We start from the raw sequence: 118,783 nt of genomic DNA on the forward strand, positions 1-118,783 counted from the left end.
GATAATGCAGAAACAATCGAATCAAATCAAATCAAATCAAACTGGTTGACACAGAGAGACACTTGAACAATATGAGCTTAAGGATGGAAGTCATTTTGACCTCAGTTCTACTGTTAACAATTACTATATTATTATTATTTGGGGATGGGGTGGGGAGGGTTAGGACCAACCTTACCTCTGCTGTGTCAAAAATTCGAGATAGATATTCGCCCACATGACGGACTTATTTAAAACGACAGCAACAAAAATAACAGCACAAAACACAGAAATAAGAGAAATTCCTTTATATTTCGCTTTCTTTGTGTCAACAGAGCAAGTTGAAACTAAATTCATTTAAGTCCATCTATCCATTGAAAGTACTGTATGGCGACAGACTTTGCCATGCCTGAAGCATGAGTTTTTCGGACAGGTTATAAAATACTGCAAATAATTTCCATTGTTCTTTGCCAGAATAGCAGAAGTTGTTTTCTGCGTGAACACAAATAAAATATCCGGTGGTCTTAATCTTGATCCCCATCTTCTGTAAGCACATACCCACAAAGACATCTTCCCAAGGAAAGAGCGGGGTGGTAACAGCGGTCCGGTAGGTTGCCTCTACCAGGTCTGTAGACATGATATAAGCCGCTCCGGTCAAGTAAGGTGGGTAGGTTGAATTGGGATAAAATTCTTTCGAAGTGTAAAATTTGTCGTGCTTGTTTCGAATCACTGCAGCATCGACGTAAGCATGTCCCGCAGTGTAGTTGTGTAAAGGAGCTTTTGAGAGCATGTTGATGATCCGGGGCATATTCAATATTACATCGTCATCAGCTTTTATTGTGAATTTGGCTTGTCGGCAATGGTTCGTCACCCACTTCAAACCCATGATCGTCTTTCGTGTCAGGTTTTGGTAGCTATCAATCATGTCCTCCTGCACAATATCCATGTACAAATCATATTCCTGGTCAATTTCCCTTTGCACAGTATGGTTAGATGTACTGCCCAGCATAAACACTGTTCTCACTACAGTCTTGTTGAATAGCAACCAGTGTTTTCCGTTTCCAAAAGTCGTTCGGATGATTTGCCGCCGATGGAAGTTGGCAGGAGCAGATGTCACGAAAATGACAATATCTACCCCTTCGAGTTCTCCATGATGATCACTTGTGCTACATATATTTCTTGGATTGTGTAGGTTTAAAAAATCGTGACTGTCGATCGGCTCTAGCATATACTTTGATAAAGACTTCGAAGCTTTTCTATCCTCATTCTCTCGCGCGGCCGGTGTGGCCACCAGCTTCCTTTCACCTGCGTCGACGTCTATTCGATGTGGAGGTGTGCATAAGCAGGGAGTATACTTCTGTCTTCGGCTTTTGGACAGAAAATAAACGTTTATCCCAACAATGATCAAGAAGATCAGATGCCAACCTCTCACTGTGTGTGCTTTCATGTTCTAACGAGTACTTAGATTTGTAACTTATCCAGGATTACAGTAGATGTTCGCTCTTCTTACACAATTGACACGATTGACACGAAGAAGTTAAAGTGTACCTGGAACTGAAGTAACGTAAACATGGTATAATGCCATTCTCATCAGCGAATGAGTTGGTTTTTTTTTTACACACACACACACACACACACACACACACACTTACTCACACCTGTATACACTAAAACAACCAATCAAAACCTTCCCGCCATCTAATAAAACTTGCTGATAACGGTACAATATAAACCGCATATTTTGTTTTCGGGGACGAACGTATTACCTTTTCAGTTCGTGGTAGCTTCAATATACATTTTCCACCAAACAATGATTGAAGGTTATGCAGTGGCTGGAATGTAGCTGTCTTCTTCTTCTTCTTCTTCTTCTTTTGTTAACTTTTAATTCCCTCACATGATTCTACAGCATGAACAAACAAGGAACAGCTAGTGCAAAACCGATTACCTGCTTATTTCCGTCGACAATATTGAGCTGTTCTTAAATAGACCATAATTTTTCTACTAGTCGTATCGTTGTGAATAGAAAGAAAAAAAACAGCAACAGGACATTAATTAACATACACTCTACCACTATATGCTGCTGACGAAAATTGGTTTTCAAATGGCTGAGATATCAAAAACGTGATAATAATAAAAGGCGACAGGCCACGCCTTTTATTAGGATCTCTTTGTTTCACCTTGTTTTTAGATATCTCAGCCATTTCAAAACCAATTTTCACCAAATAAACTTTTGATACCCCTTAGAATGGCATGCTCTTTGACATAGAGTGGTTTCTGAATATCTCGCAAAACGTTAAAAGCTAAATCCTCAACTCAACCAGAACTGTACACACCCTTTAAAGTGAACGAACGCTGCGTCCACTAGCTCCTTTCTTCCTGCCATGACTATACAGTGATAGCCCCCCCCCCAAAAAAAAAAAAAAAAAAAAAAAAATTTTTCGCATTGATAACTTCCAATGATTAAAGTGTCCGAATGTTATTTCAGGATCTTGAAGATAACATCTTAGCTTTATTTTGCAGAAATCCCCAGTCAATGTTGTTAAGTGGTCACAGAAAAATGTGGATCGTTGGAAAGCAGGTCATGGATCTAATTCTTTCAACTTCCACTTGAATGCTCTTGGACCTGCATTATAATGTGTGAATGCAATGGACAGAACTTGGCGGACATGGAGGGATTTCTGACATGCTCTTCAAAAATCCTCATTTCTCTTTGACCACTGAAGCAAATCAAATGGGAATATCTGTAAGATATGGGTAATTAGTTATGGTTTCATATCCTGAAATTGTGTTTGGACTGATGCATTATTTTTAAAGTAAATATCGTTGCGGAGGGTACCGTTGTATTTTTTTTTTTTTTTGGGGGGGGGACATATGGTGTACTCATGTGGGAGGGGGGATACCCCTCCCACATGATAATTTCGTTAACTTTCGTTAAATGATAATTTCGTTAACGAAACGGTCATTTTGTCGACGAAATGACCAATTTCGTAACGAAATATTCCGTGCGACACTTGGCGCTCCATGGTTTTTGTCCTTGGTTTAAACCATGGTTTCATTTGTACCACCTTCTGTTCAGTTTTCGAGAAAGGCTTTTGAGAATAATTAAGAACAGTATTAACAAGGATGCTGTTGTTGCCACAATGATAATTGAACTCATCTAATGATCCATAACCTCTGATTAACATACAAAATGGGTATCACTCAGGCTGCTTGTATTTAAAGCATGTGCCGAGTTTGCCCATCGCGGCCAATTATAATGATTCGTTGATTCTGGTGAAATCGATATAAATCAGTATGTACAAACGTCCGTGATCGGTTACCGATACCGTGAAAGGTGAGTCGGGTACCCAACAGCTAGACAATCTCAATGATGGATCTCCTTGCAGTATGGGAAATTTATCACATGGCAGGACAACAACATATCGGGAAAGCTGTAGTGGTAGTCTTTCGTCGCAACTGCATATAGGACATAGACAGCAGTTGATAACTAGCATGATAGCAACATTACTGTTTTACAAATCATCGTCAATGATTGTACCTCTCTTTATCATAAGACCTTCCCTGAGTAATCTAACGTTATGCTGACCAAAAATCTGCACATTTTACATCTCTTATCACTCCTCATGAATGATCTTATGCTTAAACTGATGATAAGGGTAATGGATATGGCCCGTTAAGGGCATCAAGAAGAGATAGGTTGTCTTCATGAAATAAGTTAAGAGGTATCCCCTACATTATTACTCCACTGATTAGGCGTAGTGAACATTGGGTTACTGAAGCTTGCTGCTATCAGTTTTAACACTTCAAAAAAAAAATAAAACAGACTGAATGAGAGACTAGCTTAAAAAAACATATGCTGCTTTGTTGTAATCCACGTGGCTGATATCGAGTCACTCCATATCAAATCACACGACGACACGAATCTCTCAGCAAATTATATTGAAGTGAGAGTAATTGCACATGTAATCATAAACTCACAGTTATCGGCAGGGTTCATGGCAAAACGCTTCCGTGATGTGTGAAATGTACACAAGGAACTTACCGGGAGTGTTCAGTCATCAGTGCAAAGCTGAGATTTAGCAAATATGTTCTCTACACCAACTTGATTGAAGTCGTGAAGACGTGCGTTTTCTTTGATCATGTCATACAAGGAAAATGCCAATAGAAGAGAGTAGAGTTGATTGGGCTACCTAATTCACACAAAGTCGTTCTAGACCTGGACTGATTTCTTTTTGACTGAGTTTACGTGCGAACGAAATTCCACATGGTGAGCGCCGCCACCGTGCATATGCGCGGGCATTCGGGTGTCCGCCAAGTTTTCGGCGACTTCTCCGACGAATCCAAAATGGGGTTCAAATCCTCAAACTTCTACCGGACACAAATTCGGGGATTCAGATGTAACTCGTTGGCATACTGTCTGGTGATTGCTTTAGTGACATTTAGTTTGTATTACCTCGTCTACTGGAGGAATAGTGACAGCGATGCTGGAGAAGTCAGTTTTCGTCATGGCGTTGTTGACAGTGAACGCGAACAAGTCGTGGAGGACGCCGTTATGCAGAAAGCCAACCCTGAATCCAAAAAAGTTGTTGATAAGCATGGTTATGAGGATAAATCTCATAACCGAATAAGAGGTCATGATAAAAAAATGCACATGAAAAACGAACGACCGGTCGATGATTTCAAACCTGGAGACCGCCACGACGCTTTTGACGACGATCACGTGATCAAAGACGATGACGGGGAGGACGAACAGGTTTTTAAGGCAGTTGTACAAGAGAATGACGAAGAGAGATACGATGACGAGCCAGTCTTTGCCGCCGAAGTCGTGGAAGACGAGGATGACGATGAGGAAGGCGAGCACGACGATGACAAACAAGAAATTGCAGGCAAAGCAGACGATTCTCACTTGAAGATACCTAAGGCGGGGCGAAAGCAGATTCCAGCGGCCGGGCAGAAACAGATTCCAAAGGCGGGGCAAAGGTCACATGCAGGTGACCATCCTGGCAAAATCGTATTTGGACACGATATGTTTGATAAATTAACGCCGAAGAAGTTACACGAAAAGGCGCGCAAATATCAAGAGTACCGAAAGGCTGAAGTCGATCCCGACTATCGGGCCGTCGCCGAACATAACAAGAATCCGAAAAACCAGCCAAAGCTACCAAAGTTCAAGCCTAACAAGCACATAAATCTGCAACAACAGGCACAAGCAGTCGCGAAGCCTCATCCTCAGCCAAAACAGTTCCCCGTTTCCGTTACACACCATCCAAACGTTAGACTATGTCCCCGCAAGCCATTCATTCTTGTAGTCGTTTTGTCCAACGTCAAGGATCACGTGGTTCGGAACACAATCCGGAAGACGTGGGGATCACCGGGAAACTTCCATGTTTCTCACGTTCCTGCACCTTCTATGGATTGGTGGGTGGTGTTTGCCGTAGGATCCGATGCCTCTAAGAACGAAGCGATACTTGCAGAGAGTGCCAAGTATGCCGACATCTTGCAAGGCGACTTCGTCGACATGGACGCGGAAGAAACGCGGAAGCTGATGATGGCCATGAAGTGGATAACTGAATTGCACGAGGCATCTCCCAGCTGTCATCCAGCGTACTTGCTTAAAACAAATGCCAACGTCTTCATCAACGGGCCCATTTTATCCAACTGGATAACGAATACCCTGAAGAAAACAAGCAACGTTTACGCTGGCAAAGTCTTGCGCCAAGATTTCCCGATCCGGGATATGACCGACCCCCATTACGTTCCCTACGGTGATTTTCCCGACGATGTTTTTCCCGACATGATCCGCGGTCCAACCGTCATCCTCTCTTTCGACGTCGTGCTCCGCATGGTTCCATTGTTCGGCACTGTTGCTCCGATCGCTATGGACGACTCGTACATTGGCGTCCTGGCATCGCGCCTTGGCGTAGCGCCGAGGAACGACGAGCGTTTCGTGCATATGAAGCGACCGTCCAACGTGTGTCACTACATGAACATGATGATTGTTTTTGGCATCAATGCGTCCGAGCATCGCCATGTATATAACGTCATCATAGGGAAATCGGGAAAGCATTGTACGAACAGGGGTCTGTAGAGTCTCGAATGATTCAACATTAGCAAGAATAGATAGCTTGCGTATTAGAAGATAACGAATATAATCATTGCTGTGGTTCTCATCACTTAACTAGTTTTGGGTATAACTTGTGTCAGTAGACAAAATACTGTTTGGTGGTGTGGGTAAATCATCATTAAATATCGTGCCTGTGAAAATAATGAAAAATGAAAGTGAAATGGTATTGTAATATAGAAAAACAACATTCAGCTCTTTCGAGCGAAATCAGTCCGGTCAGTGAGATACAAAGTGAAGGAAACTTAAGCAAAGCAAAGCAAAACAAACTTGGAAACACAATCACAGGCCGAGCAAGACAGGACGTCATTTCTGTATCTCATTAGTTTTGTTATAATGAAGACAGAAATAATCGGTTGTTATCTTGGAGAACCATTTCTTGACATCCGGGAGGAGACCTTTAGCCTCCTATCATGAAGGGCTTAGATATTTCCCCAAAGTGCAAATGGACATATCTTTTGGGAGGCCTCCCCATGATTCTTCTAACATTGCACATGCAGTAATTGTCCACAAAAAAAGTATACTGATATGAGTTCTTTGAAAACCTTTATTGAAATATAGATCGCTATTACAATCTTAACAAATTCCACCATCATATTTTTAGAGATGATTTTCGACAGCATAATAGGAAGGATAAATTATCAAATTCAGGTTTCAACTTCGTCCACGTATTCTGATGTAAATATTCATTTCAATCATAGGACTATGAAATTGAATTTTTGCGTAAAAACGCACCCCCTGTTGCGTTCATTCTGCTTTTCTTTTTACCCAGTGGTGTATCATAAATGATTTTTCTCGACCCCTCCCCTCCCTTTTAAATCTGCCTGTTTTTATAGCTGAAATGAAGAGAATATTTATGTTTTCAGCTTGTAAACCATAAATCAATCAAAGATTTCTGCGTATATTAGGTGCTTAGGGCGGTGAGTTGGCTCAGTCGGTAGCGCGTCTGCCTCACGATCACGCGGCCCGGGTTCGAACCCGAGTCTGGACTAAGCAATGTTGTGTGTAAACATACCGTCCCCTCTAGCAAGAGGCATAACACTCTGTCCCTCGGATAGGACATAAAATGGAGGTCCCGTGTATGAGAGAGTCACAGCTCATGCACGTAAAAGATCCCGCTTCATTCATTCATCGCAAAGAGCAGGGTGTCTAACCCGGTGAAGTGGTCCTACCCCACAACCAACTGGACCCCATGGAAGACCAGCTTAGTGTAGCTGAATATGGGCTATCCAGCCATCTTCATAGATGGAAAAGGAACAACAACAACAACAAGCTCATTTTGTCTCGAGGTCTTTCACTGCTATACGATTTCTACGGTACGAAAATTCGAAGAAATGCTAATAAAGCACTTGAGTCTCTTCTTTCTTCAGATTTATAGAGACTATGAAATAAAGGGGGTAATTAGAGACAAGGCAGAGAAAGCAGAGCTGCACTGGCTTAGAATGCGCAGTATTAGCCACGTATATGTACAGTGCAGCGTACTTCATAAACGTCACAATCAAATTAAAAGCGTGATATAATTTCTGCTCTAAGCTGGCATGATGTATGATTTACGGCGTGTTTAGAGCAACGCAACCCCAAGCATTTGAGCATGTTGTGTATGTTTCAATAAAAGTTGTGTCCATTCAACTCCACTTCATTTGCGAGGGCACGCGCGTTGGTAGTTGTCTTCGATCCCCCCCCCCCCCCCCGTCATTAAATAAGGGTGTGGGTCTTAATATTGACAAAATTGTGCTGGTACACACAAAAGAGGACCGACCTACACACTCGATAAGGATTAAAAATATATTTTTTTCCTCGTCCCTACAAGAAAGAAGGGAAGGAATGACGTTTACATTGTAGGGATTGTTTAACATTAGTATACATAAAAGATAGTTTCCCTGTATACATGGTAAAATCGCTGAATGTGAGATATAATTTTTCTGTCGACTGCTTCAGTGATGTTTATTTCATATTCATTCGAAAACGACTTCCACAGAAATATATCAATACGTGCAGCGTAGACTAACATAATGAAGAGTTTGTTTGCAAAAACCGATAAGTCCATATTTGCCAAATGGAGATATTTGCGATTAAAGGTCAAGAAAAATAACGAGAATAATAAGAAAATGTTTGCTTCTTTTGACCATAACTTTAAAAACATACCTTTTTATGTAGTGACCAATATATCATTTAAAAGGTATTATTTTGTACTTTATGACAGAAATCGTACTTCAAAATCTTCAAAAATGGACTTATCGGTTTTTGCAAACAAACCCTTTATATATTTTCAGCCTTTCAGCGATAGTTATCATGATAAGAAAGCATTTTGTGATCCCCAGCATATATTTTTGACTCTCTTTAGAACTCATTCCTCACTTTTCCTTGTTTCAATGAGAGTGACAAGAAGTAATCTGCATACTACAGGAAAAAACCAAGTGGCTGCGTCAAAACACGATTTTAACAAAATACATTAGCCATTAAGTTGTAACAGTTTCCATTAAAAAGTATGTCGAGTGGTATTTTGTGACTTGTTGTTTTATTGTTTAGTTGAGATATAAGATAGTGGACCAGGTTTTATTCTGTAACTTTGCATGACGATAAACTTTACTGCAACCATGATGCAGCTATTGTGGCGTTTGGGTGCATTCGTTTTAAAAACGTTCATTTTTGTTCGGCATTTTGTCATAATAGTCACAACTTTTATTGTATTTCAGTTCGCAATACAGATATATTTTCCATGATTACATTTGTGTGTTGAATTTGTGTCATTAAGTGTCTTCAAATGTTTAATTGCAATTGAATTTTGAAATGAATGAAAATTCTAATGAAAAAAAAAATTGTAATTGATGATATGATGAAGAGTATCTAGTACTTTTCTTGAACAGAACAATAAACAGGTGCAATTTTGAAATTGTCTAACGTTTTCGCAGATGCTCCCTGAAGGGACAAGTTCACCTTCATATACATGTTGATTGAGTGGATGCAGTAGAACTACTAGTATAACACATCTGCGAAAGTTTGGGGAAAATTGAAAAATCCGATCAAAACTTATGATTCTTTCTTGGTGCGTGTGTTTGTATTTTCGCACAGTCACTATATACTTGTAGAGAAGTCTGTACCACAGTGTAAGATGTCACGTGCGTAGAACGATGTAGGGAAACAGAAAATTTCACAAAATTTCGGGAAGGTTTTTTTTGTTCTTAAAGTACACATTCCTTCGAATTTTAACTGATATATCGAGGGTAATTTTATTCCCCCTGCCTTCTGAAGGAGGCAAGTCAAGTGCTCTTTCATGTGAAATGTGGAGGTATGCTACAATCTCCCTCTATTTTCTTTATATTGTTCTATACATGTGACATCACAAGCTGTGTAGTCTTCTCATCCAGTGATGGCGGAACTGAAATTTCAAAAACTCATAACTTTTGAACAGATTGTCCAATTTTCCTTAAACTTTCAGTGATGTGTTTTATAAACATTACGGCGTGCTCTCAATTCACATATTATTATGATATAAATTATGAAGGTGCAACTATCCTTTTAACTTTTACTAATCGGCTTGCCTATAGTTCATATTACAATATTCTCCATTAAAAAATAGCACTTGACAATGTGATGTCTCTACGTGAATATTTGAGTGTTGGTAACCTACCTTTGTGTTCTCTTTTCATTTTGTATTGATCATATTCAAGTATTAAAGAATATCTGTATACAATGCCGAGACATAAGATCACCGAAAATTTGTGAACGCTAGCCATATTCATAGCATTGTTAGAAATATGCCCTGAATCGATATGTGCAATTGATTTTCCTTCATTTTGCCTCTTTTTTTTTAATTCACTCTCTCTCTCTCTCCCTCTCTGTTTCCCAAATTTATTTGACCAGATGGTGAGAGCTCTTCAGTCGCGTAGTCTATCCCTGGGTGCAGTGTATTTGCCCCAGCGGTGGTGCATATGGCGCCTAATCAGTGTGGTATTCTATCATAAACCATGCAGCATGCATGTGCGCCTTGGCAGCTGTTGATTGTATACTTTGCATACAGCGCGGCGGTGATTTATGGATTTCACCTATCATGCCTATTGTCTCAAGTGCAACGATAGTAAAGATTCACCCAACGCTAGAAAAGACAAAGCAAAAATGAGGATTTGATCGGAGGCTAATGTGTTGGTGGGGTTGTATGTAGAATGTGGTATGCTTTGCAAAAATTTCATCTGGGAAGGCATTATCAATTTGCGAACATGCGTAAAATATACATATATATGATATACACACTTTATTCAGAAGAAGAGATTTGATAACCATGCGACTTGATGAGAAGAAAATGAAACTCATGTTTTAGAATAAAACGAGCAATTAAAAGTGTTTTAGTATATTGAAATAAGCAATATGTTTATCAGAGAATGTGTAGAGTTCAATAGCTTTATAACATTTTATAGGATATCTCTCTCTCTTTCTATCTCTTAGTGCCCTATTTTCCCTTCCTTTCCTTGGCATATCTCTCTCTCTCTCTCTCTCTCTCTCTCTCTCTCTCGCTCTAGACCTAACTATGCATCACGGTGTGTGGGGGTGTTTGTGCGTGTGTGTGTGTTTGTGTGTGTGTGTGTTTGTGTGAGTGGGTGTTGTGTGTTGTGTGTGTGTGTGTGTGTGCGTGTGTGTGTGTGTGTGTGTCTGTGTGTGTGTGTGTGTGTGTGTGTGTGAATGATGTGTACACATGACTTTTACATGTACTATGTTGATGGATACAGATGTGAAAACATAATATTGTGTGTGTTTCTTTTTTCTGAACTTTCAGCCCAATAAGGACGATGGTAATGATGGTTTAAGAGTACTAATTGTTTCGAGTGCAATTGCTGCACTCAAAGCAGCAAACCAACAGATCATATCAGCGAAATGGTCCAGTACTGACAAATTTACGACAGTTTGAATGTCACTTTGGTGATGTAGAATGGTATTTCTTTTTCCTGCGTGGATATGAAACCTCCCTTGCCTCCCATCTGCCTAAATTTGGTAGGCGAAACTAACAAAACGTGCACAGTTTTGACGAATTTATATGTTGAACAATATGGTTATTCACTTAACTCAGTCTCAAAAACACCGTCACAGATGTGAGATTTTTATATGATGCCTAGTTCGAGACATTAGTTGAATGTCCTGATAAATGTCTTACATAATAATGATAACAATAATAATATATACGGTCTTTTTTATCCAGGGTAGCCTCTTTATAGTGTTGTCATTGTTCTACCAGAGGGCCCTGCCATTATCATTATCCAGGAGTTGGCAGGTACCCATTTATACACCTGGGTCGAGAGAGACGTGGTTGGTAAACCCATCTTGTCCAGGGACGAGAAGCACTGGGCGGGAATCGAACTCGGGTCCTCCGGTTGGGAGTCGGGAGTCTTACCCAGTATGCCACAGCGCCCCTACTATTAGAGTATGAACATCATTTGTTTTTATATCTTACTAAAATTTCTCACTTTCACTCAGATTTCATTAATGTAAATAGTGTTGTTGTTGTGTCTTTTTCCAAAGTCTACAAGTGTGCGTTTACTAGATTCGATTATGGTCGCCAGCACACGCATATCATACGATGTGCGGATACATACAAAGAGTCGAGAAGGGAAAAGACTCGAAAAACACACTTTCGCTGTCTTACTCAATGTTTATTAGCTGCATAGTTGTACTAGAGAAAACTTGATAATATACAATTAGATATTTCACGTCAATCACTGAAATAGCTCTGTAAATAAATCAAACATTCACTGATTAATTTCTTTATCTACAAGACAATAAGAAGATGATCATTCAAAAAGCCCGAACAGGGTGCTTAGAAAATGAAACCAAAAAGTGCATTATATATTGCTGTTCTGTTAGTTACTATATCCATTACAGTTAGTTTTGTTTTTTACTTTATAAGCAAAACCTCAGAGCTTGTTAAAAAGACCAACGATCTTCCCGTAGTTATTACCATCTTCACTATCTATGTTAAAGTCTTGAACCGCAAGAATATTAGAAAATGTGATTTTTTTCTTTTGCTTCCTTTTCATCAGTGCATGAATTCCTGTTAGAAAACACCAGAGTGTCGACAAAATGTTTTCATTATATTAATATTTCACAATTCTACATGCACGCCAAACTCACTAATAATGTCAAATATCTCTGCGAGAGCTTCCTTACAAGTTTAAATTTTTAAGGAAAAATACCTCGCTATAAACAACATTGAAGACTATACTATATACATTGAATAAGATTGGTGTGTTATCTCCATAAGTTTAGTCTAATTGGCGTCTTTGAATCTGCTAACGATTGCCTTGTTCACTTGTATTGAGGGATGAATTATTTCGCCATTTTTCTTCCGACCAGAGAATGTAAGAATCTAAAGACATGTAAAGAAAAAATAAAATAAAATGGGTGGATTACTGGCAGGTTTGAGTTCTCTGAGACCCGTCAATGGAAGGGAGTGTCATGTAAAAAGAATAATAGGGGCCTCCATGAGAGGGTAATGGGTATCCGGAGGAAGGGTCCGGAGATTTACATATCCGGACGCGACTCCGAGACTTTCGCGGCACGACGCTTCACCTTCCCATTAAAACGAGGGGCGTTCTTCACGCGCTGTGCCTCCAGATCCCGCCGATACTGTCCGGACTCCTTGTTCTTCAGGCCCGCCGTCATCTTCTGCACGCCGCTGTACATGGCCTCACGGAAGGCTTGTCCGCGGACCTTGGCAGCCGCTTCGCCCCGGAGCCCCTGGTTGATCATCTCCTTGTAGGCGTTGGCGTGGGCCTGTTTCTTCATGTGTTGGCGGGCGTGGTTGACGGCCGTGGTGGGCAGGCCCCTGTGGATCTCCTCCATGTCGGCTTTGAACTGCTCACGAGCCTCCCTCAGGCGTTCCTTCTTGTCTTCGAATTCGAGGTCGGCGATGGCTATGTGCTCGACCTGGAATATTCAGACGTGAACAAAAACACCTTGAAAAACAAATGCGATGCAGTAATGCACAATGAATTCATTTCGTTATTTAACGACCTTCCAAGTCATTGTCAAAAGTGGTGGTTCGTTCCCTTATAAGCTTTGTTCCCGAATCATTGGGTGCACGTCACGAGTTCGACATCCATGAATCATACAGTCTACAAGTCATTCGGCCCATTAGTCATACAGCCCACAAGTTATACATCCCAAGTGTCATACAGCCAATGAGTTCGACACTAAGCAAACGACGCCCAAGAGACCGACACATTAAGTTCCGTGTTGTCATGTCGAACTCGTAGACTGTATGACTCATGGACCTTTTTTTTTCACTGTCGAACTAGATGACTCGACGTGGGTGTCGGCCTCGTGGGATGACTTACCCGAATTATTACATTATAGTATAGGCATCATTTAGATAACAACCGATCACGTTCACATGTACACGTCATTGGTACAGTCGTCATCACCATCATCATCATCATCATCATCATCCACCATCAGCGTTTCGGTATCTTTTGGGGTATTTGCTCTTTTATGTTGTTTATTTATTTCCTTCCCACCCTAAGAGTCAATCGTAAATGACAATAATACTGATATAATCTGCAACGCTGGTGATTATGACGTTAACATACATTTCGCCACGGGTGCGTGTCTAAATAAGAATAATAAAAACAAGAATTAGTATCGTCGTCGACGTCGTTCCCGACGTCGAAACGTACCTGTCTGACGAGCTCCTTCCGTCTGGTCTCGACGGGTTCGATGGGCGAGGAGTGGAGGAGGGCCTTGGGTAGGATGGCGTGGGGTCCCATGTACATCATGGCGTGCTCACGGAGTTTGTGGAGTTCCTTGGCCTTCTCTTCGTCACTCATTGAGTAGTCCTCCTTGATCTCCATGGCGCGCTTGATGAACTGACCCTGCTTCTCCCGCAGCTTCGATTTATCCCACTTGGAGGGGCCATGGTGTTCCGTCACCTCATCCTGATGGAGTGGTGGAAAAAAGAAGAAGTGTAAAGCAAACTTCTCAATCTTAAGCACAATGCCCACTGTGCGACCTGAGCCTGCGAGCTTATGGCGAGCTGGTGCGAGCTTTATGAGGCGCCAAGTGTCGCGTGGCCTATTTCGTTACGAAATCAGTCATTTCGTCGACGAAATTTTGATTTTGTTAACGAAATGATCATTTCGTTACGAAGTGACTGATTTCGTAACAAAATAGGATATGAGACACTTGAGTTTATCTTATTCATACACGGATCAAAAGCCTGCTTTCGGCTAGACAGTTGTTGTTGTTTTTTTCAGCAAGGCCGTGTTTTACATCGAATAACAAATCATACACATTACGAAAATGCAAATGAAGAGCTGGTATTCATTTTCATCTTATCTTTGTATCTCATGTCATCTTGTCTCATTACATTTCATTCGTTCTAGAAATTGGATTCACCTAAAAGAGCAACGGGAGAAGCAAGAAAATGGCTTACAACTTGACTATGATGAGGTTTAGATGTCACATTATCATTTTATGCTCCATTTTACAATAAAGATGTTTATTAATAATCACATCATGTATATGTATTCAGTATCACTAATATTCATTGGAAATTGAAAGGACTGCACAACAAGCACTTTGGTTTAGCATATACGTTGTCTGGATAAGGAAAGAGAACGGGCAAAACAAAAAAAAAACAACACAACACCATCAGAGAGTATAAAGCGAGTTCGGGCTTCAAACTGAACACAGACAAAGAGATCAAGTTAAAGGGAAGGCAAACCCAAAGAGCAATGTGGATTGAGTGAAAGCAGTAACATTAGTAGAACACATCAGTGAAAGTTTGAAGAAAATCGGACAATCGATGCAAGTGTTATGAATTTTTAAAGTTTTGGTGTTGGTACCGCTGGATGAGGAGACTACTAGAGGTTATGACGTATGAGTGGACAACAATATAAAGAAATATAAAGAAAATTCCTCAAAAATTCATTTTTCATGAAAATTACAAATTCCATGAACTTGATACTGACAAAAGGGTAGCAATTATTCCCCCTGCTTTCTGAAAGCGGTTAGTCAAGTGCTCTTTCATAATGCTAGAAAAGAAAATTTTTTGTTGAATTTCATTTATATTTTCTTTGTATTGTTGTCCACTCATACGTCATAACCTCTAGTAGTCTCCTTATCCAGCGGTTCCAACACCAAAACTTTAAAAATTCATAACTCTTGCATCGATTGCCCGATTTTCCTCAAACTTTCATTGGTGTGTTCTACTAATGTTGCTGCTTTCACTCAATCCACATTGCTCTTTGGGTTTGTGTTCCCTTCAAAGCCATAGCTAGGAAATCTTGTTAGAACAACTGGCTGCCGACCTACGTAAAAGGGAGTCATATTGTGCTTTCCATAGATTCACACGATATGCCGAATGTATAGGCTATATTCTGGCGTGATGGGATTACTGACACAAACTGTACGAGGACATTTTGAAGGTCTCTTTTCTGAAGTCAATAGACAGATTTAAAGTCAGACAATCATTGATTGAGCAGGAAAAATAGTGTTTGTGAGAAGTGTAAGAACGTACCGCAACATTTAACCTTGTGCCTACAATATACTGCAATTACATTATTTTTTCACAAAAAGTGAAACCTTGCGCACTACGAATATAGTATGCAGAATGAGTTGCAAATCGCTGTGCAGATATGCCATCGATTTTTGTTGGATTTGTTTGTTTGTTTGTTTGTTTGTTTGCTTGCTTTTTAAGAATACCTATAGTGACTCGTCAATGTATTCCTTAGCCACAGATTTAGCGGTATAGATAAAGTTTAAAGAGTGCACTCTTCTTGCTGTTGTTGTTGCCCTGACATGACAGACTTAGTAAGAAGTTCATCTGTGTGTGTGCGTGTGTGTGTGTGTGTGTGTGTGTGTGTGAGTGTGTGCGTGTATGTGTGTATGTGTGTGTGTGTGTGTTTCGGGGTTGTCATCCCTCAAGGCCGACACCACGAGTCATACCGCCCATCGAGCTCGATATTGAAAAAAAGGCCCATAAGTCAAACGGCCAACCAGTCATACAGCCCATGAGTTCGAAGTTCGAAACTAGGAAAAGAAGGACCATGAATCCTTAACTAGGTAAACAAGACCCACGAGTTTGATACTAGGCAAAAACGGCCCACAAGACCTGCATTAGACCCTACATCACGAGACTTAAATGTGTCGGTCTCGTGGGCCTTATTTGCCTGTAATTATAGTGTCGAACTCAGGGGCCTTATTTATTTAGTGTTGAACTCATGGGCTGTATGACTCATGGGTTGTATGACTCACGGGCTGTATGACTAGTAGGCTGCATGATTTGTGGGCGTCGAACTCATGTCTTGCACCCGTGTTTTCTTCAATGCATGGATTTCAATTTCGTGAATTGACTTGTTTTTATGTGCATTAACATTGCTGCTGGGTGGTAGCCCTTAACGGCGTAGGATTTTTACGTATGGCCTTGTCGTATTTTGCCTTGCCATTACTTTTATCGCACGAGATGCCTTACAGTACCATGAGTGAAATATCAATCATGAAAACCGCTGCGTGTTAAGATAGTGTCGGGAAAAATACACGAGATAATAAATGATAATTATGTTCTTCTTTTATCCAGGGTATAGCCTCTTCAGTGTCGCCACTGCTCTACAATATTGAGCGCTGCCATTATTAGTACAATTTGTACCCTGGTGTTGCCATGTTTCCATTCTCCGCCTGACTTGAGAGGGACCTGGTGGGTAAAAACATCTTGTCCGTGCACTTGACGGGATTCGCAACTTAAGAGTCATGAGTCTTATCGACTATTACGAATTATGCAACAGTTCCTCCAAACTGTTGAGAGATATGACAAGCTAATCGCGAAACGTGACATAATCTAATGTTAAATTACACCGTTCAACAATTAGGAATGAAGGCGACGAGTAGTGCATGCGTGAAGAAATAAATATCAAGCAATTTCTATGCGTGTATTGATTGCAGTCATTTTTTTTTCATACACGTTTGGTGTGCCGAATAGTGTTGTAATGTTTGCCAAACATCAACTACGATGGCAGATGTTCAGTCAATCGTCCATTTCTCTTCAAACAAGCCTCTCTGACGTCTAGGAACAGTTAGATGGGGGAGGGTTAATGCTGCTCTTCAACGTTTTGTTTCAGTCGCTACTGGTGATCCGATGATGGAGTTTCTGTTCAGATCTCTTCATACATCCCTGTTCTTACTAGACACTTTCCCTTGTATACTTTGTCATGTCTTTCATTTTTTTTTTTTTTGGCAAGCGGCAATGTTATCAATATGATTTTTCTTTTGGCCTGGATTCCGTAAGATTGCTTTGAGGTTATTGTTATTATTTTTTTTAATTCATGTTCCATATTCCACATTTCATACTAGTCTTATATTCCATTTGATTTGAAGCAGAAATGTTTTTCACACAATGGTCAGTTTGAACCAATAATGCACAAATGTATAAGGACATATAATTGACGTGTAATATGAGGAACCCACTAACAAGCAAAGCTTGTAGGATGTGGGCTCCAAAAATATAACATAGGGTTTTAGTACAGTATATCAATGTCAGAAGTGACGTAACATGCAAAAATACAAGATATCGAGAATATTACAAAGTTTACGGGATGTACAAAGTATAGTATATAATGTTTATGATTAACTTATGGTATAAATGCTAAGAAAAGTAGCAAGTTGATCAAACTAATGAAGTCATCCGAGCGAGGCATCATTTGAGTATGCAAAAATTTTTCAAGTGATTACGGCAAAAATAATTAAACATAGGATTTTAGAAAATTGGCTTTGAGATTTTTCTCAAAGGAGCTTAAAGAACTTGAGTGCAACCGAACCGAATCTAACTCATTCCAGAAAGAAGGGCCGGTCGATGTAATTGTCTTAAGGGCTAAAACTGTACGAACAAGGGAAAATGATAGGATTCACTGTGTCTTGTAGGGTAAGTATGAATATCACTGTTTTTCACAAACATTGAGGAAAATATACTAGGACGGTCACCAGTATTCAACTTATACATGAAAATTCCAACATGATACAAATACAAATCAGTAATTTTTAACAATTTACTTGAAACAAACAATTCATCAGTGTGATCAAAAAATTGTGCTCGATTTATAATCCGCAAGGCCTTTTTCTGAACCAAAAATAACGAATCAATTTTAGTCTTTGAGCAATTCCCCCAGGCTAATATTCCGTAATTCAAGTAAGGTAATAATAAAGTTGTATAAAGAGAATGCAATATTGGCTTTGGGAAGAGATATTTCAGTTTGTGAATAATTCCAACATTCTTGCACAACAATTTACATAAATAATCAACTTGTACCTTCCATGAAAGGTTACTGTCAATATGAATACCTAAAAATTTTGTTGAATCTATTTGATTTAACTGTAAACCGTTCATTAAAACTAAACCTGGAAGAGATTTTATTGTGTTACTGAAAACCATATAATTGGTCTTATTTATGTTAAGCGACAATTTATTTGCCTGAATCCACTCAAACACCAACTTAAGTTCATTATTCAAAGTATCGAGCAAAACATAAGGATCTGAGTGAGAATAAAAGAGACTTGTATCATATGCGAACAGAAGAAAAGACAGCAGAGAGGATGAGTTCCGGAAGTCATTGATGTATAAAATGAATAAAAGAGGACCTAAGAAGGAGCCCTTGACATCGGCTAGAGTTTGTCTGTCTGTCCGTTTAATTTTGCCGATGTTTTTGAAAATGAGGTATACACGATGTCATTACTCTGTACAGAAAATGTAGAAAAAATATTTAAATAAACCGATCTTTCCAACCGTCAGCAACGGCTAATCATCAATTTGCAGTTATCTTGTGCAAATGATGTTAATGTCATATCTGCGTGACATTGCCTACTGTTTTAAATATACAAAAGTATTTCAGCAGCGTCTTCGAACGACTGCGTCAAAAGTGCGTCATTATTAATTTCAATCAAGGGGCACGACAGCCAGTTTACATCTTAATGTCCGCATGATATGTGTCCATATGAAAACTGGACACCATGCTGTATACTAGTATTCAATCCGCCGTTGTGTCGTGAGACATAGTATGTGCATACCCAAGATGTGGACATTAAACTTAATGGTTAAATTTAGGCTTGTCAACAAGCCTAAAGTGGCTTGTTAACAAAATTAAGATTGATTCGATCTATTCCTGAGTTACTTCAAAGTAGTCCCTACCTGATCAAATGATCAAAAAAGTATGTCTTTTCTTCCAAATTCGTTGAATAGACTTTGATACACTATCTCCCGCACTGAGAAACAGCGACAGTTCCGATTATAACAAACTGACAAAATAAACCTAGTCTTTTTTTTCTAAGGAGTAGTACAGTATTATGAATAACGTTTATGATTTATAGCCCTCTAGCCTTATGTTGATATACCATGCAGTAAACTAATCATTGTTTGAAGTTTCTAAAATGGTTGAAAATTCATTATTTGAAGGAGATACCACATCCTAATGATCAAATTAGGTCTACGGATTTCTTTGGGTTTTGATTTTTCAATATGACCCAATTTGCTCGAATACCTCATGTCGGTAAAAAGATGAATTGTCTGATCCTATGAATAGCATTTGAAGAAACGTAAAAAAAAAAACACGGAAATATTGTTCCCAACATGGAAGATAAAAATGTTTATCGCAGTTTAGCAGATGTTATCAGGGGCAAGATGGCGATTATTGATTGGTTAAGAGCTGACGTCTTACGTATCATACGTATAGTTCTTGGCACAGGATGTACATGCCAAACATGGCAGTCAAACTGGTCCAGGACTTACCTCTTTTTGGGGTGGTCCCGCCGCTAAAACAATTGACACGAAGCCAACCAAGACGGCTAGGAAAATCCAGGCCTTCATCTTTGTACCCTTAATCTAGATCTGGAGGAATAAGAACAGGAGTAGACTTTTCTGTAGAATCTCCAGCGATAGTCAAGGTCCTAGCGACGCAATGTGCCAGGCATCCAAGCTACTGCTCCTCACTCTTTGTGCCGAAAGAGAGTGTGGCTCAAGCAACCCAGATCCTTTGAGGACAAAGATCGACAAAAAACTCAAAGAAAAAAAAGAGAGAAAGCAACGAATGGAACCCTCAACGCGAGACGGTACCGAGATACACGAAAGAAAGGCGGTGATCGATTAGTATCGATCGAAAGCCACATCACTATTCAGTGTCTACGGGCTGCACATAGCAAGTTTTAAGATACAGACAAATTGCCCTTCTTTCTGACAGTTGATGGTTTCCAAACTAATCATAACGGCATGTAGTAGCCATCATGTGCTATTTAAGTATTTAGATTATTGCTCGTGATACATTACAGCCATTTATGTCATCAAGGCTGATGATCTACTGCTCAACAATTCCGCAAACTTATGAAATTATTGGTCAGCCTTTGGTTTTATTTCTTCGTTTTTGCTTAATGTTCATTCTGAAATTTTGGGGAAAATGAGACCCAATCAGTCATGTACCTACTTCTTTAAAGCAGTGGGCTGCAATTCAAAACCCCAATTTATGGAGACCATCCCATCGAGATGGTTTTGGTATATGGTTGAAATTCCGTCGAAATTTAGGAGAAAGCATGGTATGGACAATGTTGGTTATAATAATAACCAAAGGAGATGGCAATTCAGGGGTAGAGAAAACAATCGGCAGTAATCTGGCGGAACTTCGTATCCTCTTTTTCCCATTTCGCCAGAAATCGGCTTTTAAAGATTCAATGTTACACCTTTCTAAACTAAGTTACGATGAGTTGCATTTTTTTTCTTTTCTTGGTCATATTGGTCTAAAACAATCAGTTATCAGCAAAAAGATGACATGGAGGAGGACTGATACAGAACAAAAATTAACAAATCAACAAAGAAGAAGAAGACATGAAGAAGAAGAAGTGGAGGAGGAAAGAAGAGGAGGCGGAGGAGGATGAGAAGAAGAGAAAGAAGAAAATGAATAGTAAAGGATTGAGGAGAAGAAGAAAAATAGTATTCAATACATGACAAAGAAGGTAATGGTAATGCAATAAAGAAAATTATAATGACAAAAAAGATGACAAAGGAAATGAATAACAAAGAAAGGTAGAAAGCGAGATAGAAAGGGACAAAGGTAACGAAGAATAAGAATTTGGAAGGAATGGAATTATTCTTGACGATATAATGCGATGAGGTCTAGGATGATAATAAGCAATTAGAAAGAAAGAACAAAGATAGAAAGAAGGAAAGATGACCTAGGATAAGAAAGATATTCGGCAAATTGAAGTTATATAGAATACCACTGTGACATGATCAGGAGAAGGGATTTGATCATTGAAATCTTCCTTGGATATCAGAACTAACCCATATTATTTTAGAAGAATTGCTACACTGGCCCTGGAGATGTGTTTGCACTGCACGAAACAATAAAAAAAGTTTAACAGATGATGTGATCCAGTCTCCCCCCCCCCCAAAAAAAAAAAAAGTACCCTCTCTACTGGACCTGCGAGATCTTAAGTACCCTCAAGCTCAAATCGATCACTCTATTCTGGTTCCCATGGTTGATCAAAATGTTAGGCCGGGTATTACGTAAGGACTGGACAAAGCCGTCGGGAATAGCGGTGAATCGAGGAAACGCCACTTACAATAGATAAGAAATTGCAGGAAGAATAAAAAGCAAGAGAGACAATACTGTCGGACAGTCGGAAGAGGGAACAGAGTCTGACGCTTGATGAAAATCAAAAGTGTCAGAAATTTTCAGGAGATTGTGTCACCATGGAGCAGCTCCATGGATGGTTTTACTTTACCTTTGCAGGTTATACTGCTATCGGCTTCACATAAATAGTATGCCACATTCCCGTTTCAGACGATTTAACGGGGTCGTCACAAGACCAACACCCACGAGTCATACAGCCCATGAGTTCGACACTAGTATAAGTGAAAACAGCCCACGAGTTCGACAGATACAACACGGGGCTTAATGCGTCGGTCTCGTGGGCCTTGGTTAGTTTTGTGTCGAACTCATGGACTGCATGACTCGTGAGCTGTATATGACTCGTGGGTGTCGGTCTCGTGACGTGCACCCGATTTCACGAGTTCGATCGCAAACTTAGTATGCTACCATAGGGCCATTCTTAAACATTTTTAATTCCCATTTAAGTCCATCATCATGCAGATAGAGCAAAATAGACACCTTTCCATTGATACCTCACTTGTTACATAACAAGAAATGTTCTTGATGAATATCCCATATTTTCTTATTGTTTTATTTGTTTTTAGAAGCTTTAAATATTTCAACTTTACAAGAATGGCGTTAACTCGATTTGCCACCAAACTTTTTATACCAAGTTAGTCTTGGACAAGGCATCAGTTGTTACATTTTTTGAAGTTTCATTTGTTCTAACAAAATGATGATGTCAGTCACAATCGCATAATGAGATACACCTAAATAATTATTGTATGATTTTGAACGATGTAATGACCTCTAAAGTTTCAAACTGAACTGCACGCAGTTTTCACTAAATGTGCTCCTCCTTTAAGTCGAAAACCAAAAAACAAACAAACAAACAAACAAACCACACATTATAATGATTATTACTTTCAAAGATTCAAATTGAGGTTTAGTTGTAGGGGCTATTCACTCAAGTTGTGTTTCAAGTTCATAATCATCACTAGTCATTGTTGATGTCACGTAGATACAGTCATGAAAATGCTTACATATTCACACATCAAGCACGCATAAATATAACAATGATTACACACAAAAGAATGCTCAGTACATTAAAGACGTAGGGCCCTATGACAAATCCAGATTATAGACCCTGCTAGCAAGTTAATAAAAAAAAAGTTAAGAAATGAAAGGAGGTGTAGTGGCCGATGGTGTTGACAAAGAGCATGCAATAATATTCTGAGGGGTATCAAAAGTTAATTTGGTGAAAATCGGTTTGGAAATGGCTGAGATATCCAAAAACAAGGGGAAACAAAGGAATCCTAATAAAAGGTGTGGCCTGTCGCCTTTTATTATTATCACTATGTTGGATATCTCAGCCATTTGAAAACCAGTTTTCATCAAATAAACGTTGAATCCTTTTTAAAATTACATGCTCTTTCATATTTCATAGGAGATTTCTCATTATCTCACCTAGGAATGTTCAAAACATGAATCCCCACCTCAACCAGGTCACGTACCGTAAACAGTCCCTTTAAAGGAACCACTGAACCGGGGGTTGGAGATACATCTGGTCTAGGCTGAACAAAAAAAAAAAAGATAATGATAATCGGGATCAATTTGTGATAGTGTACAGAAGAGAGTTTAGGATTTTAGATCGACTCCTATACCCTTATGGAGCAGGATTTTTTTCCCCGCGATGTCCCTTGATCTGTAGGCATATTATGTGTTCCTCGCAATGTCAGGATTCGAGTTCAAGTTCAACGTGACATTATGTCCTGCAATACCAAATCATATAGACTATACAAGTCATATAGACAATGACACTTATGTAGCCTACACTGAAGAAGGCGTGGTACCAAAGAATAGCAAAGTTTGTATTGAGTACTAGTACGCCTATAAAATATCATTGCGAGTATTACATTCGTTTATAGATAGACATCAAAAGATAATGATGAAAGCAGAGCAGCTCTGCACTGACGAAGCTAAATTAGCCAACTGAGAGCATTTCAATATCACAGCAATCATCGTTTCTGTTTCTTCTTTTTTTCCCCGTCATCACAGCAGTCGGGCCTACTAACTTGATAAAGTGCCGTGAAAACATTCGAATAGTGAGAGGCATGTCACAAGTTGGACGTCCCACTGCCGTGAGGTCGAGTGCCAATGTAATTCAGCCTGCTGCCATCTAGTGGCATTTGTACGCACAGTTTCTTAAAGAAAAACCCACTCAGGTGAATCACAAATTTCGGGTGACGACGGAACGGAGAAAATCAGGTATAAGATTCTTTACTGTCCAATATTTTTCCTCTATTTCCAGCAGAAGTGATATGTTTTGTATACTGATATTATCTGAGGGTGCACAGGGATACATTTATGTTTCATGCGCTTAGAATGTGTTGATCTTGTGCTAGGCCTTTTCTTTTACAAGGAAGGTTAGCAATAACTGACGGATAGCGCCTTCAACGACAGGAGAAACAGTCCCATTCGTAGAGACTCGCGTAGGATGGGAATGTCATGCATGTCTGTGATTTGATGCAATGCAATGATGAAATGCCGTTTTACATTTTCATTGATCATATAAGCGTGAAGTTTGGGCGTAAGTCATGACTGACACGAAGATGGTAGCAAGTAATGAACGTGAATAGATGATGCTGAATGGATAGTATGTATTGTCTTGTCGGCATTTACAATCCTGGACCTTGTATTATTTGTATTTAGTATTGTAATACTAGTAAATAAATTATGGTCCTATCCTCTTGATAGTTATGTATGATGAACTGTATATCTAATGTTAGTGTATGATTATGAGTATGAATGATAGGCAAATTATTTAATGCAGCAACCAAGAAATTTATCAATGTGTAACCTCCCTGCGATGGTTGAATTATTGAATAGGGGCCTACTGCTTTAAGTCTGTCACTGTGTCTTTTTTTTTTAACTCCCTACTCCCACCCAGTTTCTATACCCCCACCTCCTAGCTCCTCCAAAGAAAAGAGAAAAAATATATATGGAAAGGGTGGCATTGGTCAATAAAGCTGAATTACTTTTAAAATTGCCCCATCAAGAATTCATATGACTGTCCCGTTTCTGTTTCATTGGACAGTTTTGGTCACAACAACGCAGCAAGGACACTGGATCTACCAAAAATGAGTAAAGCCGGGAAACAGTGCCAGCACATAGCATGTGTTGAAAAATTCACAAAGGAGCAGTTGGAAGGCTTTACAAAGGTGAGGGCTGCAATGAGAAATGTACAGCAAACTCATGAAAAAGGGAGAACTTTTGCATTTGGGTAAATCACATGGCAGCTATGCCCATCGAGACTCGTAATTTGCTGACAACCGTGCACAAAACTTGTCAGATATCTGTATAGACAGTTGGTGAACAAACAAAAAAATCACACTTTAACATTTTATAAGATAAGGATAAAGGATTGACCTTCAAAATATAACTGCTTCATTCAAAGGGTTTGAAATGATTACTATCATATAGTATTAAAATGTACTCTTTCACTCCAATCCACATTTCAGGGTCACTGTTTTGACTGCAATGCAAAGGGTCCAAATCTATGGCTATGCTTAGAGGTAAGTACTCAACTAAATCTTTCCATTTGTACTTGTGATTCAAAGTCATGCATAGCTGGCATTGTAGAAGTTAAAGGACAAGTCCACCTTCATATACATAAGGATTGAGAGAATGCAGCAATATTAGTAGAACACATCAGTGAAAGTTTGAGGGAAATTGGACCATCCGTTCAAAAGTTATGAATATTTTAAGTATCTGCGCAGTCACTGCTGGAAGAGAAGACTACTATAGTGTATGATGTCACATGCGTACAACAATATAAGGAAAATAAAAGGAGAATTTCACAAAACTTTACTTTTTGAATAAAGTGCACATTTCTCCGACTTACTACTGACGTATATTAAGGGTAATATTATTCCCCCTGCCTTCTGAAAGAGAGAAGTCAAGTGTTCTTTTGTTATGCGAGAAAAACGGAAATATGTTGAATTTTCTTTATTCTTTCTTTATATTGTTGTACTCATGTGACATCACAAGCTATAGTAGTCTTTTCATCCAGCCGTGACTGAGCAGAAACTTCAAAAATTCATAACTTTTGAACGGATTGTCCGATTTTGCTCAAACTCTCACTGATGTGTTCTACTAATATTGCTGCATTCACTCAACCCACATGTTAATGAAGGTGAACTTGTCCTTTAATAACATTGTGTGATAATTTGATCTCAGAACACACAACTAGCAAATATTAGCTGTAGAGTTCATAGGTCGCTCAGGGAGGTGATCCTCCTGGTTCATTATACTTTTTGTTTGTGTATGTGTATGTTCACATACATGTATGTTTGAACTCGGTATCTAAGTAGGACTTTCACAAAAATCTGTCATTTACCATCCACAGTACTAATAGTAAAATTTTAAGATAAATGAGGTAAAATTGTCATACTTGTTATAATCATCATAGTTGACGTGCAGAAAACTAGGATTGTGTTTGTAAAGGCTCACTACTTTTTTGTCCCCGCCGAACGAGTTCGAGCAGGGGACTATGAAACGGGCTCCGTACGTGTGTGTGTCTGTGTGTCTGTCTGTCTGTCTGTGGGTCTGTCTGTGCGTCCGTTGTGTGATCAAAATCTTTTAATTTGCTACTTCTGTGTCATTTATGAGCAAATTTTGATTCTGTTTGCTTTATATGATAGCACTACATGGGAGCTTTGAAACTTCTACACAGAATTTCAGTTGTGACCTTTGACCTTGACCTTTGACCTATATTGTACATTTTGCTACAAAATGCCACTCCTTCGCCATTTCTAACCCGATTTCGATTCCGTTTGCTTTATGTGATAGCACTAGGTGAGGGCTTCAAAATTATACACAGAATTTTGATCTTTGACCTTTGACCTTGATTTTTGACCCGTATTGTAGATTTTGCTACAAAATGCTACTCCTTCGCCATTTCTAACCCGATTTAGATTCTGTTTGCTTTATGTGATGGCACTGGGTGAGGGCTTCGAAACTTCTACACAGAATTTTGACCTTTGACCTTGATTTTTGACCTATATTGTACATTGGCTACAAAATGCTACTCCTTCGCCATTTCTAACCCAATTTCGATTCCGTTTGCTTTATGTGATGGCTCTAGGTGAGAGCTTCAAAACTTCTACACAGAATTGTGACCTTTGACTTCTTTGATCTTTGACCTTGATTTTTGACTTGTATTGTACATTTTGCTACACGTACTCCTTCGCCATTTCTAACCCGATTTCGATTCCGTTTGCTTTATGTGATGGCACTAGGTGAGGGCTTCAAAACTTTTACACAGAATTTTGACCTTTGACTTCTTTGACCTTTGACCTTGATTTTTGACCTATATTGTACATTTTGCTACAAAATGCTACTTCCGGCGGGGACATGTATTACGCACCGCGTAATTTCTACTTTTCCTTGTTTCTTTAGCAATGTAAATGAATTTATTAAGAAGAAATAAGAATGTGTTGAATAAAATTTGCCGCACACTCTAACAAGAATGACTCTTGTGTTTGTCCATACTACATCTAGGCTTTTAGTGTGAACCAGTAATAACTTTTTGTGTCTGATTTTGAATAGCCCAGGTGATGTCATTGTAGCCCCTTTGACTAGTTTTTTTTACAACAGTGTATGTGTGTGTCTGTTCGTTGTTTTGTGTGTGTGTGTTTGGTGGGTTTATTTTTTTTTGCTGTTTTCTTTTTTGTTCAGTTGAGTTTTTTTGCTGCCCATGTGTGCAATTGTAGATTTGGATAATTTCCGATTTGCTGACAGTTAAGAAGTGTTTCTCTATTTCCTCGTCCAGTCTGGGTGTCGATATGTTGGATGTGGGGAGTCAGCCGCTGACCACAGCTCAGATCACTCTGTAGTAAGTTGGAAAACTGAACACAGTGAACTGTTCTTTATACAACCCCAGTTTAACTCAACCAGTATTTGGACGTAACATTGTATCAAAACTGTTTAACTGTAAGGAGTATAATTCATTCCCAACAAAGTTTCCATTTATCAGAAAAGTGCAAAAGTTTATCTATTGCCTTTTGACATGATTAGAGCTGATATCAAAGCAAAAATTTTGAAGTATGATCTGTTTGTGTTGTCATCTGCATTGAAAATAAAAGATACAGTTCTTTGCAAGGGATAAGTTTCCTTATTTGATACAAGTTCCTCAATTTTCAAAATACCACTCAAAATTTGTGTGTGTATGACTCTTGCATAAGTCAATCATGATCACTGATGTCTTGTAGATACAGTTATTCATAACAAGAATGTTGACATCAGGATATGTTATGTTACTATTTATTTGTATTGATTCTGTTCAAAATCATATTTTGGCCCTACACATCCCAAAAGGAGGTGATTATATGCTTCATTAACCCTATTTTTTTGCAGGGTAAGAATCATAACTTGACCATGAACCTGCAGACGCGTCGCACATGGTGTTACGCGTGCGAGCGAGAGGCGTTCCCCAACGTCCTTCTCCCCGATCGGGCCCAGATGGCGGTGCCCGATCACGTGACCAAGCGGCACATCAGCGTCCAGGAGACCGAGCGCGTGGCACAGCAACGACACCATCACCATCACCAGCACCAGCATCAGCACCGCTATCACCATCATCATCACCAGCACGCCAGCCAGCGGGGGAAAGAGGATGAGGGTACAGGTGATGAGGAGGAGGCAATGGAGCACTCTGGGGCAATGACAGGCCAGGAACACTACTCCCAGTGAGTATTGGGGGATAGGTACAAGTATAAGACACTTATTTGCCCAAGCAGGCCTTTTGCAATGGTTATGATGGGAGGGGAAAAATGAATAGAAATAGCCAGTGAGAAATTAGTACATGTAAGAATGACACCTTCAATGATTATGACCAAAAAAATCTTTTCTTGTACCACATATCTCCTTTTTAGTTTCTTTCTTTTTCCAGATATGGTTTGTTCAAGGTTAAGGTGTCACTGGATGAAGTGTTTATAATCTGTCCAAGAATTTTGATGGTGAATTTATCTGATGGCACTTGGCAGAACTTGTTTTTGAATTGAGTCAAAGCAGAACAATTACCTAAGAAAATGTTTTCATGCAGTTAAAGATATAGAGAGGAAAGGTCCACTTCTAAGTGGAAATGTGTTCCATATTTAACATGTCGTTGGTGATAAATAAAAAGCAAACAATGCAGTAGAATATCCAACGTGACAGTCACGAAATTCTAAAGTTTCACACATTTTCCCAGAAGAGTGTCTAAACAGCTTCTCCCAAGCAAAACTTTACTCCAGCTCCACAAGAAAATGAAACATTTTTTTTCTTGTGTTGGATACATGTACCTTGGAATTCTTTCTTGTACAGTGCACTCCAGTTATAACTAACATGGTTATAACAAAATACCGGTTACAACGAAATAAAAATTCAGGCGGCAACATTATCCTCTCGTTGTCTTTTTTTGTTTATTTGTTCAAACAAAATTTCGATTTAACTAAAGAAAAGTGCCAGTCCAGAGGACTTCATTATAAAGGGAGTCCACTAAAGCAACACTCTCCCATGACTATATAGCCTCATACTACAGAATTGTTATGTCTCTGTCCCAAACTAGGATTCCAAGTTTCCGCACCGTCAACACTCCAGTCACCCAGGCTCTGGATGAGATCGCCCTAGATGACACCAAACCGAGAGGTAGGGCGTGATATCAAGTATTATATTCCACACACTAAGAATCTTGCTATAGGACTGGTCAAGAGCTGATCATGTGATGAAGCGTAGTTTTGCCCATCACATCACCTGAGAAGAAAAGTTTGTTACACTCTATGTTGATAGTCCCTTTTTTTTCGCTGATCTCCACACAGTCCACACAGTCCTAACGCAAGATGAGTGCGCGCGAAATAAAAGTGCGTTGCACTGTGGACTATCATGTGATCTAGGTCACTTGATAGTACACAGTGCAACGCACTTTCACTTCGGTGCCGCGCGGTGCGCGCAGCAAATTCATTGTTTTGTCATCTGCGCGCACACGTAGCCTAAGCCCTAAGGATACCTAAAGACAGCTAAAACGGTTTCAGATGTGGAATAAAATGGGAATTTCTAGGACCCTAGATGTGGAATATAAAGCAAATAATCAACTTTCAGTTTCAGGCAATGAGACAAACTATCACTTCCTCGGGGATCTGAATGTGTACGCTATCTTTCCTCTGCTGCGCTTCGGAAAGATAGCTACATCCAGATCGCCTCGGAAGTGATAGTTTGTCCCATCACCTCCAATTTGCGAAAAGTTCATGCTGCGAAAAAAATGTTGCTTTACAGTACTTGAAGTGTAGTTGGCTTGTTTGTGCGCACTGAACTGTTAAATCATAAAGTTCCAGAGCAGGATATATAGTTACAGTAATGGCATGGTGGCAAACTAGCATAACGATAGTGGTGGTGGTACTTTCACTTGTGACACGATTTGTACTGATGCTAATAGATCTTACATGATTTTACATTATCATTATGCACATGGCGTTATAGTGTATACAATGTACATTACCAAGCAAGGAAATATGTCAAATTTGATACATCTATTCAATTCTGCTTGATTTTGTTCCATAAGGACTAACTGGGCTTAGAAACTTGGGAAATACATGCTATCTGAACTCTGGTATCCAAGCTTTGTCTAACTGGTAAGTTGTTGTTATTTAATTTGCTTTCTTTATCCTTTTTTTAATGTCATGATAGTGTTTGTTGTTGCTGTTGTTGTTGTTGTTGTTTTAATGATTGTGTTACCCAGTTATATAACTGTGTATTCAGGGTGTGTTTGCATTACTTCTGTTGAAGTTGATAACATTTACAAATCACTTTACCTGTATTGCATTTTTTGTTTGTTTAGAAAAAGAGCGGAAAGCAGAACTTACAAACAACACTAAGACAGATGTTAATACATGCTGAGAAATTCTTAGTCACTGAAATACTGACCCTACCTTTTAAGTCATGGAAATCATTAACACTGTGCAAAGAGTAAAAGTAGTTTAGATGATTCTTGGATATTAATTATGTAAAAAAATGTAATGTTGTCTTACTTGTGTAACAAAATGATCACCCAAACAAAAGTCATCATATTAGTTTTTCCCAGTCATGTGTGTGTGTGTGTGTGTGTGTGTGTATGAATGGTGCATGTATTATGATTTTTTTTCTTTTGTATTCTTTGTGCAAATTCCAAATTAGGTGTATTTTAGGTATTTCCCTTTTTTATTATTGTTTCTTAGCTTTTGCATAAGATCATCATTTCAGATATGAATTTATATGATTGGTAAAAAAAATACCATTATGATATTCAGGATTTTTTTATTGTTTCATTGTTGAATTACTGGGACAAAAGCAAGTAACGATTGTGGAAATATGAATGATGATCATATGATATTAGAAAGAGATCCTTCGTTTTCATTGTCCCTGTGTGTGCAGCCCTGCATTCACCCACTTTTTCTTGGAGTGCAATGGATTTGTGAAGACAGAGAAGAAGCCCTACCTCGGGGCCTCATATCAACGACTCATGGAGGACATTTGGGGGCGGAAAAGGTGAGGAGAAAACCTTCTAATTTTTATTTGAAAATAAAGTCTAATTTGTGTTTTATTCTTCCACCCCCAAAATATGACAGAGACATCATGTTTTCTCAGGGTTTTCTGCCTACAACGTGTCTATCGTTACACCACAAATCTTGTTCTGTTGTGTTATTTGGCATGTTTTCTAATGTTAGCTCATAGCGTTACCTTGTCAGTAATTGATTCAGAGAATTACTATTACAGGGCACTCCCAACAAATTTTGTTACAGCAAGGAAAAAATTCAGGTTCCAAATTTATTAAGTGCAAAATTCTCTTTGGTTAGTGCAAAATTTTGAGATATGGAAAGAAAACTGCTGGTCCTGAGGAGTATGTTACAACAGAAGTTGCTTGTACAACAAAGATAGATGGACACAATATTTTAGGAATGTTTGTCCTTCCTTGGCTTATTTTCTTCAGTCTGTTTTTAATTTCATTTAATGCCTGTGTATGTTGTTATGTTAACAATTGTTGTGTTTTCCTTGTCTTATTTTTTATCCCCTTCAGGCCAAGCTACATGACCCCATCGAGCCTCGTCAACAGTTTCAAGGCAGTGTTTCCTATGTTCAAAGGATTCACACAACAGGTAGTTAACTTTCTGACACTGTTTTATGTGCAAAACTCATGCCTGGACAATGATGTAGCTACTGATCATTTGATTAAAAGTCATCGTAGATCTGTGATAAAACTTTAACATCAAAGCAAAGCTTTGCATATTCTCAACAGCTGTGCTCATTGCATGTACAGCGTAACAAAAATCTATAAAAACTTGCATAGATTTGAAACACGGAATGTTTACCCAAAGCATGCTTTCGTTGCGGTCTCTAAACAATTTGTCACACAGCGGTATTCTACAATGGCGCATAAAGAGTTAAAAACCGCTGCTTGTATTTGATCGGCACTCCCCCACTAACTTTGAAATGAAAAAGATTTTTTTTTAGTGCAAAAGAGGACTTTGATGTCTGGTGTTTGATGTTTGACATAGAATCAGGGTTTTCATCATCACTCATTTCTTTAATCTTGTCTCATTATCAGGATTCTCAAGAATTCTTGCGCTGCATCATGGACAGACTCCACGAAGAACTCAAGGAGCCAGTCTTTGTCGAGAGCGATGACGCAGTCGATGACAGTCGGCCTACCACAGCTACTGATGGCAATGCGGACAAGGACCCAAACCCTCGGCGACGCATGCGGGCAGGCTCGCCTTCCCTGGATGCATACCACCGGACGCGCTCCAACGACTCGCTCACCTTGTCGGAGGACATGGAGATGGAAAGTCTCCCGGACAACGATGCGGCCCAAGCCCAGATGATGGAGAGTGCCGAGGAGCGCATCCCACTCCACCCAGGAGCATCATCTGCCCATGGAGAGGAGATGTTGACCCCGCCCCCCAGAGGTCACGGGGTGGACAAGAATCACCCGCACAGAAAGAGGGCGTCGGATTCCACCTCAGAAACGGAGCCCCTCAATCCCAACCCAGCTCCAACCAGAGGTGAGAATGTCTGAAATGCAATGAGCAAGATTTATCATGTTCTGTATGTGCCTTCTCTTTTCAGGCTATGTCTTGGTCATTTATTGGCATTCAATATTCCTGTATATGCCATATTATAGTATACAAATATTCAATGTGTATGAGTTCAATGGTTCCTTATATTACATGAGCATGCTAGTTTAACCATTCTATTCAAGGGCGCAAAGTGAGGTTGAATAGAACGGTGAAACTTGCTGTGCAGGCTCACTTGATTTACCATTTAATAGATGTCTATTGCACTGCCATTAAGAGTGAGCATGGGATAGCTGATTCTTCTTATTGTCATATGGCCTGCTTTCATCCAGTCAGATTGCAAGGATCTATACATGTGTTGTATAATATGCAATAATGTAGTGTAATAATATGCAATTTATTTTTGTGATTGTAATCAGTACACCAATAATTTTGAAATCAGACATTTGCAGAAAAACCTCCTCCTGTAACAGATGTGCATTATAAATCATCACAAAACTGGGAAATTGCCGACCTGAATAGGGAAATACTTACATCTCATTCTGCACTGTGGTTCTTCATCAAGAATTCAATGGCCTGTAAAACTGTCTTACAAGTCCAGTAGCCTGAAATATTATGCTCATGAAATATATTATCATACAGTTACACATCCTAAAATATATGGCATATATTATGAACACTAATACAGTGATTTATACCATCTACCTACATTTCTTGGCTGATGCTTTGACAAATTCTAGTAGCCAGATGCATCATCTCTTACAAGTGGTCCACATGTTAGCCTCACGTAATCATTTTGTGATACTTAGATTACTTGAAGAACTGTTTTAGATATCAGACCAACCACTCACAAAAATGTCATACTCTGTAACTGCTAGTCATGCTCTGTAATCATACATTCGTAATTATACATGTAGTCGAATCATACATCATGATACATGTATTTTTACTCTGTATGTGTGGCACTATAAGTCTGCAGACTTTCTGTTATGCTCTCTTTTGAATTGCAGTAAAATCGAAATTGAATTGAATTGAATAACAAGTCCCATTTACGAATACAAGGTGTATACAGTATCGATGTGAATTGTTAACTGAATGTGGATGAACATACTAAAAGGAAGTGCTCTTTGTACAAATTTTCTTCTGATTTTCCTCTTGCGTGCAGTCAACACTAGATCGCGTACTGTTTCCTCCACCTCGAATGTGAAGTACGATCGAGAAGTCTACGACAGCGAGAAAGATATCGACGAATTGGCGTCTGGTGATCAGATGAGTACGTCTTCAGCCAGCAGGGATGCAGGTCAGAGGTCTTTTTATTTCTAATCCTTCAAACAAGTTGATTATGCCATGTGGAACACTTTATGACTTGCTATGTGCATCTGTTGACAACATCTATCAGGTTATAGTTTCTGTAATTGAGTTCATCAAAAAAAAAAAGGACTTAGCAATAAAAACAGTGTGCTCAATGCCGTGCATACAGTATTGTGAACCAGCAATCTATGGTGTGTGGAAGACATTGCGTTCACTATACAAATTTTGATTTCCATGTTACGATTGTACGCGTGTCATGGGAGAGAACAAAAGTTCTTTCACCTTTCCTGTAAAATTCTCGCGCAGTGAAAAAGAAGAAGCCGCAGCCGACGACATACCGCAGCATCATATCCGATGTCTTTGACGGGAAGATTCTCAGCTCTGTTCAGTGTCTCACCTGCGAAAACGTAAGCATCACACATCATTTCGATCCCTCATGCTTTTAGTCGGTTGTAGTCTCGGCCACATGGAATTTTTTCCCTGGGTGCGGATGAGGATGCGAAAGAGTTGAACCCAACTCTTTTTCACCTCTTTCTCTCTGAGAATTTTGGTTTTGATCTTCACGCTCTGAAAGGAATAGAATGGATACACGTGATATGATGACGAAGAGCCAGGGTAGTATGCATGCTATCCTTATTGCAATTCTGTTCTTAGAAACAATGAAGAATAAAGAATAAACACATTTATTTTTGTCTTTTATGGCAGTTTTATTAATGGTAGTACAACTTCTTTCTACTTTTTCCATAGGAAATTTATTTCATATATGGATTCCACCATTAGCTTTGATATTTCATGGGGGTTTTACTGCTGTATAAGTGTGATTTGAGATATCATAGTATTACTGTTAATGTCAATATTTTTATGTGATTGTTTTCTCGTGCTAGGAGGCTCAAAAAACATATTCATGGGTTCCTGAGCTCGTGCTGTGCAATTGTTAACCCATTTAAGTGTGCAGATAAAATTGAAGATATTTTCATGGATTTTAGAATTCAAAATACAAGAAAATCAATGTATTAATATAATTGATAAATTCATGTAAATTAACATTTTTGCACTTCCAATATACCATACTGAAAAGAAAAAAGATGTTTTAAAGATTTTCCAATGGAATTGTTGGCACATTATAATTGTAGCAAGTACACTATAGAACATAATGTTTCTCTGTTTTCTCAGGGAGCCAGGACAGTGAGCCCAATTGTAGTATTGTTGTTATCACTTTTGTAATTTCCTTGTCGGTTCTTGACAGATCTCGTGTCAGAAGGAGAATTACCAGGACCTGTCCCTGCCCATCCCGGGCAAGGAGGACCTGGCCCGGATCCAGGACCTGCCGCCAAAGTCCACGGGCACCTGTGCGGACACCCATCGGAAGCAAGGGTGGCTGTCCTGGTTTTACGGCCTCATCACAGGGTATGTAAGACCTCAGAATGGTGCTCCTTGACTGCACTGTGGTATAGTCTCCCACTACCCCCCCCCCCCCCCCTTCCCCTCCCTCTCCCCTCTCCCCCCCCCCCCTTTTGTCTTCATTCTATCCCTTCTTCTCGCTTTCTCTTTCTTTTGTCATTGATGAACAGTCAGGCGCTCTCTTTCCCCACGTCCACAGTAGACTCTTCATCACATGGAGAATCGGGAGAGATCATATCATTTTTATGACTGACCGTCCACACTGCTATCTCAACTGTCCCCAAGCTGTGGCAATCGGGGCTTGGGACAAACCCTGTCACTTGAAACCAGACTTTGTAAGTGTCTAACGTGTGCACATTTGATGAATACAGCTGGGCTCTATTAATTCTCGCCTAAGGTCCCTCTCCCCTCCACGTTTTGTCTGCGGAGCCGACTTGGTGTGCAAGATTGGGGGGGGGGGGGGGGGGGGGGGACAAGTCCCAGTGAGCATCCGTACTATGGTTTTGGGCTTTGATGCGGGACCTAGTGTGAAGGTGGAGTGTATCTGATCAAGTAAGAGGTGTTGCAGTCATTCGTGCCAAACCCAAACCTCCCCACTCCTGTCCAGAGGGGATGATGCTGTGAAAGTGAAAATGAAGAGAGTTTATAGAGCTGCACTTTTTATAGACATGTCCAGTCTTTTTCTGTCGCATGGTGCAATACAAAGGGGAGGTCATAACCTCATGAAGGTTAATGTCCAAGTTGCTGATTCAAGTCCAAAGTCTGTTTTCCTGAAACTTGTTATCAATAACAACTGCCACATTTCTATGACAAATTTGCTCTCAGGCAATCAGATGCAAGGATTTCAGTGGCTTGTAACAACTTTCGGAACTTGTTACTGATAACAAGTTTTGTGAAATGGGATCCAGGGCAGCATCTCTTGGTTTTGCAATTTCTGTGAGTCTTCCCGAAAACATCCAAAGATGGCAGTCCTCCCCGATGTGACGCATGGTGTGTCCAGTTACACAATCTGGGAGATTTGACTGTCTTTGTCAACATGTCTGCTATGTATTTCATTGAAGTATGGGACACCATATGGAATAATACCAACTAGAAAAACACATGAAGTTAAATTAGTATGTGCAAAAAGCATCCATGTAATTTTGAATGCAGGATTACACCTGTGGCAGTGCGCACTGAACCAAGTTGGTCGTCTTGAGAGAATGAATGTAGCTTTATTTCCATCGATTGTCCTTAATGTGTGTATAAAGAGGGAGGTGTTGGTGATGCTCCATGCAAGTCAAGTAGTGAATGAAGTAGTGTGGAGTATATCAAGTGAAGCAAGACACATACTGTGCGAGTTGAAATTTTCGCGGTGTTTTTATTTTCGCGAATTTCGCAAATCGTCTTTGAACCGCGAAAATAACACGCGAAAATAACAACGCACAAATAAGTAAGTTCACTTACACCCTCGCAACCGTGAAATTAACAACACGCCAAAATATCCTCCAAGTAGCAATTTGCGAAAATATCTTTATGCAAAAATTTCAGCTCGTACTGTAAATCAGCACCACATTTCTTCTGCCTCTATTCTTACTGAGCAGAAGCTGGCTGTGGGGCCCAAATATTACGCTGGACAACTGCCTTGCTGCTTTCTTCTCTGCAGATGATCTCAAAGGTAATCTGTGTTTTGTTCTGTTTCTTTTTTTTAGTTCTTAATTTCAGTAGCATATGCCTTGTCACTGTTGTTGTAGTTTGCTTGGTCTTTTTTTTTGGGGGGGGGGGGGTTAACATAGGTAAGGTGTGAGAATGTAGCAGGCTACAGGCCTTGTTACAAAATGCTTGTGCAAGCATGAGCGCATCTTAGTGACTCATTAAAGATTCAAGACAAGGATTGGAGAAATATTCTCTTGTCTTCATTCCTCACTACTCATGAGTTTAAGATATTTACTTTCATTTAAAGAAATTCCATGTCATTTTCTCCCCCTCCCCCTTTCCAATGGAGAGTAAATATTGAAGCAGTGATGATTTGTATGTGGAATGAGTGAAATATCTCACAGATTCTACTGAATGATTTCTTTTTAGGTGACAACATGTACAGCTGTGAAAAGTGCAAGAAGTAAGTATTTGACAAAACGTGTCAAACTGTTTGAAATTGGACATTTCTGTACTTGATGAACAAGACAGAATGGGCAGAATTAATACCTAGCTTTAAGTGTAAGATTAAGTTGTCAAGATCACACTTTTGAGACTCTAATACAGAAAGGTTTGTTAGATAGCCATTGCAAATAAAACACAATGTGCTGATGTTAAATCTCGAGATTCACGCCTAAAAAGATACAGCATGTCTCATGTAACATCAGTTCATCATTGTATTTGTGAAATAAAGATTCAAATGAAGTGTTGACACTGCTGTAAGAATCCCATTCTATGACTGAGGTGATTCAGGGATTGTTTGGTTTTTTTCCTTAAGGTTTGTTATTTGTCCTTACAGTCAGCATTTGATTATTTTCTGTTTTGCACTATGCTAAAAGGGCGGTGAGTTGGCTCAGTCGGTAGCGCGTCTGCCTCACGATCACGCGGCCCGGGTTTGAATCTGAATTGGGACTGAGCAATGTTGTGTGTAAGCATACCGTCCCCTCTAGCAAGAGGCAAAACACTCTGTCCCTCGGATAGGACATAAAATGGAGGTCCTATGTATCAGAGAGTAACAACTCATGCACGTTAAAGATCCCGCTTCATTCATTCATCGCAAAGAGCAGGGTGTTTACTATAACCCGATGAAGTGGTCCCATCTCACATCCAACTGGACCCCATGGAAGACCAGCTTAACGTAGCTGAATATGGGCTATCCAGCCATCTTCTCAGATGGAAATGAACAAACAAAATTTGTTTCATTTTCACAATTGAGAAAAATTTATCAGAACAAATTCTGATCTTTTGTAGACATTGGCAGAATTTGAACTAATTATCAAGCGTTCATTTTAATTCCATCACACTCCAGACTCCGAAATGGTGTCAAGTTTGTGCAAGTACTTGAGCTGCCAGAGGTAAGAAATTTGACTTGTTTAGTCCTGTAGCATTGCAAACCCTCAGCAATATCACTGATTGGCCAAAGGCAACCCGTGATACAGGCATGCATGAATGTCTGTTTTTTATGCGAGTTGGGAAAATCTGTGCATTTTCTTTGGCTGGTCCATGCCTTTTCCGTATTCACCACCTTAAATGTTATAATACATGGTCAAGTTAGTGTAATCCAAACTTTGAAGGAGTGTGATATTTAAAGCCTCTTCATTGAGTAGAAGTTGAGAAACATCAACACCTACACTGAGTAGTGGCATACTTTATAGGGAAAATGAATTAAACCAGAATACTGGTATGTATAAATTGTCAGTTCATTGAATGTAGAAATACTTAGTAGAACATAAAGTAGATACATCAAGTCTGAGGGAAAATCAGACAATCTATTCAAAAGTCTTGAATCTGTACCGATGATGGGCTAAATCCATGCTCCCTCGTTGCTGGATGAGTAATATGTTATGTGCAGGTCATGAGAACTTTCTCCCAGCTTCCTTTATTCTCACCTCCAACATCATGGGGGATTCCCCTATCTCACACTCAGTCGCCCCCATTGTTTTCCACAGGTGCTGTGCATCCACCTGAAAAGGTTCCGCCACGAGTCCTTCACGTCCTACTCCTCCAAGATATGCAGCTACGTTTCGTTCCCCATGGAGGGACTGGACATGACCCCCTATCTTGCCAAAGGTGAGGACGATGATCCCCTGGTGTCCGTTAGTAATCCAGTGGTGGAAGTCGGTGGGGGTCATAGTGGGGATCTCCCCAGGTGACTATGTCCTTTGTCAAGGGCGCCATTCCCTCTACGTTTGAATTAAGCCTGACCATGCTGTCAGCAGCAAGCCAGAGCAGATATCATATTGTCAGAAAAATATTTTATATTTACATTGAATTGAAAATCATATTATTTTCAGTGTAAAGGCAATATCAAAGAGCTTTTACAGTAACATCTTGGCTGAATTTGTGTCATTTAAGTTTTTTTGTAACTTTCATTACACTTGACCAAACTCAAATTGGTCTTTTATTGCCTTACTACACTCGTTCTAGATGAAGCAAGTAACCATATATCGTGTCGAAAGATTCTTCTTTTTTTTTACGTATAACATACCAGATTGTTCTTCGATTTTATGGTCCTACAAATGGAGGTATTGGAATCTCTCAGTGCTTTTCTTTTGTTTTGTTTTTTCTTCTTTTCAGATTGCAAGAACACCTGCGCAACATATGATCTAAATGCAGTCATTTGCCATCATGGTACTGCAGGGGGTGAGTACATGGTCAATATCTTTCTCCTCCTCGTTCGGTTCTTGGTTGCACTGACTTAAATTGTGGCAGCCATTTGCAGATTGTTAACTTGTGACATTACACATCAAAATATGCAAAGAAAGTAGTATTCGTTGTTTACTTGATTTTTGTCTTGTTTTGATTGATTACTTTTCATCATGTTTTATATTTCTTTTAATATCATATGCCGTCGTTTTGTTATGCTTTTTCTGTTTTGCTTCTGCAAACTAAAAACAAATTTTAAAAAAGCGTGTCATAAGCAAACTACATTTCAGAATGATACCACAAATGAGCATAAAATGTGTGTTACACACCAATTTAGAAGTTATGTGGATGTTCATGGAAGGGAGAATCAGGAAATGGTGCATACCAGGGTCAAGGGGAGAAGGTTGTAGATTCCTTAAATCCAGAGAATGGTAGAATGGACAAATAGGGCCATTTGCATTTCAGATTTTACTGGTAATGAGTTTGGGGGGGGGGGGGGGGGGAGAGGGGAGTAGACTGAAGGGCAGAAGCAGAGGTGATAGCCCCTTTCTCTCACACCCCACTGGTTGCCACAGGCGGCCACTACACCTGCTACGCCCAGAACTGGCTGAACAGCAAGTGGTACGAATACGACGACATCTACGTGACGGAGGTCAACGAACTGCAGGTGGCCAACTGTGAGGCATACGTTCTCTTCTACAGGTGAGAGGAATCTGGCATCCGAGTGATTTAACTCTTTTTGTGCCCAGACATTCAGCTCAAAGGTAAAAATACTTCTCAAGAGGACTCACATTCATCTGCCACTATCTTGAATTATGTTGCTTTATATATCGGCAGGGTCGACCAAGAGGCTTATCTGGCTGATACGATTTGCAAGGATAATGAGTTCTTTTGGAGTATGATTTTGTATTTTGAGAACAAGAGTATAAAGTAATAAATGTTGGTGTCCCCGATTTGTAATCCTGAAGAGCCATCCCCGTTCAGCTGTGGCTTTGTAGAATGTTGCTTGGTACGTGATGATCAAATCTTGCCCTGTCGGTAGTATTGAATCACATGCAGCTAACGTGCTGCTGCATGCGATTTACTCTCATGCAATGGATACTGCTATGGCCAGATATATTGTAATTGATGTAATCGCATATAAAACATTACATAGCAGCCACCTAATGTGTATGCTCTGAGAATTCAATACTTCCAATGTAGTGGGTCTTTTGGGGTAGTATTTCGCATTTTCATTGTTACAATTACCCAACTGGAAATCGTGTTATCTTCCTCCTTTTGCAGGAAATCTTCAGAAGAGGCAATAAAAGAGAGGCAGAAAGTGCAGGACTTGTTTGAACAGGATGAGGTGAGAGCCAATTTTATTCTTAACCCACTACCTCTCAGATGCGATGAAAGCCATTGGATTAATTCATAAGACTCTCCTTTCCCCTATGTCATGGGTTATACTACTGTATTGTCTGTGCTATTTTGCTTCTGTGTATGTTGTGCTGTAAAACTACAAGCCTCAAGGATGATATGATTCATTAAAGGCATAATTTACCATTTGCAGATGAAACAAAAACCCAGCAATCGTGCTTCAAAATAGTTCTAAAATATGAGTTAGGGATAGAAACAACCAATGTAAAATTTGAACCAGTATAATCGATGTTAAGTATTGTTGAATATACGAAATGTGAACAATAGTTACAATAGAAATGTTTCCAGACTAAACCGTCTACAGATATGGTTTAATGAGAAAAATAGTGATATCTCATTATATATTAGGCTTTACCGCAAAAATTTTATATGGTAGGATGTTTTGTGATACAACGGACCTACACATATGCATCAAAGGTGATACTTTTGAAATCACTGCTCCCAAAGGTAAACGGTACCTTTATCGTAAATGTAGGTCTTTTGTGAATTTATATATGCATTTGTATATATACAAGTATTCTGACAGGTATGACAGAATGCCGACTACAATGAGAGAATGGTACAATGCAGTAGAATACAATACAAGAAGATAATTTCTAAACACATTTCTCTTAACCTTTCATGGGTAGAGAACCACAACATTCTAGAAGCAGGTTTGGGAGTATTAGACATTGTAAGAAGGAGGCATTTGGAGTCTTTATGACCAGCTGAAGGGAGGACGCAGTGAAAGGAAACAAACAGAAAGTTTTTTTTATGAGAAAACCTAAAAGGGTCCTCATTCATGGAAGACAAGAAAACTGTTAAAATGTGAACACTTAGATGTTATTTTCAAGCATATTCCATGTTTTGTAGGTATATAATTTTTGAGAAGCTTTGCACACTGGGAGTGTAGCTCTACGATGAAGGCTGAAATTATTGTTGGTGTTCTTGTTTTCCTCCAAAAACAGCCCAGTTTGCTCCACTTCTACGTGTCCCTGCAGTGGCTCAACAAACTCAACAACTTTGCCGAACCAGGGCCCATCACCAACCATGACTTTCTCTGCAAACATGGAGGTCAGAAACATTTTATCATATTCGTACCTTGCCTTGCATGTTGCAGTTTAGCTATCTCTTTTGTTTAGTCTATTGGACAGGTGTACATTGCAGATCATGTTACTAGTAATGTAGTATTTGATAATGATGATAATTGTAAGTCGTTTTCCTTGTATTTGTGATTTACAGTATGACAGTGGTGAATAAAATGACAGTAAAAGTAATGGTTGACTGTAACAATTAGTTTTAGAATTACTATAATCTTCGTTGCTATAAAATCAGCAAAAGAGTCATCTTTATTAGAGTCTCGTTTTCTTGTGATATTGAAACTTGTAGGATACGTTTGCATCAGATGAGATGAATGCCACATAAAAAGAAAATATGTTAATCAGTCACTGTTGTTGTTTTGTTATCATAATTATGTAATAGGTGTGCAACCAAGCAAGACCCCCTATGTGGACAAGCTTGTGTTGAAAGTCCCGCAACCTGTGTGGGATCACCTGTACAAGACGTGAGTCTCTCTCTCTCTCTCTCTCTCTCTCTCTCTCCCTCTCTTGCCCTCTCTCTCCCTAAGTGATGTCACACTGCCCAAATGAACTTCAAAAATTTCAAGTGTGCTGCTAGAAATCATTGTGCTAATTTGCAGTGTGATGCCAAAATCTGCACAAAACAGAGGGATCTGTATTGTGATCCATGTTTTACAATGGTGCCAGATTTTCAAATGTGAATTGCTACAAATGAAAACTGTTCAGAGGTATGAAGAAGAGAATGTTCAGACTAATGAGTACATTAACAACAATATAAAGAAATTGACTGAAATAGTTGCATTTTACAAAGAAACACAGGTCATATTTGCAAGTCCACATGAAGCAAATAATATATTGTTAGGTCTTGATAATTTTACCTTGTGTAGTTGAAGTTCAGTAAAACTCTGCAAATTTGTTTCCACAGTTTAGGCCAAGTCTGATGCTGCTCTTTGTTTACTCATACACCACCTGCAATATTTCAGTGCAGAGAACAAAGCATTGTTTCATTAATTCACATAAATTTCTACAGAGATGTCATGCTTTCAACCTTCACTTATGTGTCAGCCCCTGCATGTACAACCCAAATATGACTGAATTAACTTAATGATGGGTTTTTTTAAATTCTGATGGAAGGATGGTCCAATATATGTGCTTTATTTGTCATGTAACATGTCTTGATTCATACCCATTGTCAGTATTTTTTTTTTTTTTTTTGGTGGGGGGGGGGGGGCAATTCCTTTTCAAGAAAAAAAAAAAGTTGAAGTGACCAAGAATTGGAAATGGACATGAAATTGATGTGAAAGGAATTGAATTGAAATGGAAATAAAATTGAGATGAATGGAACTGAAATAAATTAGAATTGAAATTGACATGAATGGAATTGAAGTGAAATGGAAATGAAATTGGAATGGAATAAAAGGAAGTAAAATGAAATGAAATTACATGGAAAATTGAAATGAAATAAGATTAATTGCAAATTACATTCCAAAATTGAAATGAAATAATCAGAAAATGGAATTCCTCTTACCCATGTATGGACAGGTTTGGAGGTGGCCCAGCCGTGAACAGACTGTCTCCCTGCTCCATGTGTCAGGCAGAGATGGAGCAGCTGGAGAGGAGGCGGAGGGAAGAGATGGAGACTTTCATCAGGGTGAGTCTAGAGACCCTGGTTGGTCTTTTACGCCCCCTTTTGTCTCTCCCCTCACCCAGTTTTGACCACGCCCAAGAGAGATAAGACAAACTGGCAGGAGAAGTCAGAAACTTGCATCTTATCATTACACAGTCACAGAGACTCCAACCCCAAGCACCTTCTGATCTGGAGATTCTCCCGCCCGAAACCCCTAGCAAACGGGAGACTCCAAGTTGATGTGCGTGAAGCGCGAAGTTAGGGTTCTAGATGTTCTCTGGTGCTATCTAAGGCTTATTTTTTCAACATACGATAGCAATAAGTAAAAAATTCTTTCCACCGGGAGACACAGAGCCAGGGCGGGAGAAATCAAATCTCAAACGGGAGAACGGGAGATTTTGCAAAAATGGGCTTTCGGCGGGAGATCTTCCGTCAAAGACAGGAGAGTTGGAGTCTCTGACTGTAACCGTGTGTCCAAGTCCAAGTTCAAATTTTCCCCATTATTCAATCCCTTATTCTGTTTAAATACAATTTTTTTCTTTAACATCCGTTAGTGTGCTGCATTCCCCCCCCCCCCCAAGCCCCCAACATTATCATTTCATCTCCGCATACTGTATGTATATATTGTACATAGTCAGAGACTCCAACCCAAAGCACCTTCTGATCTGGAGATTCTCCCGCCTGAAACCCCTAGCAAACGGGAGACTCCAACTTGATGTGTGCGAAGCGCGAAGTTCCTAGGGTTCTAGATGCTCTCTTGTGCTATCTAAGGCTTATTTTTTCATCATACGATAGAAATAAGTAAGAAATCCCTTCCAACGGGAGACAAAGAGCCAGGGCGGGAGAAATTAAATCTCAAACGGGAGAACGGGAGATTTTGCAAAAATGGGTTTTCGGCGGGAGATCTCCCATCGAAAACGGGAGAGTTGGAGTCTCTGCAGTCAATCATCAAGGATCACGATATGGCAGTATCTCCATGTTTGTGGAAACAAATAATCTTTAAAAAAAATGAAATAAAATTCAAGTAGTTTCTGGTATAAAAGTAGCGTCTTTCCACTACGCCATGGTGTACGAAGCATTTTATGACTCTATTCTGGGTGCTGGTTTTAAAGGGATGGTACAGTATTGGTGGAGATGAGAATTGGACTTTTAACTTTTGGTGATATACCAAGAAAACACTTATGAAATAGTACAGAGCATGCCATTTTAAGAGGAATTCAAAGTTTATTTGATGAAAATCGGGTTTTGGAATGACTGAAACATCCAAAAAGAAAGTAAAACAAAGCGATCGTAATAAAGTGTGGGTCCCACACTTTATCAGAATCGCTCTTTTTGGATATCTCAGCCATTTCAAAACCAATTTTCATCAAATAAACATTGAATTTCTCATAGAATTGCATGCTGTTTCATGTTTCATAAGAGGTTTCTCATTATCTCACCAAAAATATTAGAAACCTGAAATTAGGTCTTAACCAAAACTATACGATCCCTTTAAACCTGGTGCTGGTTTTAAACCTGCACCAGTGTTGCTTGTACCTCACCTTCTTTGGAGCATTCCAGCAGGGCTTCCACTTTCATGCTAAGTCCAGCCACATAAACATTCTCATACTCTTGAATGGAGAGGAATATTATTGCCCAAGAGTTGATACTATCTTCTACTGTATTAGGTATCAATGTTTGCTACAATCCTGTACACTATTTTGTATTATTGTTCATGTTCACTTCTTCTGATAGAATGCTATTTTCAGTGAATGAAGCAATTATTATTTTAGGTTTACAAGCCAAACTCTCTTCTTGAAGAGGGAAGAAAACTGACCACTCACTCCAAGCCTGTGGTTCTTCCATGTGATTTTAAACACTCGAGAAGTTATCTCACTGGTCCTCATTCACACAAACTATTATGCTCATGAAATATATGATGTCTACAGGATTTCTTTGATGATCACAGGTGTAATCGGTCTTCACATGTTGTTTTCATATTATCTATGATCTTACATTGTGTTTCTATGTTTCTGTGTACTAGCTGAATGAAGAGTTCCAGCAGGATGAATCGTGCAGTACGTCAGTCTACTGCATCAGCCTGGCATGGTTCAAGCAATGGGAGGCATTCGTCAAGGCAAAGCAAGCAGGTGGGTGGAAAATAATTATCTCAAGGATATTGTCAAGGACGAGCTGCATTTATTATCAGTGTGCATTATTATTAGGAAGAATGACCTTCAGGGTACCTGTCACTGTGATCTATGATTATTGCTGCTGCTGTTGTTGTCATTTGGTGTTGGTCTCTTGCTTTAATAAGATGGTAGTAGTAGTTGTAAAAGTAGCAGTGAGTGTTTAAAGATATAGTAGTCAAACACATTTAAAATGATAGAGGAACATATTACTTCACATACAGTGCACTCCCGTTATAACGAACACGGATAAAATGAAATTCCAGTTACAACGAGATAGAAATTCAGGCTGCAACATTATCGGCTCTATGTATTTTTATTGTTTATTTGTTCTGTTGCAACGAAATTTCGATGTAACAAAAGAAAACTGCCAGTTCCAAGGATTTTGTTATAACGGGAGTCCATTGTACGGATATGACAAAATGGTGCTCTTGAGTGTTTTTGAGAGCAAGTCTGAGTCTAAACATAGATGTCACAGATGGTCATGCATGGGCTGCACATACACACAGTGTACATAGCGTGCTGGTATGTCTTTTCACACTTGCAGCGTTGCTCAGTAACTGTTGCATATATGCCCTTTTGTCACACATTCTTAACCACTTCAGAAAGCAGCATTTGGTGAAAGATGGAAAATGATGAGATTTTAAACTACTGTCTCATTTTTTAAGTTTTAGAACAGACGATGCTTGTAACTCTCTCCTCCCATTATGGAAATCAACAGATGTGTTGAATCTCCTTATGAGTTTTAGCTTCCCTTCAACTTGATATTCACCTTCAGGCCACTTGAAAAGCAAAAGTTGTCCACCACTTTGCAATACCCTCCTCCATCATTCCCTCTATCATTACATCATTTTAAAAACAAGTGTGAGATCTGTGATGCAAACGCTAGGACAATGCTGATTAAGCAAAAATGGTGTTCTGCACATGCGGGAGAGAGCTGATTCCATTGTCACGCCCGGGAGGCTGCCTTGTCTTAGCATTCGCATCGCCAATCTTAAGCTCGCGTACTCGGGCCCCATTTTCAGTTTTCTACACTAACACCAGTGTTACACTTTACACGGTGTTCTCATCATTGACTCTGTGTCCATAATATCATTATGCTCTTCACCAGGAGCTACTTGTTGACTTTGATTTATTAACCCTTGGTGTACTTTTGAGTGTTAATTGGCACAAGAAATCCCCTATAGTATTTAACAAATTGTCAAAATGTCCATGGCACTGAAAGGGGTAACCTGTCTTTGGTTGTATCCTCCTGATTTGTCGTAGAACCTCCTGGTCCCATAGACAACAAGCTGATAGCTGTGACGAAATCTGGGCACACAACACTCAAGCAAGGTAAGGATTATATCAGGGTATATGAAGAGTTTCATCGCAAAAGGAGTTAACTCCATTCTTGTCAATTTGAGATATTGGCAATTAAATCTGCTAAAAAACAAAGAAAATAATCAGAAAATATGCAATGTCTTTAATGATAACTTCAAGAATATTCCTTGTTATGCCACAAGATAGGAATCATTGGAAAGGTTTTAATTTGCTCTGTCTGATGGTGCACTTGCTTTATTTTATGTATTTTTTTTTATGGTGATTACTGTGGTCTGCCAACAAACTCTTCATATCTTCTGGATACAAATATACTGGTATGCGAGACAAATACATTCTTTATGTGATATTTTTGGAAGTTATTGTTCCTCGTCCATTCTCAGTGATCGCACACAGAAATTCTCATTGTTCATATTTTAATGTGCTTAGACCACTGTCCACATGGCTTGTCATAGCCTTCCAGAAAAGAGTGAGCAAGACGAGTTGTCATTATGTGTGCACCGAGATTTGTGGATTACCTCTTATGTTTACGCTGGTTGATTTGTTATAGGATCTCAAACCCTAAATCCTCTTAGAATAGAGTGTTGCTGGTGTCTGCCGCATGAATTCCTCCTTTGGTGTGAAGAGGAATTTCTTCAAAGTCTGATTACCCAGGATGATAATACAGAATTTTATCTCCACCGTCCTTTAACTCTTTATGTGCCGTGGTAGAAACCCCCTGTGTGCCACATTATTTTGAGACACCAACGTAGTCATGCTTTGGGGGAAACATTCTGTCAATCAAATCTATGAAACTTTGATAGATTTATGTTGAATATTGGACATGCAGTGAGCAAAGTTGCAGAGAAAATGCCAAGCTTTGCTTTGATGTAAATTGTATGACAAATCTATGTTTTTTTCTTTGAAATGACCAGCAGCTATACATTACTGTAAAGGCATGACTTTTGAATGCAAAACAGTGACAGAAATTTAGAATTTACACACAAATCCAGTAGGGAACTTTCCTTGCTTGTCGATCACCACTGAAAATGCAAGCAATATGAGAGAAGAACGGAATCACGAGATATATTTGCATTGTACAGCTGCATTTGGCTACTTATCGATCGGTTTGGGCGGGTTTGTGAATTTGAGCAGAATATGCGAAGTTGGCACGCCGTCGACTGAGTCGGGAGTGCGAACGTGGCACATAAAGAGTTAATATGGTTATACCATACTACCTCAAAACATAACAAAGCCATCATCAAAATCCACAAAATTTGATTGGTTTATAAAGATAGCGATTTTTAGAAAGGAATGAAAATATGCCATCCTGTGGCTTTGAGAAATAAAACTGTCAAGAGAGCTCCTTGCGTTGTCCATGTCACCTTTGTATAATAGAATGTTTTTCTATGGCTGTTTTGCTCTGAGTATCATATTATTGCTATGAAACGAGTAAGGTAAAAAGTCCCAATCACTACACTGCGTGTTCAGGTTACTAGTTTTGTTAGTTATAGTTGTATTAATTTGTACCTCCACTATGTTTTGCAAGAGATTCTACCAATTTAAGAAAGGAACATGTGTAATCATTGCTGTGTTAAAATACTCAAGAAAAATAGTAAATTATTTACAGGAATGTGTTTAACATTGTCTGTGCCAATTTGATAATGCATGGAGACAGTGTAGAGTATTTGCTTGAAATATTTTTCACCTTCCTCTGGTGAAAGTAAGCATTTTATGAACTCATATGCTTTCTAAAGTAGGTAAGATTGATACTTTAAAGCCCATCATGTTAATTTCAGTTTCACCAAGTTTTTTGGCTACGTGTCTTACTGTTTCCATTTGTTTGCTATCAACCGAAATCGCGCTCTAGAGTTGGCTATTACTGCTATGTGAATTAAAAGGCTGAAAAATGGCAAGTGTTTGGAGTGAAAACTTGATTTTTCAGACGGGCAGGTGCATTTGTTTCCCTTTCAGATAAAGTGGAAAAGCTACTAATGAGTGCTCAACTTTTTCAAAAATGATGATGGTGATCATTATCACATTTGTTATTTTAACCTCATCCACACCACCCCCTTCCCTCCTTTTCCCCAGCGGCAGACTCTGGTCAAATCTCAGAGGCGATGTGGGTGTACCTGCATGGGATCTACGACGGCGGACCAGAGGTGGTCTTCAGACCCAACCCCCAGCCGATGGTCGACCACCCGACCCCCGGGAGCAGGGAGGAAGGGGCGGGGTCCAACACGGGTGTGAGCCCCCGCGAAGAGATTGCGTGAAGAAGCCCTTTCCCACCTTGAGTAGGTTGTCCAACTGCAGGACTAAAAATCTATTCCCTTCTCCATGATGCTTTCATTATATATTTCAAACTCTATTGCAACTCTGTATGTTTTTTGGAGGGTTTCTTTGTCTATGTCATTATTTTGTTTGATCCATGTGGTGAGCAGTGGTGTAAAAGAAACTGTGGTCGTTCATCTTTAAGAAAGATAGAGTGCATTTGCTTCAATATGATGTTGTGCAATGTTATGGTGTCATTCTTTATTTCACAAAGGCATAGGTTGCGATATGTTATATAATCCCAGTACTGTTAAGTGAACAAGAAGTGTAATGTGCTAGTATTTTTGGATATTACCTGAATACGATATGAAGTATGTATTGGTTGCTTTTTTTTTTCTTTTTTTAAAATACTGCAGTCAAATGCATGTATACTAGTTGCAGCTGTTGGCAACAGCTGTTGTAGCTTGGTTGGCCCGAAACTTGCCCAACACAGCAACAACTGCGTCAAATGAAATAACTTTCAATGAACACTATGAAGAAGAAGAAGGGTGTACACCAAATATCTCACCACTAGGCAGTGGGACCAGAAATATCTTTGACTTTGAATATTCATGTAAACGGTTTCTTTCTGTTTCATACCAAGTATGCGGGGACTAGTTTGGTTTCCAGACCCTTTGCCAACTATAGTCCCTTCCACAAAATGCACCCTCCGCAGTGACTTTCTTGCTGCCTTTCCTGGTAATTCCTTTTCTGTTAGAATGGGGTTAATATTCTGGGGAGCAAAACAGTACATGCAGATGGTCTGAAAGTGAAACTAGTCAGGGACTGATAATGTATTGTAGTGTGCATAGTAAAGGGCTATATCCTGAAATATTTCTAAGTCTATGTTTTCCTGTCCAATTCATGAGGAATAAACAAAAAACTATTTTTAGACACACACACAGGGTTCCCACAGTCATGGAAAATCCTGGAAAATCCTGGAAAAATTTGTGGTCATGGAAAGTCAGGGAAAAGTCAGGGAATTTGGAAAATTTGTGAAAAGTCATGGAAAAGTCATGGAATTGCATTTACCTCTTGGCTATGGCAGCTTTCCAGTTTGTCATGTCTCGCAACTCTCATACTCTGTGATCATACTCTGCTATTATAATTGGTGTTCATGATTTCCATTTTTCCCAGTTTTGTGACATCCCAAATTCTACATAACTCCTGGGACATATACTAATGATAATAGATGTACATGTACATGTCATGAGTAAGACAGTGGATGGAACAGATGGCTGTGAGGGGAGGTGGAGGCCATCATAACGTGTCTGATTTTGGAAACCGTGCCAGGAAGGAAGTCATGGAAAGCAGCAATTTAGTCATGGAAAAGTCATGGAAAAGTCATGGAATTCTGTTTTCAAATTTCTGTGGGAACCCTGCACACATACAAACACACAGACATTTACGCACATGCGCTCATCATGTAGACAAATTGACTGCAGTACATCACATGGATATGACAATTATCTGACAAAGCTTTTGCTATAGCATAGTCATTTATGAGACTTTTCCTTGTGAATATTGTCTGTTCTATTGATGAGAACATGAGGTCCACATGGATTTTATCTTGTCAGTGATCCTTGGTGATTTAAATGTCAGTGAATTTCAGGAACATGCAGTAAAAAAAAAAAGAAAAATTGTAATCATAATCATTTATATTTATGCAGCTGTCACTGGTCCATTAAGTAGAACTACCCAAAATGTCACATTAAAAGCAGCATTGTAATGAGTCATACTTTTCCCCAGATGATCTATAGATTTGCCTCATTATGACTATTTGACAAGTTTACGCATAGAATAAGCTGCATTACATTTAGTTGCTATTGGTATTTGACATACTGATACCTTTCCTATTTATGAGCTTCTAATGTTGATGTCGGCTGTACGTGTGCAGTGGTCAGTGTATGGATACAGGTGAGTTTATATCATTCAGCGTGAATGAATGTGGAGCATTTAGGCCAAGGCAGTGAAAACAATTAACATATATGGCTCCTTGTATGAGAAATATGTCTGTATACCATTAATTGTTTTTGAAATTTGAAATGACATGAAATTTATTTACTAAACAAACAAACATTGTCAACAAAGTCACAACAATTAATAGTTGCAATATAGTTCGGCAAAAAAGATCTGGCAATAGCGTGCAGGCTAGTTGAGGCCAGTCCTTTCAATGATATAGATTGTAATATAATGTAATTAACAATATTCACAGAAGAATTGTTATATGTACATATTTACATGTTTTCATAAGGAATCATATATACTATAATTGATAACAGATACTTTCACAATGATATCCAAAAAGCGTTGCGGGTGTTTATCATATTGAAACAATAATTGTCATTGTATCGAGATTTTAAAAGGGGTTTTTTCTCATCTTTACCTTGAGTAGTCTTCATTACACATTTAATCTGCAATATGCTGATTGACTTGGCTTGAGACGAGTGTATGCACCTTGTAATTTTGTCTGCGATCATGAAGGATTAGTAGAATCAATGCATACATTTAGGAGAGATTTATGAAAATTTTGAACTGAAATATGTTGAATGTTACTCAAATTAGAGAAAATGGTCAAGTTGAAATGATACATTAGGATATCCTCAATCAACCAATTCCAAGTCGTGACAATATTTCCATGTTTAGAAAAGAATCTGAGTTTTGTTTTTCCTTTGTGACCTTTCACACTTTGTTTGCTGTTCCTTGTCCAATGCTCTTTCATGCTAGTACTGCGGTAAACCATCTTGATGCGTACCGAAACTGATGCAGAAGTTTTGAGGGGGTTTTGCAACGTCTCGCTTTCAAATGATATGACACTGCACAACTAGTGCTGTGCTGATCAGTGAATCGTCATCATCTTTCATGGTTTATTGCAAGCTTTACTGGCAACAGCTGTTAAATTTGCTCACAGTATCATATTTTTCTGGGGGGAAAAAAGACGATGGAAATAATATGTCACTTTCACTGGAATACTACATGTGAGAAAGGTTGCTTAGTGTTTACAAATGCAGGCAACTCTACCTTTTGATAGCCAACCTCACAAAAGTTGAAATATTGGGTAAGTCGAAGAAAAATTCTACCCTGGTTGAATAGAAACAAGCATTTATTCTCTTGTGTACAGTATGTCGAAATTAATGTTAGTCAATTAATTTTTCTTTTGTCTCTGTTGGATTCGACTTGGGTGATGTTGACTGTAGTTTTATCGCACCAGGTGGAATGAGCGCTTGCCCTGTAAAAATAAGCTGGAAATGTTCAGTTATTTATTGTACCTTGATGATGCTTGAGAGACTGGTATGTGAAGAGTGAGAAGTTGATGACGTTTTACCAAGCATTGAATTCTTGTAGACATTTCTTGGTGGATGCCCCTGAAGGTATGAACCAAGATATCAATCAGTTATTAAATAACACTGGGAGTTGTAAGTCCTCACTGAAAAAAAGAGGGAAAATTGTTATGTAGTTTGGATATGACTTTGTGTAGACAGCTACTGTAACTCAGACGGCTTGTGTTACGTGCTAATGATGTGTGTGCAAGCTGTAAAAAAGAAGTTGCAAAAAATGTCTAAGAAGAGTGAAATAAATACATTATACTGTATATGTAATAAAATGCGGTACAATCTTCCCGAGTGTTCTTTAAAGTAATCTCCTGTGTTGTTGTTGTTGTATGCCATGCTGTATTAGGCATGTCCCTGGATATCTTTTTGAGAGGAAGCTCAAATTCTCTCCTGTGTTTTAATTTTTGCTTTGAGGAATATTGTAATTGCGATAGGTACTCTGTGTGGATGATAATGTGTATGAATATGGATATATTGCGCATTCATTTGTGTGTATGTTTATTTGTGTGTATCATATCCATATCGTCTACATGCATATATACATGTATACACAAACATATGATTTTATATATATATATATATATATATATGTGTGTGTGTGTATATATATATATATATATATATATATATATATATATATATGTATATATATATATGTGTGTGTGTGTGTGTGTATATATATATATATATATATATATATATATATATATATATATACTAGGTGTTTCAAAAAACATTTCCCACTTTTGATCATTGATAATTCTGAAACTGTTCATTCGATAAAACTGTCATTGATATGAGTAATAGCTGAATAGTGTACAATTTTGTTGAAGGTAATTTGAATGTGAAAGCATAAATCAGTTTCATTAAATCTAAGATTGATTTTGAAGTAAGGTTTCAGATTTTGGTCAAATTTTAACCCTCTGTACAAAAATAAACTTTACACAGAAACCAATGATGTGTATGTGAGTGTGTGCTGACAATGGCCCTGAACAATGGACATGCCTGAACCACCTGTTGACTGGGCGTCAGTCTCGCGCTCCCTGGCACATGAATGCTTAATCAATAATTCATGTTGATTGCCCTGGGCACTGCTAGTCTGAATTCATGCTCGGTAAAGGGTAAAATGCATGCACATGGAAAAAGTAAGCACATGTTTCCATGTGCTTGCAAACACCACATTTCATTCCAGCTGGCAATCATTTTCAAATTTTGCTTCACATATCACTCAATTTGGGATATAATTAAGCATTTAATGATCTAAAGTTCCTCATTTTTATACAACTGTCTATGTATACTAATTAAATAGTCTGACAAATTTTCGCTTTTTCGATAAGAAGAGATCATTTTTGGTAAAGAGTTCAGCAGCATTTATCATTGGGGCGATTTGTTTCACAGTAGATTTATTTAAGGCTCCATATACACAAGAGTGTATACTCTAATTGATTTTCTTTTCTTCCTGTCACCATCTTTACAATAGAACAGAAGGTATTCATTGTAATTTCGTTTTTCAGAAGTAGGGAGAGGACTGTTGCGACTCAAAGACAGTATCGGCAGTTGTTGACTTTACACAGATACTGCCAGAGCCTGAATAAAGACTAGTTGTGACAGTGGAATTTCTCATGAATAAATAATGAAGCATTCAAACCCTGGCCATTGTTCAGGACCATTGTCAGGTGTTAACCACACACTCCCATACACACCCATTGACCCCTGTGCAAAGTGAAATTTTGTACAGAGGGTTGAAAATAGAGCAAAATCTGGAACCTAACTGTGAAATTAATCATGGATTTCATGAAACTGATTTATGCTTTCATATTTAAACCACCTTCAACCAAATTGTACAGTATTCAGCTATCACTCATATCAATGACAGTGTTATCTGATATATAGTTTATGAATTATTAAGAATCAAAAGTGGGAAATGTTTTTTGAAACACCTAGTATATATAGAAGTATTGCAACAAGTTCACTCGGTTGACATCAGGTACATCCGTATTTTATTTTATTTTAAAGCAATAAAATACGGATGTACCTGATGTCAACCGAGTGAACCTGTTGCAATACTTCTGTCTAAAGCTCTTCCTTTGAGGATATCGAGCACTCTTCATAGAAGGATAGAATCACCAAGTGTATATATATATATATATATATATATATACACATACACACATACATGTGTCTGTGTCTGTGTTAATACAATCATTTATTGTTTCACATTATTCAGCAGTGTCTTATGGAATCATATCATTGTATCATAAGTAATATATTTTTTCATCCATTGCCCCAAGTCATGCATACACATAATTATATTACACTGCCATAAGACACAAACGCCAACTCACAAATTCGCTCAACCAGGCCCTGAAAAAAGGCGACACACTTCTTGGAAATCCAATGTACACCTAAGAATAGTTCTCATGCTATTTTCGCCTATTTCCTCCCATAACGACGTTTAAACTTAAAACAAAAAGAGCAATACTTAGTGAGAACACAAGTCCCAGCACTTACATGCATACAGATACCTATGATATTAATACACTGTACAGTCAAACAAATAAGACGAACTTAAAAAAAAATGACCCGGATTTTCATAAACACGTGGTAATTATGTTTTGTAAGTCGAAAGATTGTCTCCAGTCTCTTTAAACTTGACTTTAGAAAGGATGACTGTATATGAATACACTTGTACAACATATTTATGAAATCCTTCCTCTGACGATGCCATGGCCTCCAATTGGTTAAATTTTCTTCTGGTTGAAAAAAAAAAGAAAGAAAAAGAACGTAGTCTTTTTTAATAAGTCGACGTTTTGGAATGCATTTTCGTGTCAACGACGACATCCTATATGGTTTCTGCGTTGCCTGTATAATCGTGAGTTTCACCGACAGGAAAAAGTTGGGGGTCCCGCCGGCCCGCAGGTCGTCCGAGCGAAGAGTGCTGATAACGGTGCCAACCACTGATGTCCGTACACAGTTCTTGACATAGAAATGGGTCGAACAAGAATTGCGTTCGGACAATCAAGGGAGAGCACTCGTGTGGGTGTTTGTGGCGGACCAGATGGATTAGACGATCATGTCTTGGTCAGGAGCCGGCAGGGAACGGGCGCAGGAGGCTAGCAGAGACATGGTGGCAGCAAGGGTTCGAAGGCGTACGAATGGCGGCAACTTAATTCCTGTCTAGTGACAGGAGAAATATGAAGACGTTGTTTGTGATTCCCCCTCCCCCTTCTTTTCTTAAAGATCTTAAGCACGGTATGCGCCCTTGTTGCGGATGGGTGGGGGTGAGATACCGATACGCTGTTTGGATCGAAGGCTACAGTTAATCAACCGTCGAAGAGATGATAGTTTTTGAATAGCATTTCTCGCTGAATTGATATTACCTTCGTGCATTTTTTGATCACAGACGAAAGGGAGAATGGAATTCATAGGAAAAGTTGTTTGCGTGTAGGATTTGGTTTGTTCCTTTTTTTTTTCCTTTTTTTTTCCTGTTTAGTCTCATTTCTGGTGAGAAGAACAAAGTGAGGGGAGCGCCCTCGAAATGAGATTAATTTCATTATAAAGGTCGCAGATGAGAGCGCTAATCCTCGGGATAATCGGGGACACCTGAGAAAAACATCTCATTTACGTAAAGTATGGAAAAATGCTGCTTATTAATAAGTGCCCAGACAGATAAAAATATCTTCAGATAAAGGAAGGCATACGTGATGTTTGTGACATTTTGGTATTTTAATGAAACAGTCAGTAACACTCAGTTGGGTGTATGATTAAATGAATAAATGAATGAGTGGAAAATTCTAGAAATAGGACCTATACAGCTTATTTTGTACATGTAGATGAACACATACGCATACATACATACGCACACACACATACACACATAAATATTTGTACATAATCTATACCAATAGGAAAAGAGAAGGATATCTATAGACATAATACATTCTAAAGATGTAATAATTGCATCGTGCTGATGTGGATTGATATAATTTTTGTCTCGTCTAAATGTGTTTCTGACAGGTTTTGTGAGGTATATATATGGCAAGCTGTACAGCATGGAACCTTTTTCATTGTTGTTGTTGTATTGTTTCTTTCCTTCTTCTTCTTCTTCTTCTCCTCCTCCTCCTCCTCCTCCTCCTCCTCCTCCTCCTCCTTCTTCCGCAAGTGCTGACATGATGGCAGACGATAATAGTTTGTGGCGCCACAAACACAGTTGAAAGAAGATGTTTCTAAGGCGCCAAACCACAAGCTACTGATGAATGGACGGCGGATGACGGGTATGTGTTATCATGGTGCAATAAGCCAGTTCGGAGTTCCACTTTGAGCATGAGCAGAAAAAAAAGTGCCATTTTGTACTAGCAGATATTACAGGCATAATTTACCATTTGCAAACAAAACAAAAAACCAGCATTAGTGCTTCAAAATAGTTCTAAAGTGTAAATTTAGGATAGAAACAACCAATGTAAAAATTTGAAACAGTATAATCGATGTTGAGTATTGTTAAATATACGAAATGTGAACAATAGATATGATAAAAAATTTCCAGATTAAACTGTCTGCAGTTATGATTTAATGAGAAAAATAGTGATATCTCTTAATATTTTAGGCTTTATTGCAAGAATGTTATATAATAGGATGTTTTGTGATACAACTGACCTACACATATGCATCAGATGTGATGTCTTGAACATTTTTTTTTAAACCACTGCTCCTAAAGGTAAACAAGACCTTTAAGCATCTGTGATGTTATGATTACTCATGAAATCAATTGTGCTCGCCAGTCTACCCTACAATATTAAAGCCCGGTAAGTGAATTTGACAATATCAATAAATTAGTTTGTCAATGCATTCATTGCAAAACAATGAAATGGATGTTTCCCCATACAAAGTACTGATTGACTGATCGTTCTAGTCACCTGGTCTACGCAAGTGCAGTTTTTGTTTGAACATGAATTCCTTAGATTATCAAGTTGGGCAGGCTTATGCATTATTTCGCTTTGAAAAGATTAAAGTGCTTAACCAACTGAGGAAAAAAATGTATTTGTACCAATTTGCTCATGAGCTAACACCTAAACTGGCTCATTAATACGATTACGAGTGGTTCTTGGTATAATCGCATTCTAAATTGCTCATCGGATGCAAGCAATGTGAATGTAGAACGTGCTGGACTTGAGCTGAGGAAATCAATGAATATGAGACATACGACACAATTTCTCTGAATCTCTCTTTTTATAGGCATATATGAATACACATACACATATATAAGTATGTTCAGGTGTTAGCAATTATGTAGATAGATGGATAGATAGATCCTCGTATATGCCTGCAAATACTCAGATATTCGTTTCGTTTTATTTAGCTGTATAATACAGCTTATAACTATCCAGTTTCACAAACTAATGTGACTGGATATGGTTTTCGTTTGTTTGGTTGGTTGATTGGTTTTGCAGGTACTTTGGTTATTTCGCGAATTGTTTGAATCTTTTATTTTCCTACAAAAAATTCGGCAAGACTGGTATTTAACTATCAATGCGTGGGCCCGTTGATAACAATGATGATAATAAAAACAAAGTTACTAGGGACTAACTGCTTAAAATCTTCAAGTTTATTTTGAATGCAGGAAATACATTGTATAGTGCACCCAGTTCGTTAGTGTTCAAGTTGAAAACAATTCGTCCTGTATTTCAAGTAATGGTTCGTGTGATGAAGTTAGAATATCGTTTTTGCACACAAAAATTTTGATGTATTCCAATTCATTTATTTTTTTTTTTTTTTTTGCCAGACGAATAGCCAAGAGATATAAAACTTCTGAAATGGCTGCCAACCCTTTCATTAACTGTCATTTTTTGAGATATGAGATACATGTATCAGCAACATAGTTTTCTCGAGAGCGCTTCATGATCGCTTTATATTTCTACAACAGGTTGAGTTGTCTAAAGAACATACAGAAAGTGAAAGTTGTCGTCTGCTACGTTACTTACCGTTCTATAGTCGAATTCCTGGTAGACAGACTTTCAGATACCAAACTTGACGTGTTAGTTGTCTTCAATGGCTTCATTTCTGACATCTGTGGAAAAGTTGTGCATCAGCTGTTTCTAGAAAAGTGCAAACTTTAGATGAACGTTGAACGTGTTCAAACTCGGATGGCAAATTACGGAACTTTTACTCGCGGACCCTTTGCTGACGAATCTATGACTGGACCAAAGTAGCCAGAGATTGAGAGAGGGAAGAGAGAGCGACAGAGTTGGTTTGACGTTTACCGCAGATCCCCCAGCGTGCAATCAGCAAGACGTCCCACCCCGCACTAAGAGCCAGAGACAAAGTGACACACCCATCGGTGGTACGGGACTCCACGCACTCAAAGTGACCGCTCCTTCTAGCGCTCACACCGAGAACAATGTATAGCTCCACGGTCCCTAACCACCACCCCTTAATCCAAGTTAAGGAATCCTATGTATACCCTCTTCCTTTCAAACACGGCGTCGTTAATCATCCGCGGCTTAGTGGCGCGTATAACTATCTATGGACCTCCCGTGCCTTTGACTCCTTAAATATTATTCTCCACTTCAATCACGAAACGGCGGAGACCAGAGCGAATTAAGGAGAGAGCCACATAAGATGTAGAGAATAGAAGAGGTCCCAAAGTCACCGAAATGTTACTGGTGCCAACTGGCTTCCTTCTTTTCAAATGTGGCCCACCACCCCCTAGACTAAAGCCATTGGAATGTAGCCCATCAGTAACATTGTTAGATGAGTCTGTTAATTTGCAGTTGTCTTGCTTCACCGTTCAGTCTCCTTGACTTTATTCAATCTCACAAAGACTGGATGAAATAGATTATCAACCAGTTTGAAGATGAGGGGTCTAAAGTGTAATGCATGCAGACCCCACATCCATGACATCTCCAGAATTGGTACAGTCTCTACATTAAGTCCGTCGTATGCGGGTTTGATGAAAATTGTGCATTGCACTCTCTGTAATGTCGCCAAAGAAGTTTGAAAATCCTTTGATAGCCGCTATCTTGTCTGATTATGAAGAATAATGAGTGTCTCCCACGTTGGGACAATTTTGGGACTGAAATACATTCGCTTCATTAAATGACACAAAGTATGGGGAGCATCTTGTAGACATTGACCAGTTTTTCGAATTGTTGACATTTTCTATCACCTGTTATTCTAAAAGAAAGTTTGAAGAGTTTTATTGCAAAATGGGCTAGGCGCCATTTCTAAACATTTTAAAGTAAGTCCATCGTCAGATATAGACCGAAAAAAATAAAACCTTTCCCAAGATAACTCACTTGTAACATAAAAAGGAATGATTTAAAATATCCCGTATTTTTTTTATTCCGCTTTTTCTGTGTTTTCTAGTAACTTTGATTGCAAATAACTCAATTTAACAAGAGTGAAGTTAGCTCGTTTTGCGAAAAACTCTTCAGTTTGCCGTCATGTTGTTTAAGATGATATTGAAGAACCAGTCAGTTTCCAGTCATGGTATTTAAACGATGTACAACACATTGTACAAATTATTATGAATGGATCTATTTACCAATGCGAACTTATGTCACTAAAATTTTATCACTGTGATTGAGAGAAAAGAGGATAAACTATATGGTTACAGTTCGTATTTCATTCATTTGGTTGCATTGAGATCATCTGTAGGCCTAACGATTGTATAGTGATCTTCTGTATGAGACACAGTGTCAGTGGAGTTGTTTGTGTAAAAAGAAACATAATGAAAATGCGTAAAGTGAACAACATTTTAAGTGCAAACAAACGGTATTTTTCATTTCTCATTGAAAGGGGAAAGACCGTATTATTCGAACTCAGCAAACAAACAAATACAGTATATAGATGTGCAGTGAACATCTTCATTTTGTTTTATCTCTACTTGATGCGGATACTGGGAAGGCATTTCGGAATTTCGTATCTCAAGTTTTGAATTCAAGTTTAATATTTGGATCAAAATCAAATTGTCGAATGTTTCTATTCTGTTCAACTTGTTGAGGCAAATGCATTATTTGAAAGCCAATTTAAAAGTCACAAAGCCTGTTTTATTAATTAATCGAAGACCCACTGTTTTGTAAAAGACTAACACTGACAATAACAATGCATATGATAACGATGATGGGGCTAATGATAACAATAAAGTTTATCAAAATTACGCAGTGATTTTCTTTTGTATTTAAGGTGAGAATATCCAAACAACTACCATGCAGAATTGTTACAAATGATTCTGCAGTTAACAATTTGTAGTTGTTGACTTGTTTTCATTTCATACTCCTGTCTCCCGTTTGTACACACACACACACACACACACACACACACACACACACACACACACAATGTATAATGTATATGTATGATTTATGTATATATGCATATATCTATATATCTATATATATTATGACATGTTTATATCAATAATTTAAGAGAACATAACACCTTCTTTTGTAAGTTAAGTTAGGATGTTGAAGGACTATACACGAATATGATGCGAAGGATACAATCTCCTATTGATATAGAATATAGTATATTTCATATCAGAAGGAGTATATAGTTCAGTGAAGATTGTTAGATTATAACATATAGGCACCTCTACCAATTTGCGTACGGGTTGAAACTAGGGTTTCGTAAACACACACACACACACACACACACACACACACACACACACACCTTCCAAGCTTTTATTTTGATACCTTTCATTTTGAGGTTCGATTTCTATGAATCTTTACCGTGTCCTTTGTCTGCACTTCAATAACTGCCTCTGGTGACTATGGATATCGAAGAGATTACTGTATGTAATAATTTCGGAAACTGCTGTTCCATTGTGTGACCCTTAAAAATCAGTTATCCTTTCGAGTCCTCTTCCTCTCTGTATGTAGCCCCAGTGTTTGTAGCGGCCAGCAAACATCTATTGCATTCGTCAGTCATTCTTGTAACATGCTTAAAGGAGACCTCCGGATGATTTTCAGATTTTTACATTTGAACAACTATGAATTAGTAATACTGAGGACAGAGATTCAGAATTTGTGATAATTGGGATGAAGAATAAGAATATTTTCAAAATTTAGAACAAATTGCAATGAACAAGGATGATGACATGGCAGCCTCACCATAAGAATGCATGAGTTGGGGCTCAAGGAAGCAGAACTAAAGAAGAAGGCATGCATAGATTATTCACAGGTGAACTCGCAAGCAAGCGGTATTGTATTGGAATTACACTGCTACATCTCTGAAATATGTGAACGTCCCATGTCATCATCCCTGTTCAGTGTAATTTGTTGAAGGTTTTTCAAAGTATTGTTTCTCTGCTCAAGAACCACAATAAATTCCACAAATCTATACATGGAGTAGTCGATTTATGTACTACATGATGTGAAATTATGAAAATTGTCTGGAATGTCCCTTTAACGTGCAGAATTGCATGGCATGGCCCTTACGCGATGGGAAACACGGTGAATGTTAACGGCGGCTTGTACACGCGTGACTATAATAGGGCATTATTATAGGCCTACCGGAATCATCGCAGGGAAAATTGTAAAACACTGTTTGAACATTTGAGAAATTTGCTCTTCATACTTAAAGGACCACAACCTTCTCTATAACCTTTAAGGCCTTATTTTTCATGTAGGAAATTGTACTCAACTATTCTGATTCCTGTAATATCTTAATGCTTCTACAGTATATATTGGAATTTGTGAGATTTTCATTCCATGCCTAATCTTAATCTTTCGATGAATTAGAAAATGAGAATGTTCAATATGAGGCCGATAAGCTCTGTTCCTTTGTAAATGTTGTACGTTAAAAGTAACAACGTTGATTCATTAAAGCACATGCCTAGTAGACGTATTTTGTATACAAGCCTTTGGTATATAAATGTGTTTTGTTGTTCAAAGTGAAAGTTACCCAGATTGGTGGCACGCTGCCTTGACGACCGTCCCTTTGCCGCGATGTCATTCAGGTTCTTCTTTGATCGCCCACCCAATGCCCGCCGCCTCTATGGCCTAAATGGCGCCACTTTATCATAGCTCCCAACAGCGCAACACGTGGACACTCGCTCTCAACGGAGCGCCGCGTTCACTATCCATACAATGGCGCAGCTCAACCATGATAGACTGATAGAGGTGTTGTTTATTAGGCTGCATGAGTGGCGGACTTCGCCAATACAGGTGAATAGTGCGGTGCTACTCAGGCGCCGGGTCGTTAAATGATTCCGAAGGGGGGAAAAAATCGCGTCCTTAATAATCTCTAACCAAGACGAAGTGCCTGTGAGGAGCTTAAGGAGTGAATCAAATGGGACAAACACTTTAGAGTTATCACCCTCCGAGGCCAGTAATTGGGAAAAAGGCGTGGCCTAGAGAGTGCAGTGTACGAGTATACCTCCATCTTATGAGATGCGCGTTATAGGTACCCTTAACCAAAGTACCAAAACACTTGAAGGAGACTTCACTTCTCTTTGCCTTTTCATGCAATTTAATCGAAATAATGATTAATTCGTTTGAAACTGCTCTAATATAATTCGAGTGATAGTTTACCCTTACTGTTTCCTTTTAAAAAAGGGGGCGCCTCAGAATGCATCATTACACGAGTCAACAACTCTTGCTGTACATCGCACTAGAAATACAGACAATTCAAGTCCCAAATATATTCTGCCCTACCTTGGCAAAAGGAAGCAAGTGACATTTTTATGAATATTGACTTTTTTATTGACCTGGCATAATCGAGGCATGCTCTATATAACTGAAAAATCCAAAAGTTACAATTTTGGCCCATTTCTGAGTTATTCGGGTGGCAAAAGGAAGCAAGTGCACAAAATTACATTAAAAAAAAGATTGGCAAAAGGAAGCAAGAAACAACCTCGTGATATGATTGTCACATGCTTCCCCCCTTTGCCAAATCATTCATATTTACACACAATCTAAAAACTTTGGCAAAAGGGAGCAAGTAACATCCTTATGATATGATTGTCACTTGCTTCCTTTTGCCAATTTTTTTTTAATGTTTGCTACAAATCTATAATACTTTGATAAAAGAAAGCAAGTACATATTCTCATGAAATGATTGTCACTTGCTTCCTATTACCAGATTGTTCATGTTTGCTAAAAATCTGAAATACCTTGGCAAAAGGAAGCAAGTTACAACCTCATGATATGATAGTCACTTGCTTCCTTTTGCCAAATGATTTATATATTTGCTACAAATCTATAATACTTCGGCAAAAGGAAGCAAGTAACATACTCATGATATGATTGTCTCGTGCTTCCTTTTGCCAGATTTTTCATGTTTGCTACAAATCAATAATAATACTTTGGCAAAAGGAAGCAAGTTACATAATAATGCGTTTCTATGGGAATATCAAAATTCTTCGAATTGTCATAAATGCATCACCATATGACTTGCACGAATTTCGACATTATTTCTCTTCACAAATTTCCATGCTGAAGGGCCTACCCAAAAACATATTTTCTTCATTTGTAGCATTTGTACTCGATGTCACTTGCTTCCTTTTGCCAAAGTAGGGCAGTATTGTCCATATTATATCTTTTTATATTTTGTTGTTAGGTTATAACGAAATTTCGATATAACGGAGGGAAACTGTCGGTGGGAGGACGTCGTTATAACGAGAGTCGTCTGGACCTCTCTATGCTCAACCTCCATCTCACGTTCCCCTCGGGCTATTTGATGTGACTCTATACAGAACATTATATATTATTCATGTGTCAGGGAATACTCTAATCTACATTGTTGTCCTCAATAGAAAGAAAAACTGAAGCATATTATAATTTTCGCCATATAATGAAAGATATTATAACATTTTATAGATTTAGAAGTCCTACAAGGGAATGACATAGATCAAAGAATTTGAGATTGGGTATATGGCTCTGCGCTGTAACTTATGATATTTGTATCTTCTTCTTTTTTTTTGACTGAAAACAAACCGGAAAAAAATGAAAATTAATCAGTTTTCACCGATTTATTATACAGGTTCCTGTATTTCTAAAATTTGCCATAAACATTTCTCATGATCAGCTCAGAAGGATGATAGTTACTTGGTAAAAAAAGGGCAATGATGGTTCGCATTTGACCCTCGCAAGCTTGATTTTCTCGTATAACCTCAATATATATATAATATAAATATATATATAATATATATATATTCTCATATATTTTGGTAACAGATATTTACAAGAAGATAGTGAGCAGAGGACGTGTCCACTTTCAATAGACTTATACTTCACTAGAATGATTACACAGGATAGCATTGGTAATGACAAGACTAAAAAGACGGTGAGAAAATAATTACTTAGACTTTGTCTTTTGGTCCTTAGTTAGAACGTCAAGCGTGTGACGAAGGTGAAAGAAATCAATGTGAAAATATCATGATTTATATAAGATGCCAATCCTCTATTTCTGACGATGGATGGTCTGAAATACAAATCTTGGAACTACGACTGCCTCTGATATCATTGTAATCACTCAAGTGGCCACGTCACCTCTTTGCTTTCCCAAACTCTCTAGTCTAAAGCTCCCCCCCCCCTTTCCCCCGATGTTGAAAGCTCGACGAATTGAAACAAACATTTCGATAACGTAATCATGAAATATCTCATAACTAATTGACTAACATGTCTTCTGCTGATTCTGCGATTTTATTGGCTTTTTTTATTCTGCTTTATCTCATTTGTCATGTTGAATGGTTACTGAAACTACTTTACTAAGACAGTGCAACTGACATTCCTGTATACCACTTCTCGTTATCATATTCTTCTTGCTCATTATCTGTCAAACTCATCACTCCTTTACTGTTTCAATTCGCCTATTTGAGTTACTTCCGGTCTTTTTTTCTCTTTCCCTCTTCTATTGATAATTATCATTCATTCTCATTTTTGACATTTTCTTTCTCGTTTCTCCATTGTTGAGCCATCTTCTTCATAGCTGGTCTGAAGCGGTTTTTATTCATCTGATATGATGCTTCATTTCCCCTTTCTCGTACCATGGTTGCGTTACAATTTCTTTTGAACAGTGTTGAACGAACAAACAACAATTAATACACGATGTGAAATGTATAAAGTTGTAGAAAAGAAGGTGATTTTCCATAATATTGAAATCACCCTCATCAGAATGAATCCCTCGGTTAGCATCATGTATCCGTGTTTATGAACAATCATGAAAGGAATAACATGACAACAAGAAACGGACGTATTCGTTGTCTGAAATTGAATGTCTCCACTGCCGAAAAGGCCAAGTGATTTTTGGCGCTCTATCGTGATCCAGTTAGCTTATGTTACCTGCTCTGTAAGTCCTTGAGTCTCAAACGTGAACGGAAAGTAATGGTTCGAACACGTCCGGACCATTTTTGTTCTCCCACCTACTGGTACCTGCTAGACGTATCGATGGTATCGATCAAACCTTCAGCCTCACCGCATTTTACACTCGCGTACGACTAACATTGACTCACCCGAAGACTTCACAGAATCCGCTCCCCGTCCATCGTTCTGATCTGAAGTGGCAGGAGTTGTGCCTCGTGTTCTTTCAGCTGTTGGTGCTGCTACCAGAGAGCTTTGGGCAGAAGATGCCATGCAGGCTTCCTGGCGTCCAAAACGAGTGCATCGAGAGACTAGGCTAGTGCAGTTCTTGACATGCGACCCATCAGAGAGAATAGCAACTTATGCATGCGTCCGCAGAAATTTTTATAGATCTGTAACGCCGACACGCTAAAAAGCCCCTACGCCGTCATACAACACATCAATAGTGACCGGTTGTCTTGTCTATTGTTCTCTAGCCAGTCTTCGACTGACCAGGCCTTGCCCTGCAAGCACTAGGATGGGGTCGGGACATGAACCGTTTCACCCCATTCACACAGAAAAAGTACGTCCTATCTTGAAAAGAAATGACTAGCATGATGATGTGAATTCACAATGCATTTTGAAATTATAGTTTATACACAGCATCAAGAAAAAATGTATAAATATATAGGTACACTCAAGTTCATTGTGAAAAAAAAATCAGATGAAAACTGATTAATTCTAACGTTATGTTTGAAAGGAAATTTTCTTCAATGCGTTTGTCATTGAATCTTGGCGTTTCGATTGTCTTTGTGATTTGAAAAATGCAACCTCTACACTTAGGTTACTATGTTCACTGAACAAATTTTCTGATTAAAGCTGTTTGGTTTTCCCAGAAGTCAATCAGATTTTCATGCATTTATCTTTACTGTAATTCTCATTTTTATCTAGTCATGCCGGCATTGGCACAATTAGAACATGTTGATTGACGAGCACTAATTTTAAATCGATTTGTGCAATTCGTCATGGATTTTTCATAACGGTTGTATATAACTCTATTTATTCAGTTGTGATTACAACACTAACAATTTTTGGAAAATTCAATTTGATTACCTCATTCCGATTTTCACTTTGTGCGATTGACTGCAGCAAACATATTGATACAATGAAAAAATGAAAATACAGTTTTCAATTTGATCAGCAAACATATGCGTTTAATGTTAAAACTTATCCAATAATGTTCTTTTTTTTCACTGACTTCATGAACCAAATTGACGGCAAATTTCCTGTGTTTTTTTTTTTATTCAAAGCAACAAATTATAATTTCATGACTGGATTCTTATCAACTCGATGTGCAGAGATGAGGAGTAATACATGGTGATGTTTTGTTGATCTGTGAATGATGGTTGTAATTACAATGACCTGTGCTTGGACCTATAGGACCCATTATGTAAATTCACAAACAACTAGGCTCTGCCATTTCAATTTGATGTTTGCCCAATGGAGAATAATAACGCTATATATGTTTTGAGATTATTTCTGATGGCGATTTATTCAACCTCAATTAGTCAGAGGCTGTATGGTAGCTATTGGTGTTTCGCATACTAGTATCTGTTTTGTTCTTAAGTGCATCACTCACGTTTTACATCGCTCATACTAACCTTCACTACGAGGATTTTACCTGTAGAAATACAATTGTATTCGATATTTTTGTCTTCCTCCCTAAAATTTATAGTGCTCGTAACAACGCGGTAAAATTAAAATTAGGTACCATAATATCGTTCTCTTTAACGTCAAAGGTCATCCATACAAATTTAAATCTCCTTTTTTTTTCGTTCGAATAACATGAAAGCGAGGACATAATACACAGGATGATTTTCAGTCCTTTTGAATCATGATTAAAATTTAAAAGTAATATATTTGATCCCTCATAGTGGTTTCCCGCCATCACAGAAAGCGGCATAGATTAAAGGGGTGGTATAGTTTTGGTTGAGATGAGAGGTTGAGATTTTAACCCCCTTTTTGTAATAATCAGAAACCACAAGCATGAAATCTGAAAGAGCATGCCATTCTCAGAGGAAATCAAAGTTTGCTTGATGAAAATCAGCTGTAAAATGGCTGCGATGTCAAAGAGCAAAGGTAAACAAAGTGGTCCATTCACTTTGTTTTTGGATATCTCAGTCATTTTAAAACCAAATTTTCATCAAAATAAACTTTGAATTCCTCTTAAAGTTGTATGCTCGTTTAGTATCTCACAAAAAGTTGGAAACCTGAAGCCCCATATCGACTGAAACTATATTCCTTTAACTCATTACAAAGGATATGTTCTCAGAAAGTGGTTTTCGAGAAGATCTTAACGTTTCACGTTTCTAACGATAACTTACTATCAACATTCTATTCGGGTTTTTGTTTTTTTTTAATCAGGAATGTTCACATTACAAATTCTCTGCGAAGAATGAGTTTCAAATGCACTCACAATAAGAACATGAAGATACCGTCTCCAGGAGGGACTGATATACAGATAAGTGAATTCAAATTTGGATGGTTTGTCTACTTATTCAAAAACGGATTAGACATGTTAGATATAGTTTATCAGTATTCTATACTGCAAGAATTCGCGCGTACTGTGGTGTTGCATGTGAACAGCCCCTGTCTTAATGTTTCATTCAACCTTTCACCCCCACCGCACCTACACCGACTGCAATCGATCTGTTGTAGGCTCGAGCACAATGGGATGATGGCCCTTGTTGGTCAATGAGAAAGAAAAGCTTAGCCGTTTGAATCTAAACAGAAACCAACACCGCGCCGCACAGCGCCGAATTCCGCCAAGATTCGAAGCCTTTCATCTAATCCCCTTAATGCTTAATAACACTCCCTTCCCCCGCTTAACTCATTCTAGCCCTGAATAACATTGCCGCGTACAGCCGGGGGAATGGAGGGCTGAAAGAAGTGTAGGGGATACTCTTTAGGGCCTCCTCCCTTTCATGCACCCATTCATTTCCCCTTACCCCTTCAGAATTGGGATGCGTCTCTAAGCGTATCCCTTTTATTCGAGAAAGATTCAATAGATAGTGTTTTCGTCACCCTAATAATAGGCGTGTTTGAAAGCCATTCTTACGGTATAGTGTCCCTACTGTCCAATTTCGCATTCACAATTTTCGCCTAAACTTTGGAATGCCTCTCTCTCTCTCTCTCTCTCTCTCTCTCTCTCTCTCTCTCTCTCCATTCATGTTATCCACGCAGCTTGCTATTTATCTCGTATCTCCTTGGCTGAGATAAATGTGCTGACGCGGGTTTTCTTTTTAAACATCGTTCATTCCTCCAACTGGTCTTTAAGGGACAAAACGAATTAGACATTAAAAGATTTGTCTTATAAATCACCATGCATAACTTAAATGTTTCCTTTCAAAATCTATTGTTTGTCATATCAGTAACATGGAAGCATGCAAGGTACAACGTACGTTCAGTCTAGGTATCAAAGGTGCGTATTCAGTGTCTTTTGTTTATCATAGTTCTATTAGTAACCTCAGTAATGATCGTCAGGTGATGTCACTGGCAGAATCTTAGGTTGGAAGGGTTTCTAGGTGTATATCAAAGCAGTCTGATGAAAAGAGAACAAAAATATTATATGATATAATATGGCATGTATTTAAATATTCATTTTAATCGGCCACACCATGTTGATATTGAGCGTATCACGAATCAACACGTGTCAACATGCGTTTGCATAATGTAGTTCCCGTAAACAACTTATAAACCAGTTTGGTTCGGACTTATGCGTGCGGTATAATCCAAACAGCATTGTAAGATGGTCCTTCGTGATCACTGGCCATGGTGTCCTTCCGTGGATAAGTGTATTACGCACATATTCACACAAACACATAACAACCAGCAAAAAAGTAAACAGATGAATTTATAGGACTGAATGAAGGAACTGCTGGCTGTTGAGAATAAACTAATAGAAATCGTCATCATGAATGTACAGGGCAGGCGGAACGGGGGGGGGGGGGGCTCGCCCCTTTTTTTCACAAGATTAGCGTCATTATACCATCGCCATAAACACTGAAATTAGCATTATATTCATTTTTTTTTATATATCTACAAAGTATGTATTGCCATCACATTCATCAAATCTAGAATATGCATTAAGATATGGAAAATATTTTACTTCAAAGACTAATATATGAAAAATAGAAAGACTGTCTGGCCACAAAAGATGCCCGGCATTGTCGTATGTCTCTGTAAAGAGGCTGAATGGTGTTATTTTGTATGCATTATAATTACTCTCCTTAATGTTAATATTATCATATCATTATTGCCGTGATCTTCACTCTTGGCACAGATACAAAGGATATAATATCTTAAAAAACAGTAGTAGTGGCAAAAGTCTTGTAACGCTTCTTGTGTTACTTCGCAATTATGTGCTTATTATCAACCCCAATTATATCACATAGAGACTCGAACATTACCCTTCCATAATTTTTTTTTTTTTACTTTTCCGGATACAAATATAATAGATATTCACAGGCGTTGATCTCGAAAGAAAACAAAACGTTACAAAAATAAACTTGATGCAATTCAAACTGGAAAATCTAAGGGTGAATTTGTAATGATTTGACTACCTATTTTTTGAGATATGGACAGGTGTATTAAACTCTATTCTTCCAGTGGAGGGAATTAATGTTTTATGTCGCATGCATTACAATCCTTCTGTTCCTCAACAGTGATAAGTTGAATTAGATTTAGAGACAAGACGTACCCTAGGAGTCTTACGACCACAATGTTGACGAAACTGTCAAACTTTCGATATTTTCTCGATTTATTTCGTTGCCATGCCAACCCAAACATATAGCATACTTCATCATTGTTCATAGACAGCAGAAATATGTGGCTGGCCAATTTTAAGCAAGGTTGTGTTACAAAACAAACAAACAAACAAACAAACAAAAAGACGCTGACACACATGAGTAAAAGAGCACACCTAAAGTATTATACGATTTTAGGAGCTTTAGGAATGTCGCATGAACTCAACAATTATTGTCTTAGCAGCTCAAATTAATCATGGCGACTGACGAGTAACTCTGTAAAGTTGTTGATCCCATCACGGAGAACTCGCCGAGAAAAATCAATATCAGTGCAGACGGCTGTCCGCTGGTCATTTGGGAAATAAGGGGATAAATGCTTTATGCTGTGATAGTCATTCAACCGCTATAATCAGACGAGAAACCTGAAAGAAAGAGGGATTTAAACAAATCTGGCAATTCTCAATCAAATCCCACAATTCACCACTTACTATGGCATAATCATGCCCACGGGCTCACTCCCAGATCAACGCACGTGGTGCGCTCATGAGCTGTTACACCATTCACATCTTCTTCTTTTTTCTGAAAATCACTCTTGAAAAGCTGTAGTAAATTTCTCTTCTGATAAAATAATGATAATGAATATACATGTATTAATAAATCGATTTTACACCAATTATTTTCAGATGCAATATACTGTATCTGGAAAGCCAGGTGATACTGTGAGAAAAAAATAGACAAACTTTTTTTTTTTTTTAGAGCAGTCAAACCTCTTCTTTATCCTTTCTTCTATCATCTTTATCACTATACGCAAGTCGCTTCTCCCCTCTAAGTTTTTTCTTTAATGCATTATGTATTAGGTATTTGTCATGAAATCTACAAAATTGTATCATAGCTCACATGATGCAATTACATTATTATGTGTTGGAAATGAAATAAAACGAAAAGAAATGAAATGTATAAGGGTGTATATAACCAAATCAAGCTACGCTTTAGATTAACATGATTAAGCCCTTCTGTATTTTTGGGGGGTACCGTGTTATACACTATTGTTATATAAAATAGCACTGTAAACAATGTATCTCTCTTAAAAAAAATCGAGTGAAAATATTCACTCTTAAAGGAGTGAATACAAAAAAGAGTGAATTTAGAGTGAAATTGGAGTGAGTTTTGAGTGAAAACGTTCATTTTCACTCATTTGGAGTGACGTCAAGGATCACTCGAAGATTCTGGAGTGATCCTTGACGTCACTTTAAAATGAGTAAAAATGAACATTTTCACTCAAAATTCATTCCAATTTCACTCTAAATTCACTCTTTTTTGTATTCACTCCTTTAAGAGTGAATATTTTCACTCGATTTTTTGAGAGAGATATATGTATACATGTATATCTATCAACAATGAGTGTACATGTGCAATAATGCAGAAATAAATACATCAAATCAAATCAAATTATCAATATCTTTTGCATTGTATCTATACACAAGAAAGTGGGAAAAACTGTTACTGAAAATCATACAGAGCAGATTAATTCACACACATTGTTCAAAATGCACAGTCTCCATTGAGCGTTTATACACTCGTCTATTCATGGTTGATCAAGTAGGCCTAAATCCCATACTATGTTTGTTTTCATGTTTACTGCATAACCATTCGAACAGAACAAATCAGCCTTCTGTATAGATTCTTCATACATTTTCACCTGCAAAGTATATGGAGGCAGATATAAGCGATACAAGCAATGCAGTATAGTCATTATGGTGCGGTGACTGCATGGCTGGTGTTTCCCCAAGCGTTTAGAGATTTGTTTTAAATGGAAGATTAATTTAGATGATTGGCGCCAACATTCTCATCATACTTTTAAGATTCTTGAGACATTCCAAAGAAGAAAATGGAGTGAATTGCATAAAGTTTCCCGTCAGGTGAAAGCAACCAAGAAAGGTCGACCCACAATTTCGGGATGTAAGTTGCATATGAGATACAGCAAGGGGTAAACCAAGAGAGTGAATAATAGAGTTTTAGATATGAAAAAGAGGCTATCAGTTGGAGAAGGAGGAATGGTAATCCCTTAATGCGGAAAGTCTAATTCAAAACCGCAGACTCTTTTCTCAAGGGTGCTCGGTATAATAGCTGGACGCTGGTATTTGGCAGCAAAATCGGTCTCAATGAGGTTAAGAATTGCAAGAATACGGAGTCTCGATAAACAGGTTGTTGAAAAGGGATGATGGTAAATAGTAGGCAAGCGCGCCAGAACACTTGGGTTTTTGTTTTGTTGTTGTTGTTGTTTTTTGTTTTTGTGTTTTGTTTTGTTTTGTTTTGTTTTTTTTTTGGGGGGGGCAAAATCTCGACGGGGGCACATTATAATCATAATTATGACGGTGTGAAATCCTCGGCGAGGGAGCGAAGCGACCGAGTGGGGGTACCACGGGAGGGACTTTTTGTAAAAACATGGAGTACAAAAGTCGCGTTTATAGAGCATTTAAAAGCAAATTTCTAGGAAATTACACAAAGTGGAGAAAAAAAATTAGTGCGAAGGACCATATGATTATAATATAAGGAGGTACATTCATGTGACGGTGTAAGATCCTCGGCGAGGGAGCGAAGCGACCGAGCGGGGGGGGGGGGGGTGGGGAGGGTTTGGGAGGGGGGATACCCCCCTCCCACGCTGGGGACTTTTTGTAAAAACAGAGTACAGAAGTCGCGTTTATAGAGCATTTAAAAGCAAATTTCTAAGAAATTAAACATAGTAAAAAAATTAGTACGAATGACCATGATTAAAACATACGCGGGTACATTCATGTGACGGTGTAAGATCCTCGGGAGCGAAGGGACTGAGCTGCGTGAGGGTGTGGGAGGGGGATCCCCCCCCCCCCCCTCCCACGGTGGGCACTTTTTGTAAAATCAAAGTAAAAAATTCGCGTTTATAGAGCATTTAAAAGCAAATTTCTAGGGAATTAAACATGGTGAAAAAAAAATTAGTGTGAAGGACTGCGATTACAACATACGGGGGTACATTATGTGACGGTGTAAGATCCTCGGCGAGGGATGGTATGGGAGTGGGGTATCACGGTAGGGACTTTTTGTGAAAACAGAGTAAGTACGTCGCGTTTACACAACATTTTAGTTCAAATTCTAGGGAATTAAACGTAGTGAAACAAAAATCACTGCGAAGGACTATCATTATAACTTATGAAAACTGTTCATTTTACTATTCATTATGTACGGGCAGAGCGAGCGAGCCGCTTTCACTTTGCCATTCGTCTGAAATGTATTCATTAAAAGCTTAAACGTGATCGCATTGTTCGAGCAATGAAAATTATTCTTATATTGCTAAAAAGCATAGAAGAAAGGGAAAACGTGAGGTTTACTAAAGGTATTGTTTCAGGGGGCACACTCGAGGACGCGAGGCTACCATCTATACACTAAATTCACTCATAAGCAGATATTAGTGTATAGATATTATCATGTATATTAAGTAATGAATTATGATTTTATTTTATTGACTTTATTATTTGTTACAGTAAACAGAGGGGGGGCAAAAACTCGCTTTGCCCCCCCCCCCCCAAAAAAATCACTTGCCCCCCCCCCCGTCTCTCTCTCCCTCCCTCTGTGTGTATGTGTGTGTGTGCGTGTGCACATGCGTGTGTGCGTGTGTGTGTGTGTGTGTGTGTGTGTGTGTGTGTGTGTAAAGCTCAATAGTACTACATGTCATATAATATAAATGGTCCTGAAATCTATCACCTTTAACGACAGTACGTGGCTTTTGCGCAGCAAGATTAATGCATACAATAAAGTCATTTACTTTTTTTTTCTCTCCATGATGCAAACTCGATCTGTCTTTGTAACTTCAATGTTGTCGCTTAGATATTTTTCTCCGAAGACAATTCAAAGTTGAAAATCTGAACGAGTGTTTCTGGTAAGGGTATAAACATCTAACTGTAACATCCAAAATACTCGAGCTTATGTTATCTAAGTGACACTATAACCGAAATGGTGACATCCTGGAACTTGATGGCGGGTCCTTTGATGGGTCTTACTAATCAAATATTGCTTGTAAAGTCTCGATATCAATACTTACAAAACAAAACAAAACAATACAATACAAAAACAAATCTCAGAGTACAATCGATACCATACACAGAACCGCTGGCAGCTACTTGGAGGAGCACGCAGCCCAGATATTTCAAACACGGAACATTGTAAACCCGTGCACATGTAATGCAATATAACCCATACGTTGTGTCCAATGCACCAAACACACCCACACATATCCATACTGCATACACCTTCCCCCTCCCCCACACACACATGCAACCCCCTTCCCAACTCGGGTGGTCGTCTGTACCGCATGCGCGTTCCCCATTTTTGGGGGAAAAGGGGTACAGTTTAGGAGCTCAATAATTCTGGGACCCCCCCCAAAAAAAAAAAAACAAAAACCAAACAAACAAACAAACAAACAAACAAACAAACCACACACACATACACACACACACACACACACACACACACATACACACAAACCAAAAACTAAACAACCCCCTCCCCCCCCCCCCCCCCTAGAAAAAAAAATGATTATTAGAGGATATATTTTAGTGTTGTTGGGTGTGGTTTTTTTTAGAGATGTTTCCAATAAGGAGTAGTCCAAATATTATGTTTGTTTTTTTACCTCTCCAAAAAATTCAGAAATATGGGTAGTGCAGCTTTTCGGAATTTGCCCCGATTCTTTCGAATATTCTTTATTGTGCATGTTTTGCTGCAAAGTACGTCGGGAAGTACATCTTTTCTTATGATATTCATGAAAGTGCTGAAATTATCGAAACTCTACACCTCTGCACTTTTCCTTCATTTCGCGGGGGGTAATTTTGACCGCTTCCTTTCCAAAAACCTGTTATAAGGGGTCAAAAACTCCTTACCCAGTCCTTCCTTGTGTGGGTCTCTCTCAGAATCTGAAAGAAGCATAATGTGTATGTATGATAGACCGTCTGACACCTCCGCGGCGTTAGGGACACATACACACAATCTAGCACAAAGAAATCGGCGAAACACATACGCCCTCAAAGTTGGTAGATGGAGAATGCTATCACTGAAATTGACGTCTTTTCGTGCCAGCCCTGTATTATTTGAATTACCTACGAGAACGCCCAGTAAATCGAAGACTTGCATTTTTGGTTTGCTAAACTAGAACGCAGGGTTACTGTTTATGTAATCAGTTTAGTGTGTGGTACAACACTAATTTCGGAACATGTTTCGTGCTTCATCAATTCCAGACGTTCAATTATACGTTATTTCGTAAGTGATGAAGATCCTTCGATAGTAATCATTAACAGAAAATACATTGTGGTAGTTTAAAGGGAAGGGATGATTGGTGGAGATGAAGATTAGGCTTTTAACTTTTTGAGAGATATAAAGAAGCCACTTATATGAAAAGTGTAGAGAATGCCATTCTAGGAGGATTTCAAAGTTTATTTGATGAAAATCGGTTTTGGAATGGCTGAGACATCCAAAAACAAAGTAAAACAAAGCCATGGTAATAAAAGGTGGGTCCCACCTTTTCTAAGGATTGCTCTGTTTTTGGTTATCTCAGCCATTTCAAAACCAATTTTTGTCAAATAAACGTTGAATTCCTCTTGGAATTACATGCTCGTTCACATTTCCTAAGAGGTTTCTCATCATATCAACAAAAAATGTTAGAATCAAATCTGAAGTTAGGTCACAACCAAAACTATATAATCCTTTATTAGCTATATTGTGCGCTGTGAAATTTGTAAGACATCAACTGTGGGACCATAATCATTATCATACCATGTACATCGTGAGACTTCCATAGTCTGTCCACTGAGTATAGATACAGTCCGACGTCTACTATCTGGCCTCCCTTTATCCGGGTCTTTCTATCATCCGGACGCGATCTCGCCGTGATTTTTGCTCTTGTTTTGGATTTTGCTTTTCATTTTTTTTCCAATCTAACAATTACGGCCTTCACAAACTCACATGGATCAGACATTATTCTCGACATGAGTAACATATTACATTCACATCAAATTCAAATGTAGATAACACTGCATTTAGACATTCACTAAACCCAAAATCACCACAAAAATGATATGGACAGAAAATTTCTCGTTAAAATCAGGATACCGTACAGGCGATCGTCCATAGAGCAAATGTTTATTTTAAGAGAATTCTGAACGTAGACCAGCTTCGAGGACCTGACATGTTCATGAAAAATTAATACATGTACGTGTAGCTACCATTAATTGATAGGCAGCTGCATGTATTAAACATTGAGTCTCCAATATCCGACTAATCTCTTATACGGATGGAAGTCGGTCCCGACAAGTCCGGATAGGAGAGGTCGAATTGTACATGTACCTAAACGATGGCCACAGACCAAAGAGTCGAGAGGAAAATCGTCATCTTGATGGTGTAGATTATCATTGCACGTCCATTTCGGATCTTTGCTTCACATCAATAAAGAACGGCAATTTCGGCTTTATTGATGTTTGCTGTTCTCAATGATTTTGTGTATTTCATTTCATGTTCTACTCCGGAAACGAATGATAGCTCGGTCACAATAACGGTTAACATTTTAGTATATTTTTTTCTTTTTTTATCATATAGGCATACCCCGCTTTTCTTATTTGGTACCCTTAAATCGCCTGGTCTTATCTTCTATCCGTTCTCCGTTTCTTTTTCACAAACGTTGATTACTCAGGGCTTACAGCCAAACAAGCTTGCTTTCATGTAGGTCTCGTCATACTTCTCTTTGTTCAACCCAATTTCGATTTTGACCAGTTATCATTTGAATTCCTGTCTTATTACTATGTATATTGTTTGTCTTCGCACATTGTTTACAAGGTAAAAAAAAAAACTTGCTTTATCATTTCTGTTGTAATATTCATAAATGAGAAGTATGAAAATAAATAAATTGAATTGAATTTATTTTATTTAATATCAGGATAAAAAATGTAATCCCAACTATAGACATTTCAATTTACAAAATTACTTAAAATCAATAGAACATTGTTATCAAAGGGGGGGGGGGGGGACTGTGAATTAAAAAACACTAAATTCTTATGTGACTTGTATTACCGAAGCAAAATTCAATGGAAATTGAGGGTTATGCTAAAAACAAAAAAAAAAAATACCAAAGCTTGTGCTTTGCAGTCTCCTCATAAACAATTATAACTGACATGCAATTGCTGAACTAACAAGACTAAGTAAATTGCCTTAAAAAGAAAGAAATAACAAAATGAAATACATACATCTCAGATATTGCGGCTTGGAAACATAGCGTAAACAGGTACGCAGACGACCAAATTTCAATACATACAGTGACATAATCATGTGAGTGTCTCTGTGTAAAAGAATGACAGAGAAAATGGAATGAAATATTGTTAAATTTCATCATTAGCTCCACCTTCACCATTATTCAACTCTCCAGAGCGAAACCTCTCTCCCTCTCTTCTCACTTTTTGACACAGAATGAACATCTTTGTTTCCACGCGACTACACGACCCAACAAAATACACAGAGTTGTCATGACATTAAAGCGCACGGATGTAATTTATTTCGATTCGCTTGCTATTTGCTTGCGTCCCATGGTGAAACAGTTATGACCATGCATAGACGTTTAAAAGAAAAAAGAAGTTTTTTTTAAAAAGTTACAAAATACTAAAAAGAAAAAGAAAAAGAAAAACATTATCCATGAGGGCGCTCTTTAATTCAGCATTCAGTGGTAGGGCTGTATACACATGTACTACTAATGCGTTCCGAACACATAAAATCCAAGTGTGTGTAAAATATATACCCACGTAGTACTGTACATGGAGAGTACAGGTATGCGTTAAATAATGTAAACGACTTGCAATGATACTATAGTATACTGTCTAATATCCATACTGTTGGTTTATATAATTCACTGGTCTAATTGCATGAAGAAAATATCTTCAACAGAGAATTTCGGTACGACGATAAAAGAATCATCAGAATATATTGACGATTATGTACAACTTACGTTTAACTTCCGAGAGGGAAAAAAACACATAACTTACAAAACGTACTGAAGTTAGAAAGGTGATATAAATAGGAAATACTGAATCACAGAACACATGTGAAAACATCGAAAGCAATTGCATGCAAAAATCACCATTCAAATGATCATTGAATACTATACCATTATCAATCAACACTCCGTTGAAATAGAATTTGAATATACAGCGGGCGAAGCATTCCAATTTCACTACAAGTTTGTCGTCAGTGCTGCATCTAATCTTTTCAAAATTTGCGAATGCAAACTGTTGTCGATATAAGTGGGGATATGAAATAGCGCAAAAAAAGAAAGAACGAATGCGAAATGATCAACTACGATAAAATCTTGAAAAATTGAATAATGAAATCTATCATAATAGAGGTATTTACATGATCAAGAATCCTTTCACTGCGTTTTCTTTTCGTCGTATCATTATTGTTCGGCATGAATCAAAAACTTTCGTTCTTATCAGCAACAATTTGTGCAAATTTTGTAGAATTATCAAAACCTGTGATTAGCTGAATTTGTTACTGATTTTTATCTTAGCAATAAATCTAAGAAGACCGGAGTTGAAATTTTGGTCTATTTGGGCAAAGGTTTCATAATTTTCTTTTCAGGCAGTGTGCACATCCATTGAGTTCAACTAGTTCCATGTAAAATGCAATCTGCGACAGTTACTATTGACTGGTACTCCGTCGCACACCTCAGGAATGTTGATGACCGTGTGTGTACGCAAATAGACCTTAAACTAATTACATTTTCACTATTTTCTGATTTTTACCCCCAACTGGGGGAAAGGAAAGGGATACTCCATGCAGCAATAGCTAGAACTGCAGTGGATAAGAAAATTATTTCTAGAAATTATGTGATAAAGTCACATTTTCCAGTCATATTTTCACAAATCAAGGCGATATTGATTGATTTATAACAAATCAACGAGACAACACGCGAAAAGCATGCTAAGATTGTAGGCCTATATCACAAAGAACGCTCGATACACTAGGAAAAATAATAACCTATACAAATTGCTTACAGCAGCTCAGAATGTATAAGAGCACGTCATCCTAAGTTTGCAGAAAGTGCGACTACTTTGAGCATCAAAGAATTTTATCAGCCTCGTTTGTTGGTGCTTTTATTTCTTTCTACTTATTTTTTTCTGCATTTGTGTGTGTTTGCAAAGAGTGCCGTAACATCTTTTTTTGCTTGTTTGTTGTTGGTTGTTGTTGTTGTAGTTGTTGTTGGTTGGTTGGTTGGTTGGTTGGTTGGTTGGTTGTTGTTGTTGTTGTTGTTGTTGTTTGATATTGACTCTTACGTTTCGAAGAGGTCGGCTTCAAACATTGCCCCCCTGGCTATAGAAATGGATAATGGCAGACTTCATTAATACTGACAAACAGACGGGAAAATACTGAGACAGTCATCGTTTAACACCGATTCAGTCGAGCAAACAAACAAAGCATACAACAGACCAGCTCATCAGAATTGTAACTCGCAAATCACAAAATAATGGAAAGTTGAATAAAACGCTGTTATTTATGCTCTTGTTTACGTTCTTTACTTGAAAAATAAAGTGGTCAGTTGCACTTTTGAATATCGGCATGCAAAAAAAAAAAGATTTAAAAAAATATAATATCCATGTATAATACTTTGAGACGAATGCATCGTTTATCAGTATTGTTGGTCTCTTGTTAATATACATTGCATGTTCGTTGGTCTTGTGTTCATAACTTGGAAGCCTATAATTAAACCAATAGCACATGTGAAGCTGATGCTAGCCTGGTTGGCTTTGGTGGCTGAGGTGACTAAAAGATTGGGTTCTGCGCTTTGGTAGCCATGGTGGGCGAGAAACGATTGAAGGCCACGATGTAGTCCTTGACGAGGGCCAGAGGAGCGCCCGCATTCAAGTGCAACTGCACCATGTAGCGATGACCCCACGGCGGGAGCGTGACGCCCAAGCTCAGGGTGCGAAGGTTTGTGGCGCTGGCCACACCTGACGGCTGAGCTATCCAGCGTTTCAGGCATGCCTCCATCTGGATGTTCAAAATTCACAGGATTTAAAAAAAAATAAAAATAAAAAAATAAAATAAAAAATAAAAAACAAGCAAAATACAACGGTTACTTTGGCCAATCTAGGGAAAGTGGACCAAGATGGTTAATTTACTTCAAGAAATTAACAGCAACGCGCTGGAAGAAATCAAATCAAAATGAATACAAAGGAACATTGAATGAACAGATAGTTCTGGGAGATGGGGAATCTCCATCTCCCCCACCTCTCTGGTTAGCTTAAAATGTCAGGGAGCTAGCTCAACTTTTAGCGTCTGCAAAACTTCAAGCGTACTTGCCAAGAACTGCCACAGCTGAGAGATATTATATGGACAGATAATACTCTCTGTTTTAATGAGTTTCAGAACACACATTGTGAAGCTTCATGCTTATTGGGGATGGCCTGTATACAGGTATATAAGACGAGTCGGGAGTGAAATCCCGATATGCTTAAAGGGATCGTACAGTTTTGGTTGAGACCTAATTTCAGGTTTCTAACATTTTATGGTGAGATAATCAGAAACCTTTTATGAAATTTGAAAGAGCATGTAATTCTATGAGGAATTCAACATTTATTTGATGAAAACTGGTTTTGAAATGGCTGAGATATCAAAAAAGAGCAATTCTACTAAAGTGTGGGTCCCACACTTTATCACGATTGCTTTGTTTTACTTTGTTTTTGGATGTTTCAGTCATTCCAAACCCGATTTTCACCAAATAAACTTTGAATTGTTTGAAGTGTTTCCTTGGTATCTCGCAAAAAGTTAAAAGCCCAATTCTCATCTCCACCAATACTGTACTATCCCTTTAAATCAGAAATTTGGTTTACATCGTCATCAGCTTTTTATTGTGAATTTGGCTTGTCGACAATGGTTCGTCACCCACTTCAAACCCATGATTGTCTTTCGTGTCAGGTTCTGGTAGCTGTCGATCATGTCCTCCTGCACAATATCCCTGTAAAACTCATATTTCTTTGACGACAAGGATCTGTTTCATCACTTTTATAATACAAATAATACACATTATTTTGCTCGGACATTATAGCATAATTACCTGTACTAGTTAGACTCGAAACAGTAAGTGGTTCAAACACCCTTGGCCATTGCCACGGGTGTGTTTAGACTGTTCCAAAAGTACTTTGTGTAGGTAATCCCTACTAATGCCCTCATTGATGTGTAATGTTTTTATCCTATTGCAGACTACAAACAACAAAGAAATGTTCAAAAAAAGAATAAAAAATCAAAGCGTACCCCGCAGCAAGAGAGGGCAGCGAGAAGGCAGCATGGTCGTTCGCCGCGGACAGCGGCCTGGGCCTCCACGCCAACAGACACGTCCAGCTCCACACTCTTAATGCAGTCCAGTGGAATGCTCAAGTAGTGAACGATGTCCGTGGCTTTGCCGTTGACCATGTAGCCGGACGGTCTCTTGTCCACACCGTGTGCCAGGGAGGTCAAGGACAGTCCTGCAGGGTTAATTAGTGGTCATGTCAGTCTGGTACATTTCAGGTTGATTATGGTCAAGATCGGGCAGTTCCAAGGAAATAAAAATGTCCCTTTTATTATATGTTCGTATGTGTTTAACTTTCTGAGATAATCAACAACCAATAGGCCCTAATCAATCATAAATAATTGATACACCAAAATGCCATAGAGTTTGCCTAAAAGTGATGTTCAACTAAAGAGAGTTCGCCTCAAGAGATACCTCTGTCTTTGTCCTTACCTCGGTTTTGCATTTCTATTTACTCCAAAACTACATATTATTATGGAATGCCATATTCATTTATGTTCATGGCAAACTCGTCACATTTTTTGTCACTTTTAGAGATATGACTCCAGCAATCTGAAATTCATCTCATGTTACTTGTATACTTAAAAAATATATGATGTTGCTGGAAATAATCAATGTCATTGAACCTGAACTTGAATAATCAACAGTTTAACATTGCCTTTACTATAAACAGAATACCGTGCACCACAAAGTCAAGGGGAAAATGTCATGGCAATGATATGTGTAAATGTATTTCATTAGAACCTATTACGGTTGAAATGAAAATATGACATTAGCATGTGAAATTCGACTTTAGTTTCCTCTTGCTTTCGCGAAACAGTGACATCGGACACACCCACGATGTTCTATCAGACGAAGCGATGATTTAATTCGTCCACTCGAACCTCTCCTACTGGTTTGTTCATGATAATTGTTCTGGGAAGCATTGAACTAAATTAATGAATTCTTACCTGCTTGCGTGCAGTTATTTTCATTGCAATTGAAAAAAAATAAAATGCCCTACATTGACGTAAATTTTCAATCAGTTGCAATAAAAACAACTCGACGAAAAAGAATTCATGAATTTGAATGAATTATACGCAGTACCCGTGCATGTTATAAGGACAAGAACCAGCACTCTGTCGAGCGGAAGCTCGGTGGTCCAGTGGATATATACGACGCCTGTCCGATGATCAGGGCCCCGTTTCATCAAAGATGCTAGGATGGCATCTTCCCATTGCAACAGCCAATCAGGAAGCTGGATTTTTGTCGTTACCATGACAATTGCCATTCCAGCCAGAGTTGTTATCACAGCAAGTTTTTTTTTAACGAAATGGGGCCCAGATCGTTGGTTCGAATCAGGCCCGAGTATATAATAATAATAATAATAATGATAATAATGTATACTTTTATAGCGCAACAGTCCATCAAAAGATGCTCATGGGATGTCGATGATTTTTTTCTTTTTTTTTAAATCAGGAGTACAAATAAAAATTGATTAGTCGGTGATGATTTACGTCGAAGTAGGGCGATTTGTCACTTGCAACGGAGAATTTCCAACTTAGTTGCGTGCAGGTCGACCAGAAAAGTGAGACAGTGACGTCATCATCTGATCTAAATGTGCATTCATGATGTGACTATTATCACTGCTTCGTGAAAATATCAATTTAAGTTGATTCTGATGACAATGTTATAATATTCTTCTGTGTCATTTGTCTTTGTCTTTTTTTTTCTTTATATTTATCTCTTTTGTCTTTATCAAAATTATGCTGAGCGAGAAATAGTGTGGCTTCCAGGCCATATACTCGTACTGACATTGACTTATTTCCTTCCTAGAATATTTAACGCCCTCTAACGGCAAAAGAAGTAGCAGGTTTAGCTGGATGGTCCTGAAGATGAACCTTCGGCAAAGGCAGCGACTTCGTCGAGGGCAGCGACTTCGTTGCCGCGGAGGGCGCATTTGGTAAAAAGAGTACAGTTGGCAAAGGGTCTGGAAACCAGACTAAGCCAGGAGCAGAATTGGGCTGGCCTGACTGGCCAAAAAATACGTAAAAACGGTCCATGACGAGTGATGACAGTCTGGCCAGAATCTCCAAAATTGCGGCAATAATGCACTTAGTTGTTGTTGTTTTGTCCTTCCATATTGATATGAATTTGTTTTCTTTAAATGAAAATAAGACACCAGTAGGCCCTATATACATATAAAATCAAAATAACAACAAAAACGTTTCATTCCAAACAAATTCGTACCCTGGTACAATTCGGCAGACAAGAGAAGCAGGCGATGGTTGGTGAGGAAAGCGCGCCCTTGCGTGATGTTGGCTCGAGGCGGGGAACCGACTTCCGGCGCGAAGACCACGTAGTCGAAGTACAAGTACGAGTTCACGAGCATCGTTTCCTCGTTGTACAAAAGACCTAGTATAACGAGACGGGAATTAAAGGGATGGTATACACTGCAAAAAGTCCGGTGTTAGAAATGAAACACCGAGCTGTTGTTAAATTCCCGGTGCTCATTTATGGTGTTAGATTAACACCTCAGGGTGTCATTTAAAAATATAAAATTGTGTTTTGAATAGTTTCTTAGTTACTTTTCTTCTTGTTGATTTTGAACTTCAACAAGACGATCAAGAATTTTCCGATAAAGTACTTGATTTAAAAAAAAAGTGTAAATATATTTTACACCACAGTAACACCAGTTGGTGTGGTCTCCTATTGAAGCAGGACGGGTGTTATAGGCCTAACACTGAAATTAACACCAGCAATGTCAAATCAGCACCATGCGGTGTCTGAATCAACACCAGCGCAGTGTCAAAAATATCACCAGGTACGGTGTCAAATTAACACCACGAAGTGACAGGTGAACACTTTTCAACACCATCGCAACATACTTTCTACACCTGTGGGTGTGGTCCTCTATTGACACTTAATTGGTGTTAGATTTAATACCCAAGGTGTTAAATCTAACACCAATGTTTTTGCAGTGTAGTATTGGTTGAGCTGATGATTTAGCTTTTAACTCTTGCGAGATACTTCAAAAAATATCCTATGTATTAATATGAAAGAGCATACAATTCTAAACGGAATTCAAAGTTTATTTGATGAAAATCGGTTTTGAAATGACCGAGTTATCAAAAAACAAAGTAAAACAAAGCGATCCTAATCAAAGGTGGGTCTCATCTTTTATTAGGATCGCTTTGTTCTGGATATCTAAGCCATTTTAAAACCAATTTTCTTCAAATAAACTTTGAAATCCTTTAAAGATTACACGCTCTTTTATATCTCATGAGAGGTGTGTCATTATCTTTAACAAGAAAAATCATCATCAAAATAATATGTTGGAAACCTGAAGCCCCATCTCATCCGAAATTGCATCATCTCCCTGCAAAGGGAGTGTGATGATTATGATTTTGATTTTTACGACGAAGTCTGTCCCTTGTTAGTGAGTTAAGTATAGTAGCAGAGCTGATGCACAGACTGCAAACAAAATAGTTCGATGTTAGCTTGCCTTGAAATAGCTAGTTCCATTGTGTGTCTCTATAACAACATTTTTACTCTGCTCGAAACTCTGACACATCGCCCGCCATGTTCAATGTAAGTAATTTTCTATTGTATAATATTTGGTATATTTCATACATATAATATGTATGAAATATAACAAAATATGATTATACATAATGTCCAGCTCGGGTTTAATCATATTTTGTCATATTTCATGCATTTTTCATTGAGAAAGTCGAAAATAAATTCAAATTCAAATTCCAGAAGGCACAGCACCACTTATAGTCTTGGTCGATTCTTGTCACTACTTTCCAATGACATTAGCACAGGCAAACATGATTCAACCGTGCTCCATCATTGGTCATAATAACATCAATTTGACTTCAGCAACATCTAGGAGACGGAAGACATTTCAAGACGCAACTTTCAACTTGCACTGAAAAAAAAAAAACAATGTTATTGAACAATTTTACACAGAATGTTTGGAATAAGGGCATATCTACTCGTGTAATCACGCAAACAACAGAATTAAATTTTGGCTTTAAGCTCTTCATCGTCTCTAGTTTTCTGCCCGAGATCAAATTCACGAATTTCCTTTTAAAACGCTCCTATACAATGTACAACGTCTGACAGAACCCCCGAGTGTATATTTTTACATTTCATGTTTTATATGAATGAAAATAAATAGATTTATACATATTCATGTAATCTTATTTGTATATTTGTATATGTATCTATATATATATATATATATATATATATATATACGGATGTGTAGGTACGCTTAAGATTCAAATTCAGATTGATATTTCTCAGATTGTCATGCGATTATTAAAACTGCAATTCAAAGTTTAGTACCTGGGGGTGTTTCATAAAGCTGTTCGTAAAGTTACGAACGACTTACGAGCGACTGGTGATCAGTTCTTGTGCTGAATTATGGATATTCTGATAAGTATAGTACATCAAAACTGATCACCAGTCGCTCGTAAGTTGTTCGTAACTTTACGAACAGCTTTATGAAACACCCCCTGGTATGACAAACAATTCCCATGATATTCAGAACACTTGACCACTTGTTGACGTTGTTAATCGTCGTCCATCCCAATTTGCTATTTTTCAATGATTTATGATTTCATTTGTGTTTATTCACAAAACTTTCAGATGTACGATACTCCAGCTTCACCCAATTGATAGGTCCACGACAAGAGCCATTGTGTCAGTCTCACCGGCCATGAACTGGTCGTAGGTGAGTCCATTCCGAATCGCAGTTCGCCCATGCTCTGTCGACGAGGCCACACCACTGCTCGTTTCGTTGATCACCTGCAGCAGTTGGGTGTGGCTTTTGTGAATCGCCGGGAAGGAATTGACAACCGCTTGAGAGGCGGGGTCGAAGAGGTACGTAGTTCCTGACGCCTGTAAAACGACAGGGAATGGTATTAATGGCATTTTACACTTACTTGCACTTCTGATTAAATGTAAAGGCACTATATATAGGAAACCTAAAACAAAATGTATATGTGGATTGACTGAATGTAGCAATATGAAAGCACATGAGCGAAGTTTTCAGGAAAATCGGACAATCGATCGAAAAGTTACGAATTTAAAAAAAAAAATGGTGCCGTCATCGCTGGATAAGAAGACTACTGAAGTCCATGACATCACGTATGGACAAAAATATAAAGAAAATAAAAGGTAAATTCAACATCTAGTCTTATATTTCTACAGCATAATGAAACAGCTCTTGACTTTCCTTTTTGAGAAAGCAGGGGTAATGGTTTTACCTTTAACACACTTATGTCAGTAACATATACAAGTCGATGGAATGTGTAGGCCCCTATACTTTTCAGGCAGAAAGACGTTTTGTGAAATTCTCCCCGAGTCCGATTATATTCTTTACATTGTTGTAAATAAATGACGTTAACAAACTGTACAAACGGTAGCAGTTTTCTTACCAAGCGTTGACGGCACCGAAACTTTAATATTTAATAACTTTTACATCGACTGTTCGATTCTCCCAAAAATTTTGCAGATGGTGTGTTGTATATAATATTGCTGCTTTAACTCAATTCGTATTGAAATTTCGGTTATGGTTTCCTTTAAGTATGATGTGGAGCTACGCCATATACAGTAGCTTCATGATTTAAGGCAGCGATAACTCTCGTTACATGCTTATTCGTTTAGTATTCTTATGTAACGGATATAGCTATAGTAGATGAAAAGGAGTGAGTGGAACAAGTTTGGCTATCATTTGGATAAATAGTGGTGTTAACCGATCAAACACTGGTTTGATCTTGATGCAGAATCCAGCCCCTTGGCATTACTAAATTTCTTTCTTTTTTTAGAAATATTCGATTGAACTGAGTAAGACCATTAAACTTTACAAAATTGGTTTAAAAAAAAAAACAACTCATAAGTATGCCTATTCAAGACCGAATATCAACTTTAGCATTGTGTTGGTAAGTGTCAATCAGTTATACACTGAGCGATTTTAATCCACTGATGATTTTGCAGCCGAAATAAACACGTGTATATTCCCAAATCAGGGTTCAAATTAGGGGCAAGTTTTTATGTTGAATTGTCGATACTATATAGCAACGAATGATACAAAGCCGCATTGGACCGCATCGCACTTGTATATGTAGTTAAAATGACACTATAGCATTGGTTAAATGGTTTGATGAGAAAAACAGTGATATCTCCTTATATCTTAGGCTTCATTGCAAAAATTTCACATGGTAGAATGTTTTGTGGTGCAACTGACCTACACATATGCATCAGATATGATATCTTGAACATTTTGTAAATCTCTGCTCCCAAAAAACATGATCTTTAAGGTGGTGATGATTTAGCTTTGAACTTTTTGCAAGATAGTTAAAAATGATTTTATGAAATATGAAAGAGCATATACAATTTTACGAGACATTCAAATTTTATTTCATGAAAATCGGTTTTGAAATGGCTGAGCTATCCAAAAACAAAGTAAAACAAAGCGATCTTATAGGTTCCGACCTTTTATTTAGGATCACTTTGTTTTGGATATTTCAGCCATTGCAAGACCGATTTTCAACAAACAAACTTCGAATTCCTTTCAGAATTGTGTGCACTTTCATATTTCCTAGGAGGTTTCCAGTTACTGAAGCCTGAAGAAATCTGATGGCCCATCTCAACCGAAACTGTACCTTTGATTCAACAACCTTTAAAGGGACATTCCATACAATTTATGGAATTTTACATTGTAGTACACAAACTGATAGTGCCATGTATAGCTTTCTCAAATCTATTGTGGTCCTCGCGAAGACAAACCAATACTCTGAAAAAAAACCAACAACGACCTAGTACACTCAACAAAGATGATGATATAGGAGGCTCACATTATTCCAGTAATGTATCAATGTTATCAATAACGTTTGCTTAACAAATTCACCTGTGTAAAAAAATGTATGCATGCTGTCTTGTTTGTTCTGCCTCCACGAGCACCTAATCATGCATTGTTATGTGAGGGTGATGAAGCTATGTCATCATCCTTGTTCACTGGGATTTGTTATGAATTTTGAAAATATTTTTATTCCTTAACTTAATTACTTTATATTCTTTAACTCTGTACCCAGTGTGACCAATAGACTGTTTTTCGTAATGTTTTCAGATTTATGGATGTTTCATTTCCGGGAGCATAGATAAAAGCTATTCCATTAACCTGTTCCTCATAAATAAAATTCAGTTGCTTAAATCCCGTTTGCATGCATTACTTGTAGCTATGTCGGACAAGCCTCAGTACAAGCTTTCAGGTTGTCACGAACAACCTTTGTTTTAAAAGTATGCATACAACTTGAATATGTTACGAAAACCGCTGATTTATCGATTTTCTAATACAAAAGTCTCAAAATCTTCCGGAGGTCTCCTTTAAAGCGCTCATTTTCATTGTTGAAGTTGTATAGTTGTGATTCTATCAAAGTAAACACCCAGACTTCTGAGAGTAAGAAAGTATTTAATTTCAATCTCAGCTTGCTGCCTTGAAACGTAAACATCTATCACAACCATACTGCGTTCATGCATATAAAATGAGGTGAAGTCATCTTCTAAATGCTTTCCCAGTGGTTCATACATACACCATGATTACTGTATCAAATTTATATTTGTTGTTTTATCGATATTTTACCTGCGCTAAAATACGCCATTATACGTATAGAGTTTCTCTTTATTTTCTTGAATGCAAATATCAAAGCAAGGTACTATGTTTGAAGATTTGTGTACAAGAGAATGAGAGACTTTTGACGCGAAGTATACCATCATGACCTAATCTAATATGACTCGACTGATTCAGAGCAATTATCAACTTCGAATACACAATATTAAGCTTATAAGATCCCATAACTTTCAGTATCAAGGGAATTTCTGTGTTCTATAATGCGTTGAGGCTTCTAAGTGAAGGAGATTTAAGAAAACATTCACATCTTAACCTACGTGAATGAAACAGAATGTCGCAGATTCCTTTACCACCAAATATTTTCATCACCATATTCAAAAAAAAGAAGAAAGAAACGCGTGTCGATAATCACCAATTATTTTGATCACCATTTAAACGTGTGTCGATAAAGAATTATATACTATATATACAAAACATGTACCATCGCAATAATTCGGTTGCACGGGTTCATTGTATGGGTTCATTGTATGGCACAATAACGTTCTAACACCGGTAGTTTCTGAACTATACGCAAGCTGGGCCCTGTTGCATAAAACCCTTACCGCTGGACTTACCGCTCCTTTCCCGCGGTAAGTCTTCAAATTAGCGGTAAATTTTGTAATCCTTGATGCTGATTGGCTGTGACGCCTAATTTTGACGGTAGTTACCATTGAAATTCAACAGTAAGTTTTATGCAACGGGCCCCTGATCTTTTGAAAATTTCCCAAATAGCTCCTTACCATTCCGGTGTGTTCGATCAGTTGAATCTCACTCGAGGAAAGGGATGTCATTGATCACTTTCCACAAACCTGGGAATTCTGAGCCATGAAAAATCAAGAAGAAGAAATGCTTGAATACGATCTCAAAATGGACCTACTAGAGTGTTAATTGTTCTCTCGCTAGCTTTTTCACTCTCATTGATGTATTTCGTCCTTTTGTTATCTGTGACATTACAAAATGGTCATTTCTATTTATGTACACGTAAGTGTATTTACTTTGTCACAATGTGCACATTTTCGTCTAATGGAACATGTATCTCATGGGCGTTGTTGTTGTTATTGTTTGTTCTTCTCTATCGTCAACAATATCATTATCATCGAACGTAGTCCATGGGCCAAGACCCGAAAAATGGGTTGTTGGTACCACCTGAGGTGGCAAAACCTTTTTGGTGTCATTTTGTTTGTCCGACATACATATGCTTATCAAGCTATGATAGCATTTCCAAATGAGTAGCTTAGTCATAATAAATGAATTTTCAACCAATTTGGTCTCGTTTTTATATCACTATACTTCTGAATCGAAACTAACCGCTATACAAAGAAGAGCACTGTCTTCTGTATGTCCACAGGTGTTCTGTTGTAAACGCGGTGCGCTTAGTCTTTATTCAAGGCAGCGAAGGGAATATCCAAAGGGTTATGGTGTCCACAGCTGTCACGCGGTGCGCTTAGTCTTTATCTATAACAATGTACCATTATCATATTTAAAGTTCCTAATAAAAGGGATTATCTATACTGTTTTTATACTACCCTCTCAACAAAAAATACATCAGTCTTAAACAAAAATCAATCTGTTCATTTACAATATTATTCATTATAATGTATTGTAGTGTACCGGTACATTGTTTTTGCATTAACTTTCATTGTTGGGTGGAAATAAAGCAACATTGGCGTGGTATTAGCGTTTTCACCGTAGCGTTTTCACCGGAAATTGATAAATAATTGAAAAATACGGTAAAATTTACGAGGAATTGCCTTTTATTTTGCTGTTGTTTTTAGATAAGGGGAAATACACTGTATTATAAGCTTTGGATATTCCCTTCGCCGTCGTGAATAAAGACTAAGCGCTGTGGACGTCATAACCTTTGGATATTCCCTTCGTTGCCTTCACTAAAGACTAAGCGCACCGCGTTTTCAACAGAACACCGGTGATAATACAGAAGACAGTGCTCTTCTTTGTATAGCGGTTAGTCTCAATTCAGAAATACAGGTATATAACGAGACCAAATTGGTTAAAAATTCATTTATTATGACTAAGCTACTCATTTGGAAATGCTATCATAGCTTGATAAGCATATCTATGCCCGACAAACAAAATGGCACCAAAAAGGTTTTGCCACCTCAGGTGGTACCAATATCTGGCCTGGCCCATGGACCATGGACCTACTACACACATGGACTAATAACGAATGTCTTCATTGATCCCATCATCACCGCCGCCACCTGATTATGTGCATCTTAATGAGTACTTTCAGGTGCTTGGATAATGACGATTGAGCAATCGTGCATCGTCCCTATGAAAGAACAATTTCCCTCATTGCAGTCTTATTTTGCTGAGGTGCCTTTTCAGACTCAACTGCCTTCGAATAAACGTCGGTGAAAGGGAGCAGCAAACCTGAAAACATGACAGTTTTCCTGTCACGAAATTGAAAATTACCCGAGTGGACACTTGTGGACAAACATGTAACATGGCTTAATAATGATGGGACATACATGTCATCTACGGTTACTGTCCATGATTACTCTGAAACGATGTGCGAAAAATGTGGAAATTAGATTACAAAAATTAATCACATGCAACCTGCCAAAATAATTGCTTTCTCTTGTAAGTACGCGCATTTCGCCAATGAAAGTACTTGAGCGACAATTTCCCAATGTACACTACAATTGCACATGCATTTTTCTTGATTCAAGAGAAAAACTACCTTCTGCGCATGTACTTTTTAGAGTTTTCAGAGCGTCGTCTTGATTATATCCAGGTTGGCTGTCGGCGGTGATGATAAGACCAAAGCAGGAAAGCATGCTTAAAATGCTTTTGTGCTACTTTTGACAGAAACAGGTGCATGAATTAATTAACGAGCGATGAACGTCCATGTGTAGGAGGTCCATGCATGGACTAACGTATCTATTCGTATGGTTGCTCAGAAATTCTATTACATAACACTTCGTACAAGCTTTCAGAGGGTTAGCATATTCCTGCGTGCTTTGGCAGAGAGATCACACCAAGGAAATTCAAAGTCTTTTGTTATGATAATGAGTTTGGCACCCCAGTCCCTATAAATAGCAGGTATTCCCACTATTCGACATCTTTTCTTCGTGTGTTCGGCAGAGAGTTAGCTTGCACAGTGCAACTGTGCGTTATAAGCTTCGCTTACTGATCTTTTTCGACGTGTGACAAACCTGAGTGATACAGAAGACAACGGTTCACCGCCGCCGGTAACGGGGCTGTATATCAGGTAGAGCTGCGGTCTAATCTTTCGGCGCAGAAGAGTGAGATTCGACGTTTATCGGCCCAATTATCTCGTTTTATGGATGGACAGATGTCTGTCTCCAAAACCTCTGAGCCAGCCCGCCATGCGCTGCATGCGGGAGCACTTCAGACTGGCTCCTTCGCGGTGTGACCGCGAAGTTGATTTACTGAGCACTTTGTGGAGACAATCAGCCAGAATTCTGCAACCACTCACCTGCTCAGCTCCGACCCGAAGGCGGAGTTCGAGAGCTTAGTGCAGGCAGCACAGCCCGTGGGAGGCAGTGCAAACGCCGCTTCGGCGACCAGCTCATAGAGCTGGAAGCAGACAATTTGTATGAAGGCCCTGAGGAATTCGGCCTCGCAGTTTCTGATGGATTGACCACTCAGCTGACAAGGCGGTCACATTGCCTCCGTCATGCCGTGAAAGGAGAACGTGGAAAAACAGAATCCATGCACTACAGTACATGACGCCCTCGACCCCCCCCCCCCCCCCCCCCCTTTCGGTGTGTGCACCGAGAGTCGAGGAGCAAATGTGCACCTCAATCCCCGGGAAAACCGTCCAGCTGACAGAAGTGCAAAAGACGGTGATTCAGTGAATGTTCCCTTTAGTAAAATAATGCTAAAATCACCCGGGAGCTGCAGACAGCAGCTAGGGAGCAACGGTCAGTCCATTCAGCCCCCATTGCTTGACTGGCGGTCAACGGAGTTACTCTGTGCGGTAACATCTTCGTATGAGATGAACATGAGACCCGAGAGGAGCTCAAACTTGCTTTCAATCAGAAGTACAGGGACATAATGATTTATGCAGTAGATCGATCTCCATAGGGAAAACGCTATTTGAGAAAGACTTGCACACAACATGAAAAATGCTGGCGAGTCGCCCCTCGTGCGTGGGCCAAAAAGTCACCTTCTCCGACCGACTGCGTCGTCGGTCGTTCGGTAGCACGCGGATAGAACATACCGTCATATTTTCCAGCATCGCACCATCTAATGTAGAAAAACTAGTAAGTCCCCGTTTACATGCGGGACGACTCAGATTTTTCAAAGAGACGTGGTCTCTCATTATTTCTGATCCCTGGATTTCAGACACTATTTGTTGTTACAAGATCTTATTTGACGGTTATCCCAACAAAAATTATTCCTCCTTAATTACTACTGTCGGAGGAGGAAAATGCGGCAATTACATTGTAATTTGGAATTTCTTTCGTTGTTAACCAGAAAGGGGCAACATCAGAAATTTCCTCAGGGGAAGTTTCATTTCTGTCCACTATATTCACAGTTCCAAAGAGAACCGAGGATCTCAGATCCTTCATTGATTTGAAAAATCTGAACTCGTTCGTTCAGTATGAGCATTTCAAGATGGAAATTTTTCGAAGTGTTAAAGAAATCCTAATCAATGCAATCCGACTACTTAACGTCACTTGATCTCAAGGATGCATATTTTTCCATTCCTATTCATGAAGATTATCAAAGTATTTGTTCTACGTGGAATGGTCGTTTTTATTGTCTAACTTGCTTACCCTCTGGGTTAAGTTCAGCGCCAAGGGTATTTACTAAAGGAATGAAACCCGTTATTGCTTCTCTTAGAAGCAGAGGCATGATAATAATGATTTATTTGGACGATATTCTAATTGTTTGCCCGCTCTAAAGAGGAGAGTATTGCTAACACAAACTGTGTTTTGGATTTACTGGCATCATTGGGATTGTCATTAATTTTGGGAAGTCACAACATCTCCGACCTACTCAGGCTTTAATTTGGTGTCGAGCCATCTAGACGAAAAAAAAAATGACAAGATAAGGAATCTTGGGCATCCTATTTTGTCGTCTCCTTCGACAAAAATTCGAGATTTAGCAAAGTTCATTGGTTTCGTTCTTCTCCATTTGACCCCGTACCGGCGGGTCGTTGGCATTATCGTGTTCTAGAGTCGTGCAGAACCAAAGCAGCAAGAATCAGGTGGTAATTTTGATGCATCTCTTTAATTCAATAAACAATAATGCCATTGACGAAATTCGTTGGTGGCTTCCCTTGCCATGCAAGGAATTTGGGTCCTGCATCGACATTCCTGTCATCCATTGACAATATTCGTACAGATGCCAGCACCTCAAGATGGGGTACACCCTGTGTAAATGATAATTCCTTTGCTCAAGGTGTCGGGTCTCGAGAGGAAGCTAATCTGCATATCAATGCGCTAGAATTACTGGCTATTCATCGAGGCCTTGCCTCCCTGTGCGACACCTCCCATAAGCAACACATTCATATTAAGTCAGATAACAGTGCAGCTGTCAGTTACGTCAGGAAAATGAGTGGTAGTATTCCATTACTTAATAAGTTGTCATATGACATTTAGGCGTGGTCGCTGGGTCGCTACTCTTGGCTATCTGTTTCCCACTTGGCTGGTGTTGCTCATATAGAAGCAGATAATTAATCTATCTCGGAGAGATATGAAGTAAATTAGTCTTCGTCCTGATATATATTTTCGTTGCTCTTATCTATACCTTCCTTCAGACCCGAAATTGATCTTTTCGCATCCAGTGCCAATAGGAAATTGGTTACGTACTTGTCTTGGGAACAAGACCCCTAAGGCTATCGATGCCTTTCCAATATCATGGGAATTTTTACATCCCTACTATGTTTTTCCTCCACTTCGTTTTTTGCCTACTTTCCAGGGTCCTTCCCAAGTCCGCAGGGACAATATTAACTGCCAGAGAGCAGTCTCGATTACCCCTTTTGTGGAGGACACAATCGTAGCTCCCGCTCACCCGCGATCCTGGCAGCCCCACCCCTCCTACCAGGGGACTGCCTGGTTCCCCTTCCCATTCCAATGCCCGAGCTGAGGTTACTCGCCTGACCCAGGGAGATATATCTTCCCACCTCCCTGCCTGACCTATCTCAGCGAACGTTGGCGAGCATTAGGAATTTCAGAGCACACTTCCGAGCTCATCGCAAATTCATGGCACAACACCAAAAAACATTATAACTCAGCTTGAAAGCAGTGGATTAGTTGATGCCGCAAACAATCGCTTGAGCCATTTAGTTCATCCATCACCAATATCGTAATGTTTGTCTGACCATCATGTGTTAGGGAAAATACAGTAAGGTAGATTCGTATCGATCAGCCTTGTCATCTGTGCTGCCCTCTTCTGACGGGTTTTCCGTGGGAAAGCACCCGTTTGTAGTACCTGTGTTGAAAGGTAGAACCTCCCAAACCACGGTACAACACCACGTTTCTTAAGTTTCTCAATTATGTTCATTAGGTAATAATGCAAGACTGTTACTTCTAAGCGAGAATTTGATTGCTCTGGCGACTCTTGTTTTGCAGACTCTGAGTTTTTTTTGGACATTACATCATGTCAATTCCTAATGACAGTACAGTCTTTCAAGTGGTTGAGTTATTGAAAACAACTACAGAAGAAGGGTATTGCCAACCAATCTATTAAATTGTCTTCTTTCCTCACAAACGAGAAGTTGTGTGTTTTATCAGTGCTCATGGGGTACTTAAGTCGAAAAGAACCCTTGCGTCAGGTTCACGTTGTGACTAAACTTTTTATTTCTACTAGAAAACCTCACAAAGAAGTAATCACTTCTACCCTGTCTAGGTGCTAAAAGGGCACATTGAATAAGCAGGCATAGATACATCGGTTTTCTGCTCACATTTACCGCAGTGCCTCGAGTACTGCAGCTTTTAATCAAGGCGTTACCATGGAGGAGTGGCCAATGCCAAAACCTTTCGAGATTTTTATTGTCTCACCTCCCTGTTCTAAGCCAGTTCAAGAAGCAAAATTCGCTTCAGCCATTCTCAGCTCATCTTCACAAGTTATAAGGAAGATGGGGGACACGATACGTATGTAACTCACAGTTACTATACTGTTACAAAACTATACTGTTCTTTCCTCCTTGTGATCATGTGTTCATACGGAACATAGACCTTGTCATGGTACTACTCAGATTGCTCATGAATAAAATTTGACCTATCATGAACGCTCATGTGCAGCAGTTTTTTGTTTCATTTGCCTGAAACATATCTCAATTGACAGTTTCTGCGTATTACTTTGAAGATGCTAACCCTCTGAAAGCTTGTACGAAGTGTTATGTAATAGAATTCCTAAATTATGCGAATAATATTATGAAGTATAATTAGAATTCTATTAATAACAATGAAGTACAAGATGAAGAGGGTCCCACCCATGAACGCGTTGCGGGTTCATAACATATTGTTGGATAACCCTCCCTCTCTCTTCTCGTCACAGAAACTGTCAACTCATTTGCCATACTACTGCAGTCGCAACTTCCGTGACCAGGCTCATTACTTTACTGTATGGCTTCATGCCTGTAAGATATATATGACTGATCCGGATGAATAAAATTGTTGATACGTATTCTGTTCAATGTTAGTGGAGACTGACGTTGAGTGATCGTGTGAATGTTTGGATACTGCCTCGTATACTTTAAAAAGATGTCGAATAGTGGGAATACCTGCTATTTATAGGGACTGGGGTGCCAAACTCATTATCATAACAAAAGACTTTGAATTTCCTTGGTGTGATCTCTCTGCCAAAGCACGCAGGAATATGCTAACCCTCTTCATCTTGTACTTCATTGTTATTAATAGAATTCTAATTATACTTCATAATATTATTCGCATAATTTAGGAATTATGCGGCTTTCAAACCCCGATCATCAAAGGCACATTTCAATACACCAATGGACTTCAGTTCAGTTCAGCTCAGTTAATTTCTGCATTCCGTTTTTAAAACATTGTATCACAAATCTTGTCCATTAAACTTGTGTATCCATAGAAAACTGACAGCTGTTTGAATAATTGTTGCACCTCCTTCATGTTCAGGCGAACACAGACACATTCCATAAGCTTTACAAAGAACTCACTATTATAAACTCCGCCACAATACTGTATTCTATTTATACACTGTCTGAATAAAAAAGCTGTGTACATTGTATATGACTGCGGCCTAAGCATTACCGTTCATCCAAACGTTGAGAGCTACCTGATGACTTTGCACTCTACAGATACAGACATCCGTGTCCACCTCCCTACAGCGCGAATACTATGCGTTGACTTGTGTCGATTCATTATACCCTGATCGTGGCCAAAAGTATACTGTATAGTATCTAAAAATAATGTGTCGTGTATTTTATGATATACTGCTCTCCAGATTAATGGGATATACGCTCACTTGCACACAAAACACCTCCCCCCCCCCCAAAAAAAAAAAAAAAAAACCGACAAAACAAAACAAAGCGACGCCATTAGTCAGTCAGTACTGAAGTATGCGGAATGCACCTTCCCCATGACCGAGCATAATTTATCTTCCACGTTTGAACGCTACAATGTCACACCATATTTACTTTTTACTATCTAGAAAGAGATCTCATTTCAATATCTCATTCTAACCGTAATCAATTCTTTATCTCTCATTTCAAGATAAGGAGTTTAGATAAAAATCTTGATCAATTTATTTTATTTACTGATGGTGTTCACGCGTGGTGCCATTGGCCCCTATGTATATCTACCGTGGCTAATACAGAACACACATACGTCACTTAGCTTCCTCTGGGGCCCGTTGCATAAAAGTTACTATCATTGTAACTTTGCCATCCAATGGTAACTTACATGGAATTCTTTATTTTGATTGGCTATTGAGTATTGTTGCCATGGTAGTTACCATTGGATGACAAAGTTACCATAATAGTAACTTTTATGCAACGGGCCCCAGGATTTCAAATATACCGCTTTAAACTGATTACCAACAGCAGACTCTGGACACTGCTGGAAGAAAGGAGGTGGGTTAGGTTTTCATATCTCAAAAAAAAAAAAAAAAAATTAGACTGTCGGCTATCAGACAAATTTAGTATCATTACAGAAACTTAATTTTATTCAAAGTCTTTTTATAGAGATAAATCCCTAAACAAAGGAATCATAATTTAGGAAATCAACAGACCACCTATAGTTCGAATTTTCTTGAGTGTGCCCAGTTATTTCATGCATGGTCTGTATACAGAAATAATCCCTTCAACAAAATATTCACACTATATGTTCATTTCAATTTGAATCTTTTAACTGTATACAATGATAACAGTTTGTTAAAAACATTAAGTGTTGTCCAAGTCTGTTATTCCTCTCCTCAGGAAATCTACTATAGATTAACCGATATTTTATCTATACTCTAATTCATAACATACGTGCTAACAACCTTTTTTCCGCTATCTTACCTGGGCCAGGTTTTATCGTAAGATATAATCGATTATAAATTTCCTTTTCATACATGAAGGCTGCCGTAGACTTACCATAGAAATCAATATATAATCAATTATAACTCTTCGTAAAACAGGGCCTTGTGGTAGTTTCTGATGATTACTGATCATTTCCCTTTGTGAATATGCACTTCTTCCAAATCTTCAAACTGTCACAAATAATCTGTCGATTGATTCTATACAGTTTTCGTATCATATCAGAGACAAACATTGATAGACTAGAGGGGAAATATTGATATACTTTGCTTGGTCCATTGTCTACGATCAAAACGATATAAGCATATTTTTGGATTTCTATAGAAGCATTCTGACAATTCAGTTCAACACCATTTGGTCTCGTTAAAAAAAAGAGACAGCCTGATCAAACCATAAAAAGTACCCCGACAAACAGGTTATGAATTTACTTCCTAAGTCTCTTTGATTGATAAGAAAAACACTCTTTTGTAAATACCGCAAGGTTCCTACCGCTAGACTTTATCAAAGGTAAGATTCCATAATATCAGGGAGGTCTCACCTCCCTGAAAATGTCATATTCAGAACCGTGGCATGCATTATCATCTTCATTGCGTTTAGCTAAGTGAAATAATGTATTTCTCAAATTAATTTGACAAATAGTTAATGTAAATTATTGTTGTCATGGGTAGAGTGGAAGGTGATTTATCAAGCGCTTAAAAAAATGTATAATACCAATAACAACGTCCTTATCCATACATTAAAATGATAATGAATTGCCTTAAAATTGCCAACCCCGCAAAATAAGACGGATGCTTTCAAATACGTTTTTTAGAGATTTGGCCATGTCTTGCCAATGAAATCTATGATGTACCCATGCAGCGAGAATTTCACTCATTAGGCGAAATGAACATATTTTATCAAAATTATCATTATCATTATTTTGTATTCCGATTGTCGAAGATGAAAAGATAATATTGTTAGTAGTTGAATGAAATATTCGGATTAGATATATGACGGAATTGCAAATTTTCTTATTAAAACATTATCCACATGATAGTGTGTTGTCTTCATTGTACGATGTCGCGTCCTTTGTCAATGCATTCATCTGTTGTTTTGTTTTGGGTTTGTTTGTTTGTTTGTTTGTTTGTTTTTGCTCTCCTTTTTTACGAATTTGGACAATGCACACACATGTGTTTATGTCTATACCCACTATTGTGAGGTGTTTTTTTTTTTCAGCATTCTTCTGTTGGGTATAGCACCGCTCATCGAATAGTGCTTGCAACTTGAACATTGCTAGATTTGCCTGAAACTGTATTTTCTGCACTTTGAAATAATTACGGTTTGAGCAATGATGATGTATACTTATTTATCACTTTTTGAGTTATCCATCGTACAAGCTAAGCTTTTTAGTGGACCACTCTTTTTCCGTAATACCTACTTTATTGTCATTCCTCAAAACATGCCTATAGGTGTTCTCAGATATGATACATCTTATCATATTCTATGCGATTCACTTTTCGTTTTTTTTTTCCCTTGATTGAAATTAATCAAACCATGTGATTGTTTTAAGCATGATTTATATCATATCATACTCTGTATTCACTTCTTGCTTGAAGGAAAAAAAAAATAAACTGAACTGAACTGAACTGAAACTGAATTTCGCCACTCACTTTTTTTCCTAAGTTTGTCTTGTCTATTATGGGACAGTCTTTCCTATTTACATATATAAAGGGCAACAGATCCCATGAGTACATACTATCATCCCATTTTTCTTTTAATTTCCTTTCTAAAATTCTTCGAACGGTTTGTTTAAAAACGCAACCCTTGTATATAATATAATACCTTTTAAATGCAAGATTCCCAGTTTGGACTTGGAAAGAAAAACAACAATACAACTCACGCCTTACGTTTACTGACAAGATAGCTCATGACATGTTTTTCATAATTGATATGGCATGGAATTTTTTCTTGATTTTGCAACATGGTTTGACACGATAGATCAATCCATGCTTTACTTTACAAGATAAATTATTAAAGAATTATATGATTATATGACAAATATGTTTCGTCGTTATATTCATAGCCACGACCTCCAACTTTCTAAACTGATATTTTGCGGTGTCCTAACAGGTTCCCTGTTAGGTTCACTCTTACTATACTGTACAGCAACGATATATCAAAAACTCACTTTATACAATATGCCTTCCCTTGTTTACTTTGCAGATTATACAAATCTGTTTTTCTGTCTCATCGAAATCACAATTCCTGGAGTTTTTTGACTTTTTTTTAAATTTTGATTTGATTTAATCCATTGAATTGACTACAAATTTCAAAAGCACAAAGACGATGAATAACACGTGCAGTGATATAAAGCGATGATATAACAGTACACATATCGATACACATTTTATAAGCAATATTGCATTGAGCAATATACATACACAGAAACATAGAATAAAATAAAATATACAGCATATTTCAGTAAATAACGGAGATAACTGAATGCTGAGATAATCGTAAATAATGACTGGGAAGGTGTGATTTTGTCCAGTCTCGGATCTTTGCAAACACGTTATCTCTATGATGATATCGGAAAACTAACTGCAGGTTTTGTTGAGGTTTTTTTTTATTAATTCGTTATGCTTCCTAATATGTCCGTCAAGATAAATAGTATCCATCTACAGTAAGTCCATATAGTGTGTAAGGCCTTCATTGATAGTGATTTATCTCAGAAAGTCCCATATAAACTGAAATAATATTTAATAAAATCCAGGACAGGAATTCTTGATAAAATGATACTTTCCTATAGCTAGTATTCAAGGCATATACATTGTACATTCCACACCCTTATATGTAAGGGCCCAACTATATGGGATTCTTGTCTGGGTGTTTACTTCGGGAATTTCCCATACATTGTTTCAATTTTTCTTCTGCAAATAATAGCTAAACGTTAGAATTATAATCATACTGGATATTCACCTCACACCTGCGAAGTTTTTATAAGGCATAAAATCTTGAAAATAACAGACTTGCTTTATGGCAATTTAATGTTTCACTGGCCAAGTACCGGACTTTTTTTACAAATATTTTTAAGAAATACTAGTAACACAATTCATATTAATCAACTCGTTAGTCATGCTTACCATGTGCACCTTCCACGTACTAAAGCAATTTTTACGAAAAAAAAATGCTCACTGAATCAAATAATGGAATGAACTTCCAAATGAACTTGAATTACATATTTTCTTTCAACGAAATCTAAAGCAATCATCTAAGCATTATTGTGGCACACAAAGTGATTAGCATGTTTATAGTCTTCTTGTTCTTTCTTTTATCATGTTACCAAGTGAAGTCTTGCATTCTGGCGGGGTCCCTGGTCAGGATCGCAGGTCTACTCTATATATAGGCCTTTACTCTACAAGCCTTTATTTTGGTGTGTGTGTGTGTGTGTGTGTATGTGTGTGTGCGTGTGTGCGTGTGTGTGTTTTAACTGAATGTTTGAAACTCCGTTTGTGTACGGTTGGTCTGTCTCGCAGCATGTTTCCATTGGCCCGTGAGGTTCGTATAATTTCTTCTCGAGTGTCACGGTATAACGTGTCCGATAAAATTTCTCACTTTCCGCAACCTACAATCAATGTTTTAAATTATGTGTTTTATGCCACCCTGACACGTAAAAGAAAACTGCACTCATCGGCATTTGAATTAAAACTTCGATTTCCTTCAATGTGTTCGCTTGTCATTTAATGCAGTATAGGCCTATCTACTGTTGGCCTCTTTTTTATCTTTTATGAACAGTTTGGTCTAGATATTTATTCGTCAGACGTGTATACCATATTTCTCTTCAACCGATTTTATATTAGGGCTTATGACTTAAAAAGCCTTATTTTTTTTTTCATGTGGACCCAACATATTCATCACACTTTGCAAAATTTTGTTACCAACTGAACGCTACTACAAGTTGACCGTTGCGTTGATCGTCATAAAGATAGATTTGTACGTGTAGCTATGTGATTAATATTTCACATTTGATGTGTATTTTTACTTTAAAATCTGAATAAATCTTTTTTCCCTTATTGTATGTTTTCCTGAGATATTGACACTGAAACCGATAGCGATTGATTATCTAATTAAGCAAAGCCAATTTGAAGGGTAGGTTACAACTCTAAGCTCCATCCGTCTTGGCTCGGTAGCCTGTGTAGTGGCTAATTTTAGCTTCTTACTTACTTTACTTACTTTTACTTTTACTTTTCCGGAACGATGGTGTAGGACAGAGCCTGTTCATCGATCAGGTAGAGTTATCTCTTGATGCTCTCTTTCCAATCAAGCAATTGTCCAGCGCTGTTACCCTTCTAATACAATTAACAGCTCAACTTCTATTGCGTATTTGTGTTATTACCAAAAATGGCCTATGGCAGGAGTTGACAGCTACTGGAGACCAAGAGCATGTTATTATGTACCAATACACATACATGTAATGACTATAATCAGTCATAATCAAACACAACACCTTTCCAGTGCTTGTCTAGCCTATTCTTAAAGGCATTTATGGAACAAGCAGAGACCACTTCTTCTGGGAGAGAGTTCCACATACCAACAACTCTGTTAGCAAAGAAATACTTTCTGACATCTAACCTTGCAAACCGTTTTCCCAGTTTCATGGAATGACCACGTGTTCGTCCATTACTTCGATCCCACAGGAAGGCTGGCAGCTTCCCTATTTAAACAACATGTCAAACTTTTGACTATGAGTATGACCATCAACGACCCGTGTGGCATTCAGGGACAATCTGGCGAACTGCAGCACGACATGACAATAAGTACAAAACAGTTACTGTAGTTGAAGCATGAGTTTCACGGTTGAAGGTTATTAATCCAACTGCCGACGCAGACGTGATGCGCCGACAACAAGCAAAAATCACATGAACACATTCGAGATGGGTCCCATCTCACCGAACTCGGTGGGCCATCGTTATCCGCACATAATACAGGAACGCAAACAGGTGTGCTCTTCACACGAAAGGTAAACATCTTCAACTACCTATATTCAAGTTTCAAGTTTCAAGTTTATTTCATATTTCCATTTCTCAGTGATGGGATCACAAAATGATTGACAATAAAACAAAAGTACAAAACATATACAACCATATCTTATGTTTGAAGAAAAAAAGACAAACTAACATTACACACAAATATAAATGGTCATTTTCATCTGAGGATATCACAAATAAATGTCAGAAATATGATGGGGCCTACATAAAAGCAATGACGCTTGTAAAAACTGTAGGTTCCCGAATTTATAGGCGTGAAATTATACGGAGAATATGGTATCATATTCATAATTATGATCTCAAAAATGGCAGGATTTTGATGGAAAACCCGTTTCTCCGTGCACTCACTATCAAAACATTCTCATCCCGATTTTAAGCGATCAAATATTGTCTGCCACAGAATTTACCATACTCACAGCTTGAGGAAAGCATCTGATACGATGAAACGGCACAACGACTCTTGGCTCACGGCCACGCAAATCTCTCAGCTCCTCTGCAAACATGCTATGCTCTGCATTATGCATTTAGACTGGATACGTCACTTTGCGATCACGTGACTCCTTCGCTATCCAAAACCGCGTAGCCATTATTGGGGAATCCCCCAACAGCCTGTTCAAGTATGCGTGTATACTAGTACCTACCTGTGTATTATGTCTTCCTGTCTGTGGCGTGTGTGCTTAGACATGCATTGTATAGGTCTTCGTGTGCATCATTCTTCTTCATCTTCTTCTGATTAAGTCTGCCTCCTTCAATAGACTGAAGATTCTTGCAGACTGGTGCTATTTACATTATAATACAATTTATTTACAGATATTTACAAGCACATAGAAAATATGACGAAAATAACTAGCCACTGTGATCAACCGTTAGACGGTTTCGAAATGATCCCACAGATGGCGCTGAAACAATTTCTGACGACAGGGAATTCCAGTTCCTTACAGTTTTTGGGAAGAACGAATGGCGATGCGATTCAGTTCTCGAATATGGTACCTGATAGGAGTGTGGTTGCGAGGCTCGCGTCAACTGAGTAGCCTGTTTGATAATAAAGTCCTGTGCTGAAAGAGGTGTGAGATTACTAGTATTGTGTATTTTGTACATCATAATTAGCCTGTCATTTTCTCTGCGCTGTTCCAGAGTGGTCCAATTAAGTTCTTGTAGCATTTTGGTGACACTCGAGGTGTTATGATAGCGATTTAAAGTGAATCGCGCAGCTCTGCTCTGGACCATTTCCACTTGGTGGATCAGGTTCTTGGTAGATGGATCCCAAACTGTGGAAGCATACTCAACAATTGGTCGAACCAACGTTTTGTAAGCTGTGACTTTAACATCAGAAGATTTTATGCGAAGATTGCGTCTTAGAAATGCAAGCACGTTATTTGCTTTATTGACGGTATGACATGACATGAAATGAAATGAAATGAAATGAAATGATAGGAATTGAAATAAAAAAAAAATACTTACAGTTTCACGGTTAGCAAATATTGATCTGTTTTTCACACAGCTCAGTCGATGGGGAGGGTCAACCTTCGTGGAGACTGGAAACCAAATACAACAGAATCGAGAGGATCAGCGTTCTAAGGGCTTCCTACTTCTACGCTGGCTGGAGAGCAAGTCAGCAACGAATTTTCGTTCCACAAAAAAAAAAAATGAATAAAAAATATGTAGAACCATAAGGACTTCGCGGGGAATCCCCAAGTCCAGGCATAATTAGAAGGTGTTGAGTGAATATTATAAGGGCATCAGCGGTTTTCAACGTCCTTGCCTTTGCGTGTGCGTGTGCTTACAATCCACATCTGCGTGTATAGGTATTACACCTGTAAATAAAATCATGCGTGGACACACGGGTTCATCTCATTCATTTTTATGATTATACTATAAAGGGATTGTACAAGTATTGGTTGAGACCTTACTTCAGGTTTCTAACGTATTTTGTTGAAATAATAAGAAACCTCTTATGAAATGTGACAGAGCATGTAATTCCAAGGGGAATTCAATGTTTCTTCAATGAAAATTGGTTTTGAAATTTCTGATCTATCAAAAAAAAAGAGCAATCCTATTGAGAGGTGGGACCCACCTTTTATTACGATGGCTTTGTTTAACTTTGTTTTTGGATGTCTCAGCTAAGACAGATTTTCATATCAAATAAACTTTGAATTCCTCTTAGAATGGCATGCTCTGTATACTATTTCAAAAGTGGTTTCTTGGTATCTCGCAAAAAGTTGAAAGCCAAATCCTCATATCCACCAATACTATACCATCCCTTTAACATGTAATCAAGGTTTTCTGCTCTTGTGAAATAGAAAAAAAAAACGAAACCAAAGCGACCCTTGTTAAGGAAAGGTATACAGTGAATGAAACCCGTGTTCGTCAATAGGAATACAACGAGTGGGATTCCCAGGCGTGTAGAGCTGCGAAACTTCCCCCGTCGACAACAACAACAAAAATATTGTTTCTCAAGAGGCTTTCGTATTTTTGTATCGATAAAAGATAAAAGAACCAGGAAACGTAAATAGAGAAGAGTCCTTTTCATGAAAGAATTAAATGGCTCGCCCTCATCTATCACAGAATCATGCCAAAGAAACTAAAATCTTAAAGAGACAATGTTCTACAAAGCAAATAGTGATTTCGATTCAATGTTTTTTTGTTCCTTCTTTTTGTGTAACAGACAATGGTGATATTAGAACACCGTCAAATCGGACACCTCGGCTCTAGTATACTAGTATACAAGAACAAGAATATGAAATCAGCCAGTTATCGGTGAGGGCAAATGAATAATCTTTTTTTAAAAGCATTTTGGGCATTTAAAGGGGCTCTATCAGAATTCACCTAAAGTGAGTTGTAATATACGCATCAGGAGTTGTGTGATCAACTTGTTGAGATACGCCCTTCATCCTAATGAAGAAAAGAGAAGAAGAAGAAGAAGAAGAAGAAGAAGAAGAAGAAGAAAGAAAAAGGAAAGGAAAGGAAAAGAAGAAAGAGGAGTCAATAGAACAAAATGACATCGGGCCATATAGGAGTCAGGGGCACGAGTCAGACGGCCCTCCAGTTAGAGACATAAAAAAAAATTCCAAGTTATAGATGTACGAGTCATACATGCACTCACGACGGCCACTAAGCCCACGAGTTATACGCTATCCACGAGATAAAGACACCAAGCGAAATAGGCCTACTAGCTCGACACTAAAGTAGAACAAACCCATTATGAGCTAGACACCTACGCAATTATGGCCTATGCGCTCGACACTAAACGCAAAAAAAAGGTCCTCAAAAGCTCAATGGGCCCTTTTTGCCGATTGCCCGACTCTTGCACATTATTTGCCTATCATGCAGTGTCTATAGGGCGTGGACCGTATAGCTCATGGGCCTATGATTATTTCAACTGATGTCGAGCTCGTGGGCCTTGTCTAGCTCGTGGGCCGTATAGTCTAGCGGATATAGGGCACATATAGGGTGAATCATGCACATTATGGTAAAAGCACCATATTTGGTACACATGTATATGATGCCAATACAAGTCATTTCTGATATGGAAGCCACTCTTATTCTGCCTGTGGCGGCCGTGGCGGCCATTTTTCAAAATGGCCGCCATGTGATATAGCAATGCTGTGTATTTTGGAAACTATAGGTCCGATTGTCGTGATTCTTGTACCAAAGTATAGGTTTTTAGGGTCAAGGATTCCAATAAAATGATTTTTGAGAGGATAAAACCATGGCAACCTACTTATTGGCGGCCATTTTGAAAAAAATATGGCCACCATGCTAGATATAACATATCCTTAAAACATATTGGACAAAGGGTCATGACTCTGATACCAACTTATATGTTTTTGGCGTCAAGGACTCCGATAAATTCAACTGTAAGTGAATATGAATCGTTTCATCCTACGTTTTGGCGGCCATTTTGATAAATATGGCTGCCATACAACGGATAATGAATATTGTATATCTTCGAACTCAATGAATATAAAATCACGATTCAAGTGTAAAAGTATAGATTTGGGGTGAAGGTTTTCAATATAATGATGTTTTAGCAAAGTGAATAGGTTCATCACATCCTTTGTTTTGGCGGCCATTTAATAAATATGGCCTCACTCCAGTTAAACATGGCTGCCGCTCTGCATTGTATTCATATATCTTTAAAACCAATGGATGCATCTTCATGATTCTGGTACAAAAACATGTTTTTGAGGTTCAATTATTTAAATGGATACATCTTTTCGTGTATACAACCATCACATCCTATGTTTTGGCTGCCATTTTAAAATATGGCCACCGCAATATATACTATACTGTACGTCTTTGAAACTAATTGAGGTCAATGATTTTAAACAAGCATTTGTTGATGAATAGAACTAACACATTTCGTTTTCATGTCCATTTTGATAAATATGACTGCCGCACTACATAGAGTATGCACACACACACACACACACACACACACACATTATATACAGTGTGGCCTAGAATTAACGGAAACGCGAGTTTTCGCAAATATCTGCACATTTGCATTACTTTGATGCCAAAATGAATGACAGAGTTGTAGAGAATTTATCTAGAAGAAGAATGACACCAAAATCATCCGATTTGGTTGAGTAGTTTTCATTCTACAGATTTTTTTTTTTTTTTTTAAAGACGGGTTGAGCGTAACTTTCTTAACTCAATTCAACAAATTTCAGCATCGAACAAAAGCCACTTGGGAGACTAACAAAGAATTGAGGCCGCACATCACAATGTGGAATGCTTGAATAGGATTATTGTCGAAAATTGACCTTCAATTGTTGGGTAGTCTCCGTTGCTGAGCTTTGATAAAATAAAGTAAGGAATTAATGATTAACAAAAACATGTCTAGAAAGAAAAGTATTCAACAAAATTGGACAAATTCGTTTTGGTTTTTGAAAAATATTCGTTTCCATTTTCTGAGAGGCCACCCTGTATGTATTATATATTATACACACCCTCACTTGCCATATGTATTGTCCCATTGACAAGAATCGTTCACCTATCATTGGTAAATGAACCTCCTATGTCGTTGCGGCGTTCAGTTCTTTATTGTTCATTGATTGTTGTTGATTGACCATACCTCTATCACATTCACTATTCAAGTATAGGTATTGAACATCACATAAGTACAATTGTTGCATACGTGGGATACTAAAGATAATTATGTTGAATATGCAACAACAGTTTATAGTGTACATATGTATATACCAAAGCAGGCTTTATGATTATGCAAATCATGTTGTCCTCCTGAAACCAATGATATCTCGGTCACAGTAATAGTTCACATTCTATTTTTTTTTTCTTATTTGGCACCCTTACATCATCTGGTCTTATCTACTATCCGTTCTCCGTTTCTTCTTCACTAGCACTGATTACTCGGGGCTTACAGCCAAACAAGCTTGCTTTCATGTAGGTCCCGCCATACTTTTCTTTGATCAACCCCATCTCGATTTCAAATTTGACCTGTTATTACATATAATTACTGTGTTATCACCATGTATATTGTTGTGTTTTGCACATTGTTTACAAGGTGAAAGAACTTGTTTGATTTCTGTTATAATGTCCACAAATGAGAAGTATGAAAATAAAATGAATTGAATTGAATTGAATATCAAAGGTAGAATAAAATGGTGAGAATGGAATAGAAGACTTTTCCCCAATTTTGGATGCATAGACAGGAGAGTACAATTAGTGTACTGTCATAGTTTCCAGCCACAAAGACATGATTAGTATTGCAGTCTTATAAGACCTACTGATTTCTAAAGTTAGTTTTCAGTTCTTGTTCATTATTTCATAGTATGACCTTGTCAAAACTGTTACACAAAATTATAAGGAATCATATGAAGGAATCGAATTAGCTCTGACAATCCGAAACAATTATTGTTCCTGATCATCCATTGCCAAGCGGTGATGAACGTGAATGCATATATAGATGCAGGTGCGCTTTAGAGAACGTCTTCAGTATTTCTACGGGTGCCGGTAAGTAAGATCGATTTACTGAATATTTTGTTCTGCAGTTTTATCTTCCAATAATTATGAACCTAAACATTTGTATTTCTTTGAGGTTTTCCTTAAATTCATAAATTAGCATAATTTTTCTTGTAGTTTATATTTTGCTAGTAGACTCATGTGGACCTGCAAATGACAATTAGATGTAAACCTATAAAGATGTATTGTATAATACCTATTATATTTGCCGGAGAGATGATGAACTACAACACCTTACCGCATTACGGGTTCCGTTCCGGATTTGGATAAGGTTTACTCCCTAGCCTTTGATTAACCAAAAAAAAAAAATGCCCGCAAGGAAGCGGGAGACTCGTGGAGGGCGGGGACGTCTTTCTACCCGTACAGGACCAGAAGGACCTGCCCACTGCCACTATTTACTTTATCGTTTGATGTATAAGATTTAGTGTAGTTATAAGTATCAGAACAGCCTGGTCAATCATGGATTTTATAGACATAAATATAGTGTGTTTACATTTGATGTAAGTGACCCAAGAAGTTTTAGAAGTTTTCTCACACTTAGTGTCATTTTTCCAAAGAAAACAAATGTACTACTTGGTTGGAAAGTATGATTTTCATTCCATATTCCAGGGACCAGAGAAAGCGAGAGTCTATATTTCTAGAAAATATATAATCTTGATTAATATGTACTTCAGACATGAAATTGTGAAGATCATGTTTTTGACATACACTGTACACAAAGAAATCCTATAAAGGAAGTTGAGCATATTTTCCAAAATGCTTACAAAGTTAACTATGCCCAGATGTCCCACATTAGAATACTAAAAATGAGTGAACAAGTAATTGTTGACCCCTAAAACAAACGATTTTCATTCCATAGTCAAGGGACCAGAGAAAGCGAGAGTATATATTTCTAGAAAATATATAATCTTGATTAATATGTACTTCAGACATGAAATTGTGAAGATCATGTTTTTGACATACACTGTACACAAAGAAATCCTATAAAGGAAGTTGAGCATATTTTCCTAAATGCTTACAAAGTTAACTACGCCCAGATGTCCCACATTAGAATACTAAAAATGAGTGAACAAGTAATTGTTGACCCCTAAAACAAACGTTTACACCAGAATCAATCCACAATGGGCATCCCGCTTTCATAACACTTGTACGCTATTTATTAAATGGCCGCCAAAACAAAGGATGTGATGAACCTATTCACTTTGCTAAAACATCATTATATTGAAAACCTTCACCCAAAAGCTATACTTTTACACTTGAATCGTGATTATATATCTTTTGAGTTCGAAGATGTACAATATTCATCATCTGTTGTATGGCAGCCATATGTATTCAAATGGCCGCCAAAACGTAGGATGAAACGATTCATATTCACTTACAGTTGAATTTATCAGAATCCTTGACCCAAAAACATATAAGTTGGTACCAGAGTCATGACCCTTTGTCCATACGTTTTAAGGATATGTTATATCTAGCATGGTGGCCATATTTTTTCAAAATGGCCGCCAATAAGTAGGTTGCCATGGTTTTATCCTCTCAAAAAATATTTTATTGGAATCCTTGACCCTCAAAACCTATACTTTGGTACAAAAATCACGACAATCGGACTTATAGTTTCCAAAATACACAGCATTGCTACATCACATGGCGGCCATTTTGAAAAATGGCCGCCACGGCCGCCAAAGGGAGAATCAGAGTGGCTTCCATATCAGAAATGACTTGTATTGGCATCATGTACATGTGTACCAAATATGGTGCTTTTACCATTAAGTGCATGATTTTTTCTATATCCGCTGGACTAGTATGATTCATGGGCAGTATGCATGACTCGTTGGCTGTTACGACCTGTGAGTGCACACGACTCTGGTACAGACTGCATCTATCGCTCCTTTTCTATACAACGAAAATCATACAAATGTAATAATTTTGAATGATGTCAACTCCCTCGATATTTCAATATTAATTTTGATGTGACCAGTATAATTTTGAATGAGCGAAAGACTTCTGTCGTCAATGTTGAACAACTTCTTGCCATGGTAACAACATTTGTTTTTCAATAAAAACAGAGAGAAATACGAATTGGGCTATCTCCCTCAGTCATAGGTGGGGTTATTAATCACATCTGGCAAATTGTTCAATGACAGTTCCACTTCTTTGGGGAAATGTTTCAAATAGAATGCATGTACACGTATAATGGTCCTATCGGATATTCTGTGGCGAGTTCCCGACTCGTTTCCTCATCGTTAACTTTGGCAGTGCATCATGAGCCGCGGTCGATAACAAGAATTCACAAGGTCTTAATTGATTTCAATTCATAATAATCTAGTTAATCTAGTTAATTAGATTAATAAATCATTATCATTATTATCATTATTATCATTACCATTATTATTATCATTATTATCATCATTATTATGAGTAGATTATAATTGTTTTTACCCCTTAATTATTCTTTGATTTTTAGATATGGTTTTCCTTAAAACGTTGAATTTCTGCTATAGTCCTGTTCTCATTATTGACCCACTGCTTTACGTAAGAATAAGTTTCTCTCCAAACGTAAAACCTTCGCCCCTGGCTACCCCCCCCCCCCCCCCGCCCCTTCGTATTTGCGCCCCCCCCCCCCCCCTCTGATTTCCCTGTCCCTGGCCGCTCTCTCCTTCCCATCTTTCATTTTTCATATTTGTCCATCCCTCCCTCTATATTCCTCTGTCTATACCCACCTTTCATACCTACTGCTCTGCCTATGCATCTATTAATTCCAACCCATGGTCTGTATAATCATCTACCAACCTATCTATCTGTCAATTATGTCAACGGAAATGATATTTCGGACTATTCCTACAAAAGCACTCGAGATAAAACGAGAGAAAAATCCTTTTGAATCATTCTCAAATCACTGAAATTGTTCATTGTGGAATCATTGGACACTGGTATGATACATGTCTACAAAAGTTGTTTGTATAATAATGCTTGCCATGCAAGTTTCTCGTTCTTATTCCCTAGAGCCCGTTGTTTCTGAACATGATTACGCATTCATCTGTATGATTGCGTTTCTTTCACCCTTCTATACTGCGATGCAATTTCCCGTTTTCAAGACTTTGATTTCAAATTTGCATTTCACATTGCATGCTTTTCACTTCTTTATTAACATTGATTATTTGGGGGCTTTTCTTGGGAGGACTACATTAATATTCTTCTCTATAGCAGCATACCTATTTTACTGAAGTAGTGCTTTTTAACATTCTGGGTTCTTCTCATTTTGTTATCAATCGTAGATACTTCATGAAAATATGCGTCTTGGTTTTCTTTTAATTCTTTCTCCGTCCTGTTAAGCTCCACCCCCAAAATAGTTATTCAGATCATAATTATTTATTCATGTATTCCAGTTGTGACGCCATCCTCCCGTAAGACTTGAGCTGAACAATAAAGACAACGCCCTCCCATTTGATTGCTACGTCAAATATTTGTCAGAAACGTTTGCATAAAAAAAGAACGTGTGATGCTTTGGGGATGAGTAAGTGCACTTAATAACAGCAAAGAATGCCAAGACACGTAATCTGGTAACTGTGTTTATTGTTCAGGTCATGTCAAGTGTCACAGGATGATGATGTCACAATCGGAATATGGATAAAGATGATCGGAAGGAATTTTTTGAGGTAGAAAAGTAGATTTATATAATATATATATATATTACATATATATAATACATATTTATATATGTTATATAATATATTGATATATATCATATGTAATATATATATATATATATATATATAATATATATATATATATATATATATATATATATTGAAACAAGAAAGGGAAAACTGACTAGAAACAAATAATAAAATTGCTCAAAGTTTTCACTATATAATTATATATCATGAAATGAAATGAAATGAAATGAAATGAGATTTATTTACCAAACAAACAAACATCGTCAACAAAGTCAAAACAATTAATAGTTGAGATATAGTTTGGCAAAAAAGAATATATAATATATGTATATATATATATATATATATATATATATATATATATATTCACAAAATTGACTTCAGTGATTTGGTTATGTACATACCAAACGGCATCAATAGAGGTCAACATGTACAGTCTAAAGTGGATTCTTATCCCCATGATCGAGAAACGTTTTTCAGTGTGTTTGCGGGGAAGGGGGGAAGGGGTAGATTACTTGTGATTTAGTCAAGGGTGCAATGCGTTACTTGTCAACTACCCCCCCCCCCCCCCCACCCCCCCCCCCCCCCCCCACAAAGACCAGCGAGGACCAAAGAACAAACAGGAATAATAACGCAGAGAAGTGCAAGGAAAGAATGAAAGTCGTATTCATTATTAAAATGGACTATTAGTAGTCCTTGTGTTGGCAAATAAAAACGACTGGGGTGATCCACGTATAGTCCGCCATTTGCTGAAGCACTAAGCCTAATACACGACATTGATGATAATAAGTAAACCTATGTTCTATTGACTTCTTGTATCCAGACATTGTGATCCATTAATGCTCTCATTAAATTATATCAAATTTTATTCAACGGAGGTGGGGGGCGCGCGGGCGTCTTCTGCATGACCAGCTCTTGGAGTTGAACATAACTAGGCTAAAGATGGCGCTGTTGATTTTCCCTGAAAAGATAGTGTTGTTGCAGGTTAGAAACCAGCAGCTTTGGCCCGCGATATACTCTAAAAGTCCAAATGAGAAAGACTAGATGGAGCTGGTAAGATTAATTTCATTTGTCGAAATATCATAATAAAAGGATACAGCACTATATCAAAGAAAAGAGATTCTTGGACGTTTTGATTGAAGTAATTTCATAGAATGGGAGAGGGCCTGAGTTCGGCTGAACAACAGGGGCTCTGACACAGAAACAGAAACAAGCACTGAGCATGAAAAACTTTAGAATATCATTTCGTCGTTATGCTTTACAGACGTGTCGAGTTTAGGTAGATTTTGCTTTTTATTTTCCGTGTTGAAAGAAGCAAATCGACTTATAAGTATGATACAGGGGAAATTCAGCGCTTCTCAAGAAAGAGTCATAGAATGAACCGAAACGAGGTGGTTCTAATAAGCCGCCGAAAATGTCTGCGCACTTTCAGTCTACAGACATCAGAGAGATTATACAGGCCCCTACGTAACAACCTCTGTGACAGGCATGCACAAGGTCACACGGATCGATTCGATGAGTAATAATGTACATAATCGTTCGCATGCATGGCTACCCAAAAATTCCCGACGTAACCTCAGTCTCTCGGAGGTATTTATTTTATTGAAAGGTATTTATTAAATAACATCTCTTGCAGCCAGGAGGCTGAATTGCGGACATTTTACATGGATCATCATGAACACATTCAAATATACAAACACACATTAAAAATATTAACTATTGCACAATAAAATTAACCTTTACCATCAACAAAAAAAAAAATACAATTACAACTATTCACTTCTCTGTTCTTGTGTCCATAAATAATCTCTTTTGTTTAATAAATAACTTTACTAAAAATCAACTTTCTTTTCATCTACTCATCTTCTTTTCCTCCATCTTCTCTTTTCCCCCTCCTTATAAACTTTACCATCCTCGTCTTCACTTTCACTCCTTCAACCTCTTCTTATTCCCTGAAATTATCCTTATAATAATCACACGTTATCAGTTTTCATCATTAAAAATCAAAATACCCTTTACTCTCTTTTACAAAAAACAATCAATATACATTCATCAAAATTATGTTATTGCAATGTATTATATAAAACACTGGTTTCGTATGAATGAAATCATTCAAACTACCAAATTTCTTATTTCACATATCACAGAACAGAGGAACATAATATGGCAATTAAACTGATCTAAAAAGTCTGCTTAAGACTAAAAAATTCTGGCAAGTGAAAAAAAAAATGAAATGAAATCAGAAATAAATGAATGAATGGAAGGCCCATAATCAAACACATCATTACAAAAAGAGAAAGAAAGAAAATAAAAACAAATAAAAAAAAACAAAAAATAAATGATGAATCCACATGCGATTTATAACAAAGTTGAGTGTTTTATCAAAGAGAGAAAGTTTCGGCGTGCCTGCAAAAGGCTGAACTTGAATAACAAAACACAGAGTGCATGGGCGATATAACTTTCAGTAAAACATCGGTTATATTCTTCTGTGTCAAAAAGATATATATGTATATATATATAATCATATTCATATTAAAACACTTAAAAAACTTTCGGATCTTACACATATAAAAATAAAATCAGTTGTTATCTCATTTTCATAAATAATCTCTATTGTTCATATAAATAACCTGACTAACCACAACCTTTTTTCATCTACTCATCTTCTTCTTCTCTTTCCCTCCTCCTTATAAACTTTACCATCCTCTTCTTCAATTTCCCTACTTCAACCTCTTCTTATTCCCTTGCTATCTATTACAAAACCTCAATAAAAAAGATCAGATATTACATTCATCAGAAAATAGCCTCTTGCAATCAATCGTAAGGAACAGCGCGTACAGTGCTAGCGCCACCATGGACCTACTACAAAAAGATCCGTGACGCCACCACAAGGAGGCACTTGACAAGCCACCTTGCATGCACGTCGCGTTCACAAGACCTACACATGTATGCACTTTTGAGAAATGAGCAACATTGAATAATGTGTGAAAAGTTACGTTGTTACACCTTCATAATGGCGTGTGCTGATTTACTTTATCATTATTATTATTTATTCGGCATTTGCAAAACAATACAAGTGATAACAGAGAAACAGGTAAAACAAGCAAAACGCAAGAAAACAAAGCGTCAGGCTTTCCTTGTTGAGCTAGTTTCAAAATAGATTAAAAATAGTAATAAAATTTTCACTTGACCTTTGATCCCATGGTCCAAATCTTATCATACATAGTTCATGCAAAATGTATGCATTTCCAAGGTAATGATTGAGAAAATAATGTATTTTCAGCACTGTACCTACGCTACTTTTGTATAGTCTACGATTTGCGTGATTAACCATCCATAAACTTTGCATCATTATCCTATAGAACCTACTTTATACCGTATTGTTATGTGTGTTTGTGCGACCAGGTGGGTGACCAAGGATTGAGGCTCAATAGATGGTATCACAACAATGTTTTTTTTTTTTCTTTTGATCTGTGAGTGTTCGATCCCGCTACAAATAAAACCCGAAATATTTGAAGCAATACATGTGCCAAACTGGAGCTGCTCCAGGCATTACAGTAGGACAATATTATTGATTCACGTCCCATCGCATAATAACCAGCCATTCTCACTTATTATGTCCATATTCATTGTAATTAGGCTACTTTTCTCCGTCCCTTCTTGTATACAGAAGATTACACACTGCTCGGTATACAGACACGGGGATGCACAAAAAAGATGCGTTAAACTTGATGACATAAAAATAAAAATTACTCCGCTATTATATTGCATGTCTTTACACTAATGTATTCTGACTTACAAACTGATAAAGAACTATTACTAATCGTCTTGTATGCCATATCAGTTTCATATATCGGAAGTGATAGGGGGAAAAATCGGCTATCCAATGAGGGTATACCTTCGCAGTAATCATTCAAATGGTATAGTAGTTTTATATTGACGTATGGGACAAACGAATTCCACAGGTGCCTTTTTGTCTTTGATGATCGGGGTTCGATGCCGCCACTTGCTGAGATATCTAAAGATTCATTATAAGCACCGCAGTGCTGGTTAATGGGAAGTATCCAGTGACCGGTGTTCCACGTAAAGGTCTGTATAACGCATCGAGATACTTATCAAGTGTGAAATATGCTATCAGGTTTTAAAAGCCATGTACAAACTAGCAATTATTATTTCTATTATCATTATTAATATTATCATCATTATTATTATCATTATCAACGACATCATCATCATCATTATCTTCTGAGTCTATCACAATTTGCGCCACTTTTGAAATCGTGGTCTTAATAACTATGGAGTAGTCGTGGAGGCCTTCATATTTTATTTAGATCTTGAGGTCTGCAGGCATGCAGTCATAGCAATCGCGTTGATCGTAGACAAGTTTTGGACGGTTCAAAAATAATTGTCGACGGTAAACGCGATTGTGACGACTGACCTCAAGATCCGATAAGATC

At 38.2% G+C, this 118,783-nt stretch overlaps 5 protein-coding genes across 5 annotated transcripts; 2 read left to right on the forward strand and 3 right to left on the reverse strand.

Moving 5' to 3' along the window:
- Positions 1-343: 343 nt before the first annotated feature.
- On the reverse strand, positions 344-1,204 carry LOC139741133 (beta-1,3-galactosyltransferase 1-like). The gene has a single exon (XM_071651720.1). It carries the CDS (start codon positions 1,202-1,204, stop codon positions 344-346), a length of 861 nt encoding a protein of 286 aa, XP_071507821.1.
- A 3,036-nt stretch (positions 1,205-4,240) lies between these two features.
- On the forward strand, positions 4,241-6,064 carry LOC139741134 (uncharacterized). Its single transcript, XM_071651721.1, has one exon. It carries the CDS (start codon positions 4,241-4,243, stop codon positions 6,062-6,064), a length of 1,824 nt encoding a protein of 607 aa, XP_071507822.1.
- A 6,543-nt stretch (positions 6,065-12,607) lies between these two features.
- LOC139741145 (uncharacterized) lies at positions 12,608-19,934 on the reverse strand. Its single transcript, XM_071651732.1, has 3 exons — positions 19,857-19,934; positions 13,762-14,019; positions 12,608-13,012 (listed from the first exon to the last, which is right to left on the reverse strand). The coding sequence occupies exons 1-3, from the start codon at positions 19,932-19,934 to the stop codon at positions 12,608-12,610; spliced, it is 741 nt and encodes a 246-aa protein (XP_071507833.1).
- Positions 19,935-23,401: 3,467 nt separating this feature from the next.
- On the forward strand, positions 23,402-50,365 carry LOC139741135 (ubiquitin carboxyl-terminal hydrolase 20-like). Its single transcript, XM_071651722.1, has 25 exons — positions 23,402-23,415; positions 24,806-24,929; positions 27,542-27,604; positions 28,126-28,457; positions 29,318-29,397; positions 30,308-30,377; positions 31,156-31,269; positions 31,799-31,877; positions 32,327-32,783; positions 33,961-34,095; positions 34,413-34,513; positions 35,353-35,513; positions 37,091-37,164; positions 37,572-37,605; positions 38,491-38,536; positions 39,131-39,251; positions 39,759-39,824; positions 40,403-40,529; positions 41,112-41,175; positions 42,194-42,299; positions 42,708-42,789; positions 43,847-43,955; positions 45,955-46,060; positions 47,366-47,434; positions 49,490-50,365. The coding sequence occupies exons 1-25, from the start codon at positions 23,402-23,404 to the stop codon at positions 49,669-49,671; spliced, it is 2,916 nt and encodes a 971-aa protein (XP_071507823.1). The 3' UTR covers positions 49,672-50,365.
- A 29,203-nt stretch (positions 50,366-79,568) lies between these two features.
- Positions 79,569-105,125, reverse strand: LOC139741146 (uncharacterized). Its single transcript, XM_071651735.1, has 6 exons — positions 105,078-105,125; positions 90,882-90,959; positions 87,185-87,371; positions 84,711-84,875; positions 82,445-82,656; positions 79,569-81,181 (listed from the first exon to the last, which is right to left on the reverse strand). Exons 2-6 carry the CDS (start codon positions 90,930-90,932, stop codon positions 80,954-80,956), a joined length of 843 nt encoding a protein of 280 aa, XP_071507836.1. The 5' UTR covers positions 90,933-90,959; positions 105,078-105,125; the 3' UTR covers positions 79,569-80,953.
- Between the last annotated feature and the right edge of the window lie 13,658 nt (positions 105,126-118,783).

Source organism: Diadema antillarum, unplaced genomic scaffold, assembly GCF_040938485.1.
Source record: "Diadema antillarum isolate AM-2024a unplaced genomic scaffold, OU_Dant_1.0 seq00000906_RagTag, whole genome shotgun sequence".
NCBI classification, from domain to species: domain Eukaryota; kingdom Metazoa; phylum Echinodermata; class Echinoidea; order Diadematoida; family Diadematidae; genus Diadema; species Diadema antillarum.

What these genes read in the sequence shown, in the direction of transcription:
- LOC139741133 (XM_071651720.1), bottom strand. Translation starts at nt 1,204, where the DNA reads ATGCTAGAGCCGATCGACAGTCACGATTTTTTAAACCTACACAATCCA.
- LOC139741146 (XM_071651735.1), bottom strand. Translation starts at nt 90,932, where the DNA reads ATGACATCCCTTTCCTCGAGTGAGATTCAACTGATCGAACACACCGGA. An exon ending in CTACGACCAGTTCATGGCCG is followed by an intron (nt 84,876 to 87,184) that starts GTGAGACTGACA and finishes TCGTTATACTAG; the next exon opens with GTCTTTTGTACAACGAGGAA. An exon ending in GTCTGCCGAATTGTACCAGG is followed by an intron (nt 82,657 to 84,710) that starts GTACGAATTTGT and finishes TTAACCCTGCAG; the next exon opens with GACTGTCCTTGACCTCCCTG.
- LOC139741134 (XM_071651721.1), top strand. Translation starts at nt 4,241, where the DNA reads ATGGTGAGCGCCGCCACCGTGCATATGCGCGGGCATTCGGGTGTCCGC.
- LOC139741145 (XM_071651732.1), bottom strand. Translation starts at nt 19,934, where the DNA reads ATGAAGGCCTGGATTTTCCTAGCCGTCTTGGTTGGCTTCGTGTCAATT. An exon ending in CGGGACCACCCCAAAAAGAG is followed by an intron (nt 14,020 to 19,856) that starts GTAAGTCCTGGA and finishes CCACTCCATCAG; the next exon opens with GATGAGGTGACGGAACACCA. An exon ending in GGAAGGAGCTCGTCAGACAG is followed by an intron (nt 13,013 to 13,761) that starts GTACGTTTCGAC and finishes TGAATATTCCAG; the next exon opens with GTCGAGCACATAGCCATCGC.
- LOC139741135 (XM_071651722.1), top strand. An exon ending in GACATTTGGGGGCGGAAAAG is followed by an intron (nt 31,270 to 31,798) that starts GTGAGGAGAAAA and finishes TATCCCCTTCAG; the next exon opens with GCCAAGCTACATGACCCCAT. An exon ending in GCACACAACACTCAAGCAAG is followed by an intron (nt 47,435 to 49,489) that starts GTAAGGATTATA and finishes CCTTTTCCCCAG; the next exon opens with CGGCAGACTCTGGTCAAATC.